This window comes from Pseudonaja textilis, chromosome 3 (genome assembly GCF_049901715.1).
Source record: "Pseudonaja textilis isolate UNSWEBS1 chromosome 3, rPseTex1.2, whole genome shotgun sequence".
NCBI classification, from domain to species: Eukaryota; Metazoa; Chordata; class Lepidosauria; order Squamata; family Elapidae; genus Pseudonaja; species Pseudonaja textilis.
The window spans coordinates 8004310-8148488 of record NC_141992.1 but is presented as its reverse complement, the minus strand read 5'-3'; the positions used below and the strand labels follow the sequence as shown (position 1 = coordinate 8148488).

The following is a 144179-nucleotide window of genomic DNA, read 5'->3' as shown; positions in this document are numbered from 1 at the left end:
CCTCTCAGCCAATCAGCTTTTTTCTCCTCCTCTCAGCTGATCGTCAGGGGCTTTTTTTACTACCAGTTCAGCTGAACCGGGCTGAACCGGTAGTATACCACCACTGCTGCAGAGGTATGAAAGAGACAGCCTTTGCATGGTGATTTTCCATCTATCACCTTGGTTCCTGTCTGTTGGGAGCAGGCAAATGCATACCAGTTGGTTTTATTTTCAAATTAGATCATTCCTATATCTTCAGAAGAGTGGGGGGGATAAGTAGCAACACCTATTTGGGTGGTCTCTCCCCCATCTTCTTATTGTTGTTCAGACACTAACTAAATCATGTCCAATTTTTCATGACCCCATGGACCACAGATGCCAGCCCCCCCCCAATCCTCCACTGTCTTTTGGAATCTCCCAAACTCATGTTCATTACCTGGATGACCCTATTTAACCATCTCCTCCCCTTCCCTCCCTTTCTCCTTTTGCCTTCCATCTTTCCCAACATCAGGGTTTTCTCCAATGAGTTCTCTCTTCTCATTTGATGGCCAAAAATATTTAAGCTGCTGGTCCCGTCTTGACTCAGAGCTAAACGTGTTGAGAAGACACGAGTCTTTATTGCAAATAAGAGGTCATATGTCTCCATTTGAGGATCGATCTATGCCCTGCTCTCTTATTTTGAACACCGCTGGGTTATTCTTAGATCCCAAGAAGGTGATTATAGACAGAAAAAGTCTCTGACAGCAAGAACAGATATTTAAGCTCCCTTGGTGATGTATTTTACTTCAGCTTGCGGGCCACAGACAAAGTTGCTGATTTAATTGGCCAGCAAAGAAAGTAGATCACACACCAATCTGTCACTCAGCCTCCTTCTTCTTCTTCTTCTTCTTCTTCTTCTTCTTCTTCTTCTTCTTCTTCTTCTTCTTCTTCTTCTTCTTCTTCTTCTTCTTCTTCTTCTTCTTCTTCTTCTTCTTCTTCTTCTTCTTCTTCTTCTTCTTCTTCTTCTTCTTCTTCTTCTTCTTCTTCTTCTTCTTCTTCTTCTTCTTCTTCTTCCCCTTCCCCTTCCCCTTCCCTTCCCTCCCTTCTCCTTCTCCTTCTCCTTCTCCTTCTTTTGATTCATGATCTGATGATCTGCCCTTACATCTTAGGAACAACTCAAGTTGGTTACAGATGCCACTGATTATATAGATCTGAATGTCCAATCTAGGCAACTCTAAGATTTGTAGATTTCCGCTCCCAGAATTCCCCAGCCAACCGTGCCATGCTGGGAGTTGAAGTCAACAAGTCTTAAGGTTCCCTGATATACTTTAGATGTTCTCATAGCTGATCTTTCGGAGTGAATCAAACAACGTTTTTGCACCAGCTGTCCAAAAAGTTCCACAGAAAGCTGTCCAAAAAATTAGGACGGGGATCACAATGCGTGTAAAAGAAATAAAAAAAAAGATGGAACTTTGACTGCACGGTTGCTCTTCGATTTAGTCTGAGGTCTCCCTTTTAATTTCATTTACAAGTAGAAGTCAACATTATTCTACTCAGGAATGGATTTGCTGTAAAGCCAGAAAGGTGTCTTTAGATTGTACAATGAGCTGAGAATGGAGCAGAATGAGCCCAGTTGAATTAAGAATCTCACACCCTTGGCTAGCTTCAAATGAAGACCGTCAATGAATCTCTATCCCTGGAGGTTTTCGAGAAGAAAATGGACAGCCATTTGTCTGAAATGGTATAGGGTCTCCTATTTGAGCAGGGGGGTGGACTAGAAGACCTCCAAGGTCCAACGATACTATTCTATGTTCTAAATGGCTCTTCTCCTCCATCAGGTGTCCCTGGGCCCAAGGGAGAAAAAGGCTCTTTTGGACAAAGGGTGGAAGGTTCTGAAGGACCAAGAGGTCAAGCAGGTATAGTCATTCATCTCTGAAAATACATATATATATATATATATATATATATATATATATATATATATATATATATATATATATATATATATATATATATATATAGGCAAACAGTCCTTATTCTGCGTTCTGTGCAACTGCAGAACCAACTGTCCAGAGGGATGTTGGGTTCCTCCTCCTCCCTGAATGTGTATCTATGTTCAAGCTAAGAGTTCATCAGGGAGGGTCTATGACAGGGGTGTTAAACTCAAGGCCTGGGGGGGGGGGGTCAGATTCGGCCTGCGGGGTTCTTAGAGCTGGCCTGTGGGGCCAGCCTGGAAACAGCAAAGGACCAGCCTGTGGTGCCTCTGCCAGCAAAAATGGAGCTCTCCCGAGCTCTGTTTTCACTGGCAGAGGGTAGGCCATCACAGCTGAAAACACAGCTCGGGAGCGCGGTTTCTCTGGCTGAGTGCTTAGGCCATCACAAGCACCCCTGACCTGAGTGACATCGAGCTGGCCACGGTCACTCTGTCCCCCCGAGATCAAACACAATCCTGATGCGACCCACAATGAAATCGAGTTTGACACCCGTGTTTTAAGGACAACTCGCCAGAGTCAACTTGCTATGGCCAACTTGCCACAGTCAACTCACCAGTGGTGGAATTCAAAAAATTTTACTACTGGTTCTTGGGCGTGGCATGGCTTGGTGGGCGTGGCTTGGTGGGCATGGCAGCGGAAGGATACTGCAAAATCCCCATTTCCTTCCCATCCCACTCACCTGCTTTCCAGCTCCGTTCTCCTGTGCAGGGCAACCAAGGAAGACCCAGCCGATCAGCTGGGACTCAATGGGAGGCAGGGAATAGATGGGGGTGGGGCCAGTCAGAGGTAGGATTTGCTGGTTCTCTGAACTACTCTAAATTTTCGCTACCGGTTCTCCAGAACTGGTCAGAACCTGCTGAAGACCACCTCTGGAACTCACTGTGGGACAAAAGTTACATAACATGAAAGAAATGGTGGCATAGAATCATTAAAGAAAGGGTGCAAAATGGGAGATAAATTGAAATGTGAATGACAAAAATTTAAATAACTTTTAAGTTATTTTAAATAATTAAATAAAATGGTTACATTGTCCAGCAGTGAGTTGGCTGTGGCGAATTGTCCTGTGGTGAGTTAGCCATGATGAGCTGGTCACGATGAGTTAGCCATGGTGAATTGGCTGAGGTGCGTTGTCCCATTCCTGCATCAGGGAGGGGTGCTTTAATGGTTAATGTCTTGGCAACGCTAAGTTTTGTGGACTTCAACTCCTGGAATTCCTATGCTGGCTGGGGAATTCTGGGAGTTGAAGTCCTCAGGTATCTCGCCAAGAAATCTGCATGGATGCATCATTTGTATTGTCCGCTTAGTTTTCAACTTCCCTCTCAGTTTTCCTGGTGATTTCACATCCAAGTACTAAGCATGTCCCATCTTCTCATTGTATTTTGGAGAACGGATGAAGCCAGCTACTATAGACATTGCCACCTTAACTGAGTCTTATAAGATTAAGACTCAGCCATTCTTTTCGAGCAATTTCTCCTATTTCTGTGGGTTTAAGCCAAAGGTTATCTTTAGTGTCAGAGTATATTCATGAACTGGAATAGAGCTTGGTAACCAGGTCAGCCAATGAATAAGCATAGCAACTAAGTCAGCCATTGAGGACTGTTTTGGAAACTGAAACTAGAATTAGCCTAGGCTGTAAACTGAAACTAAAAGTAGCCTATATTAAGCTCTGCAGCTCTGCAGCTATGTTGAGCTCTGAGTCTGTCTATTGAAAATGAAACTGCTTCTCTCCTCTGCTTGCCTGATGAACTAAAGTGAAACTGATGTCTATTTCTGAGTTCCTGAGTTGCTACTGAAGTTATTTGCAACATGTTTCTGTCCGAGTTTGCTCCATGTTGGAGCAAACTACAACTGGTTGTAAAATCTACTTACTGTGTTTATAAAGATATTAAATGAAGCATGAGCCATCTGTGTTTATTTTTCTGGCTCTGAATTAACGCTGCAAAACTCTGAATAATTAGCCTGGACTGACAGAATATTAGTTCTATTTTTTCCTCTCACCTAGGCCCTCCAGGAGAAATGATGGTTGGCCAACAAGGCTCCAAAGGACCTCCAGGTAGCATTGGTCCCTCTGGATTTCCCGGGGCTCGTGGTCAGCCTGGGGATTCTGGTCCTGCAGGTAGATGTCTTCCTACAGGATGCCACAGAGATAGTAGAAGAGGTAAATCTTGAGCGTATGTGACTCAAAGTAAGGGGGGGTGTTTCCAGAAGTTCATGAATTGTGCCTCTGATTCTGCGGGATAATTGCCATTTGATTGCAAAACTAAACCCTTATTTCAAAAGCCAGATTTGCACTCTTGATTCTCTAACAACTCTAGCAACTAAGATGATTAAAGGCCTGGAGACTAAAACATACGAAGAACGGTTGCAGGAATTGGGTTGGCTAGTTTAGAAAAAAGGACTAAGGGTGACATGATAGCAATATTCCAATATTTGAAGGGCTTCCACAAAGAGGAGTGGGGTCAAATTATTCTCCAAAGCACCTGAAGGCAGGGCAAGAAATAATGGCTGGAAACTAAACAAGGAGAGAAGCAACCTGGAATTGTGGAGAAACTTCCAAACAGTGAGGACAATTAACCGGTGGAACAGAAGTTGCCTTTGAAAGTTTTGTGGGTGCTCCTTTAAGAAAAGACTAGACAGTCGCTTGTCTGAAATGACATAGGATCTTCTGCTTGCGCAGGGGCTGGACTAGAAGACCTTTGAGGTCCCTTCCAGCTCTATTCTGATTCTCTTCTGTCACTCCCAATAGAGTAATCAGAAGGTGTTAAAAAGCAGAGACATAAAAACCATTTCTATTATTAGCATACATGGTGACATCACAGTTCACTTTTAAGAGTGTTTTTATTGGAGCTACACACTTTTATTACATTTAGAATTTGGGGAAGGAGTGATTCATCTCTCTGTTTTTCCCATTTCTTCTGTAGTTTAAATAACACTCATTTCCTGTTTCCCGATGCAGGGCTGATCCCATGACCAGAGGGACGCTGCTGTGGATCAATTTTATGTTTTCAATACTTTTTTTTTTATTACTGCCACACCCAACGTTTCATTTTCTCTTTTGTAAACGGCCCAATTTTGTCTGCCAGGAAATGCACGCCACTTCGTCTTGTGATTTATTGCCTACTAGTAATTCACCGGTCATACTTTCTACTGGATAGTTAAAGCTATATTTTCAGTTTAATGGGGTCCTTGGTGCCCTCTTGAGCTTGACTGTTCTTGCAGACATTTTGTTACCCAGCTAGGCAATCTCATCAGTGCTAGAAGGGAGTGAGGTTTGCTCGCTGTTTATGTATATGGGGGTTTATCGAGCAGGCCAAACCACGAGTTGCAGCCCCAGTCCTGTTCAAAGAGAAAAAAGATGGGACTTTGAGGTTATGCATAGACTTTAGAAGCATCAATGGCATGTGTGTACACAACCTATACCCACCTCCCGCTCATGAAGGACATGCTATCTCACCTGGCCAAGGGAAAGGTCTTTATTAAATTAGACCTCACGGAGGCAAACTACCGAATCCACATCAGGGAGGCGGATGAAGGGAAAACGGTATTCAACTGCTCCTTAGGGAGCTTCCAATTCAAAGTCATGCCTTTTGGACTACAGGGAGCCCCGGCGGTGTCTATACAATTAATAAACGAGATGCTACACGAACATCTTTATAAGGGGGTCCTTGTCTATTTGGACGACATTCTCATCTACACTGAGATGATGGACAACCACGTACCCCTAGTGCGCCAAGTACTGGAAAAACTTCTAGCAGCAAACCTGTACATTAAGTAGTCAAAATGCAAATTTCACTGCATGCAGTTGGACTACCTGGGCTACCGAGTCTCCAATAAAGGCATAGAGATGGACCCAGCCAAAGTACAAGCCATCCTCGGTTGTCAAGCCCCTCACGCTTGCAGACAGCTTCAAAGCTTCCTGGGATTTGCAAACTTCTACTGACCATTCATCCCCTCCTAAAGACAAGGACTACAGAAACAAATACTGGCCTGTCAGTGTTGGTGGTAGCGTTCTTGGTGGCTCCTTCATCAGGCTTTTGATCATTTACTACTCAATTGTTGGTCTAATATCAATCTTGGTGTGAATCTCTGCTTATTAGCTGGGTATTATTGCTGGCAAGAAGCTGTTTTTTCCCCCTTTAGGAAACGAAAAATCAAAACGCCTTCTCTGCCAGCAACCAAAAACAGAGATTAATAATCTTGATAAACAGAGATTAATATCAATGTTAAATTTCAGACAAAAAAAAAATCAAACAGTAAAACTACAGCCTAATCAAGGAACTACCAAGGGCACTCCCATCAACACTGACAGAGCAAGGCAATAGGATATATCTTTTGAACCTCAGGGACTATCAAAATCATAATTTTAAATCCTGCAGATCAGAGACCCTGGGAAAATCCCCCAAAAAAGTCTTCAGGAAAATTCCCCACCCAGTTTTCCTACCGATCGATCATTCTGGGATCACAGGATATCATCTCCAGCTCCGTTCTCAGGGGGAGAGAGGGAAAGCAGCAGAAGTCTTTCTTTCTCTCCCCAAACTCTGCCAGAAATGAGTCTTTGCTAGTGCAGCCTCTTGGAGCAGGATGTCTTGCAGGGTCCCAAAGACTCATTTCTGGCGGAGTTTGGGGGAGAGAAAGACTTTTGTTGCTTTCCTTGCGTGCAACCAAAAGCAGAAGAAGAAAGAAGCAGAAAGAAGCAGCCCGGTGGCCAGGCCAGACGTGTGGGGCAAGTTCCCCCCTCCCCCCTTCCCCCCTCCCCTTACTACCTCATGTTGTTTGCAAGGCAAGTGACACAAGCCTTGTGTTCCCATGGGCCATGTGGGCAGTGCAGCCTTGTGTTCCTGCGCAGCCTGGATTAATTGCTTTGGGGGATATTTTTTGGGTGTACCACCAAAATTTTCTCTGTTTACCACCAAAATTTTCTCGCAGACCACCAGTGGTCCCCGGCGCACTAGTTGGCAACCACTGATATAGAGGGCAAACCCCATTCTCTTGGTGCACTGATTATGTTACCTAGTTGGGTTGTGAAATGTCTGCAAGCAAGCAACCAAGCTCAGAGAGCACCAAGGACCCCAAAAGTCAATCCTGAGCTGTAAATAATCCTCTTCTATTAATAAATGTTGTAGCATTGCAGGGGATCATATGACGCAATCCATAAAAGTCTTGAAAGAACTATGAGACTAAATTAGATTAAGAGGCCCATCCTTTCTAAGCAGCTTTTTGTCGCAGTGGTCAACCAGGATTGAGTAGCTTACAAACAAACATCCATAATGTAATTACTCTCCTCCACATTTCTTCCTTAACAGCTGCTTAAGCTACTTGTGGTTCAGAAGATAGAAAACAGCCATGGTAGCCACCAATCACTCTTCTATGAATGCATTCTCTCCCCCTCTTTATATCATTTGGGTTGCATTCATCCCCCCCATTGTACTGTGAAAACAACAGCCCTGAATTACCTAGCCTTTAGCAGGTGCACGCATTAAAATCCAGATTTATTCTCCAAAGCCCCTGAGGGCAGGACAAGAAGAAACCAATGGAAACTAATCAACCCAGAACTAAGGAGAAATTTCCTGACAGTGAGAACAATTAATCGGTAGAAGGACTTCAGAGATTCTCAGTCATCTAAGTCATAGTTGTCCCAAAGGAGATTTTTCAAGAAGCAAGTGGACTTTGCTGTTTTTCTTTGAAGAGGTTTTGCTTCTCATCCAAGAAGCTTCTTCAGCTCTGACTGGATGATGGGGAATCCAGTCAGAGCTGAAGAAGCTTCTTGGATGAGAAGCAAAACCTCTTCAAAGAAAAACAAAGAAGACGAGTTGCCTCTTGAAAAAAAAAAAATCACCTTTGGGACAGCTGAACAACTTGCTTCTAGAAGTTGCAAATGCTCCAACACTGGAGGTCTTTAAGAAGAAATTGGACAACCATTTGTCTGAAATGGTATAGGGTCCCCCGCTTTAGCAGAGGGTTGGACTAGAAGACCTTCAAGGTCCCTTCCCAACTCTGTTATTCTGTTCTCAAATCAACAGGAGTTTGGCTGCATTCCAATCTGCAATGCACTTTAGGATCAGGCCTGGGATCACATCCAGCCCGGAGCTAATTTCATGCAGCCCTTGGCCTCATTTCAAACTTGTATGCCAGAGAGCAGTGAAGAACTGCTGCCCCTGTTTTGCAATCTGTCACTTGGAAGAATGCAAAGAGGAGTTGAAGGGGGGGGGAGTGGATAGAAAAGGCTAATCCTCCCCCCTGAAGTAGTATCCCCTTCTACTTTGGACTTACCACCTTGGCGCTACTCCCTGCAACCCTGCCAAAGATTAACGGCAGACGGATGGAAGCTAATCAAGGAGAGAAGCAACCTAGAACTAAGGAGGAATTTCCTGACGGTGAGAACAATTAGTCAGTGGGACAATTTTCCCTCCAGAGGTTGTAAATGCTCCAACACCGGAAGTTTTTAAGAAGTGATTGGGTAGCCATTTTCTGCTGGAGCAGGGGGTTGGATTAGATGACCTTCAAGGTCCCTTCCAACTCTGCTATTCTGTTATCACTGATGAAATACTGCCCCATATATAAAGTGTGTGTGTGTGTGTGTGTGTGTGTGTGTGTGTATGTGGATCTTTGGTTGTTCGGGTTTTCTCCCGCGTAAGATTCGAAGTATCTAGGCAACGTTTCGATGAAGTATCAATATTATCAATATAATATTGCACCTCTACGGGGAGGAAACCCACCATCTGACCAGGACTTATGAAAAACTTGAAGTCCAAAGAGCTTCCATTTTATGTGACCTTGCATTCCTATGCAACTGCCGAGATAAAAATTTAATTCCCACAAGCTTCCAATTGAAATTCCACACCAACACAGTAGCCACCAAACGCATCCTAAAAAGAACAGAACTGGCCCTAATTAGAAATGAACTTCACACAAAAAGGTTTCTCCTAGACCAAATCAACAAAGATCTCCTCACACTCCACCTCAGACTCAGCAACAAGATTCACCCCCTACTTTGGGACAAATCCAAACAACTCGCTGTCTGGAGAGCCGAAACACAGACCACCCTCAAGACAGACACACACACCAACAAACTCAGGAAACTACAACAATGCCAGAAACCAACTCCTCCCCCCGCACAGCCACACATGAAACAAACAGTGCACAACATGTCAGACAAGACCCTCACTGAAGCTGAAACCAAGGTCCTTTCAAAAGGATTCAACTTTGCTGTCGCTCCCAAACACATCCCCACAGAAACCATCATATGCGGAGTTGAAACCAGCCTGACCAAAACCAACCCTGATGATGCTAACAAAATCAGACTCGAAATCACCAACATCCTCTGCACTAGCAAACCACCCAAAAGCAACTTATCCAAAGAAGAACAAACTGCACTATTTAACCTGAAAGAAGACAGCAGCATAATAATCCTACCAGCAGACAAGGGCAACGCGACAGTGGTTATGAACACATCTGACTACCAAACCAAGTTAACCAACCTACTCCAAGACCCCACATACAAACCCCTAAAGACAGACCCCACCACCTACCTAGAAAAAACTACCAAATCCAAAATAAAAGCCTCCCCCATCAGTGAAGAAATCCAGCAAAGAATCATACCCAGAGAGAAATCATCCAGATGCCCCAAGCTTTATGGTCTCCCCAAGATACACAAAGAAGGAACCCCACTCAGACCAATAGTCAGCTCCATAGGCTCACCTCTACAAAACCTGGCCAAATTTCTCGCCAAACAACTACAACCCTATGCAGAATCCATCAACTCACATGTAAGAAACTCATTCCAGTTCATCGAGATCATAAAGAAACAAAACTTACAACCTAGCGACCTACTAGTAAGCTTCGATGTCATATCCCTCTTCACCCAAGTGCCAATAAAAGAAGCCTTGACAGCCATCCAAAAAAATACACCCCCAAGCACATCCTAGATCTGACCAACCACTGCCTATCCAATACATACTTCACCTACAATGGACAAAAATACAAACAAATAGAAGGAGCACCCATGGGATCACCCCTCTCACCTGTCATCGCAAACCTCTACATGGAACACTTTGAAACACAAGCTCTAGAAAAATACGACCACAAACCCAAACCCTGGCTCAGATAATACGTAGATGACACCTTCATAATCTGGCCACACGGGAAAGAAAAACTGAACAACTTCCTCACACACCTCAACAGCCTACACCCCAAAATACAATTCACCATGGAAACAGAAGCCAACAACCAACTTCCCTTCCTAGATGTCTTGGTATACAAAAGATCCAATGGCTCCCTAGGACACACCATCTACCAGAAGAAAACACATACTAACCGCTATCTACATGCACTCTCACACCACCACCCAGCACAGATCAATTCCGTAGCCAAGACACTCATCTCCAGAACAAAATGCTTAGCCGATGAACAACACCAAAAAACCGAACTACACACTCTCACCAACGTACTTACAGCCAATGGATTCCAAAGAAAGAAGATTACCCACCTAATCCAAAAAGAAACCCCAACCAAAATCCAAGACAGAGAACAAGAAAACGGCAAAGCCCTCCTCCCATATATAAAAGGCACTACAGACAAAATTAGCAAGATCCTCCAAAAACACAACATCAAAACAGCATTCTGCACAAACAGAAAAATATCCACCATCCTAAGAAACCCCAAAGACAAAATCGAATTAGAAAACCAAGGAGTATACAAAATCCCCTGCACTGCCTGCCCTACTACATACATTGGACAAACTAACAGAAGAATAAGTGCACGCATTGAAGAACATAAGAACTCAATCAAAAAAGAAGAAACGACCTCTTCCCTGGTCCAACACCTCAAAGCCACAGGACATGAAATTGATTTTAAAAATACCAGAACTATCGCCAAAACCGAACACTTCAACAGCAGAATAATCAGAGAAGCCATAGAGATAGAAAAACGCCCACACAGCATGAACAAACGAGATGACACCTCCTGCCTTCCAGCCATTTGGAAACCCGCCCTCATGAACAGACGAGTACCTAACATGAAGAAGGACACCAGACCCACACCCATGAGAGCCACACAAGATGCCACCACCACACTTCCATGTAAAAAACAGACTCCCACCCACTCAGAAGATGAGACACGACCATGGACCAGAAGCTGCACTGCAGCTGCTTCACTACCCACTTCAAACCCCTCCGAGCCATACATGAAGCAAACCGACACCCACTATGAAGATGCAGCAGGACCACGAACTAGAAGCCAAACAGCAAGATCACAACTCACCAGCTCAAATCCCCCAGCAACTAAGACTAACCTGAGCACAACCAAGCCCCCACCTGAACAGAACATGCCTCCAACCAATCAGAACACGGCTAAACCCCCCAACCAATCAGAACACAGCCAAACCCCCTACTAATGAGAACACACCCCCACCCAATCAGAACACAGCCAAGCCCCCACCCAATCAAGTCCCACCCCCACTGGCAGTTAAAAGGAAGAAGCAGCTGCAATCTCACATCACTCTGAGAAGCAAGAGCCGAAGACAGAAGCCTGAAGATGATGAATGAGACTTCATCGAAACGTTGCCTAGATACTTGAATCTTACGCGGGAGAAAACCCGAACAACCAAAGATCCATATATATATATATATATATATATATATATATATATATATACATACACACACACACACACACACACACACACACACACACACACCATATATATATGGTATTTGTTGTAGCTACAACTTTAAAAGCACAACTATAATGACGTGGAAAATACCCGAACAAAGCTGAATACCATACATGTAAGTACCCACGAAAACTTAAGAAAACACACACACACACACACACACGTATATAGTTCAATCCTGCTTAAATTCACAAGGGATGGTCACCACAAATTAGCTGTATTAGCTGTATGGAAGCAATTTCAAGCTAGAGACAAAATTAAATATAATCTCTTATTTGGATAAAAGAATCATTTGGGAGGTCAAGCTATTTTCCAAGGCATCCGAAGGCCAGACAAGGAATAATGAATGGAAACTGATGAAAGAGAGATTCAACCTGGAAATAAGGAGAAACTTTCTGACAGCGAGGACAATCAACCCATGGAACAGACGTTGCCTTCAGAAGTTATGGGAGCTTCATCCCTGGAGGCTTTCAAGAAGAGACTGGACTGCCATCTGTCAGAAATGGGGTAAGGTCTCCTGCTTGGGCGGGGGGTTGGATTAAATGACCTACAAGGTCTCTTCCAACTCTATTAATCTAATATCTAATGAAACATTCTGGTTCCCTTTGCACCTCTGGGTTCCTGCAAAATTCAAGTGGTCCGTAACTTACAACTGGTCACTGAGTGATGGTTTGACCTTACAATAGACCCCCCACCGCTTCTTTACCACCAAGCTGGCAAATTCACGATAAGCATGTTCCGAAATGATACATTACTATACAGGTAGTCCTTGACCACAACTGAGCCCCAAATTTCTAAGCAAAATGGTTGTTAAGTGAGGTTTGCCCAATATCACCACCTTTCCAGCCACCGTTGCTAAGTGAATCATTGCGGTTGTTAAGTTAGTAAGAGACCCTGGTTTCCCCTCTGCTTGTCAGAAGGTCTCAAAAGGTGATCACATGACCCTGGGACACAGCAAGTCTCATAAATACAGGACAGTTGTCACGTGTTTGAATGTTGGTCACACCACCACAGAGACGCAACAAGTGTGAAAAATAGTCATAGGCCACTTTTTTCCCAGTAAGTCGAGGACTACTGTATTGGAAGATAGCCGGACATGATTTGTTGGTGAGCGTGCAAATTTTAAATGTGAGTATTTGGATTCCTTTAGAACCCTGTAATTGAAAACCTGGAGATTCATTCAGTTCCAAAATACATTTTGTTTGTTCCCCAGGAAGTCCAACTTAGCGACTCTAAGCCCTAATTTACTTGTTATTAATTTTAGAATTGAGTCAGATGCTTGGAGAGTACGGCTGTTCCCAGCTTACACTTCACATTTACAATCTCTGCTTAGCCTGCAGCAATTTTAAAATGTCTTTGGAGGATTTTCCTTGTTCTCTCACCCCACCCCACCCCGGTTCTTGGTAAATCTTCTCTGATGAAATATTGTCGTGAGCTCAAAAGCTTGTGTACCTGTTTGTGTTATTTTGGTGGAGCTTAATAAAGATTAATCTTGCAATGAATTTTGTTGCTTTTTATTTATTTTTTTTGCTGAGGACTGGTAGAGTTTTTGTGGACTATTATGTCCCTTGGAAGATATAATGTTTAACTGCCAAGTGACCACTAAAGAATACCATAAGAAATTATTTGAAATTATATTTAGCAGGTGGACCAAATTATAGTCTGGCCTGGTTAATGTAACAAGCAGAGATGCTTGTGTGCATCAACCATGGTAGCCAATTTCATTACCCAGCTAAGTAACATCATCAGTGCTAGAAGGGAGTGGGGAGACATATATATATATATGTCTCCCCATGGGATATATACACACACACACATATACATACGTACTGAGGATACAAATACAAATGTGTGTGTGCATGTAGATGGTAGATAGAGATAGATAATACAGTAGATAAAGATAGACAGAGAGACAGACAATTATGATAAATGATACATTAGATTGATAGATGATGGATAGATGGAGAGAGAGAGAGATGATAGATAGACACGGTAAATGATAGACATAATGTACCTACTGTATAGATATGCAGGCATGTGTGTGTGTGTATGTGTTTCCCCAGTATGTATGTATGTATGGTAGGTATATGTTTGTATATGTGTGTGCAGGTATGTATGTATTTATATGTGTGTATGTGTGCACACACATGTGTATGTACAGTACATTCAGAACTGACATTCACTTTTGTCAGTTTTGTATTGCTTCAGCCTGATTCTACCACAGCTGATCTTCATTTTTTTCCCCCTTTCATTAGTCTACACTCAGTACCCCAGAACGACAAAGTGAAACCAGAATTTTTCACAAAACTGACAGGACAAGCCAATAGTCTAGGGTCTTTCAGTGTCTTCCTTGGCAGTTTCTCCAAGTGACATCTTAGTCCAAAGGACAACCTCGTCCCTTCATAAAATGTACTGCTGAACTCCATGCATCTCAAAATTCCCAATTCTGGGAGTTGAAGTCCACCCATCTTTAGATTCCCAAGGTTGAGAAACACGGATCTCTGCCATCATCTGCCAGCAACATCTAGAATCTGGAATCTACTAGGGAAAACTTTGCAGGAAAGTATTAATGGAAACAAGTTTCTGACATCCAGACTCAAAACAAGGACTTAATAACACCAAAGCTGTTCAGTCTCCCAGGAATCTCCATGACAGACCTCAAAGTGATTGTTTTGGAAAAGCAAGATGTTACCAGGTCCCATTGAGCAAAAAATTGCTTCCCTCACATACATCAAAAGGTTTCCCGCAATCTCTGAAGGGGTCAGCAAACAGGAGGGCTTTATAACACACTCTGGTTTTGATAAGATAGTTGCAATCTAAACAACATCCATCTGCCTTTCTCTCCCTTCGCCCATCCTAGTTTAAATGCTCTAACAGTTGACCCACTCCATACGTTTGATGAAGGGGGCTGCAGTCACAACAGTTAACAGGGAAAAGTTTCCCCTGTCCATTCATATCTGACTCTTGGGGGAAGTCCCAAAGGTGTTTTTTTCAAGAGGCAACTGGACTTTCTGGTTTTTCTTTGAAGACATTTTGCTTTTCATCCAAGAAGCTTCTTCACTTCTGACTGGATGGTGGGGAATGGAAGGATTTATACTCCTTGCAGACAGCTGGTCATTTGCATTCTTTTAGAGAGTTGTTGAGGCCACCTGGAGGTCTGTATCCTCAGGGTTAGCTGAGTGGTGTAAATGGGTGTGGAGCCTGGTTGGAACTGTTGAAAGGACCATGTTGTAGACTGGATATAGATGATGTTGTATTCCCCCCACCCCTCTGTGGAGAGATGGCTGTTCAATTTTGATATAGATGGCCCCTTGGAACCCTCTTTCAAACCAGCAGTTCGGGTCTTATATTTGGGGGAACACAGTAGAGATGGATAGATAGATAGATGATAGATAGATAGATAGATAGATAGATAGATAGATAGATAGATAGATAGATAGATAGATGATAGATAGATAGATAGATAGATAGATAGATAGATAGATGATACATATAGATAGATAATACATATAGATAGAAGATAGATGATAGATAGATAGATAGATAGATAGATAGATAGATAGATAGATAGATAGATAGATGATACATATAGATAGATGATACATATAGATAGAAGATAGATGATAGATAGATAGATAGATAGATAGATAGATAGATAGATAGATAGATAGATAGATAGATGATACATATAGATAGATGATACATATAGATAGATAATACATATAGATAGAAGATAGATGATAGATAGATAGATAGATAGATAGATAGATAGATAGATAGATAGATAGATAGATGATACATATAGATGATACATATAGATAGATGATAGATAGATGATAGATAGATAGATAGATAGATAGATAGATAGATAGATAGATAGATAGATAGATAGATGATACATATAGATAGATAATACATATAGATAGAAGATAGATGATAGATAGATAGATAGATAATAGATAGATAGATAGATAGATAGATAGATAGATAGATAGATAGATAGATAGATAGATGATACATATAGATAGAAAGATGATAGATAGATAGATAAATAGACAGACAGACAGATAGATAGATAGATAATGGGTGGATAGATAGATATTTAGATAGATGATAGATAGATAAAAATAGATATTTAGATAGATAGATGATACATATAGATAGATACTACATATAGACAGAAAGATGATAGATATAAGAAAAAGAAAGAAAAGAGAGAAAGAAAGAAAAATAAATAAATAAATAAATGTGGTGTGCAGTCCACAACTATTCCAAGATCCTTCACACATATATGAGCAGGGGTGGGATCCTACTGGCATAACAACCAGTTTGGTGAGTATGCGTGAACTGTATACATGTACGCTTCGCATGCATTTGCACCAAACGTGCACTGTGCGTGCATGCGCACTGTTTACAAATCACCAGCTCCTGCAAGCATTCCCCTTCTCCTGCTGACGCGTGGCACTCATCTGTGTCATGCAAAGCAGCTGAGGAGGAAACAGCAGGCACTAAAGGAGAGCCTACAGCCCGGGCAGGCAGGGGGACCAAACGGAAGACCAGAAGATAGTCACAGCAAACCAGTTCTGTATCAGCTGCTCTTTGGAGCTACCGGTTTTATAGAACTGGGCCGAACCAGTAGCATCCCACCCCTGTATACGAATCCAAGGCAAGAATTTCCCATTTTATGCCTCTGCATTTGGTTGCTGGGTATTAACCTTTGTGCTGTTCTCCTTCAAATTTCATGCTCTTGACTTTCAGCTCATTTCTGCAACTCTTCAGGTGATTTGGGGGTTTCCTTCATCTTTCTAGGAGAACATTTCTGAAAGGGTGGCTTACAGTTCGCAGAGAGGGTCACACGGTGACAGATGGAAGTGGCCTCAAAAACGCTATTTTTACAAGTCAGTTTCTGACCGGGCTTATTCATTTGCAAATGATGCTAATTCCAGAGCAACCTGACAGCATCTGAAGGTCTATGGAGCCCAGCTGTTATTTTTGCTCTTTTTAATGGGCTCTGGGTGTCACTGGAAGTGTCATCGTGCCTGAGTGCCTTTAAAATTAGCCACTCAAACATTACAATGCCGTTTTCTTGACTCAGACAATCTACCGAATCATGAACACACACGGAGAACAAGTACAAGATAAGCTCCAGAAAATTAACCACGATTCGAACTAAAGAATACAAGTAAATCCTTGACTTACATATACTCTACCTGACTCTGTGGTTTCTTCCCCAAACCCCAAAAACTTTAACCTTAGACTGTCTACTATTGACCTCACCCCTTTCCTAAGAGGCCTGTAGGGGGCGTGCATAAGCGCACCAAAATGTGCCTACCGTCCCTGTCCTATTGTTTCTTTTCTTATTCGTACCCATTTCATGTATTCATAACCATGTTTATACTTATACCTGTTATCTAGTACTTGCTTGACCAATAAATAATAAATAAAATAAATAAATTCATTTACTGATCTAAAGCGAAGTTACAACAACAGTGGAAAAGGGGGACAGGACCGGTTCTCGCATTTCCAACTGTGGCAGAATCCCCCATGGTCACATGATCCAAATTTGTATGCTTGGCAACTGAATCATACTTAGGACGGATGCAATGTCCCAGGGTTACATGATGCTCTTTCTGACAAGCAAAGTCAATGGGGTGAAGCCAGATTCACTTAACAACTATGTGTTGTGGCCTGTCAGCTGCCAGCCCCTCCAGCAGCCGCATCGGAGGAGGAGGAGGAGCAGTAGGAGGGGTAGGAGTCAGGGTCAGCATCAACGCAACCCAAGAGCTCCGAGAGGAAAGAGGGGATGGAGCTGGCAGGAAGAGAGACAGAAGCGGAACCTGGGCCATCCATCGCCCCTCAGATAGAGAGTCAACACCCCCCAGGTCTGGAGGTAGCGGATAAGGAAGAGGAGGAACAGCTGATGCGCAGATGCACAGAAGGCAGAGGAGAGGAGAGCAGTGGAGCTCTATGGGCTGATCCTTGGGACAGAAGTACCCCATGCTAGCTCTGGGGGTAAAAGGCAGGGGGCAGAGATGAATAGGTGTGACAGACAACTATTCATCTCCCTGCTGGACAGACTCATTAGCCTGCTGTGTGTGTGTGTGTGTGTGTGTGTGAGAGAGAGAGAGAGAGAGACAGACAGACAGACAGACAGACAGACAGACAGACTGACTGACTGACTGACTGACTGACTTTTTCCTGTGGTTGCTGGTGCTCCTAATAAAGGAATCATTGTTTTAACTACAGAGAGTTTGTCGTGTATGTGAGCCAGGTCAGAACACCGTGTTACTAATTTAAGAACTGCAGGGATCCACTTAACAAATATAGCACATAAGGCAGTGGTGGGATTCAAAAAAATTTAGTGCCAGTTCTGTAAGCGTGGCTTGGTGGGCGTGGTGTGGCTTGTTGAGCGTGGCTTGCTGGGGCGTGGCAGGGGAAGGATACTGCAAAATCCCCATTCCCTCCCCATCCCACTAACCTGCTTTCCAGCTCCGTTCTCCTGTGCAGGGCAACCAAAGAAGACCAAAGAAGACCAAAGCAACCAAAGAAGACTTGGGAGGCAGAGGATAGGTGGGAGTGGGGCCAGTTAGAGGTGGGATTTGCCAGTTCTCTGAACTACTCAAAATTTCGCTACCGGTTCTCTAGAACTGGTCAGAACCTGCTGAATACCACCTCTGTAGTAAGGTCATAAAATGAGGAAAAACTCCCTTAACAAATGTTTAATTTGGCGACAGAAATTTTGGTCTTGATGGTAGTCATATGTGAAGTACTACCTGTAGTACCTGCCTGGAGAAAACTACAGATCATTTGTCAGCTTTAAGAAGGACTGGATTTGATTTCTAGAACCTTTTCTTTAGTTGTTATTGAGTGAGCTCATCCATATTCATGGGTCTCCCTACTGTCTCAGCAATGGCACACTTTGTCGAGTTTGTCGGTTGCATGATGCTGAACTAATATTTGCAATGTTCCCCAGTAGCTCTAGGCCAGCTCATTGTGTTGTGTTTGCTGTGACGTTTGCACAAATTTCAGCCATTTGCCTCAAAGAGAATCCTGCCTTGCAGGGTTTAAGAACCCCAATTTCCTGCCTCTCTTTTCTTCTCATTTTGCAATTGCCCCAAAACAGACACACAAATTTTACTGCCATACCATAATCACCCTTCGGAGGCCGTATCCCCAGGTCCGTCATTTATTGGGTTTATTTTCATTTAATGTATTTAGTTAAAACAATTTATATGCCCGTTCCCTCCCACCTCACAGCAGGAACTCAAAATTGACAAAAAGTGGACTGTCCGCGTGGAAAGATCCTGAAAATGCCTGTAGTGAACTCACACAACTGCTTAGCCAAGAAATCGAGAAATAATCAGATTTGTTTTTGATGATGGGAAAATGCAGGTCATCTCCTTAAAAAGTTCTTGCTGGTTAACAGGTGTCTTTGTTCCGAACAGTGGTGGGATTCAAAAAATTTTTACAACCAGTTCTGTGGGTGTGGCTTGGTGGGTGTGGCTTGGGGGGAGGGGAAGGATACTGCAAAATCCCCCTTCCCTCCCCACCTGACTAACCTGCTTTCCAGCTCCATTCTCCTGTGCAGGGCAACCAAAGAAGACCCAGCCGATCAGCTGGGACTCAATGGGAGGCAGAGAATAGATGGGGGTGGATCCAGTCAGAGGTGGTATTTGCCAGTTCTCCAAACTACTCTAAATTTCTGCTACTGGAGAATTTCTGACCAATTTCTGGAGAATTGGTCAGAACCGGCTGAATACCACCTTAGAAGAAAAAAAAGTAGTGGAAGAGAAACAGCAGTGCAGTCTCTCAACCTGGGCAACTTTAAGATGTGTGGACTTCAATTCCCAGAATTCCCCAGCCAGCACTGACTAGGGAATTCTGGGAGTTGAAGTCCGCACATCTTAAAAGAGTTGAAAGTGAGAAACCCTGAGCAAAGAAATATAATGGTGGTAAGAAAGTATTTTTTAAGGTGGGGGTCCTTGCCTGAAAGAAAATTATACAGGTAGTCCTCGATTTACGACTAAAATTGAGCCCAAAATTTATGTTGCTAAGTGAGACAGGCGTTAAGTGACGTTTGGCCCATTTTGCGATCTTTCTTGCCAAAGTTGTGGCGTAAATCACTGCAGGTGTTTAGTTAATACAGGTAGCCCTTGATGACAAGCCCAAAATTTCTGTTGCTAAGGGAAACGTTTGTTAAGTGAGTTTCACCCCGTTTTACGACCTTTCTTCCCACAGTTGTTAAGTGAATCACTGCAGTTGAACAGTGAATAAACCGGTTGTTAAGTGAAACTGGCTCCCCATTGATTTTGCTTGTCAGAAGGGTCACTAAAGGGGAGCCCCTGACCCTGGGACCCTGCAACCGTCATAAGTATGAACCAGTTGCCAAACGTCTGAATTTTTATCACATGATTATGGAGATGCTACAAAGGTCATAATTGTGAAAAACAGCCATGAATCACTTTTTTCAGGGCCATTGTAAAAGTTTGAATGGTCACTAAATGAACTATGTAAGTCGAGGACTACCTGTAACACAGTTGTAATTTTTCACTGTGTCTTTTTAACTGTGTCAAGATAGGTTATAAAATGAGGCAAAATTCACATAACAACGGTCTCCCTTAAAAACAGAAATTTTGGGCTCAATTGTGGTGGTAAGTCGAGGACCGCATGAATGGTGGAGGTTTGGTGCCATTTTTTTTCCAATCTCAAGTCTATTTTGAAGTACGTCCCTCATGAGCTTTGAGAAACTTACTCTGAAATCAACGGCTTTAAGGTAGTGATGGGATTCGAACAATTTAACGACCGGCTTCTGCCCAAATGATTTCTTCCAACAGCCACTTCAACAAAGTGCTCAGAAAGTTAACAACCGGTTCTCCTGAACCGGTGTGAACTGGCTGGATCCCAACACTGCTTGAAGAGGTCTAGATATGCATAATGCTTGGCTCAAATATGAAGAACAGTTGCAGCAGAGGTGTTATTCAGCCAGTTCTGACAGGTTCGGGAGAACGGGTAGCAGAAACTTTGAGTAGTTGGGAGAACTGGTAAATACCACCTCTGGTTGGCCCTGCCCCATCTATTCTCTGCCTCCCGAGTCCCAGCTGATCGGCTGGGTCTTCTTTGGTTGCCCTGCACAGGAGAACAGAGCTGGAAAGCAGGTTAGTGGGGTGGGGAGGGAATGGGGATTTTGCAGTATATCCTTCCCCTGCCACACTCACCAAGCCAGGCCCATCAAGCCACACCATACCCACCAAGCCACAGAACCGGTAGTGAAAAAATTTGAATACCATCACTGGGTTGCAGGAACTGGGCCTGGCTAGTCTAGTGAAGAGAAGGACCAGGGGAGACATGAGAGCAGTCTTCCAACGTTTGAGGGGCTGCCACAGAGAGGAGGAAGGGGGTCAAGCTATTCTCCAAAACACCTGAAGGACAGACAAGGAATAATGGATGGAAACTGATCAAGGAGAGATTCAACCTGGAAATAAGGAGAAACTTTCTGACAGGGAGAACTATCAACCCATGGAACAGAAATTGCCTTCGTGGGAGCTTCATCACTGGAGGCCTTCAAGAAGAGGATGGACTGCCCTTTGTCAGAAATGATGTAGGGTCTCCTGCTTGCGCAGGGGGTTGGACTAGATGACCTATAAGGTCCCTTCCAACTCTATTATTCTGTAATCAAGTGAGCTGAAACTTTAGGAATAAAGTTATGGGAACTTTGATGAGAGATATCTCTCTCTCTTTCTCTCTCTCTCTCTCTATCTGTCTTTTTCAAAATAATCAGATTAAAAATCGGAATTAATGAAAAATTAACTAAAGCTGACCTAAATACACTCTTATTGACGTGCACATTGTTCTTACTGTCCTTAGGCCAATCTTGAAATAATCTATAGGGAATGATTATTCTGCATAAAAGTATCCATGCATTTGACTAATGAAATGCAATTAAGCATCTGGGGAAGCAATTATGCTAATGGTTCCTTAAGTAGGATCCAGCATCACTATGGGTCTTGTTGGGCACAGATGTCCATTCTGCCATGGATAGTCAGCAGATCGTTGTGCTTCCTTCTCGTTCCTTAGCTTAGGTCAAAGGTTCTCCACTTGGTGACCTCCAGATGTTCTGGGCCTGCAACTTTCAGAAACTGCCCTTGAGAAATGTACAGACTTTAAACATCTGGAGAACACCAAGATGGTGTATGTCGTTTCTTTCCTTATAATTACAGGGTTTTGGAGGAAGGGAGAATACTTGCATAATCAGGAACCTTTGTTCAAAAGTGCTTTTTCAAGAGGCAACTGAACTTTTCTCTTGAAAAAGCACCTTTGGTACAACCGTGACCTGGAGGACTGAGAATCTCCATAGACATGAACCTTTGTTGAATTCCTTATGAGCAGGGCTGGGATGCTGTGGGTTCGTAGGGGTTTGGGAGAGCCCCTAGCTAAGATGCTGTGCAGCTCAGAGAACCCCCAAATCCTACTCCTGGCTGGCCCCGCCCTCCCCAATCCTCCCCACCCCTCCCAGGAGTCCCCACACAGCCCGTTTTGGATGCAGGTAAGTGCAGGGCCCACACGAAGGCTTGGGGAGGATGAAAAACAGGCCTCCCGGAAGTTCAGGAAGGCTGGAAATGGGCCTGTTTCCAACTTCCAGAGAGCCTCTGGAGAAACAAGTAAAGTAATAACTAGCAGTCAGCACGGGTTTGTTAAAAACAGATCATGCCAAACCAACCTTATTTCAGTCTTCAACACAGTGACTAAATTAGTAGACCAGCAAAATATTGTGGACATAATATATTTAGATTTCAGCAAGGCATTCAATAAGGTAGACCACAACCTACTTCTTAGTAAGCTAGAAAAAAGTGGAATAGATAGTATCTCACACCACTAGATGGACTTGCAACTGGCTGGCAAACCGTACTCAATGAGTAGTCCTTAATGGGTCTAAGTCTGCATGGAGGGAAGTAAGCAGTGGGGTGCCACAAGGTTCCGTCTTAGGCCCAGTACTCTTTAATATCTTCATGAACGACTTAGATGAGGGAATAGAAGAGGAAGTTGCCAAATTTGCAGATGATACTAAGTTGGCAGGAATAGCTAACATCCAAGAAGATAGGCTCAAGATCCAGATGGCTCTTGACAGACTAGAACACTGGGCCATATCTAATAAAATGAAATTCAATATAGAGAAAAGTAAAGTCCTACACTTAGGCAAGAAAAACCAAAAGTACACATATAGATGGGGGGGAAACCAGGTTCAATGGCAGTAACTGTGAGAGGGATCTTGGAGTCTTAGTGGACAACCAGCTAAATAGGAGCCAGCAGTGTGCAGCAACAGCCAAATAAGCTAATGCGATCCTAATTTGTATTAACAGAGGGATACAGTCAAGATCAAGGGAAGTACTAATACCAGTCTATAAAGCCTTAATAAGACCCCACCTAGAGTACTGCATCCAGTTTTGGTCACCACATTACAAAAAAGATGTTGAGACTCTAGAAAAAGAGCAGAGAAGAGCAACCAGGATGATTAGGGGACTGGAGACTAAAACATATGAAGACTGGACTTGGCTAGTCTAGTGAAGAGAAGGACCAGGGGAGACAGGATAGCAGTTTTCCAATATTTGAGGGGCTGCCACAGGGAGGAGGAAGGGGTCAAGCTATTTCCCAAGGCACCCAAAGGCCAGACAAGGAATAATGGATGGAAACTGAGCAAGGAGAGATTCAACCTGGAAATAAGGAGAAATTTTCTGACAGTGAGAGCAATCAACCCATGGAACAGAAGTTGCCTTCGGAAGTTGTGGGAGCTTCATCACTGAAAGCTTTCAAGAAGAGGTTGCACTGCCATTTGTCAGAAATGGTGTAAGGTCTCCCGCTTGGGCAGGGGGTTGGACTAGATGACCTACAAGGTCCCTTCCAACTCTGATTATCTGTATTATCTGGCCAGGGAGGCCACTTTCGCCCTCCTGGAGGCTCGGGAAAAGTCTCTGGAGCCTGTGGAGGGCAAAAGCGCCCCCCCCCCAAACATGGTGCAGGAGGCTGACTAGGCCATGCCCACCATGGTCACGCTTACCCAGCAACTGGGCAGAGAACCCTTTACTAAAAATTTTGAAGCCCAAGTAGGGTGAATTTCTCTGACAGAACGATTAATCAATGGACTAGCCTGTCTCCTGGAGTTGTGGGTGCCCCATCGCTGGAGGTTTTCAAGAAGAGACTAGACAACCATTTGACTGGGATGGTATAAGGTTTCCGGCTGGAGCAGGAAGTTTGACTAGAAGGCATCTAAGGTCTCTTCTAGATTTCTGATTCTATGTTCTTTGAGTAGCAATTGTCACTCAGTATTTGTTTCTCTACTGGCTGTTTTTGGAAGAAAACTCCTGTCCAATTCCAAGCCACAAGAAAAAAGCTGGAAATAAAATAGAGGCTGGCTACAAAGAATAAAAGTCTCTGTTTATTTAGATGCCAGAAACATCAGTGACAGCAGCATGTTTCTGGGGCGGCTGACCATTTGGCTGGGTGAGTGGGTGGATTTATATAGGATTCTGTGGTTTGGTGATTGAGATGCTCCAGCGGAGTTGTACAAGGTAGCGAGCCTTGTGTCTTTTACTATTCCAATGGTGGTGAATTAATCCTATTGTGTCCTAAAAGTCATGTCCTGTCCTTAGAAGTTGGGGGAATGTAAATTCTTAATCCCCTCAGCTCCAGCCTTCTGTGAGAGCTTGTGGCCAAAGGCGTTTTGTTCAATGATGGTATTCTCCCAGTTTGTCCTGGTTCGAGGATCATCTGTGAATGAACTGGTTTGCTCTGACGATCAGCCCTGATAGCTGAGGAATTCTGGGAGTTGAAATCCACAAGCCTTAAAATTGACGAGTTTGGAGACATCTGGTCTCAGCAACTGTAGATTCTGAGTGGCTTCCTTCTATTTTATTTCCCAAATTCATACACACACACAGAGAGAGAGAGTATATGCTCCTGGGTGCTACTCCTGGTGGGATGGACTTAATGGTTGGATAGACTTAGAAGAGAACAATGTACAACATTATCTATAAATCTCTGAATTAAGTAACTCCCTTGCCATATTTCTTTTAAAGTGTCTTCAAGTCAGCCTTGGCTCCTGGCCAGCCCGTGGACGAATCATTGCAATTTTCTTGGCAATATTTTTTGGAATGGAATGGCATTGTTTTCTTTTTCGTAAGGACTGGCCCAAAGTCACCCAGCTGGCTTCGTGCCTAAGGCAGGACTATAATGCTTAGTCTCCTGGTTTTTGGCCCCATGTCTTCAATTTCTTTGCTACTAAATTGTCTCTCTCTATAAATCCACACACCATTTTCCCCAAAGCAACACAGAATGGCACACAGTGATTTATATCAAATGGAGCTGGGAGAGGTTGGCATCCTGTCTGAAGCCAGGTGATTTGGTGACTTGGTTCAGCAGATTTAGAAAATATGGGAAGTCCTCAACTTAACATCCTTACTGTTAGATCTGGGAGGATGGTTCAAGAACGGAGGCAAGACTCAGATAGCAACAACAGCTCTTTATTAGTGACTTCAGATCTGAGCAACTAATCCCAGCCTCAGCAGCCCCTTATATAGGGCTGGCTGCGGCTAGGCAGCCAATGAAGGCGATTTGAGTTTGACGCTCTTGGCAGGGCCAATCGCGGCAGCCCGTTTACTGGCCAATCGCATCAGTCTATGGAGACCAATCACGGTCGGCTATCAGCGGGCCAATCAGGTTTGCAGGCTTTCGAGCCTGCTAGTCCGGAACACTTACAACTTACAATACTTGCAGTGTCCCGGGATCATATGATCATGAGTCGCGGTGGTACGGTGGTTAGAATGCAGTACTGCGGGCTACTTCTGCTGCCCGCAGTTCAGCAGTTTGATCCTGACCAGCTCAAAGTTGACCCAGCCTTCCCTCCTTCCGCGGCGGGTAAAATGAACACCCAGATTGCTGGGGCGCAATAAGCTGTCACAGTAAACGGCTTAGCGAGGGCTGTAAAAGCCCTGTTGAAGGGGTATATAAGTCTAAGTGCCACGGCTGTTGCGCTCATCTTTTGTGACTTTCCCAGCTGGTTATACTGATAAACAAATTCAATGGGAGGAAGCCAAATTCGCGGAATGACCCCCATTCAATTAGCAGCTGCAGTGATTCACTTAACAACCAGGGCAAAAAAAAAAAAAAGGCAGAATCTGACATGAGGTATTTAACGATCACTTTGCTTAGTGATGGAAAAATCTTATCCTGGCTGCGGTCCATAAGGTGAGGACTATCTCTAAATGAATTCCGTGATTAGATTAAAGGTAATGCTTAAATGCAGCAGCGAGTAATTTGGTGTGGGGGTGTGGGGTGTTTTAAAATGTCACAATGGCAGAAGTGGCATTTCCACCCTTTTTGTTGGGGTGCAATGGTGGGATTAAAAATTTTTTATTACTGGTTCTGGCTTGGTGGGCATGGCAAGGGAAGGATACTATAAAATCCCCATTTCCTCCCCACTCCTGGGGGAAGGTTACTGCAAAGTCTCCATTCCCTCCCCACCCCACTAACCTGCTTTCCAGCTCCGTTCTCCTGTGCAGGGCAACCAAAGAAGACCCAGCCAATCAGCTGGGACTCAGGAGCCTGAGAATAGATAGGGGCAAATACCAGTCAGAGGTGGGATTTGCCGGGTCTCCGAACTACTCAAAATTTCTGCTACCGGTTCTCCAAAACAGGTCAAATCCTGCTGAATATCACCTCTGTTGGGGTGCATATTTATTTTATTTTATTTTATTTATTTTGTCAAGTGATTGTAAGATTACAGGTATAAGTATAGACATAGTTATGAATACATGAAATGGATATATGTAAGAGAAAAAAAAGAAACAATAGGATAGGGAGGTAGGCGCATTGGTGCGCTTATGCACACTTCCTACAGACCTCTTAGGAAAGGGGTGAGGTCAATAGTAGAAAGTCTAAGGTTAAAGTTTTGGGGATTTGGGGAAGAAACCACAGAGTCGGGTAGAATCTTCCAAACCTTGACCACTCTGTTGCTGAAGTCACATTTCCTGCAATCAAGTTTGGGGTAGTTTACCTTGAGTTTGTATCTATTGTTTGCTCTTGTGTTGTTATAATTGAAGCTGAAGTATTCATTGACAGGTAGGACATTGCAATATATAATTGTATACACTATACTTAGATCAGACCTAAGGCGGGGTAGTTCTAGGTTTTCTAGGTCTAGAGTTTCAAGTCTGGTGGCATAAGGTATTCTGCAACGGGTAGACAAGTGGAGAACTCTTGTGAAATATTTCTGGATTTTTTCAATTGTATCAATATCAGGTAATGCAGGTTCCAGACTGATGAGCTGTATTCAAGTATAGGTCTAGCAAATGTTTTGTGTGCCCTAGTTAGTAGTGTGATATTACAGAGAAAAAGCTATGTAGGATTAGGATTAGGTTAACCATGCGACCCACACACACCCACATCGTCCATTTTGGCTTTTTTGACACCCCCCCCCTTTCTATGCACACCAAGCAAGCACACCGGTTGGATAACTGGATGTACAATTCTGAAGCCTTAATTTTATTAGATCTGATACAAAGGAATTACATGGCACGGACCCCATTTCTTACCACGCTTTGCATCCCTTGCGAAGGGCCTCATTATGCAAATGGAATCGTTTGCAAACTGACACCATTTCACAGTTCACATAATGAGGTGCCCTCCGATAGAAGAAGCAGTTAAAAATAACGGAAGATCAGACTTCCTTTCTTCGAATGATGATTTATTATGCGTGCGTTTAAAAAAGAACACATTAGTCAGAAAAGGGGTTTATTTTCTGCAGAAGGAAGGAGGCAGCAAGCATCTCTTACATGCATGACTACAATGAGATGCTGAGATTCAAGGGTTGGTTTTAATTGGCTGCTAATCATGCCATCCCGTCAATGGAGGGAAGAAGGATCGAGACCTGAAGCTTGAAAAGGAAATCTGTCAAAGGGGGGAAAAAGCCCAGGATAGAATAAAAATGGTAGAAGACGACACTCAGGCAGAGGGGAAGGAAGAATGGAAGAATGGAAAAAGCTCTGATGGAACTTGAGGATTTGGTCAGGGTCAAGTGTTGATATCATTGTCATGTTGAAAGTTTGATGTAAGCCGGCAAAGTTGTGGAAGTTGCACCCATCTAGGTTTCTTTGCAGTTGCAGGAAAAGTATATTTTCTGTCTGTCTGTCTGTCTGTCTGTCTGTCTGTCTGTCTGTCTGTCTGTCTGTCTCATCTCTCTCTCTCTCTCTGTCTCTCTCTCCCTCTCTCATCTACTGTATCTAATCTATATCTGTATTATCATCACACCCTCATATCCATCTAATTTATATTTCTAATATACATACATACATATATGTCTATTATCATCTCTCTCTCATCTATCTAATCTATATGTCTATTATCATCTCACTCTCTATATATGTGCGTCTCTCTGTGTGTGTATATGTATTATATGTATATGTATACAATTTATTATTTTCATTTCTCTCTCTCTTTATATGTGTGTGTGTGTGTGTGTGTGCGCGTGTGCATATTATATGTATATATATATATATATACAATTTATCATTTGTATCCGACCTTTTTTATTTTTACAAACAATCCAAGCTGATGAATATATCCAACATACCTTCCTCCTTCTATTTTTCCCAAAACAATAATCATGTGAGATGGGTTGGGCTGAGACAGAGAGATAGAGGGAGGGAGGGAAGGAGGGAGGGGGCAAAATCACCCAGTCAGCTTCCATGCCTAAGGCAGGACTAGAACTCACAGTCCCCCAGTTGCTTACCTGATGCCGTAACCACTAGATACTGGGTTCACCAGCAGACAGCCAATTTGATGTAGTGATTAAGGTGCTGGCCTGGGAACCAGGATTCTGAGTTCTAGTTCCACCTTAGCCATGAAAGCCTGCTAAGGACTTTGGATCAATTACCAGGAGACAGTGAGTTCTAGTCCTGCCTTAGGCATGAATGCTTGATGGGTGACTTTGGACCAGTAACCAGCAGGCTGGGAGTTCTAGTCCCATCTTAAACATGAAAGCCGACTGAGTGACCTTGGATCAGTCATATTTTTTATCAGCCCAACTCACCTCATAAGATCGTTATGGGGAACATAAGAGGAAGAAATATTATGTATGTTTGCTGCCTCGAGTTACTTATCAAGCAATAAAAGGCAGGATTAAAAAAATGAAACTAATATATAAAGACAACCTAAAGTTGCCCATGAGATGACCAGGTTCTATACTTAATCTTGCAAGCCGCTTGGAGTCACCGCGAATGAATAGGGAGGCCATAGAGGTTGGTTTGATAAATCAAAATAAATATACTTTAGCCAAAAGGCTGAGATCTTGGACAAGCTGGAAAATTTCATCCAGCAGTGTTCCAAATCTAATGATGTTATAAAGAAAAAAGCCAACTGCAGCAAGATAAGCATCGTTGCATTTTGCTTAGACTCTACGAAATGTTAAACATCCAACTCTGACCTGAGATTGCAAGAAAGGGGCCCTTCCTCTAAACAGCAGGGTGATATTTAAAGTAGGTTAATATTCTAATACTTTATTTAATATTTTGAACGTCTTAGCTCAGCGTTTTCGTAACCTGGCATCTGACTCATTTTGTGGCTTAGCAACTTAATAGATCAGCATCTTATTATCCTAGTATGGATTCACCGTAGTTCAGCAATTTAGTAAATTCAGCTTTTAAGTACCTTAATTTGATTCTAATATATCCATTTATATTGTATTGTAGTCTGTTGCGGATTATATTATGCAATTTGGTTAGCAATTCTTTTCCATTTTTTTTCCTGAGCTCTTAAACCATCTGCTGTGCAATTGCCTTATCATTTTGGTCAAACAGCTCAATAAAGGTGATTGACTGGTCAGATATAGACTATCTGCTTTGCTTGATTTTATCTTCTTAAGGATTAATTGAACTGTGATAAGGAGTCCTGGGAAATTGCAGTCTAATATAGGTAGTCCTTGACTTACGACCACAATTGAGCCCAACGCTTCTATTGTTAAGTGAGACAGATTTAAGTGCATTTTGCCCCATTTTATCACCTTCAATGCCATGGTTGTTAAGTGAATCGCCGCAATTGTAGAGTTAGGAACACGGTTGTGAAGTGAATCTGGATTTTTCATTGACTTTGCTTGTGGGAAGGTCGCAAAAGGGCTCCAGGACATCGCAACCATCATAAATGTGAGTCAGTTGTCAAACATTCAAACGTAAATTTTGAGACCATAGGGATGCTAGAACGGTCGTTAATTGTGAAAATGGCTAAGACACTTTTTTCAGTGTCGTTGCAAGTTCAAACTAAACCATTGGTTGTAAGTCGAGGACTAGCTCTAGCTGGCCACCATAGAGTTAAGTATAGACCAGTGATGGTGAACCTTTTTGTTGTAGTGTGCCGAAAGCTTGTGCGCGTGGCAGCACCCACTATGCAGTGCACCCCACCCCCCTGTGCATGCGTGTGCAACACCCCTGCTCCGCCCCCTTACCTGCACTGCACATGCGCGTGCCTCCCAGCTGATTTTCGGCCTGTTTGAGGCTGTTTTCGCCCTCCTGGAGTCTCGAGGGAAGCCTCTGCAGCCTCAGGAGGCTGAAAAATGGGCCTTCTGGAAATACCAGAAGTGCCAAAACGGTCCCATTTTTCGGCCTCCTGTGGCTGCAGAGGCTTCCCTCAAGACTCCAGAAGGGCAAAAACAGCCTCAAATGGGCCAAAAATCAGCTAGGAGGTGCGCGCATGTGTAGTGCAGGTAAATTTGGCTGGGGCTCACATGCCCGCACAAATGGCTCTGCGTGCCACCTGTGGCACGTGTGCCATAGGTTCGCCATCACGGGTATAGGCAATCTCGACTTACAGCCAGTTGATTAACAATTGATCAAAGTTACCCCAGATCCTGCCAACTGGCCTGCATTTACAGAGGTTTGCAGTGTCCTGAGATCTTTTAAAATGTATAATCCCTTGAAATTGTTAAGTATTTTTTTTTAAAAAAAATAGATCTGCGGAGTGTCTATGGAGATTCTTAGTCACCCAGGTCATGGTTGTCGCAAGGGTGCTTTTTCCCAAGAGACAACTGGACTTTCTGGTTTTTCTTTGAAGACGTTTCACTTCTCATCCAAGAAACTTCTTCAGTTCTGACTGGGTGGTGGGGAATAGAAGGGTTTATACTCCTTGCAGACAGCTGGTCATTTGCATCCTTTTAGAGAGTCATTGAGGCCACCTGGAGGTCTGCTGAGATTTAAATTTATTTTTGTCTGAAAGAGATTCTGGAAAAATTTTGGAAATCTTTGCAGATGTCGAAGGATAGGCAGAGCATGGGGGACGGAGTCAAGAGAGGAATAAGCTTGGAGTCCTTACTTTCCCACAAGTTAAGACCAACCCTTCTTGAATTCCCTTAACTCGTATCTAGTGCCAATTTATCACCATTAGTTGGCTAGATTACTTGTGTATAGACATGAGCAATAAATCTTCTTAACTGGAACTTAATGTGTGGTCCTTATTCTTCCCACCTGACAGCAAGGCAGGTGAGACTATCGAAAGACACGACACACTGTATATTGAAACCTACGCCTGTTTTTCTGCCTAGCATCCATCTATTCTCCCTATTTGCCTTAATGGGTTTTCTACAAACTCACAACACTACGAAGCAAATGTGTTGGGGACCCTCGTGTTGAAAGAAGGCAATAAAGAATGACAGGAGATTAAGATTTCTCAGAAATCCTTTATTTTAATGTCGTTTATGGAGCTTCTCTTAACTTGAGAAAGGATTGGCCAAGAGTCATGAGGAATAAAAATTGGTGGGAGTCACATCTTCTCTTTTCGGTCCCCTATTTGAAGAATCTACTTTCCCTCTGGCTAATGAAATTCAACAAAATATATATATATATATATATATATGCAAAAGTTCACCCTGAGGCTTTATGGAACAAGGCTGAGCTGGCAAAACCAGGGTTGAGCATGGGAGCCACAGGGAGTCCCGCCTGTCTCTAAATGAGAGCATTCGTGTTCTTCCTTTATTCCACCGGTAAAACCAGTGGGTTTTTTTAATAGAAAGGTTGCGATGCATCGTCTTCGAGACCTAATTCTCCAATACTGCTTGATGAGAAAGCTGAAGCTGCAGCTTTGTAGCTCTACGGAACCCGATAATAGATAAAAAATGACTCACTAGCATTGGGCAAGGTTATGCGGCTTTGCAAAAGAAAACCCACATGGGCCTGGTCAGCAAAAAAGGTAACATCTACAACTGCAAGAGATTATGCTAATCAGGCTGGATACTATGACTACGTGGAACGGGAGGTAATCAGATTCTATGCCAAATTCTGGATAGGATACCTTTTAATGACGGAATGACAGAGTTAGAAGGAGCCTTGTAGGTCATCTAGTCCAACCCCACCTGTCCAAGCAGGAGACCTTACATCACTTCTGACAGATGGCAGTCTAGTCTCTTCTTGAAAGCTTCCAGGGATGAAGCTCCCATATCTTCTGAATGCAAGTTGTTCTATTGGTTGATTGTTCTCACTGTCATAAAAATTCTCCTTATTTCTAGGTTGAATCTCTTCTTGTTCAGTTTCCATCCATTATTCCTTGTCTGGCCTTCAGGTGCCTTGGAAAATAGCTTGACCCCTTCCTCCTCTCTGTTGCAGCTTCTCAAATATTGGAAGACCGCTATCCTGTCTCCCCTGGTCCTTCTCTTCACTAGACTAGCCATGCCCAGTTCCTGCAACCGTTCACCGTATATTTTAGCCTCCAATCCGCTAATCATCTTGGTTGCTCTTCTCTGCACTCTTTCTAGAGTCTTTTATTTTAACTATTGAGATTCTCTGTCATTCAGGTCATGGTTGTCCCAAAAGTGCTTTTTCAAAATCCAACTTTCTTTTGTTTAAAAACATTTCTCTTCTCATCCAAGAAGTTTCCTTAGGACTGAAGAAGCTTCTTGGGTGAGAAATGAAACATTTTCAAGGAAAAACATCAAGTCCAGTTTGCCTTTTGAAAAAGCCTCTTTGAGACTTTTCTTACATCCACTATGTCGATTCATTATCAGTATTTCTTACCATATAAGAGTCTTCATTAGTTATTCAGGTGAGAGACTTATCTTCATTATTCTTATCTTGCCTCCAGAAGTTCTGGATGCTCCAACATTGGAGGCTTTTACGAGGAAACTGGACAAACCTTTGTCTGAAATGGTATAGGGTTTCCTGCTTGAGCAGGGGGTTGGTCTAGAAGACCTCCAAGGTCCCTTCCAACTCTGTTATTCTGTTATTCCAAGCCCACCAATTGGACCCAAATGCAATAATACTTCAACTCATGTTTATCTACTGCAGCTTTCTACTTCTAAAACTTGCAAACTTGGTTCTTATACCGCATTGCTAATCCAAGGAAATGTATTTCTGGGGTCGCTTCTCATCTCTGCTTGCTATTGAACCAACCTGACCGATGCCTTTAGCTCACTCTGCAGAAGGAATCTCTTATTATTGGTAGACTAGGGTTGTGGTTTGGTGTCTTCCAGTTAGTTTTGACTCCTGGCAATGGCCTGGATGACTCTATGCACTTTTTGTGGCAACAGTTTTTTGGAACTCTGTTGGCAACTCTTAAAAGACCATAGAAATATTTTATGAGTTAACTGTCATTTGACGTTGGGTTCTTCTTCCTGGGGCTGAGAGAGAATGACGGGCCTAAAGCCATCCAGTTGGCTTCCGATCTAAGGCAGGATTAAAACTCATGGTCTTCTGGATTCTAGTCCAGTGCCTTTAGCTGCAACATCAAATTGGCTCTCATCGTAAAGATGCCCTTCAAATTTTCAGAACTTCATCTGATGCCACCATAGATTTATGAGCTGCTGCCTGCAGCTCTCTCTTCAGCTGGATGTCATTGTTTCAGAGATACGTTAGCTGGATTGTCCCTTTCAAGCTGCAAACAAAGCTTCCTTCTGTTGGAAGATTTCCTGCAATTTAAAAGCTTCCTGCAAACAAATTCAGAGTGAGCTAGAAGCACCCTAACCTATCCTTCTTCCTGATGCATTCGTGTCTATGTACAACTTCGTCCCTACCTGTAATCTCCTGAGGTAAGGCTCTGCAAACCCTTAGCCATGTGACTACTCTGCTCAACGCTTCAGTGAGCTGTTGTTCCCTGGACACAATCCAGCAGGGAACTGACCTACAAAATTCTTTTTCTCTAGTTTCTTCTATTACTAGAAGGTTGGGATGCTTTCCTGCGGAATCCTTGACTTTTCATTTCCCACTGCAAATTCGCAATAATGAAAATGCATCGCCTTCACTGGCAGCGCATCTTACTTTTAGCACAAGGATGCATGCCCGAGACTTTCCGTTTAGACCCCGTTACAGTTCTGGAGAGCTTCAATTCAAGCCAAGGTCAATGTTTCTCCATGGGCTTATTGGGACCCTTGAGCGCCTTGATGTTGGTAGTTCCTTAAGGGAACCTCACTGGATTCTCAGGATTATATAGGACAACTAATGCCATCATGCAATTGGAACCGGCCCTTTCCCCACCCACCCCACCCCGACCCCCTCGAAGAGATATAGAGGATGACCATGGTTTTAGGCAAATGACGCAACCTTGGAAGGCAATCCCGGAGCTTCTAAGGAAAAAAGTCATGCGCTGATGTGATGGTAGATTATGAATAGCAGCCAGCCCGAGATGAAAGCTTGGGCTTTCCAGGGTGGACTTAAATCTGCCAAACTTAACCAATTCCGTTTCCAGGCTGGACTGTTCCTAGATCATCCCTGCCAGCCAAGGTGGAAGGAAAAGTCCCACCGTTCCCAGCAAGCAGACTAAGATAAACATCCACAGGAATATTCTGTCAATGACCATCGCCACATATTTCCAGTCTTCTTTCACCTACAGAGACAGAGAGAGAGAGAGAGAGAAAAAAGGAGAATCAGAAGGGGACTTCCGGTTTGCAAGGCTTCGGCGGCGGCAGGAATCCGCGATCGAGAATCAGAAGCAAAACATTCTATAAAAGATAAAGGTAAAAGTTTCCCCTGTCCAATCGTGACTGACTCAAGGGGGTGGTGTTCATCTCCGTTTCTTAGCCAAAGGACCAGCATTGTCCAAAGAGGCTTATGTGGTCATGTGGCCAGCAGGACTATATGCTGAGGTGCACAGAATGCTGTTACCTTCCCACCAAAGTGGTACCTATTTACCTAATCACATTTGCATGTTTCTGAACTGCTTAGGTGGGCGGGAGCTGGAGCAAGGAATGGGAGCTCACTCCATCAGGCAGTACTCGTTTTTGATGTCATTATTACAAACCTAGGATTATTTGGCTCTTCTAGTTAGCATAAAAAGAACCACTGTGATTGACATCAAAGTATTAGTTATATACTAAGTTTCAGTTTTGAACTAATTGTTTAATATTAAAATCCATATGGATCTAATTATATGTTGATAAATGGAAATAAGAGAATGGTGAAGCCAATTTAACAAGAATTTAAATATCTAAAAATGTAGAGAGAAAAAATAACAACAACAACGATAATAAATTTTAAGAAGATACTTGGTTGATACCTAGGATGCTGGCAGCAACCTATATCAACCATCAGCACCAGTCAATTATATTTATGATACATTTTTAAATGTTCAGTTGACTGAGTTTCCTGTTTAATGAATAAAAGAGATGATGATGATGATCATCATCATCATCAATCATCATCATCATCATCATCATCATCCAAGGAAAAGTAGATAAGGAAAAGACCTGGTTATGGCTGACCAACAGAACACTGAAGAAACAGACAGAAGGCCTAATTCTTGCAGCCCAAGAACAAGCCATCAGAACAAATGTAATCAAAGCCAAAATAGAAAAATCTGCTGATGACCCCAGCAGACTCTGCAAAGAAGCGGACGAAACCACCAATCACCTACTGAGCTGTTGCAAGACAATCGCTCAGACTGACTACAAACAACGTCACAACACAGTCGCTCAGATGGTCCATTGGACCTTGTGTCACAACTACCACCTGCCTGTAGCAATGAACTGGTGGGATCATAAGCCTGAAAAAGTGGTCGAAAATGAGCATGCAAAACTACTGCGGGACTTCCAAATACAGACTGACAAAGTTTTGGAACACAATACTCTGAATATCACAATTGTGGAGAAGAAAAAAGTGTGGATCGTCAACATTGCCATAGCTGGTGAAAGCAAAATCGATGAGAAACAACTTGAAAAAATCACCAGATATCAGGACTTGAGAATTGAACTGCAAAGACTCTGGCATAAACCAGGGCAGGTGGTTCCAGTGGTACTCGGCACACTGGGTGCTGTGTCCAAAGACCTAGGCAAGCACTTGAAAACAATTGGTGCTGACAAAATCACCATTGGTCAGCTGCAGAAGGCCACCTTATTGGGATCTGCTCGCATAATGCGCCGATACATCACGCAGTCCTAAATGCTTGGGAAGTGTTCAACTAGTGATTTGTGATACGAAACCCAGCATAGTCATCTTGTTTGCTGTGCACACTGTCATTTTTTGTGTCAAATAATAATAATTTTTTAAAAAATATTGAGGCCCTTGTTGCTATGTTCTTTTAGCCTGAAATATCAGTGAACAACTACAAAATCAGGAATTTTTTGAGTGGTCACAAAAGTTATCCACTCATTTCTAAAAAGAAGTCTGCCTGGCTCTAAATCACACACACACACACACACACACACACACACACATCTTTTATATATATAAAAGAAGAGACAGACATATATACATGTATGTATGTATGTGTGTATGTATGTATGTATGTGTGTATGTATGTATGTATGTATGTATGTATGTATGTATGTATGGTATTCAGCTTTGTTCGGGTATTTTCCCACGTCATTATAGTTGTGGTTTTAAAGTTGTAGCGACGTTTCGGCAGAATCTCATCTGCCATCATCAGGCTTCTGTATTGTGTTCGTCAGAAGCCCGATGATGGCAGATGAGATTCTGCTGAAACATTGCTACAACTTTAAAACCACAACTATAACGACGTGGGAAAATACCTGAATAAAGCTGAATACCATACATGTAAGTGTTGTGGCTCCGGGCTTGGATTCAGCTCCTGTGACTGATATGAGTTCAAGTGAGAAGGACATGGCAGAAAAATATGAGCCAGCATGGCTCAGGGATTGGACTGGTAACCAGGATGAGGAGATGGACGTGACAAAGGAAGACAGACCTGATGTATTAGAATTGTCAGGACCTTTGACCTCCTCTGGTTCCTTATCTGATCAACAGCCGGGAATGGCTGACAGGGAAGTTTTGAGAGAGTCTTCTAGTGGAGATGAGAACTTGGAAAATCTGTGGTTAAATGTAAGGAACAGAAGATGGTTGAGAAGGCAAAATCAGCTGGAGCGAATGAGGAGAGTGAGTCAGTAAATTAGCACGTTGCCTCAATGAGTATAAAAGGACACAGCTGGGCTGGTACAATTTGCCAGGAACAAAGTGACTTATTGAGTGAGGACGTTACAGCAAGAAGCTCTGAGACTGGAGATTTATTGCCAGGACTGGTTTGCCGGACGAAGTAAAGATTTATGCTGTGGATTGAGATTTCTGCCAGCCATTATCTTGTAAGACTTCTTTCTGTTTGATTTAATTTGAAATGGCTGCTTTCTGTTTTGTTTGTCTGAATTTTGAAGGGGAGTCATAACATGTAAGTACCCATGAAAACTTAAGAAAACACACACACACACACATATACATATACATATACATATACATATACATATACATATACATATATATATATATATATATATATATATATATATTCGTAGATTTTCATGGGTACAGGTATGTAGGTCTAGGTGTGTTCGGGTCTTTTCCTGTGTAAGATTAAGAGTCACCAAGATACTCTTAATCTTACACGGGAAAAGACCCGAACACACCTAGACCTACATACCTGTACCCGTGAAAATCTACAAATATATATATCTCACAGGATTTTGTGAGCTCGTCTATCAGTGCCTTAAATGGTTCGTTTATTAAATATTTTCACCAATGTGTTGAGTAGTTGTCTGCAGAAACAACAGGAGCATCATTCTTAATATCAATTGCCAGGGAATCCACAGCTAAATAAGGTATTGTTCCCATCTTACTTGTGCTTTGGGGAATCCTTGGTGCTCTCTTGAGCTTGGTGGTTTTCTTGCAGAACATTTCATTACCCAACTAGGGGATATCATCAGTGCTAGAAGGAAGTGTGATTTGCTGTCTATTTGTGGGAGTGTGATTTGCTCTCTATTAGCTGGCGGGTGCACCCGTGTGTGACCCACTCGTGTGACCGTTGCCGCGACCATCCCAGGCACTGGCATGGGCAGCCACAGCCCTACCTGCACAAGTTATGGGTGTACATGTGAGTGCACACTCCTGCCCCTCCCACAAAACTATCCCCTTGACAACTCGGAAAGCATTGCTGGCTTGCTCATGAGTTGCCATAAGAAGGAGTGGGTGTGTGATCTGATGGAGCAGTTTGTTGCTATGATCAGGAGCACATTCCACGCATACTTTTCTCCAGATTGTGTCTCAAGTTACCAAGCCCCACGAAAGTGCTTCGTTGGAGAATATGATTTATGACCTACCCTGGGAGGAGGAGGGAAACTGGGTTATAGGGGCCAGTAAATGACATAGGGCAGAGCTAACTGCACTTGGGAAAAGTGCCAATGTGTTGCTCCTAATAAATAATTGGATTTCTTTTGAAGCTTGGCTTGAGGCTCATGAATTAATTAGAGCATTTGTTGGAACCCTGATACCCCTCTTTCCCTCCTCACCCCACTTTCCAGGCTGCCAACTCCAAAAAGTTAGGGATCTTTGATGTGAGTCATTATCCTGCTAAAACACACATGGGTTGCTCTTAATCTGCTCCCGGCAGAAGAACCGGAGACAATGAATTTCCTCAATTTAAGGTTTTCACAGCTGGAGGCCCCTTTTTTTAAAAAATAGTTTCCCGTCCTCCAAACGATGCAGAGGACATAGGAGACCCATGATAACATCACCGTAGGAGTCAAGGGAAAAATTAGCCCGTGTTTAATAGGCTTGTGGTAGTTTGAGAAAGTTAAGTAACATCGGTGTGTTAAATTAAGCAAAGGCTCATCGCACCAGGCTAGCTATTTGGTTGTTGCTTTTGTTAATATATTACTTACGGCAACGCATTTCACTGTTTTTGCTACTGGCTCTCAAATTTCATCAGGATAGGTAGTCCAGTGGTGGGATTCAAAATTTTTTACTACCGGTTCTGTGAGCATGGCTTGGTGGGTGTGATAGTGGAAGGATATTGTAAAATCTCCAGTCAGAGGTAGGATTTGCCGGTTCTCTGAACTACTCAAAATTTCTGCTACCGGTCTTCAGAACTGGTTAGAATCTGCTGAATACCACCTCTGGTCCTCAACTTAAAACAGTTCATTTAGTGACTGGTCAAACTTAGGATGATTCAAAAGGTGATTTGTGAGCGATTTTCACACTTATGGCATCCCCGTGGTCATGTGATCAAAATTCAATCGCTTGGTAACTGATTCATTATTTTATCACGGTTGCAGGATCCCAAGGTCACGTGATCCTGATGATGGCATAACGAAATCCATTATCATCTCATCCCAGGACCATTCCCATGAAGTGCTACTGAATTGTGTGCATGTCCAACTAACAAAATCCCTTTATTAACGATTTCTGGCTTTCTTGTAAAAAACAATAATAATTGTAAGGCAATTGTAGCACTTAAAACCCACACAACTCTGTCTGAAATCCTTCCCCCCCCTTTTTAAGAAAATGTCAAATGATTGAACAATTGTGGAATGCCAATTCACACAAAGTGGGGAGCTTTTTTTTCCCTCACAAGCCAATTCAGTTTTTGCTGGAGGCCACGGAGCTCTTTTCAGCCTTCAGCTGTCTGAATCCAAAGAAACCTACCTCATTTGAGGGCAGAAATTTATTTCTCCAGTTTCTCTCCAACTTACTTGGCTTTGTCAATCTCTTTATTTATTTTTTTCCCCCAAGAGTCACATGAAATTAATATCAAATGATCTCTGGAGAGCAATTAAAATCACAGTTTTTTGAAGGGATGGGAAAAGTCAGATGAGAAAAAAAAACAAAGAGATGCTTTGTGTTCAACAAAGGCAGCTTAAAATTAAATTGGGGATTCAGACAAACTTGGTCTTACCTCACATACCCTAAGCCAGTGTTTCCCAGACTTGGCAATTTTAAGAGGTATGGACTTCACCTCCCGGTTTTCCTGGCTAGGGAATTCTGGGAATTGAAGTCCATACCTCTTAAAGTTGTCAAGGTTGAGAAACACTGCTCTGCCCTTTACGTGAAATGGGGACCCAGAGATTTTCCCATCCAATCCTACAAAATGACAGATTAACTCTCCTCTTGCATGGCATGCATTGTTTCCAACGTGTCTCTGCAGGGAGCTACTCTTTGGTGGACCCGTTTGGGCTAGGAAGCTAAGCAGGTTCTGGCACGGTTAGTAGTTGAATGGGCAACCCTTCAGGTCAAGAAACAGACACCACATGGCGTCGGAGACAGCTACCTTATTGTTGTAGGGTATAATAAGGTATGATAGACCCAGTTTGAGGTACCAGGTTAGAAATCATGAGGAGTTCTAGTCCTACCTTAGGCATAAAAGTCAGCTGGGTGACTTTGGGCCAATTGCCAGGAGGCTGTGAGTTCTAGTCCTGCCCTAGGGATGAAAGCTGGCTGTGTAACTTTGGCCCACTCCTTCTCTTTCCGCCAAACTCGCCTCACGGGGTTTTTATTGTGGGGAAAATAGAAGGAAGAGGGAGTGTTAAATGTGCTTGCCACTTTTAAGTTCTTTATTTAAAAATAAATAAAACTGGGATATAAATAAATAAATAAGACCAAAATCAAGTTGTTCTCTGCCCCATTGTGTACAACCGTGTACAAAATCCATGGATTTATTTTTCATGCTTGCTTTGGTCTCTTCTCCAAACCGACTTATAAATGCCTTTATTAGATAGCGAGTGTTGTAGATACATTGTTCATTGTTAGTTTTCCAGTGTTTCTTCCCCAGGCAATCAATGTTGGGTAACCCTGACTATTATTTAGCAATAGCACAGACTTATATACGCTTTATAGTGCTTTACAGCCCTCTCCAAGTGGTAACTTCCACATCCGGTTCACCTGAACTGGTCTGAACCAATAATATCACACCCCTGCGGCCACATTACCCCAGAGACGACTTCAGACAGTGCTGGCTCTTCGGCTTTGAAATAGAGATGAACAGGGGTGGGATTCAAATTCTGTAGGCGTGGCTTAGCTGGTGGGTGTGGCCAACTCAACATCACTCACATCGAGGCACGCATCTCCTCGCCTGGCCTCTCATGACTGTGGGGAACGCTGCAACAGTCGTAAGTGTGAAAAATGGTCACAAGTCACTTTTTTCAGTGCCATTGTAACTTTGAATGGTTACTCCACACAAGCAAAGTACCAGCAAAGGGGGGGGGGAACTCCAGAGACGGTCCTGAGACAAGAAGTCTTGTCCTGCCAAGAATGTAATAAGGGTTAACGGAGAGGCAGTTTCTGTAAGCAACACCAGAATGTTTCCTTCCTGCCTTCCTTACAGGATTAGGCCAGTAATTTCTTCTAACAACCGGTTCTCCGAACTGCTTAGAATGTTAACAATTGGTTCTAGCGAATAGGTGCAAACTGGTAGAATCCCACCCCTGGAGGTGAGCACCGCCCCCTAGAGCCAGAAATGACTAGCATGTTTGTGCGAGGGGAACTTTTGCCTTACTTCCTACTTACCTTCCAGCTTGATTGTTTAGCCCAGTTGTTCCCAAAGTGGGCGGTACTGCCCCCTAGGGGGCAGTGGGATGCCTTAGGGGGCGCTAAGAGGCAAGGTGGCTGGCAGGGGGGCACTAAGAGGCAGCAGCAACCATGCCCCCCCAGTCATGTGACCAGCAAGCCATGCTCACCCAGTCATATGACCAGCAAACCACACCCTCAAATTAGGCCACGTCCATAGAAATTTGAATCCGGCCGCTGGGTGGGGGGCATTGAGGATGAGTTTGTAGCACCAAGGGGGCAGTGGATTGAAAAAGTTTGCGAACCACTGGTTTAGCCCCCACAAAAAATCAATTTTTCACTTGAAGGAGCCTTTAATATGCCCAACATTCTCCTCTGGCAGCCATATTTGAATGGCACACTGATCGGGAGCATGAAGGAATAGTTTGTTAAACACATAAAAGGTTTCCAGATCAAATTTTTTAATGCCCTTTTATTTTCTAAGTCCATTTTGCAAAATTGATTGGGAATCGGGGCAGAGGCTGATGGGATGACAGGAAAAGGGTGACTTCCTCAATTTTTAAAAAGTACATGCAGGGAAAGGGACGGGAGTTTATCTGGGCCCCTAAGATATCGGAGCAACGTTGAAAAAGAAGGTCTATGAGCAGAAGACGATGGGTCGAAAGTTCTCAAGAAAGAGTGAATTTTCCTCCTCCGTTAATTCAACTCAGGATTTAAGTGAAGCAATCCAAAATTGGGACACATGTGGTAGCTCAACGCACCCACCCCCACAGTAGTGTGAGCCACCAGATGGAACGGGTGGTTGGCCAGCAGCGCAGGCTCTTAAACAGGGCTTATTTGGGGGGGGTAGGGCTTATATTAGGTGCACACATAAAACATGCTGGGGCTTATTTTGGGGATTGGATTCATTTTTGGAGAAACAGGGTATTAGGGGCTTGCCCTGTCAGTGTTGGCTGGTTGCTGGCAAAGAGGCTCTTGTTTCCTTTTTAGCTTTTTACTGTCTTTTTTTGAATGGTATGTCAATGTGTGTCTCTCTGGGCCTGTTGATGGCTCATTTGTCTGAGTGCCAGATTTCCAGGAGTTCTCTAGCTCTCCTCCCCAGTAATTTAACACCCAGATAAGCAGAGATTAACCCTGGGATTAATACCAGACCAATAATACCCCAATCAAGGATTTAGCAACTCAGACAAACAATCAAACAGTAAACAAGAGCTTAATCAAGGAACTCCCAGGAGAAAACAACCCACCCACCCACACTGACAGGGCAAGCTATGGCATATAAACGAAGAGCAGTGTTTCTAACACTGATGATGTTACCTACTTGGGTAATGAAATGTTGTGACTCGGAGGTCTGAGCCTGCCTTGTTAGAAGATACAGACTTAAGCAATGAGGAAGAGAGGGATTTGGCCTCGAGGTTTGAGCCTGCTTTGCTGGAGGACACAGACTTGAGTCAGGAGGAAGAGGAGGATTTAGCTCTGATGTTTGAGCCTGCTTTCCTGGAGGATTTGGAATCATCTTCCTCCCCAGGACCTTCCTCCCTGGTTGTGCCTCAGGTGTCGCCAGATAATCAGGAGAGCGTAGTGGAGCCTCTGGCTGAGGATCAAACTGAGGAATGTTGGTTTGATGCAAGGCAAACACATAGACATAGACATGAAATGCAACATAAAAGGAAATGTCAAATCAGGGACTGAGATGAGAGACTGACATGTCCCTCAGGAAATAAAAGGGGGCGTGTTAGCTCTGAATCCTCGTTCGGGACAACTTGTTTATTTGGAATAGAAGCTTTGACAAATTCTCTGTGCGGCGTTTGCCTTTGATTTATGGTCTTGTTTTGTTATCAGACTTGGCAGGCAGCCTTTGGAAGACTGCCAGGGACTTCTCCAGTCAAAGGAATTTAACTCTGTTGTTCCTGGTCCTGTCTGTTTATTTATATTCCTTTGGAAACTTGGACTCTCACCTCGTGGTCACAGGTGAGACAGAACAATGAAACGTCTGCAAGAAAACAACCAAACATAGAGAGTACCAAGGACCCCACAAACTGGCCATTTCTTTGATCCCCACTTGCAGAAGATCTATGGAGCACCCCTTCTTTTTCTGCGGATAAACCTGAAGGTTAAGTGTGAAGCCAGCCTCCCTAAGCACACCATCCACGTATTTTTGACTGCAGCATGGAAGAAATGTGCTGGGATCACCTGCTTCAAGGTCTTTTTCCACTTCCCAATCTAGTCACTGCAGAGGGTCCCCATCCAAATACTAACCCAGGCTGATCCTGCTTATCGCTGAAATTTAGCATGCTCGCCTTAAGGCAATGCAAATCTTCGAATGGTTCTTCGTGATATAACTCCTTTTTTTTTTTATTACTACCATGCAATCTCTTAATTTGGAGTAGAGTCAAGTGATGGATTGGATCTACTGGCTGGATTCCCTTCCTGATGCCCAGGTGGAGTTCACAGCAGACGTTTTTTCTTTGTGCCTAAGTGAAGCCGCAATACAATAGGATTCCCTTCGCTCTTAAGAATGGAACAAAAATGGGGATCATTGAATTGTTTCATTTCTTCTGATACAGATGGTCCTCAATTTACGACCATTTGTTTAGTGACTGTTCAAAGTTTCTATGGCACTGAAAAAAGTGACTCATGACCGGTGCTCACAGGCTTGCAACTGCTGCAGTTTCCTTAAGGGTCATGGGATCAAAATTTGGTCACTCCGCAACTGGCATGTATTTATGACAGTTGCGTGATCACCGTTTATAATCTTCCCAGCCAGCTTCCAACAAGCAAAGTCAATGGAGGAAGCCAGATTGTATCTTTTCTTTTATGTATACTGAAAGTATTTACACCAAGACAAATTCCTTGTGTGTCCAACCACACTTAGCCAATAAAGAATTCTATCCTATCCTATCCTATCCTATCCTATTCTATTCTATTCTATTCTATTCTATTCTATTCTATTCTATTCTATTTGCTTAACCACTGCATGATTCACTTAACAACTACACTGATTCTCTTAACAGCTGGGGCAGGAAAGACTGTAAAATGGGGCAAGACTTGCTTAACGACTGTCTTGCTTAGCAGCGGAACTTTTGGGCTCATCTGTGATCAGAAGCCAAGGACTTTGTTCTGACCTAGGCTTCCCCAACAGCACGAAGCCGAGTCCTGGTCCTCGTCCTGATAAATCCCTTTTATTTGATTTACGATGAATTTCCTCTCCAATGAAGTCCTGGCCAACTGTCTTTCAAGAAAGATCCCAGTTACAAACCTTTATCATGCTTGGAGGCCAGGCCAATACCTTTCAGATGCCTCAATACTTGGCAAGCATGCCAGAGTGAACTAATTGTCATCTACAAAGCCCACGCCCCTTGCACTCCTCTTTTATTCTCTAGGGCCGTGATGGCGAACCTACGGCACGCGTGCCACAAGGGGCACACAGAGCCATTTGTGCTGGCACACAAGTCGCAGGCAAATTTACCTCACTGTGCATCCCCACACCTCACCACTGATTTTTTTTTTCCGGTTGGTTTGAGGCCTTTTTGGGCCTCCCAGAGGCTTGGAAAAAGCCTCTGTGAGGCTTCTCAGGATGAATTATAGGCCCTTTTCGTCACTTCCTGTAAAGTGATGAAACGGGCCTGTAATTCGGCTGAGAAGCTTTGCAGAGGCTTTTTCCAAGCCTCTGGGAGGCCCCAAAAGGCCTCAAACCAGCGAAAAATCAACTGTGAGGTGCAGTTTAGGTAAGGGGGTGGGGATGGGGATTGCGCGCGCATGCGCAGGGGGCATGGGGAGGGGGGGCACATTGCATTCTGGGTGCTGACACGCAAGTACAGGCGTGCTGGCGTGCTTCCAATTTTTGGCACAGGAGCCCAAAAAGATGAGCCACCACTGCTCTAGGGGAAGGGGCCGTTCACCGTCCACTTGTGGCTTTACTCCCAAGTTGGCCCTTATTCCTCAGCGGTTCCCTTCGTCTGGCAACTCTGCACATGTGCACATTGGGAACAGGCTCCAGCTGTTCTTCTGCCCCACTGATCTCTGACTCCAAAGGCAGCTGATAACTGTCAGACGGCCCTGGCCCCATCTCTGCCTCCGACGCAGAGCCCTCATCAGAGCCTTCCCCAGACTCCAGGACTGGCCCAGGTTCCTCCCCAACCTTTTCACTGTCCGAGTCTGTCGGGCCGCAACAGACTTAACCTGCATATATGTATCTCATCTTTAAGTTCCAGTGGAATTCTACAGTCTCCCTTTACAGTCTACTTGTGATCTCCAGAAAAGGATTTTGTGCAGGTAATCTAGTTCTATAGAAGCTTTTCCTGGATTTTGCAAAAGACGGAAAGGGCTGCAAAGAGGGGATTATTCCGAAGGCTATTAAAAGCCTAGGAAGGATTAAAGAGAATTATTCCAGCAAAGAGAATAGCGTCTTTGGACCGCAAGGCTCTCTGTCATGGTGAAGCTAAGCCACCTACAGAGGCTTATTAAAAACACAGCAATAATGTATTCTCCTTTTATGATACCGTCTCTGGGTTCTATACAATCAAGCAGAATAAAAGGCAAAAATAGTAAGAATGATCAAGATTTAAAATATAAATATAGCTATCCACTTACACACCAATCACCCAGAAAAGAATCAATATCTGAAATGAAGGGAACTAAGCCAACTATATAGTTGATTTCCTTATATCCTTGATTTACGACAGTTCATTTAGTGACCATTCGAAGTTACGGTGGTCCTGAAAAAAAGGGACTAAGCGCCATTTTTCACACATACAACCATTGCAGCATCTCCAGGTTCTTGTGATCAAAATTCGGATCCTTGTCAACAGACTCATACTTACGACTGTTTCAGTGTCCTGGGGTCACATGATCCCCTTTAATGACCTTCTGACCAGCAAAGTCAATGGGGAAACCGGATTCACTTAACAACCGTGTTACTAACTTAAGAACTGCAGTGATTCACTTAACAACTGTGGCAAGGAAGGTCTTAAAAGGAAGCAAACTTCACTGAACAAATGTTTTGCTTAGCAACATAAATTTTGGGCTCAATTGTGGTCGTAAGTCAAGGAGTTCTTCTAATGCTTTTGCAAAGCTTTGCAGGAGATGAGAAACAAAAACGCCAATAAAAGAATAAATACATTTTGCCCTTTTATGACAGCAAGTCTCTGGCAGCTGAGACAAGACCTATTCCACTCGTACTGACTACTACAAGCTTGTTGTAGTCCAAGGAAAGCCGCTGGCTTTGAAGATTTCATCTTTAAATTGCCTTTTGGCTTTCTTTCCAAACTCTTTAGCTAAATCAAGAAGCAATAATACTCCAATCAAGAAACTACCAATTCAGACAAACAAGCTAAGAGTAAACAAGAGCCCCATCAAGGGAACAACCAAGTCCAATCCCTCCAATACTGATAGGGCAAGTATATAAAACGAGAGCAAATTCCACTTCCTGCTAGCACTGATGAGGTTACCCAGTGTGGTGATGAAATGTCTCCAGGAAAATAACAAAATCAAAATTACAGAGTTGGAAGCAGTGGTGGTATTCAGCTGGTTCACTCCGGTTCAGGCAAACCGGTAGCAAAGCTTAGGCGTGGGTCGCTAAACTGGTACTAACTTCTGGCTGGCCATGCCCCTGACCCGGTCGCCCCCTCCCCTCCCCGTCCAGTTAGTCCTTATCGCGCATGCCCGACATCGCTGACTGCGTTCTTCCCCACCCAGTCGCTCCTTAAGATATTTCCTTTTTTTTTTAACCTCCCAACAATCAGCTCCTCCTATGATCAGCTGTGCCAGGATTCCACTCTCTGTCTTACTGCTTCACCCCGGAGGCTTCCCTGAGGCCCAGGAAGGCAAAAAAATGGAGGGGGGCATAGCTCCCCCCACCCCATGCTCCATTTTTTGCCTTCCTGGGCCCCAGGGAAGCCTTCTGGGAGCAAAAACAGCCCAAAATGGAGCATAGGGGGGGGTCCTACACGCCCCCATCAGGCTCCATTTTTTCCTTCCTGAGCCCCAGAGAAGCCTTCTGGGAGCAAAACCGCCAGCCCCAGGAGGGTTGCTTGAGGCCCAGAAGACCCCCAAAAATTGGGAGGGGGCGGGTTGCTGCAAAAAAATAAATAAAAAAACATGCCCACATTTCTAAATGCAACGTCTGTTCCATGGGTTGATTGCTCTCACTGTCAGAAAGTTTCTCCTTATTTCCAGGTTGAATCTCTCCTTGGTCAGTTTCCATCTATTATTCCTTGGCCTTCAGGTGCTTTGGAAAACAGCTTGACCCCCATTCCTCCTCTCTGTGGCAGAGCCTCAAGTATTGGATGACTGCTATCATGTCTCCCCTGGTCCTTCTCTTGACTAGACTAGCCAAACCCAGTTCCTGCAACCGTTCATTGTATATTTTAGCCTCCAGTCCTGTAATCATCCTAGTTGCTCTTCTCTGTACTTTTTCTAGAGTCTCAACATCTTTTTTATAATGTGAACAAAACTGGATGCAGTACTCTAGGTGTGGTCTTACTAAGGCTTTATAGAGTGGTATTAGTACTTCCCTTGATCTTGATTGTATCCCTCTGTTATTACAATTTAGGATTGCATTGGCTTTTTTGGCTGCTGCTGCACACTGCTGGCTCATATTTAGCTGGTTGTCCACTAAGACTCCAAGATCCCTTTCACAGTTACTGCTCTTGAGCCTGGTTTCACCCAGTCACTATGTGTACTTTTGGTTTTTCTTGCCTAAGTGTAGGACTTCACCATAGTTCCAACCTGAGCTACAAATGTTCTCTTTTATCTTCAGGCAAAGCCTTCCAGGTCTGCCATAGAGATGGGAGATTTTTGGCCAGGAACCTTACAGGCCATCCAGTCTGATTCACTGATCAGTGAAGGATCCTTCACAGTAATGTTTTTCAAACAGGTTTCCAGGAAAATTTAATGGGATTCTATGAAAGACCACGAGGAAAATGTTCTCTTGAATTTTCTCTCTTTTTTAAAAAAAATCACTAAAGGACAGGTTGGACTAGAAGACTCCCAAAATCCCTTCCAAGTCTTTGTTATTCTTGATTGAGGTTCCAAGATTTTTTTTTTTATTAACAAACTCCAAAACCTGGGGGGGGGAAAACCCCAAAGCCCTCAGTATTAGACCATCCAGGGTCTGTTTGAAAACCTGTAATGAAGGAGAACTCATCATTTCATGTGGAAGCTTGTTCAGTGCTTGACAGACCTTCTAGTTATCCTCTACTTAACAACCACAGTTGGCACCGACAACTCTGCTCCTAAGTAATGTGCTAGTTAAGCAAGAGATCGTGGGACTATAATTTTCAATTTCATTGGTGGCTGTCAGGTGCGAGAAGTCAGGAGCCAGGATGGAGTTCAAAAATACTGCAAGTTTATTTCGCACTACCTATACAGGTAGCCTTTGACTTATGACCACAGCGGAGCCCAAAATTTATGTTGCTGAGTGAGTTGTGAAGTGAGTTTTGCTCCATTTTACTACAATAGAGTGGAGTGGAGTGGAATGAAGTTGAGCGGAGCGGAGCAGAGCAGAGCAGAGTTGGGAAGAGCAGAGTAGAGTAGAGTAGAGTAGAGTAGAGTAGAGTAGAGTAGAGTAGAATAACAGAGTTGGAAGGGACCTTGAAGGTCTTCTAGTCCAACCCCCTGCTTAGGCAGGAAACCCTACACTACTTCAGACAAATGTTTATCCAATCTCTTCTTTAAAAAATCCAGTGTTGGAGCATTCACAACTTCTGGAGGCAAGCAGTTCCACTGGTTAATTGTTCTCATTTCTTCTTACTTCTAGGTTGCTTCTCTCCTTGATGAGTTTCCACCTATTGCTTCTTGTCCTGCCTTCAGGTGTTTTGGAGAATAGCTTGACTCCCTCTTCTTTGGGGCAGCCCCTGAGATATTGGAATACTGCTATCATGTCACCCCTAGTCCTTCTTTTCATTAAACTAGACATACCCAATTCCAGCAACCGTTCTTTATATGTTTTAGCCTCCAGTCCCCTAATTATCTTTGTTGCTCTTCTTTGCAGTCTTTCCAGAATCTCAACATCTTTTTTAACACCGTGGCAACCAAAACTGGATCCAGTATTCCAAGTGTGGCCTTACCAAAGGATTATAAAGTTGCATTAACATTTCACTTCTGGCCACAGTTCTTAGGCGGTTGTTATATTGGTAACATGGTCATTAAGTGAATCAGGCTTCCCCATGGACTTTGCTGATCAGAAGGTCCCAAAAATGGATCGCAGGACCTCAGGATATGGCAACCATCATAAATAGGAGCCCGTGGCCAAGCATTCAAATTTTGATCCAGTGTCCATTGGGGATGCTGCAATGGTTATAAGTGTGAAAATGGTCATAAGTCAGATTTTTCAATGGTGTTGCAACTTCGACAGGTCACTAAACAAATGGTTAGAAGTCAAGGACTACCTGTATAGAAAAATGTGAACTACTGACTGTCAAGGTTGCCGCAAAGAAGGAGTCAAGCTATTCTTGATTAGATGGAAGCTAATCAGGGAGAGAAGCAACTTAGAACTAAGGATAATTAGAACAGTTAATCAGTGGAAAGATTTAACTCCAGAGGTTTGGGGTGCTCCAATGTTGGGGGTTTTAAGAAGAGACTGGACAACCATTTGTCTGAAATGGTATAGTTTCCTGCTTGGGCGTGGGTTGGACTAGAAGACCTCCAAGGTGCCTTCCAACTCTTTTATTCTGTTACTTTGTCATTCTGATTGACCCACAGTTTTCATTAACCCTAGGAAGAGAAGCTGCATAATCAAGTGAGCTCTTCCTGCCTTACTCCAGCAAGTTGTGAGGTGATAAATTTCCCACTCTAATTGGAGTTGGATCATTATTTCCCACACTGGCCCCCATACATGCCAGACACATAACGATATAGTTCATCCTCACTAAATATGTAACCTTCCTTGGCTGATGCCTATATTAAGCAAGTCCATGGGTGGTGAGGGAGGGAGAGAGAGAGAGAGAGAGAGAGAGAGAGAGAAAAAATTGGAGAGCTATAAAGGTTGCCCATCAAAAGCAATCCTCTTTGTGAGTCATCTCCAAAGAAGGAATGACATTTACTATGGTTGTCTGGGGACAGAGAGGTTGGAGTTTTAAAATAAATCTTTATTCATGGTAAGCAAGCTGGCATTTTCCTTTGATTGTCAGAATAACAGAATTGGAAGGGACCTTGGAGGTCTTCTAGTCCAACCCCTTGCTCAAGCAGCAGACCCTATACTATTTCAGATAAATGGCTGTTCAATCTCTTCTGAAAAACCTCCAGTGATGGAGCACCCACAATACCATCTTTTGGGGCATTCAAGTGCTGGGATTCAAAAATTTTTTACTACTGGTTCTGTGGGCGTGAGTTGGTGGGCGTGGCAGGAGAAGGATATTGCAAAATCTCCACTCCCTCCCCACCCCACTAGCCTGCTTTGCAGGGCAACCAAAGAAGACCCAGCCGATCAGCTGGGACTCAATGGGAGGCAGAGAATAGATGGGGGCGGGGCCAGTCAGAGGTGGGATTTGCTGGTTCTCTGAACTACTCAAAATTTCTGCTACCGGTTCTCCAGAAACTGGTCAGAACCTGCTAAATACCCACCTCTGTATCCAACCCACAAATGCCCTAGCCAGAAACATAGCTCTCCTCTAACTTGCTCCAATTTGTCCTTTTTCAGAATTCTGATCCAGATTCATTGCTCCAAAAACTAGCATTTTTCTCGTTAGCGGCATTTTAGTTTATGTTGAATTAGTGATCACTAAGAGCCAGTTAAAGGGTTGAGTAGAAAATAGGAGATGGTGAATTCTAGTCCAGACTTGGGTGGACTTTGAGCCAATCCCCTTTCTTTCAGCCCAGCCCACCTCAAAGGGTTGTGGGGAAAATAGGAGAAGGAAGGAGGATTGGGTATATTCGTTACTTATAAAGTTTTTTAAAAAGGCAGGCTTAAAATAATAAAATAAAATAAAATAAAATAAAATAAAATAAAATAAAATAAAATAAAATAAAATAAAATAAAATAAAATAGAATAGAATAGAATAGAATAGAATAGAATAGAATAGAATAGAATAGAATAGAATAGAATAGAATAGAATAGAAAATAAATATCTTTCTCTTTCCATCCTTCTTTCCTTCCTTCTCTCTCCCTTCCTAACTTCCTTCCTCTCCCTCCCTTCTTCTTCCCTTTTTTCTTTCCTTCCTTCCTCCCTATCACTCCTTCATTACCTGTTTTCTTCTTCCCCCTTTCTCCATTCTCCCCTCTCCTTCCTTTCTTCCATTGCTGCTTCTTCTCATCCCTTTCTTTTTCCTTCCTTCCTTCCTTCCTTCCTTCCTTCCTTCCTTCCTTCCTTCCTTCCTTCCTTCCTTCCTTCTCTCTCTCTCTCTCTCTCTTGCTCTCTTTCTCTTTCTCTCCCTCTGTTCCCATCCTTTTCTTTCTCTCTTTTTTCTTTTTTTTTGCCGAGACTTCACAGGGTTCGTAAAGCACCACAAAAACAAAGAGTTTTTGTTTAAGCTCAAAACCAGGCGCCTGTTCCACCTCAGTTAAATGAAAGGGGTTTTGAACTATCTCCCCTTCAGCTCACGATCGGTCTGACTCCCTTGCACATCGTTTGCTCGGTTTTCCTGAATTTTGAAATGCCTTTTTATCGCCTCCTCCTCCTCCTCCTCCTTTCCCCCTGCCAGAAAACCCGAAAGGCTGCTTTCCCCTCAATTCCTCGCATTTTCCTATTGCTGCATCACTCTTTTCAAATTCTAGAGTCATTTTTTTTTTTTGGTAATTGTAGACACAAAGGTTCACGTGGCCTGGTCTTGTCCTCGGCTTATCTAGAAAGACAAAACCAATTAAACTCTTTAGAAAAATGAATGGTAAAACCTGCCTTTTTCGATCCCTTCTCTTTTTTTTTATCGGCCTCTTGCAAGGGACACTCTCTCTGCTTCAAGATAAGAGTTTTATGGACAGCTTATTAGACTCAGCCATGTTTGATACTCACTCCCTAGAGAGGATGTACCAGCAGTGACAGGAACTATTAAAATGCCCTAGTTTGCTATGCACACAGACACCAACTGCTGTGAGGTTCAGTTCTCACACCAATCCCAGGTGAGACTATGGGCATTACCTACCTACAGGTAGTCCTCAACTTACAAGAGTACGTTTAGAGACCATTCAAAGTTACAATGGCATTGAAAAAGTCACTTATGACCATTTTTTGCACTTACAACCAGAGGTGGCATTTAGCAAGTTTGGGCCAGTTCTGGAGAACTAGTAGTAGAAGTTTTGATTAGTTCGGAGAACCGGCAAATGCCACCTCTGGCTGGCCCCACCACCCCCATCTATTCTCTGCCTCCCGTTGAGTCCCAGCTGATCGGCTGGGTCTTCTTTGGTTGCCCTGCACAGGAGAACAAAGCTGGAAAGCAGGTTAGTGGGGTGGAGAGGGAAGGGGGATTTTGCAGTATCCTTCCCCTGCCACGCCCACCAAGCCACATCCACCAAGCCATGCCCACAGAACCGGTAGTAAAAAAAAAATGGAATCCCACCACTGCTTACAACCTTTGTGGCATTCCTACGGTCACAGGATCAAAATTCAGACACTTGGCAATTGGCATGTATGTTTGGCAGTTGTAGTATCCCAGGATCAACAACTTCTGGAGGTGAGCTACTACTCCGTTGGTTGGTTACTCTCATTGTTGGGGAATTTCTCCTTAGTTCTAGGTTGCTTCTTTCCTTGCTTAGTTTCCATCCGTTGCTTCTTGTCTTCCATAGCACCGGGGGAGGAAGGACAAGAAGCAACAGATGGAAACTCATCAGAGAGAGAAGCAACTTAGAACTCGGGAGAAAATTTCCTAACGGTGAGAAAATCAACTTGCTTTCCGAAGTTGTGGGTCGTCCATTACTGGAGGCTTTCAAAAAGAGACTGGACAATCATCTAGCTGAAATGGTAAAGGGTCTCTTGCTTAAGCAGGGGTTGGACTAGAGGACCTCTGAGGCCCCTTCCAATTCTATTATTTTATGTTCTAAGTGATTCCTTTTTGCAACCAAGCAGTGGATAACCAGTTAAATATAAGGCAGTGAGGCGGCAACCCCAAAAGCCAATGCAATCCTAAATTGCATTAACAGAGGGATACAATCAAGTACCTCACTTGGAGGTACTAATACCACTCTATAAAGCCTTAGTAAGACCACACCTAGAGTACTGCATCCAGTTTTGGTCACCAGAGTATTAGAAAAGATGTTGAGACTCTAGAAAAAGTGCTGGGAAGAGCAACCAGGACTGGAGACTAAAACATATGAACAATGGTTGCAGGAACTGGGCCTGGCTAGTCTAGTGAAGAGATGGACCAGGGGAGACAGGATAGAGGTCTTCCAATATTTGAGGGGCTGCCACAGAAAGGAGAGGGGACAAGCTATTCTCCAAAGCACCTGAAGGAAGACAAGAAGCAATGGATGGAAAGTAATCAAAGAGAGAAGCAACCTAGAACTAAGGAGAACAGTGAGAACAATCGATGGAACAGAAGTTGTTCTTGGAAGTTGTGAGAACTTCATCCCTGGAGGCTTTCAAGAAGAGACTGGACTGCCATTTGTCAGATATGGTGTAGAGTCTCCTGCTTGGGCAGGGGGTTGGACCAGGCGACCTACATGGTCCCTTCCAAATCTGTTGATCTGTTAAAGCAAGGTCAATGGGGAAGCCAAATTCACTTAACCACCATGTTACTAACAGGAACTGAAATGATTTGCTTAACAACTGTGTTAAGAAAACTCATAAAATGGGGCAAAACTCACTTTAACAACCATCCTACTTAGCAACAAAGGAAATTTTGCGCTCCGCTGTGGTCATAAGCCAAGGACTACCTGTTTCTTTTACTTTCAAAGAGTTCTAATGATCTTCTCCAGCCTCTTCTGGTATTTTCCTCTTGCGGGAAATGTCATGGCAGAAGGGAGCGTGTTCCATATAGAGCCAGGAAATATATATATATATTTATATATCTAAAGCCTGAAGCTCAGTTTCAAGGTTCAGTTGTCAGCAGCTGAAAAGACTTGGGGAGGTTCACCAAGAAATGGAGAAGGGCGCTAAGCTAGAAACAAATAAATTAGAAGGAGGAGGTGAAGAGGTCCTTGGGCCAGGAGGCAGACATCAGCGAGGAAGCTGGGTGAGGAGGTTACAGTAGCAGTCCCGTTGATTTATTTCCAGCCGAGAGGCCAAAAGGCATTTGACAGGACAGGCAGAGGCAACCTCATAGTCTTTGTTCCACCTGCTGTTTTCATGCTTCAAACATCATCTCGATTCCTAAGAAATCTTCCACAGAAGACTTGTATACAGTAGCTCTCAACTTACCACAGTTCATTTAGTGACTGTTCAAAGTTACAAAATGCACTTACGACCATTTTTCACCGGGTTAGGGCCTTTGCAGCAATGCTCATGGTCACGTGATCAAAATTCAGATGCTCAGCGACTGGTCCATATTTATGACTGTTGCTGAATCACAGGGTCGCGTGTAGTGACTTTGGAAGCCAGATTGTCATGCCCCTGTCGGAGTCTGAATCCGAGGAGGAAGATAAACAGCTGACAGGGAGTGGGAGTGTGGCTCCATTGGCTGTGGAGGAAACTGGGGTAGGGCAAAGTCCAGCTGGCAGAGCGGGGGAGAGGTAGAACAAGGGAGAGGAAATTCAGAGGAAGACCCACCCACTCCCTTCATCCTAGGGCATGCAGGGAGGAAAGGAGAAGAGAGCAATGTGGGTTGCATGACTTATGGGAGAGGAAAGGGCCCTGATTCCCTTCGTTAGGCATACCTGGGAAGAGAGTTTAAGAAAGAAGAAGCTGAGAGCAGCGGTTGCTGGGAACAAATATGAGTTTATCTTGTGTTGACTTTGGTTATCTGCATTCCTGGCGTCCTCCCAACTGGGTTGATTTACTGATGTTCCTTCATGTCTGGAATTCCTTCTCTTGCCCTGCTGGACTAATTACCCCATCTTGCCTTGATTGGACTTCTAGTTACAGTTTTTGTTGACACATTTTGGACTTGATTCTCTGCAACCAATGGCTGTTTCTGGGAGAGTTTTTCTCTAGCCCAGAAGATAACCAGGACATTGGGGGCAAAGTTGGAGCTAATAAAAGTACTCCTACTGATTATCTGACTGTGTTGCCTTTGTGCCACCACCCCAGGTCATCACACCAGATTCACTTAACAACCATGTTTACAAATGTATATCAACTGCAGGGATTCGGTTAACAAGCGTGGCAAGAAAAGTCATAAATGGAGCAAATCTCACTTAATACATTTCTCATTTAACAACATACATTTTGGGCTCAACTGTGGTAAGTTGAAGAGTACCTGTATTGCATGGGTCAGAAGGAGGGCTGAGAAGACACCTGTATACCCTTCACATCCTGGACATAAACTATTTCAACTCCTCCCCTCGGGATGGCGCTACAGGACATTGCAGGCGAAACCAGCTGGATACAGGCCTAGGTTCTTCCTTTGCACCATTGCTAATATCTAATTCTTGCAGATCTGTCTAACAGCTGTACATATTTACCCATGAAGTATGGCTGTAATATTATCACTTATCCTTCTTATTACCTTCTTTATTGCTCACCTCTTATCGGTATGATGATGGTGATTCTCTCTGTTGCTTTACATATACACTGAGAGTTTCTGAATTAAACCTATGTATAAAAATTACAAACTGACAGACTCACACCAAAATGTGCATGAAAGTGCAAAGCAAGCTAATGTAAAAATACAATTAATCTCCCATGCTGGCTGGGAAAATCTGGGAGTTGAAGTCCAGGTATCCTAAAGTTGCCAGGAGTTTATACTCCTCCCTCCCTCCCTCCATTTCTTCTTCCCACGTCCTTTCTTTCTTTTTCGTTCTTTCTTTCCTTCCTTCCCTCTCCCTCCCTCCCCTTCTCTTTCTCTCTTTCTTTCTCTCTCTCTCTCTTTTTCTCTCTCCCCCTCTCTCTTTCTTTCTCTCTCTTCCTTCCTCCCTTCTCAAATTTATATGCCACCCATCTCACTTATCACATGAACTTTATATCACTTTGATATTTTCATTATTTAACTAATTTCTTTGGGGTGGGTGGGTGTCCTGTATACATCTCCACATTGCCATAAGTTCTTTGGGGACCAAAGTTTGAGCACAGAGAACACACCTCTCTGACCGAATTGTGCGCAACAGTCCCACCGCCTAAATTCATCTCCTGAAACTCATCATTCCAACTCAGAACCTGCTGCAATGAACCGGAGTTAGGAAAAAAAAACTCATTGGGGGGCCCTCCTGAGCGTAACTTAAATTTTAAACTTAAATAACTTAAATTAAATGTTTTGCATTCCGCCCAAGACACGAATTCCACAAGCGCTACTAAATGGTATCAAAAGTCTCATCCATCCAGATTTTTGGCTTGCCGGGAACAAGCGATGAGAAATAAGGACTCGCGCTTTTTGGGGGGGGGTACTTACTGAGAAATCAGCGTCTTCTGCTCTCAAGTGGTCCGCGATATAATGCACGCCTTCCACGGCTAACTTCAAGGCAGGGGACATGAGCAAAAACTGCTGCTCCTTGTGGGTTTTGCTCCCTTGTCCCGAAGTGCTGGCGGATTCCTTCTTTTTACACTTACACTTACAATGGGGAGCTTTGGCTTTGGGCTGGTCCACATTCAGATGGCACTGTGGGGATGCTGGGGACCCGCTGGATTGGCCGTTGGTTTGGGACGCCTCTTCTTGCAAGTAGCAATATTGGATGCTTTTGGATCGGTAACGTATGGTCCCTTCTTCAGATTTTCCTGGGCTGCTGTACATCTGCTGGACGCTTAAGGATCGGCCTTTACCAATTGAGCTAGACTGAAGGTCTCCGAGAGGGTGACCGGGAGGCTGGAGGGAAGTGCAACTACCTCGGGTGGGTTCTGGGCGCAGCATTGAATACTGGCCGGAGGGTGACTTACACAGCGGCTGTGGGCTTTTGGGGTCCTCGAGATGGGTTCCCAGGGATGATGTAGGGGACTGTTCGTTGCTCTGTGGGCTGTTGGATGAGGAGGTGATAAAGTTGGGCTCCACTTCCGTCTCCGACCAAAACCGTTGCGAGTTGGCAATTTTGTGCATGGATTCGATGAGCTTCTTGCAATTGTCCTTCACCGTCGAAGGGCGTTTCATGAAGAGAAGGCGCGGGACGACGTCCAGGAAAACCCGCCGCACCCAGTCGGGCATGGTGTGGGTCCGAGGGGAACGGTGGTGGACGTTCAGCACGAAGACGGTGATGATGATGGACAAGGTGACGAAGATCATGGTGAAGAGGAGGTACTCGCCGATCAAGGGGATGACCAAGGACGTGGAGGGGATGATCTCGGTGATGAGAAGAAGGAAGACAGTTAAGGACAGCAGGACAGAGATGCAGAGGGTGATCTTCTCTCCACACTCGGAAGGCAAGTAGAAGACCAAGACGGTCAAACATGAGATCAGGAGACAAGGAATAATCAAATTGATGGTGTAGAACAGAGGGAGACGCCGGATGATGAAGGAATAGGTGATGTCTGGATAGATCTCCGAACAGCACTCGTACTTCTTGATGTTGTAGTTGCCCACAGCGTTGATGATCACCCATTCGCCACTCTCCCAGTAATCCAGCTGATCCACATGGCGGTGCATGCTCTCTAGGTCGATCTTGGCCTTGTCGTAAGTCCACGAACCAAATTTCATGGTGCAGTTCTGCTGGTCAAAAGGGAAGAAAGTGACGTCGATGCTGCAGGAGCTTTTGTAGATGGCGGGAGGCATCCATTTAATCCGACCATCGTAGAAGAGGTGGGCTTTGGTCAGGTGGGTGACTGCAAAATCCCCATCGGCGCTGTGGGAGGTAAGGAGAAGAAAATACAGAATGGGGGTTTTTTTGGGGAGGGTGGTCCAAAAGCACCAGAAAGCAAGACACGAAACAATGGATGGAAACGAATCAAGGAGAGAAGCAAACTCTCAAGTTTTGTATTGCATGGAAGAGAAATTTTCTATACCAAGGCTCAAGAGTTGGGATCCTCCTTATTATCAGATAGAAGAGGGAGTTAGCCCATTTCCCCAAAAGCACCTGAGGGCAGGACAAGCAATCATCTTCTTTTAATGACCTCATAATCCCTTGAGTGTAGTGTAGTCTGGGCAAACTGAATGGAGCTGAGTGTTTCCTGGCCAGATGCCCTTCCTATTGCCAATGCGGAGTTTTGTTCAGCAGATACATTCTCATCGTGCCCAGAGAGAGAAATATCTGCCTCTACCTAGGATCGAACTCACAGACTCCTGATTGCGAGTTGAGAGCTCCACCTCTAAGCCACCGCCCCATTCTGAGAGCAGGTCAAGCAATAATAGGTAGAAATGAATGAAGGAGAGATCCAACCTAGAATGAAGGAGGAACTTCTTAACAGTGAGAACAATTAAAGAAGTTCCTCTCTAGGAGTTCTGGGTGCTTCATCACTAGAGTTTTTTAAACAAGAGACTGAACAACCATTTGTCTCAAATGGTATAGGGTCTCCAAGGTCCCTCTCAGCTCTATTCTGACTGACTGGAGTTTCTCACAGGCTTTGATTCAGTTTATTCAGCAAATAAACAGGCAGACAGGCTGAAAAAAAATAGGCTACAGCTGGCTGGCTCATTGTTTATATTTCCCTTGCTACCTTCAAGCTGCCGATTGAGTCTCGGTCCAGTCAACATTCTTTACTAAAATATTCATCAAGGCCATAACTATGCTGAATTATCCTCACTGCACTGTCACTTTAAGGTCCTTTGTGTTTCCAATGAGTTAAAGCCCTGGGCGCATCTTCCCTTAATGGGAGATATATTTGGGGGGTTTCTTCCCCAAATCCCCAAAACTTTAACCTTAGACTGTCTACTATTGACTTCACCCCTTTCCTAAGAGGTCTGTAGGGGGCGTGCATAAGCGCACCAGTGTACTTACCGTCCCTGTCCTATTGTTTCTTTCTTTTTTCTTATATGTATCCATGCTTATACTTATACCTGTTGTCTTATAATCGCTTGACAAAATAAAATAAATAAATAAATATATTGGCTAGCTGAAAACAAAAGAGATCAAAATGCTGAGTAAGCTAGTAGCTTAGGGATACCACCAAATCGGAGGTTATCATCAAGTAGATTTTTTTTCCCCTCCTCCGTGTCGGAAACACTGTAATGCCAGGCCAAATTTTTCCTAATTTATTCCCATCCATAGTTGGAAATGACTGCCAAAGCAAAGCACAAACACAAAACAAACAAACACACACACACACACACACACACACACATACATTTCAAGTTTCGGACAGCCCTGGCTCCCAAGTATGAGCTATGTGTGATGCTGGAACAAATTTTCATAATTTGTTCCCATCCACAAGAGGGAAAACTCTGTGAAAACAAAGCACACGCACACACACACACACACACACACACACACACACACACACAGAGTGGGAAATCTCTGCCAGAGCAAAGCACAAATACACACAAACACAAGCACACACAAACACAAGCACTTGAAGTTTTGTACAGTCCTACTTCACAGTTACTATTTCTGGCTGCTTTCGCTTCTGCTTTGTGTGATGCTAGGACGCAAAGTTTCTTAATTTATTCTCATCCAGAGTGGGAAATGACTGCTGAAGCAAAGCACAAAACACACACACACACTTCAAGTTTCATACAGCCCTGGCTCCCAAGTATTTTGTTTGGGCTATGTGTGATGCCGGGGCAAATTTTCATAATTTATTCCCATCCACAAGTGGGAAAGCTCTGTGAAAACAAAGCACACACACACACACACACACATTGGAAAATCCCTTTGCACAATATTGGAAAAATGAGAACACCCCATCAGATGAAAATATAATTTGGAAAATACTGAATTGTGTAAAGATAGATAGATTGACGTTGAAATTAAAAGATAAAGGAGATAGGGAGTATTATTTAACGTGGAATAGGTTTTATCAATGGTTAGAAAGGAGAGGTAGAAATTAGATGAAGTAAGAGCATTGTTATGTATAAATTAAACATGAATGTTGTTTGTAATGATAAGTATGCTAATATAATCAATAGGATTATAAATAAACGAACATAATTATAAATGTGGTTGGAATCGTTGTATTGTACTACTACTATTGCTATGAGTATATATGTTATTATTTCTTTTTTCTTTTTCTTTTGTAAAATGGTTTGCCCGGACAGTACACTGTATTCAAACTGTTTATATATAAGTTAAAAAAAAATTGACTCAAAAAAAAAAAACAGTGGAAAATCTCTGCCAAAGTACAAATACATACAAACCCAAGTGCTTGAAGCTTCATGAAATCCAATTTCACAGTGACTTTTTCTGGCTGTTTTCATTTCGGGTGAAAACTTTGGAAACGGTGGGTTGCTGGGACAAAAAGTTTCATGATTTATTCCCATCCACAATGGGAAAATCTCTGCCAACTGACCCACAACCCTCACAGAAGCACAAGTGCCAGTCTAATTACACTCCCGTGGCAAAAGCAGGCAGATTTCCACTCCAGGTGACAGACGTAACATGGTTTGGTTCTGCAACCCGACATGGCAGACACAGACTTCAGAGGATAAACCCTCACATCCCGGACATAAACTGTTTCAACTCCTTGCTTCAAAATGATGCTATAGAGCACTGTAAAAGTTACAGCGGCATGGGGGAAAAAAGTGACTTCTTTCTGCGCCAACTTAGAAAACTCAAACTGCTCAAGGAGCTGCTGATCCAGTTCTACAGAGGAACTATTGAGTCTGCCATCTGCACCTCTATAACTGTCTGGTTTGGTTCTGCAACCCAACAGGACAGACACAGACTTCAGAGGGTAATTAGGACTGCAGAAAACACAATTACTACCCACCTGCCTTCCATCGAGGACCTGTACACTGCAGGAGTCAAAGAGAGGGCTGTGAAAATATTTACAACCTGGACATAAACTCCTATCCTCAAAACGACACTATAGAGCACTGCACACCAGAACAACTAGACACAAGGACAGTTTTTTCCCGAACGCCATCACCCTGCTAAACAAATAATTCCCTCAACCCTGTTCAACTATTACAAAGTCTGCACTACTATTACTATTAATCTTCTCATCACTCCTTATCACCCTTCCCCTCCCACTTGTGACTACAGGACTGTAACTTTGTCGCTGGTATCCATATGATATGGACTGTTTCCTAGTATGATTTGATTGCTTATTGTACCCTATGGCTATTATTAAATGTTGTACTTTATGATTCTTGACTCTTGACGAATGCATCTTTTCTTTTATGTACACTTGGCCAATAAAGTATTCTGTTCTGTTCTGTTCTGTTCTGCTCTGCTCTGCTCTGCTCTGCTCTGCTCTGCTCTGCTCTGCTCTGCTCTGCTCTATTCTATTCTATTCTATTCTATTCTACACTACTCTATTCTATATCTACTCCATTCTATTCTATTCTATTCTACTCTACTCTACTCTACTCTACTCTACTCTACTCTACTCTATTCTATTCTTCCCATTATATTCTACTCCATTCCATTCTATTCTATTCTTTTGTACCCCATGACCACCATTAAGTGTTGTACCTGATGATTCTTGACTTCTGATGAATGTATCTTTTGTTTTACGTACACTGAGAGCATTTGCACCAAGACAAATTCCTTGTGTGTCCAATCACACTTGGCCAATAAAAGAACTCTATTTCTATTTCTAGACCTGTGGGGTATTATTATTGTTATTGTTATTTTTGTTGTTGTTGTTATTGTTATTATTAACTTCCCTTTGAGATTAAAAAAAGAAGGGAAAGCCTTCCCAGAGGTGGGGAGGGGTGCCATCTTGCAAACTGCACCCCCATAAAAGCACAACAGAGCATTTCAATATACTTATGGTGCACAAAAGCAATCAAATATTCCTGAAAACATTTTGCAAATGTCACCAGGCTTCTTCTACTACTGCTGACTTTCTAGGGAAGGCCAGCCTCCATCTTCTTCACCTATGAAGATTCGACAGCAGCAGCTACTTTGAAACCTATTTGTAAATGACTGCAAAGGGTAAAATGTAGATTAAGCTCTTCCTGATAATTAAATTCCTCCCCCACCCGCCTCCCACCATCAAACCCTGACACGTTTTCAGAAAACTCTGGATCGGCCAGCCTATTGGTTCATGTCACACCAAATTTATTGATTGACGAACGGTGTTCATTTTCTCCGCTTCCAAATGCCACACACTGTGTGTCTCAGCCTGGGCGAGTTAATTATTCAGCCTGTTTTATAAGTAAATGAAAATATCAGTCTAGTCTCTCACTACGGGAGATCATTAAATCCTATTTGTCATCATGCGAGGATTTTTCCTGACCTGTTTCCGAAACTGACCTACACGACTCTCCTTTTTAAAGGGATGGTAGAAGGACTGCAAAATCGATGGATCAGAAAACGCAAATCACGACCACAGCTGAGGTAGCCCTCGCCTTATGACCACACACTGAGGTAAAAATTTCCATTGCTAAACAAGACAGTTGTTAAGGGAGTTTTGCTTCGTTTTGCAACCTTTTTTGCTGCAGTTGTTAAGTGAATCACTGCAGCTGTTTGGTTAGTAACCCAGTTGTTAAGTGAATCTGGCTTCCTCGCTGACTTCATCAAAAGATCGTCATGTGATTGTAAGCAATTAACAAACCAAATAAAAGAAATAAATAAAAATAAAAGTTCTGGAGAACCGCTAGTGGAAATTTTGAGTAGTTCAGAGAACCGGCAAATACTACTTCTGACTGGAGATTTGACAGTATCCTTCCCCTGCCACGCCCACCAAGCCATCCTCACAGAACTGGTAGTAAAAAAATTTGAATCCCACCACAGCTTCAGGTGCCTTGGAAAGTAACTTGACCTACCTCCTCTCTGTGGCAGCCCCTCAAATATTGGAAGATTGCTATCCTGTCTTCCCTGGTCCTTTTCTTCCCTAGAGTAGCCATGCCCAGATCCTGCAACCATTCTTCGTATGTTTATTTTTATTTATTTTCCAAAACACCAGACAGGAGAACAAGAAACAACGGATGGAAACTAATCAAGGAGAGAAGCAACCTGGAATTAAGGAGAAAGTTGCAAACAGGGAGGACAATGAACCAGTGGAACAGCTTGCCACAAGAAGTTGTAGGTGCTCTAACCCTGGAGGTTTTTAAGAAGAGACTGGGCTGTCACTTGACTGAAATGTTATAGGGTCTCCTGTTTCAGCAGGGGGCTAGACTAGAAGACCTCCAAGGCCCCTTCCAGTTCTATTCTGATTATGATTCTGTTTTAGCCTCCAGTCCCCTCATCATCCTGGTTGCTCTTCTCTGCACTCTTTCTAGAGTCTCAACATCTTTTTTATAGTGTGGTGACCAAAACTGGATGCAGTGCTCCAGGTGTGGTCTTACTAAGGCTTTATAAAGTAGTCTTAGTACCTCACTTGATCTCAGTTGCATCCCTCTGTTAATGCAATTTAGGATTGCATCGCCTTTTGGGGCTGCTGCCGCACACGGTTATAGATACATGTTAGTTGCCAAGTGGCTGGATTTTTATCATGTGACCCTGGGGACAAGCAAAGTCAATGAAGAAGCTAGATTCACTTAACAACCATATTACTAACTTAGTAACTGCAGTGATTCCTTTAACAATTGCGAAAGGTCATATAATGGGCAAGACTCACTTGACAAATGTTCTGCTTAGCAACATAAATGTTGAGCTGAATTGTGGTTGTAAATCGAGGACTATCTGTACTGCAGTTAAATGAAGGCTTGCCAAAGAGGCAGAATTATTTTTGTAAGCACAGTCCCAAAAGTTCACCAATTTGTATGGAAGAGGAGAAAAAAAAGAATAGATCAGTTTGGTTTATCGACTTTTAAACAGCCAAATCCAGCTACTGGGCAACTTCACCACTTTCTAATTTTGTGAGATTTGTGATATTTACCCCAAAGAGCAATACTTTAGGGAAATATATATTCAGCACAAGGAAAAAGAGATATTTGGTGCTGCTGGATTTAGAAGCGGCTTTAAAAAGTTGGCAGAAAAATATTCTGCAGCTGAATATATGCAGAATGCTGACTTCTGAGCCAGTTAACGCCAACTGGATATATTTCTCGATTTTGTTTTTGAAGGAATTTCTCCCAAGGTAGCAAATGAACTGAAAGAAATTATTATTTTTTCCCTCTGGAATGTCTATCTTTTACAAAGGTATCCAATCCAGCTACTTTAAGATCTGCAGACTTCAACTCCCAGAATTTCTCAGCCAGCCCTGATAGTTGGGGAATTTTGGGAGTTGAAGTCCGCAGGATTTAAAAGTTGCCAAGACTGGAACCTCTTGTGTTAAAACATTTAAATCTGGTTAATTGATAGAATCATCATTGGTGAGATGGGCAGTATATAAATATAATAAATAAATAAATATAAGTAAATAATTAAAGAGGGGAGCCAGGATCCCACAGTGGAGAAGAAGAAGGCAGGGATTTGAGTTTGGTAGAAGTTAGGAAGTCTTTTAATCAGTACAAGTAGTCCTTGTTTAATGACCATTCAAAGTTACAACGGCACTTTTAAAAAGTGACTTACAACCTGTTTCCATACTGATGACCCTTGCAGCATCCCTGTAGCTTGCTAACTTTGAGTGCTTGCTAACTGGCATATATACAGGTAGTTCTCGACCTACAGCAGCTCATTTAGTGACCATTCAAAGTTACAACGGCATTAAAAAAGTGACTTGTGACCATTTTTCACAGCTACAACCTTTGTAGCCTCTCCATAATCGTGTGATCGAAAATCAGATGCTTGGCAACTGGTTCATACTTACGACCGTTCCTGGGTCCCAAGGTCACGTGATTCCCTTTTGCAACCTTCTGACAAGTAAAATCAAAGGGGAAACTAGATTCACTTAACAACCGTGTTACTAACTTATCAACTGCAGTGATTCACTTAACAACTGTGGCAAGAAAGTGTTGTGGCTCGCCGGCGACCAGCAGAGCTGGCAGCAGAGTCAGACAGTGAGGAGGTTGGGGAGGAACATGGGCCAGTCCTGGAGGCTGAGGAAGGCTCGGACGAGGGCTCTGCGTCAGAGGCAGAGATGGGGCCAGAGCAGTCTGGCAGTCATCAGCTGCCTTCGGAGTCGGACAGCAGTGAGGCAGAGGAGCAGCTGGAGCTGGTTCCCAGCCTGCGCATGCGCAGAGCTGCCAAAAGAAAAGAGCAATTATGAATAAAAGGTCGACGTGGGAGTAAGGCCACAGGTGGATGGTGAATAGCCCCTCCCATAGGGATTAAAAAAGGAGCAAAAGGGGAGGGGTCTTTTGCAGGAAACAATTCGTTCATTGCAGCAGTGTGAAGATCTGTCTTTGCATCTCAAGAGACTCTGTGCCGAGCCCTTCCTTGTCAGCACTGCGGTTGGAAATATTTACTTGGCAGCTCTCCAAGCTATATAAGGTCTGTGCTCCTAATTACACCCTTGAAAGACTGTCTGCCAGGCCTTTGGCTGAAAGCGAAGGCAAGAAATTCACTTTAGTTGAATAAAAGGGGTTTGGCCAGGACAAAGAGTCTGCTTATAGTGCTTTTTGGGGGAAGCCGAGGACAGAAAAGTGAGATTGTAAAATGGGGCAAACCTCTCTGAGCAACTGCCTTGCTTAACAACAGAAATTTTGAGCTCCATTGGGGTTGTAAGTCAAGGACTACCTGTACTTGCGAAGGTTGCATTGTCTCGGGGGAGGAGACATTAATGAACTGGAGACATTAAGTGAATCTGACTTCCTTCATTGACTTTGCTAGTTGGAAGCTGGCTGGGAGAGATACCAATGGGACAGTTACGACGGTGCCATGAATGGTTGTAAGTCAAGGATTACCTGTAGCCTTATTTTTTCTTAAAGAATCTCCAGCCAGAGATTTCTGCCAGACCACTGCAGCACCAGCAGATACCAAAAAAAAGAGAAAAAGTTATGTTTTGGTTTACTAAGGTAATTCCATTGGTTCAAAGGGCTAAGAAACTTGGCTGGCCCCTCGTCCAAACTATTTACTGCAAATTAATGCTACTTTGTCGAGAAACCTCACTGAAGCAGGCTGCAGATGGAGCAATTAAAAGTAAGTACTCTACCAGGGAGGACAATCATTTGGAAGGAAACCAGGTATCTCTGGGGGAAAATGCCTCTCTAAAAGCAGGGGACTCCAACGTTGGCAACCTTAAGATTTTTGCACTTCAACTGCCAGAATTCCCCCAGCCAGCCTGGCCAATGTTTTACTGATCAAGTTGACAACTTTTGCAACATACGACCGGAATGGGCCATTGTACAGGTAATCTTCGACGTACAACTGTCATGTCGAGGTCTACTTGTGGACTATTGTGTGCATGTCAGACCAGAATATGGTATAAAGCAGTGTTTCTTAAACTTGGCAACTATGGTCCTCGATTTGGTTGTAAGTTGAGGACTATCTATAGTCCATTTGTTTACTGACTGTTCAAAGTTACAATGGCACTGAAAAAAGTAAATATAACAGAATAGCAGAGTTGGAAGGAACCTTGGAGGTCTTCTAGTCCAACCCCCTGCTCAGACAGGAAACCCTATACCAAAGGTCCCCAAACTTGCCAACCTTAAGACTTGTGGACTTCAACTCCCAGAATTCCTGAGCTAACATAACTGGAGGAGGAATTCTGGGAGCTGAAGTCCACAAGTCTTAAAGTGGCCAAGTTTGGGGACCGCTGCCCTATACCATTTTAGGCAAATGGTTGCCCAGTCTCTTCTTAAAAACTTCCAGTGTTGGAGCATTCACAACTTCCGGAGGCAAGTTGATCCACTGGTTAATTGTCTTCCCTGTTAGGAAATTTCTCCTTAATTCTAGGTTGCTTCTCTCCTTGATTAGTTTCCATCTGTTGCTTCTTATCCAGCCTTCAGGTGTTTTGGAGAATAGCTTGACCCATTCTTCTTTGTGACAGCTGCTCAAATATTGGGAAACTGCTATCCTGTCACCCCTAGTCTTTCTTTTCATAAAACTGGACATACCCAATCCCAGCAACTGTTGTTTATATGTTTTAGCATCCAGTCCCCTAATCATCTTTGTTGCTCTTCTCTGCACCTTCCAGAGTCTCAACATCTTTTTTACATTGTGGTGACCAAAAATGGATGCAATATTCCAAGTGTGGCCTTACCAAGGCGTTATAAAGTGGTATTTACACTTCATGTGATCTTGATTCTATCCCTCTGTTTGTGCAGCCTAAGAACTATGGTGTCATGGCCCTGTTGGAATCTGATTCTGAGGGGGAGATTGAGCAGCTGACAGGGAGTGGAGTGTGGCTCCAGTGGCTGTGGAGGAAACTGGGGAAGGGCACAGTCCAGCTGGGCATTCAGAGGAAGACCCAGGGCCACCTCCTCTTCATCCTAGGGCATGCAGGGAGGAACGGATAAGGGAGCAATGTGAGTTATGTGGGTTATGGGGGAGAAAAGGGCCCTGATTCCCTTCACTAGCTGCAGCTGTGAAAACAGGATATAAAGGGTGTTTGTGCACAGCACCTTGCTGGAAGCAAACTGTGCATTATCTTTGTTTGTCAAGTCTTATCTGGGTTCTGGCATCCTCCCAACTGTGTGTGTTTCATTATCTTTTGAGTTCAGCAATTCCTCATCCTGCCCCATCTTGTTAATTGCTGCAGCTGTGGTTTGTGTTGGTTTTTATTTATAATTTAGATGTACTTTGGGTTCAGACTGAATTTCTTCCCTTTAAAGACTGTTCTTGGAAGAGTTTTTTTCTCCAGCCGATGATAACTGGACAAGTTGGAGGAATTAAAGGGACTTTATCTATTTTTGTGACTTTGTTGCTTTTGTGCCACGCCCAGGGTCATCACATATGTTGGCTCTTTTGGCAGCTGCAGCACACTGCTGGCTCATATTTAAGTGATTGTCCACTAGGACTCCAAAATCCCTCTCACACTACTATTGAGCCAGGTACCACCTATATGTGACCTTGGTGACTTAGCGCTATTGCAGCATCCCCACGCTCATGCGATCAAAATTCAGAGGCTTGGCAACTGGCATGTATTTATGACAGTTGCACCCTCCTGGGGTTATGTGATCACATTGGTAACCTTCCCAGATGGCTTCAAACAAGCAAGGTCAGTGGGGGAAGCCAGATTTGCTTAATAACCAAACAATTCACTTAAGAACTGCAGTAATTCGCTTAACAATTGTGTCAAAAACGATCGTAAAATGGGGCCAAACTCACTGAACAAGTGTCCTGCTTAGCTACAGAAATTGGAGGCTCAATGGTGGTCATAATTCAAGGACTACTTGTAAGACATATGACATATAAGGCCTTAGTAAGACCACATCTAGGGTACTGCATCCAGTTTTGATCACCACATTATAAAAAGGATGTTGAGATTCTAGAAAGAGTGCAGAGAAGAGCAACCAGGATGATTAGGGGACTGGAGGCTGAAACATATGAAGAACAGTTGCAGGAACTGGGCCTGGCTAGTCTAGGGAAGAGAAGGACCAGGGGAGACAGGATAGCGGTCTTCCAATATTTGAGGGGCTGTCAAAGAGATGAAGGGGGTCAAGCTATCTTTCAAGGCACCTGAAGGCCAGACAAGGAATAATGGATGGAAACTGATCAAGGAGAGATTCAACCTAGAAATAAGGAGAAACTTTCTGACAGTGAGAACAATCAACCAATGGAACAGAAGTTGCCTTTCGAAGTTGTGGGAGTTTTATCACTGGAGGCTTTCAAGAGGAGACTGGACTGCCATCTGTTCAGAAATGGTGTAGGGTCTCCCGCTTGGGTGGGGGGGTTGGACTAGATGAACTTCCAACTCTGATTATCTGTTATCTGAACTTCAGCTTCCAGAATTCTCCACAGGGAGTCAAAGTCCATATGTCTTAAAGTTGCCCAAATTGAGAAATATTGGTATAAAACAACTTCTGTTCTTCACTGTTGGGTACTTGTTGAGTTCCTAGTCAAAAAGAAAAACCACACTTCCCATTAATTTCGCAACCGTGAGCAGCTTTGAAGAAGTCCATGAAGAATTTGATGAGGGTGAATGAAATGACAAAGGTGTTTTCTTTCAAAGTCAGAACGAAGCAGGCCCGATTCCCAAGATTCCCTCTGCGACGTTTAACGAAATATAGGTTGTGTTTCATCACAGCGAAATTCAAAAGAGCAGCCGTGTTTTGCTGCAACTTCAAAACAAAATTTTGGCATCTATGAATTTGTTTTGAGCTCACCTCATTGCAAGGTTATTTTATGCATCTCAAACACTCAAAATATTGGCATGGATGGTGATTTTTCAATCTCTTAAAAACCGTACCATTCAGTTACTCATAATTAACTAATGATGTGTTGGAAAATCTCCATAATGCTTTAAACTCCTTGTCTATTCACTCATATTTTATCTCTAATTATTCTTTAAAAATATTTAACCAAAAAAATACACCCCATCCCACCGAAAATATTATCATTTAATACGGTCAGACTCTGTTCTAAGGTCAGAAGGAAACTGCATTGTGCTACACTTTGCTTAATTTTCAAGTTCAGAAAGTCAAACAAGCTATTTCAAGTGCAGAATTTTTGACACCCGACTCTTTCCGTACCTTCCTATGGCTTCTTCTGTGAAACACAATATTGATATCACTTTTCTTCCTTTCTGACTGGTGGACAAGACACAATTTCCCTACACAAAGACTTATAGATGTGAGAGACAACACCGTTTTTTTCATTTACACCCAGAAGCAAAATATATTTCATAATTTAAGTCCAACGATTTTCTTGATCCCTCTTAAGCCATCTCCTATAACTGCTTGAAGAGGTCTACCAATCCATGATCTCTAGCAAATATCCATCCATCCATCCATCCATCCATGTATCTATGTATCTATCTGCCATCTATCTGTCATCTATCTATCTATCTATCTATCTATCTATCTATCTATCTATCCATCCATCTATCTTTGCCTATGTTGTAATTTTTTAAAATAAATAAATAACTCAAGACAGTGAACATATCCAATAAACCTACCTCTTCCTATTTTCCCCATAACAATACTGTGTGATTAGTTGGGTTGAGAGAGAGCTACTGACCCAGCTGGCTTTCATGCCTAAGGTGAGACTTGAACTCACAGCTTTCATACACAAGAGAGGACTGGAACTCACAGCCTCCTGGTGATTGATCCAAAATCCCCCAACTAGCTTTATCTTCCCATTACTTACTAGATTTTCTACATGATTTGCTTTAGTTTGGCAAGATTTCTGCCTATAAAGGAAAATGCTTGGAGAATATCAGTGTGTCCTTCTTGGTTACTGGAGCCTAACCTCTGCAAAAATGCGCTGCATTTTCAGGAAGACAAGATAAAAACCACAGCCTTAAAGGAAAGATGCTCAGAATATGCTCTTACTTGTTGTAAAGAACTATGTCCGGTCTCCAAATAAGCTCAGATGGGATTCGTATCGATGTTACGTTCTCGTATTCTTCAGGATCCCAACGTAATTTATAATCATGCCACTCCTAAAAAGTGGAAATGCCAGATAAATAATTAGACCCAAATGAGAAAGCAATATTAGCCATTAAATTCTGAAGTCCAAATTGAAGAAGCTTCTTGGATGAGAAGCGAAACGTCTTCAAAGAAAAACCAGAAGGTCCAGTTGCCTCTTGAAAAAGCACTTTTGAGACAACCACGTCAACTTTTGATTACGTGACCAGCAAAGGTTGTAACTGTGAAAAACGGTCATTTTCCCAATGCCTTGTAACTTCAAACAGTCTCTAAACAAATGGTTTTAAGTTGAGGACTACTGTATTGCTCAGAACAGTTGGGAATTGAAGTTCACACAACTTAAAATGGCTAAGTTGAGAAACACTGGCCTGGAATAACAAAATTCCTCAAGCTGTAGCCGACTTAACTCCTTAACATGCCCTTCCCCTGGGGGATTCTCCCATAAAATAACTTTCCCCCTCTATTAAAACTCCATTGCAAATAACGATTTGAAAACCTATTATTGATCCCTGCAGAAATGAAAGGAGCAAACTTGGAATTTCTTGAGGGTTTTTTTTTTTTTTCTGGATAGAGTCAATCTTGTATTGTTTTCCCTGCTGGGTTGCACAAGTAACTTCCAAATCAATTTTTATTTCAAAAACTGGAGAATAGAACGCACTCAGAATATAGCAGGATACTTAGAATATGGACGGTGTTTTAAAGCAGGGATAAGGCAGCCTCAGCCTTGAAGTTAAATTTAAATTCCATGGCAAAATATTGGATCGGGTTTCTGATAAAAGAAATCTACAGTGTTCTTTTCGTACCATCTGAGGAGGAGGAGGAGGAGGAGGAGGAGAAAACTAAGGGAAGGAGGAGGAGACATGGGGAAGAAGGAAGAGGAGAAGGAGAAGGAGACTAGGGGCAAAACAGAGGTGGTATGCAGCAGGTTCTGATCCGTTCTGGAGAACCGGTAGCGGAAATTTTGAGTAGTTCGGAGAACCGGCAAATGCCACCTCTGACTGGCCCCGCCCCCATCTATTCTCTGCCTCCTGAGTCCCAGCTGATCAGCTGGGTCTTCTTTGGTTGCCCTGCACAGGAGAACGGAGCTGGAAAGAGGGTTAGTGTGGTGGGCAGGGTATGGGATTTTGTAGTAATCTTCCTCTTCCACATCCCCCAAGCCATGCCCAAGCCACACCATGCCCCCTAAGCCACACCCACAGAACTGGTAGTAAAGAAAATTTGAATCCCATCACTGGGGGAGGAGGAGGAGGAGGAGGAGGAGGAGACAGAGACTAGGGGAAGAAGGAGGAAGAGGAGAAGACGAGTAGGGAAAGAAGGAGAGAGAGAAGGAGACAGTGACTGGGGAAGAAGGAGACGAGGAGGAGAATGAAGAGGAAGAGGAGGAAAAAAGAGGGAAGGATAAAGAGAAAGAAAGAGAAGGAGGGGAAGAAGGTATGTGGACTTCAATTCGCAGAATTCCCTTCATTGGCCGTGGTGGTTGTCAAATTCTGGGAGTTATAGTCTACACACCTGGAAATTGCCCTGGTTGGGAAGCACTGGATTTATTTGGAAATTTAGGAATTTTATGAGACAGCTTTCAAAAACAATAGCCAGACTGTATGGGCCAAGTCCTCTAACACCCATTTACCTAAAGGGAAAATTAAAGGAAAAACTTCCTAATGTTTTATGACATTCTTCACTATCAAAAAATATGATATTTGTACAGGAAAACTCTTTACCATCCCTCCCTCCACCCACATTTCTGTTTCCTTTTTTCTGAGTTAAGTACACGTTAGATTTCTGGAACATGGGAGCGGGGTGGTGGTGTAAGGAAATCTTGGTTGACTCACTTGTTTCACCCAAACATTTGTGGTCATCATTTGGTTCTTTTCATCCTGAAAAATGAGAAAAACAGAGTTTTTACAGAGTTGTAAGAAAACCACCAGTATTCCCCAAAGCACTATAAGATTTTGCTGATGTGGTAATCTCACCAATATCTGCATTAACAAAGATGGGGTCCTTGGTGGTCGTTGAGCTTGGTGGTTTTCTTGAAGACGTTTCATTACCCAACTAGATAACATCATCAGTGCTAGGATGGAGTGGGGCTGGGTTGACATCGGGGGTGAAATTCTAAAATCCCAGCCACGGAACTTCCTGTTTCCGGTTTCTGGTGGGGCTCCCACTGGAAGCTGGAAATAGGCCCGTTTCACGATTTCTGGTACTTCCAGCTGAGCTGATTTTTGCCTTCCCAATGGCCTGGAGGCCTTACCCAGGCTCTGGAGGCCCTCGGGAAGCTGGAAACAGGTCTGTTTCCAGACTTCCAGAAGGCCCGTTTTTCTCCCTCCCAGAACCTCCACGCGATCCTGCACCGCATGGAGACTCCTAGGAGGGGCGGATGGTGCCAGCCAGCCAGTTGAAATATTGGTTCAGTGAACCAGATGTAACTTTAACATCCTGTTCTCCCGAACCAGTATGAACCAGTAGAATCCCACCCCTGGTTAACATTAGACCCAAAACCAAACTGGATCTGCCAAGGACATCCCCACCAACACTGACAGGGCAAACCACTTATATATAAACAAAGAGCAAACCCCACTCCTTTCTAATATTGATGATGTTACATAGTTGGGTAATGAAATATCTGCAAGAAAACCACCATGCTCAGAGAGCACCAAGGATCCCACAGTTCAATCCCGAGGTACAAATATTATCTTCTATCGATACTAATAAATGTATTAAAATATCAGTCAACAGTGCAGATGTTACCAATGCTGAGCAGAACCTATAGCCAACGGCCCAATCCAACCTCTTGATCTTGGGCAGCTTCTGAAGTGCTGGCACAATTACAGCTCTAGACCTGGGAGCAATTCTTATTGGGCGACCAGTCTTTTCCAACATGGCGGTCTTTCAGGTACACCAGATTATAAGGCCCACCGCTTCCAAACGACATTTTAAGTAGCTAGGGATAATGGGAGTTGCAATCCAATGACCCAGTGGAGAATGGCTCCCTGAAGCATTCATCTATCAAGATTTTTAAGAAGAAATTGGACAACTGTTTGTCCAGAATGGTATAGTACAATAGGGTCTGGAGGACGAGGGAGGAGTAAGGGGGAGGAGGGGGAGAGGGCAAGGGAGAAGGAGAAGAATTAGAATGAATTAGAATTAGAATTATTAGAAAAGGAGGAGGAGGAGAGGAGAAGGAGGAGGAAAAGGAGAAGAAGGAGAAGGAGAAGAAAGAAGAGAAGGAGAAGGAGAAGGAGAAGGAGAAGGAGGAGAAGGAGAAGGAGAAGGAGAAGGAGAAGGAGAAGAAGAAGAAGAAGAAGAAGAAGAAGAAGGAGGAGGAGAAGAGGAGAAGGAGGAGGAGGAGAAGAGGAGAAGAAGAAGAAGAAGAAGAAGAAGAAGAAGAAGAAGAAGAAGAAGAAGAAGAAGAAGAAGAAGGAGGAGGAGGAGGAGGAGGAGGAGGAGGAGGAGGAGGAGGAGGAGGAGGAGGAGGAGGAGAAGGAGAAGGAGAAGGAGAAGGAGAAGGAGAAGGAGAAGGAGAAGGAGAAGAAGAAGAAGAAGAAGAAGAAGAAAGCACTTAATCTAGTCTGGGCATTTTCCTACCCAAAGTCCCTTGTGCACCTTGTCACTAAGCTAATAAAGAAACACCGCTCTTCAAACTTCACAGAAACCCATTTCTCCTTCAAAAGTAATTTCTAATGCAAATTCACCTTTGTCAGACTGAGTGAGAAGCTGAAGAGAAAAATGATTTCTGAACCCGTGTTTATACAGTTCATTTAACACATGCATAACTTACGCTGCTCTGTCTCCCCTTGGCCGATGCATGAATGAACGGTCTCTTCCCCTTTCCATGCATTTTATAATCTACATATGGGCTAACAATGCAGAAATGTCATCTGTGAGCTATTAATATTCAAAGAGCATCCTGGCTCTCAATAAGAAATTATACTCTGGATGAGCTAATTCAATTGTTTCAGTAAATTGCTTTGAATCTACAGTTCAGGCTGGGCATATAAAAAATAATAATAAATCGATCAGCCACGGATAATGGCCTTGATTCTTCTGAAGAGCTGAGCTGAGCTGATGGCCCTTCAAAAGCTAATGAGGAGCCATCCTGGCTTACGAGCTCCTAATGCAGGTAGTCCTTGGCTTACGGCTACAATTGAGACCCAAAATTTAGGTTGCTAAGCGAGGCTATTAAGTGAGCTTTGCCCCATTTTACAACTCTTCTTGCCACAGTTGCTAAGTGAATTACTGCACAGCTGCTAAGGTAGTAACAGGGTTGTTAAGTGAATCTGGCTTCCTTGTTCACTTCGCTTGTCAGAAGATCGCAAAAGGTGATCAACTGACCCAGGGACACTCCCACCATCATGAATATGAGTCAGTTGTGTCAAGTGGTCTAAATTTTGATCATCTGGCCATGGGGATGATGCAATGGTTATAAGGGTGAAAAGCCATCATAAGTCATTTTTTTTCAGTGCTGTCATAACTTTGAATAGTCACTAAGGAACTGTTGTAACTCAAGGACCACCTGCCCTTGCCAATCTCTTCAGCTTGAATCTACTTGTACATTCCCACTAACTCTCCTGCCCATAGTCGGTCTACTATAGTTCTCGAAAGCAGTTGCCAACCAGTGGGCTGGGGATCACTGGTGGTCCGGGAGAAAATTTTGGTGGTCCACAGAGAAATGTCACCTCCAAAGCAACCCCCAAAGCAATTAATCCAGGCTGCGTGGGAACATAAGGCTTGCATCGCTTGCATTGCGAACAACATGAGGTAGTAAGGGAAGGGGGGAAGGGCAGAGGGGCGGGGAACTTGCCCCATGCCTCACCTGGCCACCGGGCTATTCTATTCTATTCATAGAGTAGAGTAGAGTAGAGTAGAGTAGAGTAGAGTAGAGTAGAGTAGAGTAGAGTAGAATAGAACAGAACAGAACAGAACAGAACAGAACAGAACAGAACAGAACAGAATAGAATAGAATAGAATAGAATAGAATAGAATAGAATAGAATAGAATAGAATAGAAAATATTCTTGATTGGCTAAGTGTGATTGAACATACAAGGAATTTGTCTCTGGTGCATAAGTTCTCAGTGTACACACCAACAACAAAGTGATAAGTCATCGATCATAAATCATAAGATACAATTATAAATGATAATACACGAACAACAAGTGATCAGTCATAAGATGCCCATAGGAGAGAGCAGTAGGAAAGATGAGAAGATGAGAAGGATAATGGCAACACAGCCTTATTCCATGGGTCAATAAGAGACGTGACGGTGCAGTGGTTAGAATGCAGCACTGCAGGTCTAACGCACTGCTCACTCCAGGAGTTCAATTCTGACCGGCTCGAGGTTGCTTCAGCCTTCCACCCTTCTGAGGTCAGTAAAATGAGGACCCAGATTGTTGCGGGCAAGAGGCTGACTTTGAAAAACCACTTAGAGAGGGCTGTAAAGCACTGGGAAGCAGTATACAAGTCTAAATGCCGTAGCTTATCTATCTTTAGGTATAAGACAGTGCTGTGGAAGTTAGGTGTTTAGCAGAATTAGGCTCCGTTCTTAAGTACAGGCCATCTTTAAACTGGGGCATTCCTAACCTGACAACTTCCTTGACGTGATTTCTGGAACTATTTGTCTTTGATGCTCCGGAAGCAAGGACTATGTCATAGATCCGGGGGCATCTTTCGTCTTAGATGCTCTCACCGTAGAAGCATCGATCGAACACGTTTCTTCATAATGTAAGGACGTCTATCTTGGGGAATGTACCAAAGCATAAATCCGCATTAATTATTCAGGGCAAGTCAACTCTTAACAACGGCAGCGTGGTCTGGGTTGCTCGCTTTGACTTCATTTCCCACACAGGAGGAAATGAGAGATGCCCGTTTCCCAACATCTCTGATTTAATTGTAAACACTGACTTCTTTATCTCTACGATGGTTTTTCCGGCCCCCAAATGATATCCATACGCAAGCTCCTTACTCGTGCGTTTTTCCCAGAATGCGGTGGTACGATATCATCTCATCCCCCTTTCTTGGTCAGCATGTACGAGCTTCCTTGAAACTTTTCAGGGTTATGCAGAAACCAACTGCAAATCTCAGGGGCTGCCCCAAGGAAGAGGGAGTCAAGTTGTTCTCCAAAGAAACTTGAAGGCAGGACAAGCAGCAATGGGTGGAAACTAACCAAGGAGAGAAGCAACCTAGAACTAAGAAGAAATCTCCTGACAACTTAGAACAACTTGCCTCGACTTGAAGTTGTAAATGCTCCAACACTGGAAGGTTTTAAAAAGAAATTGGACAACCCTTTGTCTGAAGTGGTGTAGGGTTTCCTGCCTAGGCAGGGGGTTGGACTAGAAGACCTCCAAAGTCCCTTCCAACTCTGTTATTCTATTCTATTCTATTCTATTCTATTCCATTCCATTCCATTCCACTCCATTCCATTCCATTCCATTCCATTCCATTCTATTCTATTCTATTCTATTCTATTCTATTCCACTCCACTCCATTCTTTTCTATTCTATTCCATTGCATTCCATTCCATTCCATTCTTTTTCTATTCTATTCTATTCTATTCTATTCTATTCTATTCTATTCTATTCCATTCCATTCCATTCCACTCCACTCCACTCCTTTCTTTTTTGTTTTGTTTTGTTTTGTTTTGTTTTGTTTTGTTTTGTTTTCTTTTCTTTTCTTTTCTTTTCTTTTCTATTCTATTCTATTCCATCCCACTCCATTCTTTTTCTATTCTATTCTATTCCACTCCATTCCATTCTTTTTCTATTCTATTCTATTCTATTCCATTCCATTCCATTCCATTCCACTCCACTCCACTCCATTCTTTTTCTTTTCTTTTCTTTTCTTTTCTTTTCTTTTCTTTTCTTTTCTTTTCTTTTCTTTTCTTTTCTTTTTTCTTTTCTTTTCTTTTCTATTCTATTCTATTCCACCCCACTCCATTCTTTTTCTATTCTATTCTATTCTATTCTATTCTATTCTATTCTATTCTATTCTATTCTATTCTATTCCATTCCATTCTATTCTATTCCATTCCATTCCATTCCATTCTCCTGCTCTTTTAACCTAACAAAACTATTTGCAAAGCGTCTCTTAGGAGGAATGTCTTCGTTGCAGGCTCTTCTCCGCTGCTGAATGACTGCTGGGAGAAGGAATGAAGAGTCATCAATTTCATTCTGCTAACTGGCAGAACGTAAAACATAGAATGATAGAGTTGGAAGGGACCTTGGGGGTCTTCTAGTCCAACCCCCCACTCAAGCAGGAGACTCTATACCTTTCTGGACAAATGGCTGTCCAATTTCTTCTTAAAAACTTTCAGTATTGCATCATCCAGAACTTCTGGAGACAAGTTGTTCCACTGATTAAATGTTCTAACTGTCAGGAAATTTCTCCTTGATTGCATCTCCCTTTAACAAGCTTCCATCCATTTGTCCTCCTTCAGGTGCTTTGAAGAATAAGTCAGTCCCCTTTTCTCTGTGACAGCCCCTCAAATTCTAGAAGACAGTTATTATCTTCCCTCTAGTCTAGTTCTTCTCTTTGATAAACTAGACATAGCTAGCTAGAAAAAGCTCAGCTAGAAAGAGTGCAGAGAAGAGCACCAAAAACGATTAGAGGACTGGAGGCTAAAACATATGAAGAACAGTTGCTGGAATTGGGTATGTCTAGTTTGATGAAAAGAAGGATCAGAGGAGACATGATAACAGGGTTCCAATATCTCAGGGCCTTCCACAGAGAATAGGGAGTCAAGCTATTCTCCAAAGCACCTGAAAGCAGGACAAGAAGCAACGGATGGAAACTCACCAAGGAGAGAAGCAACCTAGAATTAAGGCGAAATTTCCTGACAGTTAGAACAATTAATCAGTGGAACAACTTGCCTCGACTTGAAAGTTGTAAATGTTCCAAAACTGGAAGTTTTTAAGAAGAGATTGGACAACCATTTGTCTGAAATGGTATAGAGCTTCCTGACAAAGTAGGGGGTTGGTCTAGAAGACCTCCAAGATCCCTTCCAACTCTGCTATTCTGTTCTAGGTTCCTCAATCTTTCATCATATGATTTCACTCCAGACTCTCTGTGATCTTTTTTGTTCTTCCCTGCACACTTGCTAGGGTTTCGGCATCTTTTTTGTGTGTGTCCTGGTGACCACAATGGGATGCAGTATTCCAAGTGTGGCCTCATTAGTGCAATTTAAAGCAGTACCATCAACTCACGTGATCTTGATGCTATCCTTTTGTTGATGCAGCCCAAGAGTGCTGCAGCACCCACTGCTGGCTCATAGTTTTAGTGTTTTAGTATTTAGTGTTTATTTGATTTGTCAATCACTTACAAGATACAGGTATAAGAATAAATATAGTTTTGAATACATGAGATAGATACTTATAAGAAAAATAAAAAGCAATAGGACAGGGACGGTAGGCACAACTAGTTCTCACACTGCTATCTTATGTGTAAATACAGTATATTTACCCATGAAGTATGGCCATATTACATTTAACCTTCTCATCTGCTCCTTTACCGTCTCTTGTTGGTATCGTTATTATTACTTTGATATATGATTACTTTATTGTTTTGCATGTATACTGAAAGCTTATGCACCAGAGACAAATTCCTTATGTGTCTGATCATACTTGGCTAATAAAGTATTCTATGTTCTATGTTCTATGTTCATAGTTAAGTGGTGATCTCTCTCATGGTTGCATATAAACAAAATCAGATGCTTTCTTTAAAAATAATTCTGCAGTCTTAAGATTCAGTTTCTATTTCTATTATATCTCTATTTATCTTTCTGTTTTCTAGCATATACAACCACACAACAAAGGCTAGACTAGATTAAGTGCTTTCTTCTTCTTCTTCTTCTTCTTCTTCTTCTTCTTCTTCTTCTTCTTCTTCTTCTTCTTCTTCTTCTTCTTCTTCTTCTTCTTCTTCTTCTTCTTCTTCTTCTTCCTCCTCCTCCTCCTCCTCCTCCTCCTCCTCCTCCTCCTCCTCCTCCTCCTCCTCTTCTTCTCTTCTTCTTCTTCTTCTTTTTTTCTTCTTCTTCTTCTTCTTCTCTTCCACCTCTTCCTCCTCCTCCAACTAACCCACTTAGTACATTCCTATAGGGGTCCACACACGAGGATCTCATTCATATATTCAGAGGAAACCAGAGTCTAATCTGTCATTTTTAAGGGTCTTTCTGAGTGATAACTGAGAATAAGTCCTGCTCCCAAATGCCAAAAGCTTTTGTTACATTTCAACTAATGAGACACCACAAACAGTAGGATCAGACAGTCTTAAGTGAAGGAGGGAACATATGTTGAGCCAGAGGCTTTAGATGCCAAGCCCTCTAATAAATCCAACGACCTACTGGGGACCAATCAGTAACAATGAAAGGAGCCCTGCCAGCTTTTTAAACAATGCCCCTCTGTTCCTAATGCAGGGAATTACATGGCTGAACAATACAGCTGTATGTAGTGGTATCTTTCCTTTCTCTATTTATCTGCGAGTGGTCATTATTCTATGCCAGTCTTGGCAGTCTGAAGATGTGTGGGCCAATTCCCAAAATTGTACACTAATCCGCATACTTTAAAATGAAATTTCATTGCATTCAGCTCTCTAAAGATAACCATTATGCATATGCCCACACACACACACACACACACACACGCATATGGCACAGAGAAACAGTCTAATGCATGTGTATGCATATACAATTTTACATTTCTTTCTTTTACTTTTAACATAATCATTTATCTCTCTCTAACAATAGAAAAACAAAACACTTATTTAAAGCCTTATCATTCGGTCCTGATCAGCAAAACTCCATTCAGAGTTACCAGAAACAATAACACACTATATATTGATCAAATAAGCCAATTCTATCTCTTTTTTCTTTTAACAATCTCGATTGTTAAAAGCAAATCTTAAAGCAATTTTTTAATAATGTACAAGCACTTCATTTCTTTTCATTTCCTATTTGGTTCTTTTCAAATACTACTTCAAAACGTTAGCAAGTCTTGCTTGTAAATCTAAAACAAGCAGGTTTTCCACCCTTCTAGCTTAACCTCTTAATTATTAATACCTAAGCTGATTTCATTTGTAAATGAAATGTAACATCTTGTTCTTTCTTAAAGTCTGTCATCTTTATATCCACATACAAATCACCCTTAATATGAGTTTTGTCCAGTGAAATCTGTTCCTCTTCATCATCCTCATCCTCATCCTCATCCTCATCATCCTCCTCCTCCTCATCCAATGACCTCATAATCCCTTGCGGGATGGAGTCTAGGCAATTGAATAGAGTTATCAGAGTGTTTACTGGCCGGATGCCCGCGGAGTTTTGTCCAGCAGATATAGTCTCAGTATGCCTAGAGAAAGAAACATCTGCGTCTACCTAGGATCGAACTCACAGCCTCCTGATTGTGAGGTGAGAGCTCCATCTCTAGACCATTCCTCTTCTACCACCTGTTTAAATCCTATTTTTTAGCAGACAAACTTGAGAGAAACGTCCGAGTGCCTTGTCCCCAAATAGACTTGAAGTCCTCCACAGTTAGAATATTTTGCTCCGTTATTAATAGATCTCGTCTCCTTTAATTATAATCCTTATTTTTTCTGGTTTCCTCTAGAGTCCAACCTTCAAAATCCACTCTTATCATGTTTTTTCCTCTAATCAACAATATTTTCCCCACAGGAAGGTTTCTTATAATTAATTTTAAATTCTTTTAATTTTTTTTTTACCAAATTCAAAACAAACCTTAGGAAAGTTCTTGTAATTGATTTCAAAGTCTTATTTCAACTCTATCTGGCCCCTTAATCCACTTATAACTTTCCAAAATGAATGTCCTAATCACTGTTTGCTGTTTATTCTAAAATAAGAAGTCTTTTAAGTCTTTAAAACTTGCATAAATTTTTTTTTCCAGCAGCAATTGAAGGAGACTCACCTGGTGCTATCCTGTTTTGGAAGTTTCTTAATATCCCAAAACCCCATTAATAAATAATCTCCACAAGTGATTAAGAAAGGAACTAGATAGTCCTCAACTTACGACCACAAGTGAGTCCAAAATTTCCATTGCTATGCAAGGCAGTTGATAAGAGAGTTTTGCTCCATTTTACGACCTCTTTTGCCACAGTTGTTACTACAGTTCTTAAGTGAATCAGATAACAGGTAATCACAGCTGGAAGGGACCTTATAGGTCATCTAGTCCAACCCCCTGCCCAAATGGGAAACCCTACACCATTTCTGACAAATGGCAGTCCAATCTCTTCTTGAAAGTGATGATGCTCCCGCAACTTCCATAGGTTGATTGTTCTCACTGTCAGAAAGTTTCTCCTTATTTCCAGGTTAAATCTCTCCTTGTTCAGTTTCCATTCATTATTCCTTGTCTGGCCTTCAGGTGCTTTGGAAAATAGTTTGACCCCCTTCGTCTATGTGGCAGCCCCCCTCAAATGTTGGAAGACTGTTATCCTGTCTCCCCTGGTCCTTCTCTTCACTAGACTAGCCATGCCCAGTTCCTGCAACCGTTCATTGTATGTTTTAGTCTCCAGTCCCCTAATCATCCTGGTTGCTCTTCTCTGCACTTTTTCTAGAGTTTCAACATCTTTTTTTATAGTGTGGTGACCAAAACTGGATGCAGTACTCTAGGTGTGGTCTTACTAAAGCTTTATAAAGTGGTATTAGTACCTCCTTTGATCTCAATTGTATCCCTCTGTTAATGCAACTTAGGGTTGCATTGGCTTTTTTGGCTGCCACTGCACACTGCTGGCTCATATTTAGCTGGTTGTCCACTAAGACTCCAAGATCCCTCTCACAGTTACTGCCATTGAGCCTGGTTTCACCCAGTCTATATGTGTACTTTTGGTTTTTCTTGCCTAAGTGTAGGACTTTACTTTTCTCTACATTAAATTATTCAGTGCACTTGTAACTTTGAATAGTTGTTAAATGAATGATTGTAAGTGAAGGACTACCAGTGTGTAAAACCCATGTCCATTTGAAGTTTCCAAATTCTGGCGTGGGCAAGATGGTGATCCCTAAGTGCTAGTGCATGAAACCCTCTGGAGATCAATGTTTGTGGAGATTCTCAGTCAACCAGGCCATGGCTGTCCCAAAGGTGCTTTTTTCAAGAGGCAATGGAGACCGAGTAGAGCAGGTGGCCAGTTTTAAGTTTCTGGGTGTTACCATACAAGAGGACCTGACCTGGGGGTGCTCACATTGCAGCCCTGGTCAAAAGGGCCCAGCAGAGATTATACGATCTGAGGTTTCTCAGGAAACAACAACTGAATGAAAAACTGCTGTTGATCTTCTACTGCTGCACCATAGAGAATATCATAACTTACTGCACCTCTGTATAGTTTGCCAATTGCACAGGGGCAGATAGGAAAGCACTCCAGAGGGTTAACATCATTGCCCAGGGGAACTTTGGTTGCCCTCTCCCCTCTTTGGAAGAGCTTTAGAGCTCTGGCTGCCTTAAGAAAGTTCAAAACATTCTCAAAGATCCATCTCATCCTGGGCACCCTTTTTTTGAACTGTTACCATCTGGCAGACGGTACAGGATAATAAAAACAAGGACAAATAGGCTGAAAAACAGCTTCTATCCCAGGGCAGTAGCTCTGTTGAATTCTGCTGTGTAGTGCAATATTAATGCGATATCAGGGGTTTTCAATTCAATGTGTGGAATATGAGGGATGTGTGTTGTGAAAATAGTCATAAACAGTACAGTGAAAATGGTGTTTAATTTCGTTGTATGAGGTTCAATAAAGTAAACTAAACTAAATAACTGGACTTTCTAGTTTGTATTTGAAGACGTTTCACTTCACATCCAAGAAGCTTTTTCAGAACTGAAGAAGCTTCTTGGATGAGAAGTGAAAAGTCTTCAAGGAAAAACAAGCAATCGTGTTGCCTCTTGAAAAAGCACTTTTGAAACCTGAGGAGATCACTATTTTACAGTCTCCTGACAGCTGCCTACTATATGGAGCATGTATCGGCAATTCTTTATCCAGAGAGAATTCAGACCTGATTCATTTACTGGCTTCATTCTCCACAGCGCCATCTTCAGTTTGCCATTTTCCGCAGATGTAATTCAGCTATTTATTTATTATATTATTTTTTTATCCTGCCTTTATAATTTTGTAAGTAATTAAAGACACCTAATAATCCTTTCTCTTCCTATGCTCACCAAAACAAGAACCCTGTGAAGTGGGTTGGGCTGTGAAAGAGAATGATTGGCCCAAAGTCTGGCTTTGATGCCTGAGGCGGGACTAGAACTCACTGTCTCCTGGTGATTGGCCCAAAGTCACCCAACTGCAACTCACAATCTTCCTCTATAATAAAGGAATTATAGGAAGCTCGCTTCCCGTTATTCAGGAATGCTGCTTATAAGCACTTTGGGCTTAGAGTGCAAAGCATTGGTAGAGACCCCACATGCCCACTTCATGGCCTGTTTCTGTTGCTCCCCTCTGGGAGGAGGTTTCGACTTCCAGATTCCGTAACAGCTTTGTTTCCTATGGCATCTGTCTGGTAAACTTGCAAGATTCTCTTCTCTTTTCTTTTCTTTTATCTTCTCTTCTCTTCTCTTCTCTTCTCTTCTCTCCTCTCCTCTCCTCTCCTACTCTACTCAATCTACTCTACTCTATTCGATTCTAATTCTAATTCTCTGATCTCTTCTCTTCTTATTCTCCGATTTCTTCCCTTCCCTCCTCTCCTCTCCTATTCTACTCAATCTACTCTACTCTACTCTATTCTATTGTAATTCTAATTCTCTGATGTCTTCTCTTCTTTTTCTTTTCTTATTCTCTGATCTCTTCTCCTCTCCTCTCCCTCCTCTCCTATTCTATTCTACTTAATCTACTCTATTCTATTTTAATTCTAATTCTCTGATCTCTTCTCTTCTTATTCTCTGGTTTCTTCTCTTCTCTCCTCTCCTCTCCTATTCTACTCTACTCAATCTATTCTACTCTATTCTACTCTAATTCCCTGATCTCTCATCTCTTCCTATTCTTTGATCTCCTCTCCTATTCTATTCTATTTTATTCTATTGAAACCTTATTTTAAATTCCAAAATTGAGAGAAGCATAGCCTGGATATCATAGAACATAGGATTGAAAGTGACCTTAGATCAGTGGTTCCCAACCTTTTTTTCACCCCGCACCCCTAAAGAAATTTCACTCGAACCTCGCACCCCCTGAAATTTAGACTTTAGGAACTACTGAATGCATTAAATATATGGTAGGATTGAATCTTTTCAGCTATGTATGTGACAGCCACTAAATAACGATACTTAACTCTAAAATGAAAACAAAGTTAATCCATTGCATAATAAATGAAAATGCCAACATATAGCCAATATCCTATTATTTACCTGGATTTTTCTCACACCCCCTGGAATATCGTCTCGCACCCCCAGAGGGTGTGAGCACCCCAGGTTGGGAACCCCTGCCTTAGAGGTTGTCTAGTCCAACCCCCTTTCCAAAGCAGGAATCTACACACCATTCTGGACAAATGGAGAGTCAGTTAAACGGAGATTCACTGCAGCATCCCAATGGTCACGTATCAAAATTGAGATGCTTGGCAACTGTCATGTATTCATGACGGTTGCAGTGACTCAGAGTCATTTTGACCTCCTGAAAAGCAAAGTCAATGGGGAATCCAGATTCACAGGCAAGGAGCAATGGATGGAAACTGGTCAAGGAGAGATTCATCCTGGAAATCAGGAGAATTTTTCTGACAGTGACAGCAATAAACCCACGGAACAGAAATTGCCTTCAGAAGTTGTGGGAGCTTCATCCCTGGAAGGTTTCAAGAAGAGACTAGAAGGCCATCTGTCAGGAATGGTGTAGGGTCTCCTTCTTGGGCGGGGGGGTTGGACTAGATGACCTACAAGGTCCCTTCCAACTCTTTTACTCTGTTAAAGTGTTATTAATTAAATAAATGCAGTCATTCACTTCACAGCTGTGGCAAGAAAGGTTGTAAAATGGGGCAAAATTCACTTAACAGCTGTCTTGTTTAACCACAGAAATGTTGGGTTCAATCGGGGTCATAAGTCAAGGACCTCCTGCATGTCTATGCTAGGTGCCATCCATCCTGTATTTGTGCATTGTTATTTTTTTTTCTGCCTAAGTGGCATCTATCTCTCTCTTTTTACTTTACTAAACCCTCTTTCCCTAAAGCATGCTCTGCATTTTTTGCCGATAAAAAAGTTTTAAATCAATAGGGGATTGAAAACGAAGCAATTTATAGAAAAAAATTACTTCCTGATCAGCTTCTGTGGTCCTGAAGAGGTGGAGCTAGTCACACAAGATAAAAGTAGGGTGAGTAAAAGTGATACGGAGATCTGAGCATTGGACAACAATCTTGAAGGAAAAAATATTAAACAAACGATGCTGTTATCAGACCAATCTTGGCTTCCTCCCAAGAGATTTAATCTCTTCACGGGTGCTGAAATTTCCAGTAATGTTGGGCTTGCTTTGAAATAAAAATAGAAAAATTGGGGGAAGGAAATTCAAGGTTAGAGCAGCAACAAGAATAAAAATATGGATATACAGATTCGTCTTCTTTTTTTAAAAAAAAAAAAAAACCAAGTCGGCCATAAATAAAGCAAGGTTAAATCATAAAAGGATTTTCTTCTTAGCTAAATATGTAACAAAATAAGAGCAGGGTAAAACACAGAGATATGAAATTTCCATATCCGCTGTTCAAGTGGATCGTTTCTGCTGGGTTGTTAAATAAGAAGTGACGGGAAGTGCTGGAAATTCATACAGTGGCTTTTTTTTTTTCACAGAAAAATGGGATTAAGTCATATGGCAAGCTTCTCCTTGGCATTCTTTATAGAGGGAGCCAGGAGAACATTTATAAAATACAAGGATAAAGACTTGATGGATTTCTTTTAGAAGACCAACAGAGCAGATTTTGTGGGGGTCTCTGAGCTTACTCTTTTCTTGCAGACATTTCATTACCCAACTAGGTAACCATCAGTGGAAGAAGAGAGGGAGGTTGGCTCTGTTTATAGGTAAGTCCTTGACTTACAATCACAGTCGAGCCCAACATTTCCATTGCTAAACAAGACAGTGAGCTTTTCCCACGTTATGACTTTTCTTCCCATAATTGTTAAGGGAATCACTGTGTTGTGGTCACCATATTATAAAAGAAGACGTTGAGACTAGAAAGAGTGCAGAAAAGAGCAATGGATTAGAGGATTGGAGGCTAAAACATATGAAAAATGGTTGCATGGATTGGGTATGTCTGGTTTAATGAAAAGAAGGACTAGCGGGTGGCATGAGAGCAGTCTTCCAATATTTGAGGGGCTGCCACAAAGAAGAGGGAGTCAAGCTATTCTCCAAAGCACCTGAAAGCAGGAGAAATAACAGAAGGAAACTTACCAAGGAGCAATCCAACCTATAACCTAAGGAGAAATTTCCTAATAGTGAGACCAATTAACCAGTGAAAGGGTTTGCCATGAATAATTATGGGTGCCCCATCACTGGAGGCTTTTAAGAAAAGACTGGACAGCGATTTGTCTGGAGTGGTATGGGGTCTCCTGCTTGAGTTGGGGGCTGGGCTAGATGACCTCCAAGGTTCCTTCCAACTCTGTTACTCTGCAATTCTATTAAAAACAAAGCCAGTAGAAGGATAGCAATAGCACTCAGACTTATATACCACTTTATAGTACTTTACAGCCCTCCCTAAGCGGTTTACAGAGTCAGCCTATTGCTCCCCTAACAATCTGGGTCCTCATTTTACCCACCTCGGAAGGATGGAAGGCTGAGTCAACTTTGAGCCCGGTGGGATTTGAACTTGTAGGCAGCTGGCTGCAGAAGTAGCTTGCAGTACTGCACTCAAACCACTGTGCCACAAAAGATGCTACAACAGCTCCCATGCTGCCCTGCACTTGTGCTCAAATCTCATCATCCCCAAGCCAGCACAGTACCTGTGAGCAGGAACTGTATTTGGAGAAAACAGATTAGCAAGTGCGGCTACCTTCTGCGAAGATGTAACCCAGCAGAGAGGCCTGTTTTCAGAATTCATTTTAGATATGTACATAATATTATTGTTATTATTCGGGGAATATTGGATAAACATAGCCTGAGGGGGGAAACATAAAGAAAACAATTCAGCAGTCTCCATTTGGTTAGGAAACATGATGTTCCGCAAGCTTTAAGTGGAAATTATTTTTTCACTCAGTAAGCAGCAATGTTATTTAATGACTTTTTGGAGAATGGATTAGAGACAAATGTTCACGGACCACAATATTGGCACCCGATTTTCTAAAACGTTTCAGATTGGAACACAGAATCATAGGGCCTGCCTGAAAGGAACTCGGAGGTCTTCTAGTCCAACCCCTTGCTGAAGGCAAGTTGGGGGTGCTTAGTCACTAGAGGCTTTCAAGAAGAGACTGGACTGCCATCTGTCAGAAATGGTGGAGGTAGCGGCTCCTGCTTGGGGAGCGGGTTGGACTAGATGACCTACAAGTTCCCTTCCAACTCTGTTAATCTGTTAACCTCTAATCATCCTGGTCAAATGCTTGTCTAGTCTATTTTTGAAAGCCTCCAGCGATGGAGCACCCACAACTCCAGGAGGCAAGCTATTCCATAGATTAATTGTTTTCACTAACAAAAATTTCTCCTTATTTCCAGATTGGATCTCTCTTTGAGTAGCTTCCACCCATTACTTCTGATCTGTGTTATTTTAGAGCAAGGGTCTTCAAACTTGGCAAAGTTTAAGACTTATGGACTTCAACTCCCAGAATTCCTCAGCTAACGTGGACTGGAAGAGGAGTTCTGGGACTTGAAGTCCACAAGTCTTAAAGCTGTCCAGTTTGAAGACCCCTGCTTTAGAGAATAAGTCAATCTCCTGTTTTCTGTAACAGCCTCTTCAAGGAAGACAGATAACAAATAACAGTAATCTGTTACTGTGAGAGAAAATCGTTAAATCTCAATTTTCCCCATTTTACAACCTTTTTTTGCCACCGTTGTTAAGTGAATCATTGCTGTTGTTAAGGTAGTAACATGGCTGTTAAATTAATCTGGCTTCCCCAGAGTTGGAAGGGACCTGTAGGCCCTCCACCATTTCTGACAAATGGCAGTCCAATCTCTTCTTGAAAGCTTCCGGTGATGAAGCTCCCACAACTTCCGAGGACAACTTCTGTTCCATGGGTTGATCGTTCTCACTGTCAGAAAGTTTCTCCTTATTTCCAGGTTAAATCTCTCCTTGTTCAATTTCCACCCGTTATTCATTGTCTGGCCTTGGAAAATAGCTTGACCCCTTCCTCCTCTCTGTGGCAGCCCCTCAAATATTGGAATACTATTATCATGTCTCCCCTGGTCCTTCTCTTCCCTGGATTAGCCAGGCCCAGTTCCTGCAACCATTCTTTATACGTTTTATTCTTCAGTTCCCTAATCAGAGATGGTATTCAGCAGGTTCTGACCAGTTCTGGAGAACCAATAGTGGAAATTTTGATTAGTTTGGAGAACTGGCAAATGCCACCTCTGACTGGAGATTTTACAGTATCCTTCCCCTGCTACGCCCACCAAGCCATGCCTACAGAACCTGTATTAAAAAAAAATTGAATCCCACCATTGTCCCTAATCATCCTGGTTGCTCTTCTCTGTACTTTTTCTAGAGTCTCAACATCTTTTTTATAATGTGGTGACCAAAACTGGATGCAGTACTCTAGGTGTGGTCTTATTAAGGCTTTATAGAGTGGTATTAGTACCTCACTTGATCTTGATTGTATTCCTCTGTTAATACAACTTAGGATTGCATTGGCTTTTTTAGCAGCAGCTGCACACTGCTGGCTAATAGCAATCATATCCACCCTAATCCTTCTCTTTGACAGGCTAGTCATACAGGCAGTCATGGATTTACGATTCCAATTGAGCCCAAAATCTCTGTTACTATGCAAGAAAATTGTTATGTCTCAATTTCCCCCATTTTACAACCTTTTTTGCCACCGTTAAGTGAATCATTGCTGTTGTTAAGGTAGCAACGTGGCTGTTAAGTTAATCTGGCTTCCCCACTGATTTTTCTTGTCAGAAGGTCACAAATGGCAATGATAACCCCGGGACACTGCGGCCATCATAAATATGAACCATTTGCCAAGCATCCACATTTTCATCCTGTGTCTGTGGGGATGCTGCAACGGTCATAAGGGTGAGAAATGGTCGTAAGCCTGGGGTTTTGTTCAGTGCTTTTGCAACTTTTTTTTTTTTAAAGATTCAAGTTTTTTATTTATCTACTTATACCATGTTTCTCACAAAATAAGGCCGGGCCTTTTTTGTTTTTTGACCCCCGAAAAAATGGCTAGACTGTCTTTTCGGGGGTGACTTAATTTTCTCCCCCACCTAGAGTGGCCCATCCGCATGTACCTCTCCACGAGGCCGTTTCTATTGACTGACGAAAGTTCCCTGAAGGCAGAGTCCCCAGCCGCTTCGGGCAAGGCACACACACACTTCCCTCGTCCCGAGGCCGCTTCTACCGGCCAATCGAAGTGGCTGGTGACTGCCCTTGGGGAGCTTCCATCCACCAAAAGACACTGCCTAATGGCGAGGGGACACGGGCAGCCACGCCTCGCCCCGAAGCGGCTGGGGATTCTGTCTTCAAGGGAGCTTTCGTCGGCTGACAGAAGAGGCCTCGCGGTGAGGGGAGTATGTGTGTGTGCTCGCCCCGAGGCTGCTTCTACCGGCCGATCGAAGTGGCTGGTGACTGCCCTTGGGGAGCTTCCATCACCCGAAAGAGACTGCGTAAAAGCGAGGGGACACGGGCAGCCACGCCTCGCCCCAAAGCAGTTGGGGACTCTGCCTTCGGGGAGCTTCTATTGGGTATCGGGGTATTCTTGCCTAGGCTACCTGCAGGGCACCCCTAAAGGCAAGTTTTCTCCCCCCCACCCTTCCCCTCCATTTCTCTTCCTCTCGTGTAGTTCTAACGAACGATGTGAGAAATGGCAGGGAAACGCATGGATTAAATAGGCCTAAATTTGGGGGGTGGGGCTTAATTTCACCTCATGCCTAGAAATCATGCTGGGCCTTCCTATTGGTGGCGGCCGTAATGTTGGAGAAACACGGTAGACATCAATACATAAACAGTGTGGCACCTAAGCATCATATATTTTGGTGCAAACAGAAATAACAATATTAATCATATCCCTTACATTCATCAGTCTTATATGATTCTAATATTAACACACATATTTGTATTAAATGATAATCCTTCATTGTTTAATTATTCAACATTTCAATACATTCTTCTAATGCCAATCATCATATTATGTAAACATATGATAAGTGCTGTTGCAATTTTCAAGGGTCACTAAAGAAATGGTTGTAAATATCTAACTGTATCCAACTGCCCAACTATAAAAGTTAAGCACAATTAGTACCTGTGATGACCCAGGGTGGATACAAAATAAACAGTCACAAAAAATACTTTGCTTCCAAGCTTCAAATATCCTTGACTGGAGACAAAAAAACACCCACAAAAGCCGTTACAAGAAGGAGGAAATGCCGTTTAAATTATAGAGTAAAAAACAACACAAACCAGGCAAGAGAAGAGCTTGAAGACATCCACAAATATCAGAACACACCCTGGGAAGGACACCAAACTCAGAGAGGAACAATAAACTATTTCCACGCTTTGTTTCCAGCACTGGCCTGTACGCATGTCCGTCCTCTTATCCAGTTGTCACAGCTGCAGCCCATGAAGAGGATCAGGGCCCTTTCCTCCCCCGTAGACCGTGTCTCTCCTTTATCCTCTCCTCCCTGCATGCCCTAGGATGGTGAGGGGATGGGCTTGGGTCCTCCTCTGACTGCCCAGCTGGTCTCTGCCCTTCCCCAACCTCCTCCACAACCTCCGGAGCCACACTTCCACTCCCTGACAGCTGTTCCTCCTCTCCCTTAGAGTCAGTCTACATCAGGGACATGGCAGTACCTGTCAGCCTTCAAGATCTTCTACTATTGCTTTGCATCTTTGCGCAGCTGCAAACCTTTATCAAAATATGCCAAGGTCAACAGACAGAGGCCTCATCACCACCTGAAGATGTCCACATGATCATATTCACAACTTTTAATTGGAAGAACCATTTGAACTATTGGGGGTGGGAACCTTTCCATCACTTTGTATATGTGATTTGCGCGCCTAATCCCTCAGATTCAGAATCCTCTTGTTGCTACCACTTCATTTTCAGTAAAAGATATCTTTTCTCTAATCTAAAGAGTCTAAGTATTTCTTTCTTGAACTTTGAATGGAGCACTACCTGACAGTATCGAAACAAATAAAGTTATCCATATTCTCCCATTTTTTAAAAAAGTTTATTTTTATTGGCTCCTGAAAAAGAAATAACATTGATTTTTTGCCATTCTGAAAAGGGAAAAAATAAAGTCCAAATCTCCATAGCAACCTCAAAAAAAAAAAGTTGCTATGTCTTGCCCCCACCTATATGATGTCTCTAAGCTTGGGCCTATGAATCATAAACACCTCCACTGGTTATGAATGTTGGTTAGAAATCTTTCTCTTACCACAGTGCAAATTGCTGCCAACTTCAATCACACAAGTTAGAACGTTCCTAAACATCCCATAACACCATAAATGTTTAATAATGGTTGCATTATATCAGTCTCCCAAGGGGTGAGGCGTGTGCCTCACTTAGCAATTGCACTTAGACCAGTGGTTCCTAATTTTTTTCAGTCCACTGTCCCCTTGGTGCTACAAACTCAGTGACCCCCACCGAGGGGTGGGATTCAAATTTCTTAACAACCGGTTCTGTGGCCATGCCCTAATTTGTGGGTGTGGCTTGGTGGTCATGTGACTGGCTGGCATGGCTTGGTGGTCATGCCATTGGCAAACCAAATGCAAGGGGTCCTCACTTATTGGCCGGTTGCTTAGCAAGTGTTTTAATTTATGACTGACCTCCCCAGACCTACTTGACCTGTTTTTGGAGTTTTGATAGCCATGCACATACACACACATGCTCCCTTCTAACCCTGCTGGACTAGATATCTCATTCACTTTCTCCTCCCTTCCTTTCTTTCTTTCTTTCTTTCTTTCCCTTCTTTCTTTGTCTATCCCTTTTCTTCCTTTCTCTTTGGAAACCACTGACTTAGTCTTATATACCACTTTACAATGCTTTACAGCCCTCTCTAAGCAGTTTAGAGTCAGCCTATTGCCCCCCAACAATCTGGGTCCTCATTTTATCCATCTTGGAAGGGTGGAAGGCTGAATGAACCTTGAGCCTGGTGAGATTCGAACTGCCAAATTTCAGACAGCCAGCAGTCAGCAGAAGTAGCCTGCAGTACTTCACTCTAACCACTGCACCACCGTGCCTCACTTAGGGAAGTACAGAAAGAGTCCAGTGGTGTGAAGAAACTTTTAATTGTACATTGTTATAGTAAAAATCCACCTTTACCAAGGTTTCACTACGTTGTTGTTTTCAGGGTTCATTTTGATGTTTGGATTTTTAGGGAAAGGGCATACCTTAAAATTCAACTCAAGGGAGGTGCGATGGCAGAAGGCTTAGGAACCCCAACATTAAGCAAAAATGGAAAAATGCAAAAACTTAGCCCAAGGGATAATTTTCAATGTATAGATAGTCCTCAACTTACAACAGTTCATTTAGTGACCGTTCAAAGTTACAACAGAGCTGAAAAAAGTGACATGGTCATTTTTCACAAAATGCATCCCCATGGTCATGTGATCAAAATTCAAACGCTTGGCAACCGGCTCATACTTATGACCGTTACTGTGTCCCAGGGTCATACTGTGATCACCTTTTGTGACTAGAAGCCAGATTCATTTCACATTTAACAACTGGATTACTAATTTATCAACTGCAATGATTCACTTAACAACAGTGGCAAGAAAAGTCATAAAATGGGCCAAACTCACTTAACAAATGTCTCACTTAATAATAGAAAGTTTGGGCTGGATTGTAGTCATAAATGGAGGGCTATATGTATTTATTCTTTGTGTCTGGGTTTCTCAATCTTAGTCCCAAAGGTGCTTTTTTTCAAAAGGCAACTGAACTTTGTTTTTTCCCTTGAAGATATTTTGCTTCTTATCCAAGAAGCTTCTTCAGTTCATCGAATGGAGAGTTTCCCTTTTTTTTCCCCTGATTTTTCTTCTGTGTGTTTTGTGTACTGCAAAATTTACCTCATGATGTCCGTCAGTTCCTGACTATCTTGTGTTGTTTCTTTTGGATGATAACAAAGTCCACTGTAAAAGTTAATGTTGAATATATTTATATTATAAAACACTCCTTTGCATTTGTGTCTCCCATTTCATCTGGACAGTTGCTGCACAATTTCATGACTACATTATTATACAACAGTAAAAAAGTTGAGGTTTCATTTTGTTACTTTATTCTATTGCACAAAAAGGAGTCAGAAGTCAATATTTTTTTCTTTCTTTTTTCCCCTCTAGCCTACACTTTTTTCTTGTCTTCTTTTCCTCCCTTACTTTACCTTATTCTCACTTTTCTTTGTATGTCTGTATTTCATATTTTGATAAATTAATATATTTTTTAAAAAGAAATCTACCTGGCAGCCATTTCTGGACTTTTTGCTCAAAACTGAAAAGAAATGAAACTTTGCTTTTAGGTTATGATGATTTTGTGATAATAAAAGTAGCTGGAAATGTTGTGAAATGTATGGGAGAAAAATTGAGGTTGTATAATTTTTGTATTTTACTGCACTGAAAAAAAATCAGAAGTCACCACATTTTTTCCCCCTCTCTGCCTCTTTTCCTTCTCTCCGTTCTCTAACTTTTGTTTTTCCTGCATATTTTTTTCATAATGAAAATAAAAAATTTATGGCAGAAAAAAAAAGATTAAAATGTGGATTATTTATTTTCCAAAAGCTCACAGACTGTTTCAGAAAAATCTTTGAATTTTCAACCCCTGGAATTTTCTAACAATGCTCATTGGGTAACTGTCCAGCAGAATCCTTGACATAGATAATCATATTAAAATTTAATAATCATATTTTAACAGCATTGTGCGACTTTATTAAAACATTTGGTAGGAGTAATATCTGAAGACTAACAGATCCTGAAGTCTAACAGATTCAGCATGAATATTATACCACTATACTTATTCTGTTCACAAAAAATAAACACAGCCTTAACCATCTATCCAGAAGCCAACACACTAGACCACAGATAATCTTTGACTCACAACAATCCATTTAGTAACCTTTCCAAGTTAAAAAGATGTAGGTTCCCCTCACACATATGTCCTAGTTGTTTCCGACTCTAGGGTGGTGGTGCTCCGTTACAAAGCTGAAGAGCCAGCATGACTAAATGCCGAAGGCGCACAGAACGCTGTTACTTTCCCACCAAAGGGGTCCCTATTTTTCTACTTGCATTTTTTACATGCTTTCGAACTGCTAGGTTGGCAGAAGCTGGGACAAGTGACGGAAGCTCACTCCGTTACAGGGCGCTAGGGATTCGAACCACCGAACTGCTGACTTTTCTGATCGACAAGCTCAGTGTCTTAGCCACTGAGCCACTGTGTCCCTCTCTTTCCAAGTTACAATGGCACTGAAAAAAAGTGATTTATGGCCATTTTTCACACTTATGACCATTGCAGCATCCCCAGGGTTACATAATCAAAATTCGGAAGCTTGGCAACTGGCTCATATTTATGACGGTTGAAGTGACCTGGGGTCTCCTTTTGTGACTTTTTGACAAGCAAAGGTAATGGGGAAATCAGATAACCTTAACAACAAGATTATAGGAAGCTTACTTCCCTTTATTCAGGATAATAAGCTTATAAGCGCTTTGTGCTTAGAGTTCAAAGCATTGTTAGAGACCCCACACACACATACAATTCATGGTCTGTTTCTGTTGCTCCCCTCTGGGAGGAGGTTTCAAAGTATTTTTAGCAGGACTTCCAGATTCTGTAACAGCTTTGTTCCCTATGACATCCATCTTGTAAACCTGCAAGATTCATTTTTCTTGCCATAACCATATATACATCCGAACTAGACTGTGTTGTTTCTCTCTGTCATATAATATATGTGGGTATATACATAATTTTGTATTTATTTATGTTGTCATGTTTTTGTAGTATAAAATTAGAGCTTGTGACCCTTTAAGAGCTGTATGCAATGAAATTTCATTTTTAATGTACGCCAATTATTGTACATTCAAAGTAACAACAGCTATCTATTCTATCCTATCCTTATTCCATATTTTCTATTCTATTCTATTCTTATCCCATATTTTCTATTCTATCCTATCCTTATTCCATATTTTCTATTCCTATTCTATTCTTATTCCATATTTTCGTTTCTGTTCTAATCTATCCTTACTCTATATTTTCTATTCTATTCTTATTCCATATTTTCTATTCTATTCTTATTCCATATTTTCTATTCTTCTATTCTTATTCCATATTTTCTATTCTTTCTATTCTATTCTATTCTATTCTATTCTATTCTATTCTATTCTATTCTATTCTAACTGCCTTACTACCTTAATAACCTCAGTAATTCACTTAACATCTGTGGCAAGAAAGGTCATAAAAGGGCCCAAAACTCAGTTAGGAACAGAAAATTTGGGTTCAATTGTCATAAGTCGAGAACTAACTGTAGAAGAAACACTACCAGAGAGCGACACTGGAAAGACCAGAGTTTACAAAAGGATTAACACAAAAAATCTCTCTGCTAATTCCCCAAATTAAGTGTACAGTCGAATCTAACTATGTAGGTCTACAATACACTGGTTTATTAGAACTGAATCAATGAACAAAAAAAAAACAAGTCCTGGCTCTTACAGACTTGTGGATATCTGGACCAAGGAGAGGAAGTCGATTTCCAGAAGGAAATCAGTCAATTTCAATCTCACCAGTTCTTTGCCTCTTTTGGGAGTGGGCTTCACCCTGCAGGGATTACAGGAATTCTGTACAGACACACTTTCTACCTGGGCTTTTTTTTTTTTTTTGAACCCAGAGAACAAGACTTGCACGCTCGTTTATGTAAAAACTCTGAAACCAATTCCCAGGTCACTTTTCGGTTACCCAACTTCTTATGTATAATAAATGACAAAGCAACTTTGTGCAAAAATCAATGGAGCAGTCCTTCAGAAGGAATACTTGACAATTTCAAGGTTTTCCTCTCCACCCCCAACCCCGTGCACCATTAAACACACACGCTAGTGCACACACACACGTGCACGCACACACAGAGAGAGATATATACAGAGATATACACACAGTCTACACATCTCAGTCTTTGGAATACCAAAAGTATCCCATATTATTTATTTATTTCTTCCTTTCCTTTCCTTTCCTTTCTTTCCTTTCCTTTCCTTTCCTTTCCTTTCCTTTCCTTTCCTTTCCTTTCCTTTCCTTCCCTTTCCTTCCCTTCCCTTCCCTTTCCTTTCCTTCCATTTTCTTTTCGTTTCTTCCCTTCCCTTCTTTTCCTTCCCCCCTTCTTCTTTTCCTTCCTTTCCTTCTTTTCCTTTCCTTCTTTTCCTTTCCTTCTTCCTTTCCTTTCCTTTCCTTTCCTTTCCTTTCTCTAACTCCCCACTCCATCCCCTCCGTTCCTCCTCTTTCTTCTCTCCCTTTCTCATTCCTTCCCTTCCCCTTCCTCTTCCCTCCTTTCCAAAATTCTCATTTACACTAAATTTATTCAGGGAAACCAAATTTTCTGTGCTCCCTCCAGAAATAGTTTAATCAGAGCAAATAAACCGCTGTGATTAATCTGAGCGATTGGTCGTCTCAGCTGACACCAGCATTCTAAGCCTCGAAAATTTCTCTGGAGATTTCTGTATTCTTCTTTTTTAAAAATAAAATAAAATATTAATTTTAGGAAGCCCAAAATGAAACCATTGGCTTCCAGCTTCCCAGCCTCATGTATTACGCATGTTGTCTCATTTCTGTTGCATGATTAATCTGCAGCCTTCACTTGAAAGCCAATCAGCAGTCAATTCCATCAATTCTTAATTATTTAAACAATTCTGCCAAGTCTCCAAAACTTTTGGGGAGTGACTGCCTGACTGGGCACATTTGGAATTGAGAACTATGTCACAGGCCCTCTCACAAAATGGCTGCCCTGAAGAGCCTGGAAGCAGAAATCAAAGCAGTCACGTTCTTCCCCTTGTATCCTTCTAGTTCCCCATCATGAAAAAAGTGAAAAGGGACCTCAGAGGTCTTCTAGTCCAACTCCTGCTCAAGGCAAGAGACTTTACACCATCCCAGTTTAGGGGTTATCCAGTTTACTTCTGTAAACCTCCAGTGATGGAGGACCCACAACTCCAGTAGGCAAACTGTTCCATTAATTAAATAATTAATTGACAATCAAGACCATGTGAGGGAGCAATACCTTAGTAAGAAGAACACACCTAGAATACTGTATCCAGTTTTGGTCACCACCAGGGATGGGATTCTCCTGGTTCGGACCTATCTCCAACGATTATCTGGCAGCAAACTGGTTTACTCCAACTCCAACACCTATATCCTCTCAGCTGATCCACGTGGCAGAGCAGATTACTACTCATCAGGTGTGTTACTCCCCAGTAGTAACATAGGAGGTAAGTTTTTCGGAAAGCTGTTCATGCACGCACAGCGCACATCAAGCGCACGAGTGCACGAAGCACGCATGCACACGCAAATCGCACAATCACCGAACCAATTGTTACACCAACAGCATCCCACCACTGGTCACCACACTATTAAAAAGACGCTGAGACTCTAGAAAAAGTGCAGAGAAGAGCAACCAGGATGATTAGGAGATTGGAAACTAAAGCATTCAATGAACTGGGCATGGCTAGTCTAGTGAAGAGAAGGACCAGGGGAGATATGATAGCAGTGTTCCAATATTTGAGGGGCTGCCAGAGAGAGGAGGGGGGTCAAGCTATTTTTCGAGGCACCTGAAGGCCAGATAAGGAACAATGGATGGAAACTGAACAAGGAGAGATTCAACCTGGAAATAAGGAGAAACTTTCTGACAGTGAGAACAATCAATCCATGGAACAGAAGTTGCCTTTATAAGTTGTGGAAGCTTCATCACTGGAGGCTTTCAAGGAGACTGGACTGTCATCTGTCAGAAATGGTGTAGGGTCTCCCGCTTGGGTTGGACTAAATGACCTACAAGGTCCTTTCCAACTCTGCTAATCTATGTAGAAATCTAATTAAATGTTCTCATTTTGAGAAAATTTCTCCTCAGTTCTAGGTTGGATCTCTCTTCCAAAAGCTTCCATCCAATGCTTGGTGTCCTGCACTCTAGCACTTTGGAGAATACCCTTCTTCTCCACCACAGCCCCTCAAGTGCTGGAAGACAGCTATCATGTCCCTCCTACTCCTTCTCTTCAATAGAATAGATATACCTACGGTAGCTACCTCACCATACAATTCAGCCTCCAGACCTCTTATTATCTTCGTTGCTTTTCTTTGCACACTTTCTAGGGTCAGCTTTCAAACTTCAACCTAGCCATAATTCTACCCGTGTGTTCCTTTTTGAAAACACACTATATTACAAGAAGAATTCTGTTGGTTCGTAGGAGTATAGGTGCTTCCAATCATTTTCTTGCCCTGAAGAAATTCAGGCCCCAAAATAAAAACCTGGGATTAAAGAACCAAGTTGAACTTCACTGATCTTGGAAGCTAAGTAAGGTCAGGTCTGACAGTACTCAATGAGAAAGCTGGAAAAATATCTTAGAAGGAGACAGGAGTATTTCCACAACACAACCACGAAAGCTGCAGGGATTCTACTAAGAATCTAATTCAACAAGAACCAATTTTAATTTTTTTACAATACAGGTGGTCCTCCACTTACGACCACAATTGAGCCCATCATTTCTGTTATTAAATGAGACATTTGTTAAGTGAATTTTGCCCCATTTTACGACTTTTCTTGCCACAGTTGTCCAGTGAAAAATTGCATTTGATAAGTTAGTTACCCAGTTATTAGGTGAATCTCGTTTCCCCATTGCTTGTCAGAGGATCTCAAAAGGGGATCCCCTGATTTTGGGACAGACCCCGATGGTCATAAACATAAACCATTTGCCAAGCATCTGAATTTTGATCACATGATCATGAGGATGCTGCAAAGGTCGTAACTGTGAAAAACGGTCATAAGTCACTTCATGCAGTCCCACTGTAAGTTTGAAGAGTCACTAAACAAACTGTTATAAGTCAAGGACTACCTGTACTTTTTGGGAATATATTTGTTGTGGATGTTGTATTCACCAAGAGGTCGAGTTCTACTAAATTCTAGATTGACATTCTAAGCGTCAAAAATTGTATATTGAAACACCGAACAATGAAAGAATGAAGGATGAAACTTAAATATACACAGATGTGAAGAGTTAAATAAGGGAAATGTGAATAATAAAGTAGGTGAAAGATGGAAGACAGAAAGGAAACATCTTTGAATACTACAGTGACATGAATAAAAGAACAGAAATATAAATAAGACGGGAACAATAATATACATATTTTAGTATAACAAGATATCTATCTCTATATAAATGGCTGTGTGGGGGTGTGGGGGTGTGTTTGTGTGTGTATGTTCCAGCAAAATCTCCAGAACCATAAAGTCTACAAACTTGAAATTTGGCTGTATGTTCCTCTTGGCTTCTAGGTGCTCGCTAAGAAAGGATTTTTTGAAATGACCATCAGAGCATTAGTACTTAGTATATTATTATTAACACGCAATGATGCTAAGGAGTTCTACTCCCGCCTTCCCACCTGAAAAGAACTCTGTTCCAAATGCAAAACACAAGCAGAAGAAAGGAATTTCAGTTTCAGTTTCACAGCATCAAGCAGCTTTAGTACAGAACATTTGAGCTAAGCCACACCCAGGCTCCTTGCTGTCTCCTTCTTGCTTACCCAGCAAATACTGTTTCACTTTCCAAACAGCCTTCAACTCTCACACACACAGACAGGATGTTAGCCAGATGAATACTGATGGATGCAATGGTTGGATATCTCCAGAACTTCAGCTCCCAGAATTCTTGAGCAATGTGACTAAGTTGAAGTCCAAAAAGTCTTATAGTCTACAAACTTAATTATTAAATTTTTAATACTTTGTATAAACAAATTGATCCAGACAATACACTGTTTATTAAGCGCTTATATCTTTAAACAGGGAAAAAATCAATCTATATAAAAGCGAAATACAATTCACGCATCATCACAAAATCTCCAGAACCATAAAGTCTACAAACTTGAAATTTGGCAGTATGTTCCTCTTGGCTTCTAGGTGCTCGCTAAGAAAGGATTTTTTGAAATGACCATCAGAGCATTAACATTTAGTATATTATTATTAACACACTCTGCTGCTAAGGAGTTCTACTCCCGCCTTACCACCTGAAAAGAAATCTGTTCCAAATGTAAAACACAAGCAGAAGAAAGGAATTTCAGTTTCAGTTTCACAGCATCAAGCAGCTTTAGTACAGAACAGTTGAGCTAAGCCACACCCAGGCTCCTTGCTGTCTCCTTCTTGCTTACACAGCAAATACTGTTTCACTTTCCAAACAGCCCTCAACTCTCTCACACACAGACAGGATGTTAGCCAGATGAATACTGATGGATGCTGGTAGACAGAGGCAGAATTTTTTCCCCCTTATTTTCCTCCCAAAAAACTAAGCGCGACAATATGCAGTAGTCTCATAGAGAAGCATGGGTATCGAGCTAGTGTATAAATATAATTTTTTTAAAAAAAGCTGTGTAGACTTCAACTCCCAGAATTCCTCAGCCAGCAATGGGGGAATTCTGGGAATGGAAGTTTGCATGTCTTCAAATTGCCAAAGTTGAGAAATACTGCCCTAACTAATGTTCTGTGCCTCATTTGGCACTTCCATGTTGGGTTTCTGGTCACTTTTGTGAGAAGGACCACTTAGAAATTCAAACCTGGGAATAGAGAGGTCATCACCCTCACCAAAGAGTCTTGTGGAATTAATTCCAGCCGTACTTACAACATCTATAAGCTGAGCAATGGACAATCCAAAGCGCACGATGACAACATCGGAAATATTAGCAACTGGCCTGGACCATTTGTTGTATCCAGAGAAAAGTTTCTTCAGGAGACGTTCTTCGGCATGCGCCCGGGTTTCTACATGGCCAAAAGCTGTGGAGAAAACAGAAATCCATAGGGTCTATACATTATCACACATCTTAATATAGCTAGCAGAATAAAAGAATAGTTGGAAGGGACCTTGGAGGTCTTCTAGCCCAGGCAGGAAATCTATACCATTTCAGACAAATGGTTGTCCAATCTCTTCTTTAAAAACCTCCAGTAATGGAGCATCCACAATTTCTGGAGGCCATTCATTCCATTGGTTAATTATTCTCACTGTCAGGAAATGTCTCCTTAATTCTAGGTTGCTTCTCTCCTTGATTAGTTTCCACCCATTGCTTCTTGTTCTGCTTTCAGATGCTTTGGAGAATAGCTTGACTCCCTCTTCTTTGGGGCAGCCCCTTAGCAATGGCTGTAACTGAAGCAAAGTGACAGGGATTCACAAATGCTTCTCCTTTCCATATTTATTGTTTTTGGGGTTTGTTTGTTTGTTTGTTACTTATGGAAGCTATTCTAGATAGATAGAATAGATAGATAAAATTCTTTATTGGCCAAGTGTGATCAGACAGACAAGGAATTTGTCTTGGTGCAAAGGCTCTCAGTGTACATAAGAGAAAAGATACATTCGTCAAATGTCAAGAATCATCAGGTACAACACTTAATGATAGTCATAGGGTACAATAAGCGATCAAATCATACTAGGAAACAGTCAATATAAATAGTAAGGATACAAGCGACAAAGTTACAGTCATACAGTCACAAGTGGGAGGGGATGGGTGATCAGGAGTGATGAGAAGGTTAATAGTAATAGTAGTGCAGACTTTGTAAATAGTTGGTTCTACACTCTGGTTATTCAAAGGGAAACATCAACTTTAAGATGAAAAGTAGGCTGGATTCAGAAACTGTACTAAGAACTCAACTTTCAGGCAATGGATGCATTTTTAAACCATTGGGGAAGCTGTCCATGATGGTGAACATGGTTAGTCATATTTATTTTATTTATTAGACTTTTATCTTGCCTTTATTACTTTATAAGTAACCTAAGGCAGTGAAAATAATACCTGACTCTGTGGTTTCTTCCCCAAACCCCAAAAATTTTAACCTTAGACTGTCTGCTATTGACCTCACCCCTTTCCTCAGAGGTCTGTAGGGGAAGTGCATAAGCGCACCAACGTGTCTACCATCCCTGTCCTATTGTTTCTTTTTATTTTTCTTATATGTGTCCATTTCATGTATTCATAACTATGTATATACTTATACCTATTACCTTGTAAGTAATTGACAAATCAAATAAATAAATAAAAATAAATAAAAATACCTAATACTCTTTCCCCCATCCTATTTTCCCCACAACAACCTTGTGAGGTGGGTTGAGCTGGTAGAGAGACATTAGCCCAAAGTCATCTGGTTGGCTTTCTTGCTAAAGGTGGCACTAGAACTCAGTGTTTCCTGGTGATTGGCTCAAAGTCACCCAGACAGTTTTCCTGCCTAAGGCAGGACTAGAACTCACTGTCTCCTCATAATTGGCTCAAGGTCACTCAACCTTGTTTCATCCTAAGGCAGGACTAGAACTCCTAGCCTACTGATGATTGGCCCAAGGTCACCCAGTCAACATTCATTCCTAAGACAAAACTAGAACTTACAGCCTCCTGGTGATTGACCCAAAGTCATCCAGTCAGCTTTCAAACCTGAGGTAGGACTAGAACTCACAGTCTCCTTATTTCTTCCAGCCAACCACTACACCAAACTAGCTCCCTTTTTAAAGGGGAAAGTGAGATTTTGATGGACTTTATCTAGGGGAAACTACTACTAAATCATAACAGTAGTTTATTTTGTTTTGCCGTGGTGTATTTGCTCCTCACCACCTTGTTTTATCCAACAAACCATGATTTAAATAATCTTGGCTCAGTGCAACTATGTTAGCAACAGGGAATGATCTCACATAGGTCTAAAGCTTTACAGAATTGTAGGAACTGATCATTCGCTGGCATAGGTGCAGTGACGGAAAAGTCCAAGGTCTCAGAAACTGCTTTGAAGGATGGGATATGTAGTCCAAAACCTCTAAACCTCTGCTAAAAATCGGCTATTGGTTCATTAACTCTGCTCCTAGGTTAACGAAAAATCCAAATTGCACATGGAATAAATTTTTCAGGCCTGTTACCTTGAGTTGCAAAATAGTTATGGTTGCAAGCGTGAAATAATGTGGGTAGGAGTGGCAAGTCTGCCAAAGAGAGAGAGAGAGAGAGAAAGAGAGAGGGGGGAGAGAGGGAGAGGGAGAGAGGGAGAGAGTTCTTGGACTCAAGTTTTTCTCCTGGCCAGTTTCTTGTTTTCCAGATAGGGAAAGATTTATTCAGAGTTAACCAACCACAAAAATAATGCAATTTCAGTTGTTCCAGTAGCAACTGAAAAGGAACAGAGGCTCCAGACAGTTGATTGCCTGGTTCTGGAAAGACCTATTCCGTGTTTGTCACTCTCTTGCAGCACAAAACAGTTGTGGCTACTGACACTGGCAGCCGATTCAGAGAGTGTGAAACTGCTGCAATGGGGAAGCAGTGCAACTCCTACCCTACAAAAAGCTTGATTCTGCAACAGGGCCAGAGTTCACCTAGCTTTAGGCCCCTAATGCAGTCTTACACCCCCCCCCCGCCCCCACCCCCAAAACGAAATTGTGACTCAGGTCATTTTGGTGAGGTGTCTGAGCTGCAGCATTCGACTGGGAACCAAATACTATATATCCGCTCCATACAAAAGGCCATTCTCAAGACTCATCAGATATGCCGAACAGCTCGTCAAAATAATCCAAAATAAAGGGAGATAAATCACTGCTAGATCTGTATTGAAAAGTGAACAAGGCTTTGCAAATGGGAAGTGTGAGATAAGTAACAAGATCCCAAAACAGCTGGCCAATTTGGGAGAGCCAAGAAGGATTTCCCACGCAGGCTTCTTTTGACGTAATCTTCACTCTTAGTCTATCTATCTATCTTCCTTCCTTCCTTCCTTCCTTCCCATCTCTCCTTCCTTTCCTTTGCTTTCTTCTTGCCCCTTTCTCCATTCTCCCCTCTCCTTCCTTTCTTCCCTCATTGCTTCTTCTCATCTCTTCTTTCTTTCTCTTTCTTTCTTTCTTTCTTTCTTTCTTTCTTTCTTTCTTTCTTTCTTTCTTTTCCCCTTCTCCTTCCTATTTCCTTCCTTCCCATCTCTTTTCTTCTCTCTCCTTTCTTCCTCCCCTTTCTCTCCATTCTTATCTCTCCTTCCTTTCTTCCCATCTTCTTTCTTTCTCTTTGTTTCTTTCTTTGTTTGGTTTTTTCATTCTTTCTCCCCTTTCATCCTTCTTCTTATCTCCTTTCCATCTCCTTCTTTTCTTCTTTTCTTCCTCCCTCCCTCTCGATCTCTCCCCTTCCTTCCTTTCTTCTCACCTCTCTTCCTTCCCTCCCCTTTCTTCTTCCTCTCATTCTCTCTTCTCCCTTCTTCTTTTCTTCCCTCATTGCTTCTTCCCTTCCCTTCCTTTCTTTTTCTTCCTTTCTTTCTCCTTCCCATCTTCTTCCCCTTCCTTCCTTCCCTCCTCCTTTCTTCCTATCTCCTTCCCATCATCTTCCTTCCTTCCTTTTCTGCAAGGGCACCTTCTGAGTCACATTTGGAAAAGTTGGTGGCGACTGCTGTGCTAATAAAGGAACTCTCCAAAGCACCTTTTGTTGGGGGGCAGGGGGAGCGAGGAACAGGACAATGTAAATAAATATTCAAAGCCCAGCCTTGCTTTGCTTAGAAACTGCCAAGGCGTCACATTCCCCCTTTATTTTTTGCTGCCTGAAGGCAAAAATGAAAAGCACCCCCCAAAAAAACCCCAACCCGTCCCACCCTTCAAAGTGCAAACCCAGATTATCCGTACCAAGAAAGCTTGAACACAAAGGGAGAAATCAGATAGCACCCTTTTCCAACTTGCATACACCTGATAAGCGAAAGCTTACGCCTTCTAATAAAATGTTACTTGTTGTCGCTACCCTGGAGTAAGCGGGGAAGGCAGGTATCAACTCCTACAGAGGGGAGGGAAGATCCTCACTGGGCCGAGTTTACCTCAGAAAAGCCATCTCATTAACGCTGAGGAAATTACTCCAGAGCAAAACAGGCCCCAAGCCCCAGGGACCACCTTCACTACAGCTGTTATTGCCGCATCAGCAAAGATTTAGCCTGGACATTTTACATTAAGAGACTAATGGAAGGAGGGGAGAGAAATAAATAACGTCTGGAAAAGCAGAGAGAAGGGCTGTAATCTTCCTAAGCTACTACGGGCTCAACCCTCAAATCTGGTGACAGCACACAGCTCAGAGGATAAAGCAAAGGTTACCCTGAGCCATGAAACAAACAAAAAAAAACACATCTCTGTATATCTATTCTGCTATTGGGTTTGGAGATACGGAGGCATGCAAAAGGACTACCGGTTATATATTTTACTGAAATATTCCAAATATGCAGGTATTGTAGGATGACGAGGCTAAAACGTACGATGAACGGTGGCAAGAACGGGGTTTGTTTGGTTTAATGAACAGAAGGACTAGGAATGATGTGATAGCAGTGTTCCAATATTGGACGGGCTGCCACAAAGAAGAGTGGGTATCAATTTATTTATCAAATCACCAGAAGGTACCACAAGAAGCCACGAGTGGAAACTAATCAAGGAGAGAAGCAACCCAGAACTAAAGAAGAATTTCCTGACAGTGAGAACAATTCATCAGTTGCCTTCAGAAGTTGAGGGAGGCTTTTAAGAAGAGACTTTCCAGACAGCCACTTGTCTGGAGTGGTACAGAGTCTCCTGCTTGAGCAGTGGATGGACTAGTAGACCTCAAGGGTCCTTTCCAACGCTGTTGTTCCAATGCAAACCATCCTTACAATAGGCACAAAGCCTGTTAAGGGAGGTTGGAGAAATGAAAAGCGGGGGGAAAAAAGAGATTGTTCAAATCTTCCCTTTTCATCACAGGTAACAGATAACAGATAATCAGAGTTGGAAGGGACCTTATAGGTCATCTAGTCCAACCCCCCCACCCAAGCAGGAGACCCTACACCATTTCTGACAAATAGCAGTCCAATCTCTTCTTTAAAGTCTCAAGTGATGGCGCTCCCACAACTTCCGAGGGCATAAGTTTGGAGCCAAAGAAAAACATCCCAGTTTGCATTCACAGGACACGTTAGCCTAGAAGGATGGGAACCATTGTTTAGGGTCAACCAAGTTTTGCACTCTTGAGGTGCTCTTTGCCTGCCTGAAAGGGAAGTGGTGTTCTTTTCAGCCCCAAATGAATTCTGCACACGCTCTGGAGTGGGAGGTTTTCCTCAGCTGTCTTCTAATTTTTTAAGGGGAACATAAACACCCACCTAACAAGACAGGCCAGGCTAAAAAAAAACCAAAAACTATGGGTAGTCCTCAACTTACGATCACAATGGAGCCCAATATTTCAGCTGTTAAGTGAATTTTACCTCAGCTTTTTTGCCACAGTTGTGAAGTGAATAGGTGCGGTTGTTTGCTTAGTAACACGCCTGTGTAAAATGAATCTGGCATCCCCCACTGATTTGGCTTATCAGGGGGAATCACACAACCCCGAGACACTGAGAGCATTATAAAGACAAACCGGTTGCCAAGCATGCAAATTTTAATCACGAGGGCGCTGCCATGGTTGTTAAGAGTGGAAAATGCTCGCATGTCACTTTTTTAAGGGACGCTGTAGCTTTGAATGGTCACTAAAAAAATGGTTGTCAGTTGACAATGACCTGTACTTTTATTGTAAAGTGGTAGTAACAGAATCTGAAATAGTGTAGGTTCTCCTGCTTGAGCAGGGGACTGGACTAGAAGACCTCCATGGTCCCTCCCAGCTCTATTCTATTCTATTCTATTCTATTTTCTGATCTATTCTATTCATTCTAATAATTCTTATTCTAGTCTGTTCCCTGATCTATTCTATCTTACGCTACTTTAGTCTACTCTGTTCTATTTCTAATAATTCTAATTCTATTCTATTCATTCTAATAATTCTTATTCTATTATCTGATATATTCTATTCTATTCTACTCTATTCTATTTCTAATAATTCTAATTCTATTCTATTCATTCTAATAATTCTTATTCTTCACTATTCTATTCTATTCTCTGATATATTCTATTCTACTCTACTTTAGTCTACTCTATTCTATTCATTCTAATAATTCTAATTCTATTCTATTCATTCTAATAATTCTTATTCTACTCCATTCCATTCTATAGAATCTCCTAAATTTGAGTGTGTATCCTCCCTCCCTTCTTTTATCTCCGTGAGAAACTAGGGAGGGGTTTAACTGAGTTACTTCCCTGGCTCTGGGGCTGGGTCTCTTATCTGCCTGTTGCCTTGGTGGGGGGACCCTCCCCTTAAAAGCCCATTCCCTCTTCCCCCTACACACTAAGTGAACTTTACACATCCTCTATTGCTGGAGATTTTTGCCCACCCCCGGGCCGGGGTGCGAAGAATGATGCGACTTGACCCACCTAGCAAGTCCTAAGCTTTCCTAAACCGAGACCAACAACTATGGCAAACTTACGAATTGTCTGAATACACACACACACACACACACACCATGTTTAATCCTCGCAAACAAATGAGTGCATTTGAAATTGCTCTCCAACCTCACTGCCTCCACCACTTCTTCCTCGGCATTTACTTGAAATTGCAGTGAATCAGAGCTACTGATGGGAATTCATTTCACCTCCATAGCCCTCCGTCTCGAATGCCAAAGAACGCTGCTATAAATGGACTTGCAGGGTGGAAAACCTAGAACCAACGACACCCCCCACCCTTCTTCCCCACCACTCAGTCTCTGGTTTGTTCTAGGCTGGTCTCCAGAACAAGCTCTCTGACTAAAAGTCAACATGTCGCATTCACACAACACATTGAACCATTGGTCTGAGTGTACAATCTCACCCCCGCTCCACAAATCCAAGTTTGGCTTGCCAACACACATGCATGGGACAGACAGACAGACACATACACACACACATACACACACACACAACAAATCAAGGCTAATGTGAATCATTGTTTAGCACACTGTTTGCAAAAAAAAATAAAAAATTCCCACCTCATTTTTTTTTAATAAGGTGGTTTTTGTGAATACAGGGAAATGATTCCCGGTTCATTATTATTTGAAGAGGGGGGATTTTTTTAAAAAAAATAAAATAATGTATTTAATTTGGCCTGAAATGCATGGAAACTCCTTCTGGTGATGCCGGAATGAAGCATGTGAATGGAGAAAAATCTTCCCACCTAAACACCTTGCCAGGGTGTACGGAGCTACAGGATGCCCTTGGCTGAGCCACTGGATCTCCGGATCTTGTTCTTAATGGCTCCATGAATGGGAAATCCCCTTCTTCCCTTGCAGGGAACAGCTGTTTTCCTTCAGGAAAAGCCCCGGCACACCTGAGGTGAGACCACCCCCCCTTATCTTCACCAGCTGGCGATAACCTAGTTCTGGTCTTTAGATGAGCATCTGGGGGTGACCTTGGATCGGTCTTTTCTCTCTCTCCAGCCAGCCTACCTCGCAGGGCTGTCATTATCGTCCCGTTTTGTGAAGAGCCATAGGGGTGAGGAGGCTGGGTGGGGAGGAGGAGAGAGATAAGAAACAAAGCACCGGGTTTTAGTGCCTAAGGACCTCGGACAGCGCCAGGTCACCGCTTTTTTAAAAAAACCCAAAACACGTTTTTTTTTTTTATCGTTTCAGGTTCACACAACGCGCTGACCCCGGGTCACTTGCACACCTCGCGGCTCGCAGACCCACAACGTGGCCAAGCTTTGGACCTTTTAGCCTTGATAAAAAAAAAGCGTCCGTCTCGCGGGACTCGGTTTTGTGCCAAGCCCCCCGCCCCCACGGGATCACAGGTGGCCTCGCGGGTCGTGTGAACGCGTCCAAACACGAATGTTAAAAACACCGGTGGGGAAGAACCGGGAAAGCAAAAAGGGGTCATCTTCGAGGGGAGGGGGGACGGACGACAGGGCTCTTCCCCCCCCCCTCCCTCCCGCACCTTCCCCTCCACGCCGCCCTCCTTACCGGGGAAGAAGTTTGCGCAGAGCAGGAGCAGGAGCGGCTCCTGACACGCGAGGAATCCCATTGGGGAGCGACCCCGACGCCGAGCCATGCCTCCCGGTCCGCCTCAACGCAGCAGGTCCCGGAGCGCCGGCGTGGCTCGCCGCGCCCTCCCCTTGCCGCGATCCCGGGGCATCCTCGCCTGCCCGACTGACCGACCGACCGACCGACCTGCAGCTCCGATTCCGGGCTCGCCCGCTTGCGCCGCCGCCTCCGAAGCCTCTTGTTCGGGAGGGTGGGCGGGCTGGCGGAGGGGCGCGCCCGGCGGGGACTTCGGAGGGCCGCGCTCCGGCTGCCCAGCAGGAGAGGGGTGGCGGCGGCGGCGGCGACTTCGGCGGAGCTGCGCAGAGCTGTGGGGAGCCGCCGGCTGCAGCGGGGGGCGGCGGAGGGTGGGGGCTTTCTGCGGCTTCTCGCTTGCCCGCCGGAGTCTCGGAAGTGCGTCCGGGGAAGCGAAAAGCCGGGCCGGAGCTGCGGGCGAGGAGCGGGACGGGGAGGGAGGCTCTGGCGGAGCATCTCGCCTGGCGGGACCGACCCCCTGCCGGGCGGGATGGTGGTGGAGGGAGAGGCCGGGGAGGGAGAGGGAAGGAGACGGAGGAGGAAGAGGAAGAGAGGAGAAAAAGAGGAGCAGAAGGAGGAGAAGAGGGGGAGGAGGGGGAGGAGAAGAAGAAGGAGGAGGAGGAGAGGAGATGAGAAAAAGAGGAACGGGAGGAGAAGGAGAGGAGGAGAAGGAGAAAGAGGAGGAGGAGGAGAAGAAGGAATAGAATAGAAAAGGAGGAGGAGAGGTGGAAAAGAGGAAAAAGAGGAGCAGAAGGAGGAGAGAAGGAGGAGGAGGAGGAGGAGATGAGAAAAAGAGAAACGGAAGGAGGAGAGGAGGAGAAGGAGTAAGAGGAGGAGGAGAAGAGGAAAGGAGGAGGAGGAGAGAAGAAGAAGAGGAGAAGGAGGAGAAGGAATAGAATAGAAAAAGGAGGGAGGAGAGGAAGAAAAAGGAAAGAGAGAAGGAGGAGGAGCAGGAGGAGCAGGAGAAGAAAGAGGAGAAGGAGGAGAAGAGGAGAGGAGGAAAGAGGAACGGAAGGAGGAGAGGAAGAGAAGGAGAAAGAGGAGGAGAACGAGAAAAAGAGGAAAAGAGGAGGAGGAGGAGGAGGAGGAGGAGGAGGAGGAGGAATAGAATAGAAAAGAGGAGGAGGAGGAGAGGAGGAAAGAGGAGGAAAAGAGGAGAAAAGAGGTGCAGAAGGAGAAGAAAGAGGAGGAGAGGAGGAGGAGAGGGAAAAGGGAGCAGAAGGAGAAAGAGGAGGGGAGAAGGAGAGAAAAGAGGAGGAGAGGAGCAGAAGAAAGAAGAGAAAGGGATGAAGGAGAAGAGGAGGAGGAGAAGTGAGGAAAAGAGGAGTAGAAGTAAGAGGGGAAGGTGGGGGAGGAGAAGAGGGAAAGGAAAAGAAGAGGAGGAGGAGAGAAAAAGAGGAAGAGATGGAGAAAGAGGTGGAGAAGGAAAGGGGGGAAGAAGAAGAAGAAGGAGAGGAAGAAGACAAGCAGAAGAAGAGGAGAAGAATATGAATATAAAGAGAAAGAAAGAGAAAGAGGAGGAGGAGAGGAGGAGATGGAGAAAGGGAAGAAAGAGAGGAAGAGAAAGAAGAAGGAGAAGAAGAGAAGGAAGAGAAGGAGAAAGAGAAGGAGAAGAGGAGAAGGAGAAGATCATGGTAGTCTTTGTAAAAGCACCTTTCTCCCAGCAGCTGCAACTCCCATCATCCCCCCCCTTGGTGGGTAAAGAGTGATGGGGTTTGGAATCCCACATTCCTGGGATCGAGGTAGGATGCTTGGAAAACTGCAGGCGGGGGGAGAGGTGTGAAAGGAGTACAATCCTCCCCCTCCCGTCCCCACACAATTTACCACACGCTACAAAAGCTGGCAGGATTTATGCAACTTTAGCTAAACCCAGTTAGCGCTGGTGAGTATCTGGATGAGAGACCAAGAGCAATCCCAGAGCAATGACAAATCAAAACACTTTTGCAGCTTGGACAATAAACCTGCAAGGATGCATCCAGAGTAACACTCAACCTGAGCATAATGTTTACGCGAGTTTTTTTTTAAAAAAAAAAAACCTGGCCCCGTGCCGGTGGCCACATTCACATTACACTTTACCTGATTACTGTGTTCTGGGTTTAAACAGTTACCCTGAACAACTATGCTAATTTTTTAAAAAAGCGTGAATTGACACTAACGTACTAACTTAATAACTGCAGTGATTCCCTTAATAGCTGTGGCAAGAAAAGTTGTAAAATGTGGCAAATCTCATTTAACAATTGTCTTGCTCAGCCACAGAAATCTTGGGCTCCATTGTGGTCGTATGTCGAGGACAACCTGTAGTAGTTTCGCCTGCCTCCCAAGGGCATTCTCACATGTCAGTAAAGCAGGGCACATGTCTCAGGAGAATTCGATGGCGGATCCAACAATATCATTAGTTGCTGTATTTGTCAAATGTATTGTTATATCTACTCATCTCACATATTTGATCCAGAACCCTCTTATGTTTTCCATTTTGTTCACCCATCTCCCAAATTCTTTCCCATTAACACACACACACACACACACACACACACACACACACACACACACACACACATATATATATATATATATATATATATATATATATATATATATATATATATATATATATATATATATATATATATACATATATATGGATCTTTGGTTGTTCGGGTTTTTCCCGCGTAAGATTCGAAGTATCTAGGCAACGTTTCGATGAAGTCTCATTCATCATCTTCAGGCTTCTGTCTCCGGCTCTGTGCTTTTCAGAGTAATGTGAGATTGCAGCTGCTTCCTTCTTTTAACTGCCAGTGGGGTGGGACTTGATTGGGTGGGGGCTTGGCTGTGTTCTGATTGGGTGGGGTGTGTTCTCATTGGTAGGGGGTTTGGTTGTGTTCTGATTGGTTGGGGGTTAGCCGTGTTCTGATTGGTTGGAGGCGTGTTCTGTTCAGGTGGGGGCTTGGCTGTGCTCCGGTTAGTCTTAGTTGCTGGGGGATTTGAGCTGGTGAGTTGTGATCTTGCTGTTTGGCTTCTAGTTCGTGGTCCTGTTGCATCTTCATAGTGGGTGTCGGTTTGCTTCATGTATGGCTCGGAGGGGTTTGAAGTGGGTAGTGATGCAGCTGTAGTGCAGCTTCTGGTCCATGGTCGTGTCTCATCTTCTGAGTGGGTGAGAGTCTGTTTTCTACATGGAAGTGTGGTGGTGGCATCTTGTGTGGCTCTCATGGGTGTGGGTCTGGTGTCCTTCTTCATGTTAGGTACTCGTCTGTTCATGAGGGCGGGTTTCCAAATGGCTGGAAGGCGGGAGGTGTCATCTCGTTTGTTCATGCTGTGTGGGCGTTTTTCTATCTCTATGGCTTCTCTGATTATTCTGCTGTTGAAGTGTTCGGTTTTGGCGATAGTTCTGGTATTTTTAAAATCAATTTCATGTCCTGTGGCTTTGAGGTGTTGGACCAGGGAAGAGGTCGTTTCTTCTTTTTTGATTGAGTTTTTATGTTCTTCAATGCGTGCATTTATTCTTCTGTTAGTTTGTCCAATGTATGTGGTAGGGCAGGCAGTGCAGGGGATTTCGTATACTCCTTGGTTTTCTAATTCGATTTTGTCTTTGGGGTTTCTTAGGATGGTGGATATTTTTCTGTTTGTGCAGAATGCTGTTTTGATGTTGTGTTTTTGGAGGATCTTGCTGATTTTGTCTGTAGTGCCTTTTATATATGGGAGGAGGGCTTTCCCGTTTTCTTGTTCTCTGTCTTGGATTTTGGTTGGGGTTTCTTTTTGGATTAGGTGGGTAATCTTCTTTCTTTGGAATCCATTGGCTGTAAGTACGTTGGTGAGAGTGTGTAGTTCGGTTTTTGGTGTTGTTCATCGGCTAAGCATTTTGTTCTGGAGATGAGTGTCTTGGCTACGGAATTGATCTGTGCTGGGTGGTGGTGTGAGAGTGCATGTAGATAGCGGTTAGTGTGTGTTTTCTTCTGGTAGATGGTGTGTCCTAGGGAGCCATTGGATCTTTTGTATACCAAGACATCTAGGAAGGGAAGTTGGTTGTTGGCTTCTGTTTCCATGGTGAATTGTATTTTGGGGTGTAGGCTGTTGAGGTGTGTGAGGAAGTTGTTCAGTTTTTCTTTCCCATGTGGCCAGATTATGAAGGTGTCATCTACGTATCTGAGCCAGAGTTTGGGTTTGTGGTCGTATTTTTCTAGAGCTTGTGTTTCAAAGTGTTCCATGTAGAGGTTAGCGATGACAGGTGAGAGGGGTGATCCCATGGGTGCTCCTTCTATTTGTTTGTATTTTTGTCCATTGTAGGTGAAGTATGTATTGGATAGGCAGTGGTTGGTTAGATCTAGGATGTGCTTGGGGGTTGTATTTGTTTTGGATGGCTGTCAAGGCTTCTTTTATTGGCACTTGGGTGAAGAGGGATATGACATCGAAGCTTACTAGTAGGTCGCTAGGTTGTAAGTTTTGTTTCTTTATGATCTCGATGAACTGGAATGAGTTTCTTACGTGTGAGTTGATGGATTCTGCATAAGGTTGTAGTTGTTTGGCGAGAAATTTGGCTAGGTTTTGTAGAGGTGAGCCTATGGAGCTGACTATTGGTCTGAGTGGGGTTCCTTCTTTGTGTATTTTGGGGAGACCATAAAGCTTGGGGCATCTGGATGATTTTTCTCTGGGTATGATTCGTTTGCTGGATTTCTTCACTGATGGGGAGGCTTTTATTTTGGATTTGGTAGTTTTTTCTAGGTAGGTGGTGGGGTCTGTCTTTAGGGGTTTGTATGTGGGGTCTTGGAGTAGGTTGGTTAGCTTGGTTTGGTAGTCAGATGTGTTCATAACCACTGTCGCATTGCCCTTGTCTGCTGGTAGGATTATTATGCTGGTGTCTTCTTTCAGGTTAAGTAGTGCAGTTTGTTCTTCTTTGGATAAGTTGCTTTTGGGTGGTTTGCTAGTGCAGAGGATGTTGGTGATTTCGAGTCTGATTTTGTTAGCATCATCAGGGTTGGTTTTGGTCAGGCTGGTTTCAACTCCACATATGATGGTTTCTGTGGGGATGTGTTTGGGAGCGACAGCAAAGTTGAATCCTTTTGAAAGGACCTTGGTTTCAGCTTCAGTGAGGATCTTGTCTGAGATGTTGTGCACTACAGACAAAATCAGCAAGATCCTCCAAAAACACAACATCAAAACAGCATTCTGCACAAACAGAAAAATATCCACCATCCTAAGAAACCCCAAAGACAAAATCGAATTAGAAAACCAAGGAGTATACGAAATCCCCTGCACTGCCTGCCCTACCACATACATTGGACAAACTAACAGAAGAATAAATGCACGCATTGAAGAACATAAAAACTCAATCAAAAAAGAAGAAACGACCTCTTCCCTGGTCCAACACCTCAAAGCCACAGGACATGAAATTGATTTTAAAAATACCAGAACTATCGCCAAAACCGAACACTTCAACAGCAGAATAATCAGAGAAGCCATAGAGATAGAAAAACGCCCACACAGCATGAACAAACGAGATGACACCTCCCGCCTTCCAGCCATTTGGAAACCCGCCCTCATGAACAGACGAGTACCTAACATGAAGAAGGACACCAGACCCACACCCATGAGAGCCACACAAGATGCCACCACCACACTTCCATGTAGAAAACAGACTCTCACCCACTCAGAAGATGAGACACGACCATGGACCAGAAGCTGCACTACAGCTGCATCACTACCCACTTCAAACCCCTCCGAGCCATACATGAAGCAAACCGACACCCACTATGAAGATGCAACAGGACCACGAACTAGAAGCCAAACAGCAAGATCACAACTCACCAGCTCAAATCCCCAGCAACTAAGACTAACCGGAGCACAGCCAAGCCCCCACCTGAACAGAACACGCCTCCAACCAATCAGAACACGGCTAACCCCAACCAATCAGAACACAACCAAACCCCTACCAATGAGAACACACCCCCACCCAATCAGAACACAGCCAAGCCCCCACCCAATCAAGTCCCACCCCACTGGCAGTTAAAAAAGAAGGAAGCAGCTGCAATCTCACATTACTCTGAAAAGCACAGAGCCGGAGACAGAAGCCTGAAGATGATGAATGAGACTTCATCGAAACGTTGCCTAGATACTTCAATCTTACGCGGGAAAAACCCGAACAACCAAAGATCCACATATAAATACCCGAGAACCTCAGAAAACAAATATTACACCTCTACGGGAGGAAACCCACCATCTGACCAGGACTTATGAAAAACTTGAAGTCCAAAGAGCCTCCATTTTATGTGACCTTGCATTCCTATGCAACTGCCGAGATCAAAATTTAATTCCCACAAGCTTCCAATTGAAATTCCACACCAACACAGCAGCCACCAAACGCATCCTTAAAAGAACAGAACTGGCCCTAATTAGAAATGAACTTCACACGAAAAGGTTTCTCCTAGACCAAATCAACAAAGATCTCCTCACACTCCACCTCAGACTCAGCAACAAGATTCACCTCTACTTTGGGACAAATCCAAACAACTTGCTGTCTGGAGAGCCGAAACACAGACCACCCTCAAGACAGATACTCACACCAACAAACTCAGGAAACTACAACAATGCCAGAAACCAACTCCCCCCCCCACAGCCACACATGAAACAAACATTGCACAACATCTCAGACAAGATCCTCACTGAAGCTGAAACCAAGGTCCTTTCAAAAGGATTCAACTTTGCTGTCGCTCCCAAACACATCCCCACAGAAACCATCATATGTGGAGTTGAAACCAGCCTGACCAAAACCAACCCTGATGATGCTAACAAAATCAGACTCGAAATCACCAACATCCTCTGCACTAGCAAACCACCCAAAAGCAACTTATCCAAAGAAGAACAAACTGCACTACTTAACCTGAAAGAAGACACCAGCATAATAATCCTACCAGCAGACAAGGGCAATGCGACAGTGGTTATGAACACATCTGACTACCAAACCAAGCTAACCAACCTACTCCAAGACCCCACATACAAACCCCTAAAGACAGACCCCACCACCTACCTAGAAAAAACTACCAAATCCAAAATAAAAGCCTCCCCATCAGTGAAGAAATCCAGCAACGAATCATACCCAGAGAAAAATCATCCAGATGCCCCAAGCTTTATGGTCTCCCAAAATACACAAAGAAGGAACCCCACTCAGACCAATAGTCAGCTCCATAGGCTCACCTCTACAAAACCTAGCCAAATTTCTCGCCAAACAACTACAACCTTATGCAGAATCCATCAACTCACACGTAAGAAACTCATTCCAGTTCATCGAGATCATAAAGAAACAAAACTTACAACCTAGCGACCTACTAGTAAGCTTCGATGTCATATCCCTCTTCACCCAAGTGCCAATAAAAGAAGCCTTGACAGCCATCCAAAACAAATACAACCCCCCAAGCACATCCTAGATCTAACCAACCACTGCCTATCCAATACATACTTCACCTACAATGGACAAAAATACAAACAAATAGAAGGAGCACCCATGGATCACCCCTCTCACCTGTCATCGCTAACCTCTACATGGAACACTTTGAAACACAAGCTCTAGAAAAATACGACCACAAACCCAAACTCTGGCTCAGATACGTAGATGACACCTTCATAATCTGGCCACATGGGAAAGAAAACTGAACAACTTCCTCACACACCTCAACAGCCTACACCCCAAAATACAATTCACCATGGAAACAGAAGCCAACAACCAACTTCCCTTCCTAGATGTCTTGGTATACAAAAGATCCAATGGCTCCCTAGGACACACCATCTACCAGAAGAAAACACACACTAACCGCTATCTACATGCACTCTCACACCACCACCCAGCACAGATCAATTCCGTAGCCAAGACACTCATCTCCAGAACAAAATGCTTAGCCGATGAACAACACCAAAAACCGAACTACACACTCTCACCAACGTACTTACAGCCAATGGATTCCAAAGAAAGAAGATTACCCACCTAATCCAAAAAGAAACCCCAACCAAAATCCAAGACAGAGAACAAGAAAACGGGAAAGCCCTCCTCCCATATATAAAAGGCACTACAGACAAAATCAGCAAGATCCTCCAAAAACACAACATCAAAACAGCATTCTGCACAAACAGAAAAATATCCACCATCCTAAGAAACCCCAAAGACAAAATCGAATTAGAAAACCAAGGAGTATACGAAATCCCCTGCACTGCCTGCCCTACCACATACATTGGACAAACTAACAGAAGAATAAATGCACGCATTGAAGAACATAAAACTCAATCAAAAAGAAGAAACGACCTCTTCCCTGGTCCAACACCTCAAAGCCACAGGACATGAAATTGATTTTAAAAATACCAGAACTATCGCCAAAACCGAACACTTCAACAGCAGAATAATCAGAGAAGCCATAGAGATAGAAAACGCCCACACAGCATGAACAAACGAGATGACACCTCCCGCCTTCCAGCCATTTGGAAACCCGCCCTCATGAACAGACGAGTACCTAACATGAAGAAGGACACCAGACCCACACCCATGAGAGCCACACAAGATGCCACCACCACACTTCCATGTAGAAAACAGACTCTCACCCACTCAGAAGATGAGACACGACCATGGACCAGAAGCTGCACTACAGCTGCATCACTACCCACTTCAAACCCCTCCGAGCCATACATGAAGCAAACCGACACCCACTATGAAGATGCAACAGGACCACGAACTAGAAGCCAAACAGCAAGATCACAACTCACCAGCTCAAATCCCCCAGCAACTAAGACTAACCGGAGCACAGCCAAGCCCCCCACCTGAACAGAACACGCCTCCAACCAATCAGAACACGCTAACCCCCAACCAATCAGAACACAACCAAACCCCTACCAATGAGAACACACCCCACCCAATCAGAACACAGCCAAGCCCCCACCCAATCAAGTCCCACCCCACTGGCAGTTAAAAGAAGGAAGCAGCTGCAATCTCACATTACTCTGAAAAGCACAGAGCCGGAGACAGAAGCCTGAAGATGATGAATGAGACTTCATCGAAACGCTGCCTAGATACTTCGAATCTTACGCGGGAAAAACCCGAACAACCAAAGATCCACATATAAATACCCAAGAGAACCTCAGAAAACAAACTCTTCCCCCCTCCCTCCCAAGGGAGAGGAAGAAGACAAGCAGAAGAAGAGAAGAATATGAATATAAAGAGAAAGAAAGAGAAAGAGAAATCTCATTTAACAACTGTCTTGCTCAGCCACAGAAATCTTGGGCTCCATTGTGGTGTATGTCGAGAACAACCTGTAGTAGTTTCACCTGCCTCCCAAGGGCATTCTCACATGTCAGTAAAGCAGGGCACATGTCTCAGGAGAATTCGATGGCGGATCCAACAATATCATTAGTTGCTGTATTTGTCAAATGTATTGTTATATCTACTCATCTCACATATTTGATCCAGAACCCTCCTATGTTTTCCATTTTGTCCACCCATCTTCCAAATTCTTTCCCATTAAAATACACACACACACACACACACACACACACACACACATATATATCTGTATGTATGTATGTATGTATGTATGTATGTGTGTTGTGGCTCCGATTCCCGAGCTGTGCTGCTAGAGGAAGAGGACTTGGAAGATGAGGAGGAGGAACTGGGAATGCCTTCCTCCCCAGGACCTTCCTCTCTGGCAATGCCTTCCTCGCTGATAATGCCTCAGGTTTCATCAGACAACCGAGAGGAACAGCCTGAGATTAATCAGGAGGAAGGCATATCGGAGCAGCCCCTGACAGGGAGTCAAGAGGAAGAATGTTGGCTTGATCCTAGGCAGCATCGTAGGGAGAAACGTGAGCAGCAAAGTAGGAGGCGTGGGAGGGTCAGAGAGTGAGCTGAGTCATTGAGCCACACCCCACAGGGGATAAAAGTGGGTGTGTTGTCGGCTGGAATTTTGTACGGGACAAAGTTTGATCTTACTTCAGGTTTTCTTTGGGAATGATTTTTGTGGTCTGCCTTGTAATTTTCTGTAAGTAGCTTTTTACTTGTTATCCGTTCGGACTTGGCAGGCAGAGCATGTTGGAATGCCAAGGATGTTATCAGTTCCAAAGAATTAACTCTGTGAAGTCCGAGCCAGCCTGCCTGCCTGTGTTTGTGTGAGTTTGTACTCTTTCATCTTTTGGGAAAGAAGAAAGGTGAGACAGAACATTTTTGTCCCGTACCTGACTTAAACCATCTTTTACCTAAGATGGACCAGCAGCAGTTTCAACAACAGCTGCAAGATGAAAATCAAACTCTACAACAGCAAGTGGTTCAATTAACAGCCTGACTTGCTTTGCCGCAGGCTCATGCAGCTCCTCCTCCCCCTCCCCATCAGAAATGCCCGGTGGCTGTGCCGGATAAGTTTTCTGGGCAGCCTGAGATGTTCCCAGCTTTCATGGGACAGTGCCAGTTATTTATGGCTATGAGGCCAGAGGATTTCCCAGATGACCTGGCTCGGGGGGGTTGTGATAAGCCTCCTTTCTGGCTCGGCCGCCAGATGGGCCACACCTTTGTTGCTCAAGAACAGCCCGTTGTTAACTGATTACCAGGGTTTTGGGCAAAGCATGCGACACATGTATGAAGACCCCATATGAGTGCAGACGGCAGCCAGGCATCTTAAGGATCTTCGACAAGGGAAGCGCCCCCTGCAAGAATTTATTTCTGAATTTCAGCTTTTATGCCTGGACTCCAACTGGAATGATGCAGCGTTAATGGACGCCTTCCGGGCTGGCCTGTCAGATGAGCTGCAGGATGAGTTAGTTCGAGTGGAACCGGCCCTGACCCTCAATGCTCTGGTCATGCAATGCTTGCACATCAATGCACCGTCTCCAACAGCGAAAGAACCGTCGTACCATCCAGGAGCAGCCATCTGCATCTGTACCGCAGTGCCCTGTGCTAACAGCGCCCCGGGTCACCCAACGTGTCATGGCAATGGCCGAGGAGCCCATGGAGTTAGGAGCGGTCAGACCTTGCCTGACAGCCCAGGAGCAAACATGGAGACACCAAGGGGGTTTGTGCTTGTATTGTGGGGGCAGGATATTTCGCTAATTTTTGTCCTCGAAAGCTAGGTGGGTTGCTCAAGCCTGTGCCTGAATCTCGGCGTGATCAGTCGGGAAATGGGGTAGGCCCGACCTAGGGGAAACCCTAGGCTGGGAACATATCATACACCCACCTGAATTAGCGGAGGTTGACTCTGGACCCCCTCGGCATCTGATTTTGCACACTCGGGTTTTCTTGGCTAACCAGTCGGAAGGGATTCTAGCGAATGCGCTGGTGGACTCAGGGGCCACAACTAACTTTATGGACCAGGCCTTTGCAGCCCATTTTGATATCCCCTTCGTTCCGGTAGAACCTCAGATGAAGGTCGAGACTATTGATGGGCGGGAACTTATTGCAGGACCCATTAAATTCGCCACCCAGCCTTTGCGCCTAGTCATTAGAGAACATGAGGAGGCGATCTGCTTTTATGTCACTGTCGACCTCCATTTCCCATTAGTCCTCGGCATGGCTTGGCTTAGGATTCATGATCCTCAGGTGGCATGGTCGCGGAACACCATTTCTTTTCTGAGTTTGCAGTGCGTGGACCATTTATGCCACACCTGTGCTGGCCAGGACATCACCACCTCTGCCATCTCCATACCTCCTGAACTGACGGACTTCATGGATGTGTTCAGTGAGAAGGAGGTGGACCGGTTACCCCCACATCGGCCCTATGATTGCCCAGTGGACCTTCTGCCCAATATACCACTGCCAAAGGGATGTTTGTACTCCATGTCCGAGCCCAAGCTGGCCGCACTATGGGACTTTTTGGACAAAAACTTGGCTTGAGGGTTCATACAGCCTTCGTTGTCCACTCTCTCAGCCCCAGTCCTCTTTGTCAAGAAAAAAATAGGAGACTTACGTTTGTGCTGTGATTACCCTCGACTAAATGCCATCACGGTGCGGAATAGCTACCCTTTGCTGCTCATTCTGGAGTTGTTGGAGAGGTTGAGGGAGGCCTCTATCTTCACCAAGCTCGACCTTCGAGGGGCCTATAACCTGGTGCAGATGCAGGAGGGGGACGAATGGAAGAAGCCATAGAGTTTGAAAAAGAACTGAAATCATGAATAGAAGAGGTGATTCCACCAGACTGTCAATTATTTGGAAGCCTGCAGGCTTCCAGATAATTGACAGTCTGGTAGAGTCATCTCTTCTATTCATGCTTTCAGGTCTTTTTAAAATCTCTATGGCTTCTCTGATAATTCTGTAGCTGGGGTTTTCTATAGTGGCTAGGATTTTGGTGCTATTGAAGTCGATGCTATGACCTGTGGCTTTCATGTGTTGAACTAGTGAGGAAGTGTGTTCCAGCTTTTTTATTGCATTTTTGTGTTCATCTAGGCGGGTACTTATTCTTCTATTGGTCTGTCCAATGTATGTGGCCGGGCATGATGCACAGGGGACTTCATATATGCCTTGGTTTTCCAGGTCAATTTTATCTTTGGGGTTTCTAAGGATGGCTGCTATTTTTCTGTCTGTTTTGAAGGCAGTCTTGATTTGATGCCTGTGTAGTGTCTTACTGATTTTGTCTGTAGTACCTCTTATGTAGGGCAGGACAGCTGTTCCATAGGTCTGTTCATCTTCTGGGTCTCTATTATGTCTTAGTGTGTTTTTGTGGATCAAGCCGGTGATTTTGCTTTTGTGGAAGCCATTGGCTGTCAGTACTTTAGTCAGGGTGCATAGTTCAGTCTTTATGTATGTCCTGTCTGCCAGGCATTTGGTTCTGGCGATTAGCGTGGGAAAATACCCGAACAAAGCTGAGTAAAATATATATATATATGAAAAGTTAAGAATGAATATATATATCATTCTTAACTTTTCGTGGTACTTACATGTATGGTATTCAGCTTTGTTGGGTATTTTCCCACGTCATTATAGTTGTGCTTTTAAAGTTGTAGCAACATTTTGGCAGAATCTCATCTGCTATCATCACGCTTCTGTATTGTGTTCGTCTGATGATGGCAGATGAGATTCTGCTGAAATGTCGCTACAACTTTAAAAGCACAACTATAATGACGTGGGAAAATACCCGAACAAAGCTGAATACTATACATGTAACTACCCGCGAAAACTTAACAAAACATATATATGTATGTGGAAACCGTTGGCTGTCAGTACTTAAGTCAGGGTGCATAGTTCAGTCTTTAGACAAGACACACATAAAGCCTGATGATAGCAGATGAGATTCTGCTGAAACATTGCTACAACTTTAAAAGCACAACTATAATGACGTGGGAAAATACCTGAACAAAGCTGAATACCATACATACATACATATATACATACATACATACATACATACACACACACACATATATATAAAGAGAGAGAGAGATCTAGTCAAAATGAAATGAGTAGTTTGTTTTTGTGTTATTTTCACTCAGTACCCCCAGAACTACGAGCAAATCTGTATATAGCATCTACCTTAAGAATAGCTCAATACAGATTATTACTAACACACTATTAAGCCTAACCTCCAGGTTAATTGAGAAACTCTTCCTTTCATTTGAATGGGTTGCTCTGCGCCATTAATTGGATGAATGTTGCAACAGCAGGAGAAATCTTACGGGGCTCTACAAGGGAAAGGAATTGGAAAATGGGTGTCTCCTTAAGAGTTTCCAGGCAGTCCTTCTACTTATGACCACCATGGAGCCCAACATTTTTCCTGCTAAGTGAGTTTTTAAGTTGTTTAAAAACTGACTTGAGTTTTGCCCCATTATACAATCTTTCTTGCCACTGTTGTTAAGTGAGTCGCTGCAGTTGTTAAGTTAGTGACCTGGTTGTTGAGTGAATCTGGCTTCCCCATTGTCAGAAGGTTGCAAAAGGGGATCACGTGCGACAAAAAAGAGGGGGGGTTCCCCTATTCTCCAAAGCCCCTGAAAACAGGACAAGAAACAATGGGTGGAAACTCATCCAGGAGAGAAGCAACCTGGAATTAAGGCACAACTTCCTAATAGGACAATTATCCAGTGGAACAGCTTGCCTCCAGAAGTTGTGGGTGCTCCAACACTGGAAGTTTTTAAGAAGAGATTGGACAACCATGTGTCTGAAATGGTGGAGGGCTTCCTGCTTGAGCAGGGGGTTGGAGTAGAAGACCTCCAAGGTCCCTTCCAACTCTGTTATTCTATATTCATGACCTTGGGACACTGCAACCATCATAAATATCAGCCACTTACCAAGCATCTGAATGTGGATCATGTAGCCATGGGGGTGCTGCAACGGTTCTGAGAGTGAAAAATGGACAGAATAGAGTAGAGTAGAGTAGAGTAGAGTAGAGTAGAGTAGAGTAGAGTAGAATAGAATAGAATAGAATAGAATAGAATAGAATAGAATAGAATAGAATAGAATAGAATAGAATAGAATAGAATTCTTTATTGGCCAAGTGTGATTGGACACACAAGGAATTTGTCTTGGTGCAAATGCTCTCAGGGTACATAAAAGAAAAGAGACATTCGTCAAGAGTCAAGAATCATAAGGTACAACACTTAAAATAGTCATAGGGTACAATAAGCAATCAAATCATACTAGGAAACAGTCAATATAAATCTTAAGGATACAAGCGACAAAGTTGCAGTCATACAGTCACAAGTGGGAGAGGATGGGTGATAAGGAGCGATGAGAAGATTAACAGTAAGAGTAGTGCAGACTTTGTAAATAGTTGGACAGTGTTGAGGGAATTATTTGTTTAGCAGAGTGATGGCTTTTGGGGAAAAACTGTCCTTGTGTGTCTGGTGTGCAGTGCTCTATAGCATAGTTTTGAGGGTAGGAGTTTGTCCAGGATGTAAATATTTTCACAGCCCTCTTTTTGATGTGAAGTTTACAAGGTCCTCAATTGAAGGCAGGTTGGAAGTAATTGTGTTTTCTGCAGTCCTAATTACTCTCTGACGTCTGTGTCTGTCCTGTTGGGTTGCAGAACCAGACCAGACAGTTATAGAGGTGCAGATGACAGATTCAATAATTCCTCTGTAGAACTGGATCAGCAGGTCCTTGGGCAGTTTGAGTTTTCTAATTTGGCGCAGAAAGAAGTCACTTTTTTCCCATGCCACTGTAACTTCAAACGGTCACTAAATGAGGACTAACTGTACTGCTGTACATCAAGCCATTGAGTCAGTTACCAAGCACCTGGTAATTTTGATCATGTGGCCATGGAGGATGCTTCAATGGTCATAATGTGTGAACAAGTCAAAGACTACCTGTTAATTTCATTGTGAATGGTGAAGAAGCCCAGAGGAACATATATTTGGCTTAGTCCTTCTACCCTAAGTAGCGCACTTTGATCTAGGCTTCAAAGGTTGTCCCTTTAACGACGCAACCGATTTGCCTTCAGTTGCTTAAATTATGTGAAAAGGAGCCTCGGCTTCACTCCAGTCTGGACTACTGCAATGTGCTTCACGTGGGGGCTACCCTCGAAGACCATGCAGAATCTTCAACTGGTCCAGAAATTTCAATGCAGCCACTCAGAAAATGGCCGCTGCTTCTAGGATCATGCCGTGCAGCCGGGGGTGAGCTTCAAAAATTTTAGCAAAAGGATCTTTGCCTGGTTGCTGGGTGAGCGCGGCCATGGTGGGTGTGGCCTAGTCGGCCTTCTGCACTACAGCAGGGGGAGGGGGCATTTTTGCCCTCCCTGGGCTCTGAAGGCTTCCTTTGAGCTTCCAGGAGTGCAAAAACAGCCTCCCTGGCAGAGGTAGTATTCAGCCAGTTCTGACCAGTTCTGGAGGATCAGTAACGGACATTTTGAGTAGTTCAGAGAACTGGCAAATACCACTTCTGACTGGCCCCGCCCCCCTCTCTTCTCTGCCTCCCGAGTCCCAGCTGATCAGTTGGGTCTTCTTTGGTTGCCCTGCACAGGAGAACAGAGCTGGAAAGCAGGTTAGTGTGGTGGGGAGGGAATGGGATTTTGCAGTAACCTTCCCCTGCCCCACCCTGGATTAATTGCTTTGTGGGGTGACATTTCTCTGCAGACCACCAAAATTTTCTCACGGACCACCAGTGGTCCCCGGCCCACTGGTTGGTGACCACTGCTCTAGATGTCCTCAGTGATGTCCTCTCTGCAAATGGAATGGGACCTTCAGTCTCCCACCCTTGGCCACACCCGCTTCTCCTGCTGGATGGCCCCGGATCTGTTGACCTTCTGAAAGCCTTCAAAAACAAGGTTGTTCTACAATCCAAGCTGTTAGGGGAGTCAAACTTTAATGAATTTGAAGATTATGTCCACGATGCCTCTGCTTTGGTATTTTTCCATTTTCTATTTATTATATTGCTGTCCTTGTACTTAAGCTGTTTTTTATTATTTTGCATTTGTGAGCTGCCCTGAGTTATTTGCTGAGGATGACCTTATAAATTTCCTTTAAAAAAAATGTTTCAACCAAGCATTGAGACAGTGTTCCTGAAATGCAAGGGCTTTTTTAAAAAATGATTACTCTTCTCTCCTTTGATAAAGGCTGGATGGTCAACTTTTAAGCATGATTGACATATTAGAACTAATCTTTTCTCTCTGGGTAGAGACTTTTCAAGAGGACGGATGGTCAGTGTTTAAGCATGATTGGCATCCAGGGAGTTAGATCAGAATAACAGAATTGGAAGGGGCTTTGGAGGTCATCTAATCCAACCCACCGCTCAAGGAGGCAACCTTACACCATTTCAGACAAATGATTGTCCAATCTCAGGCTAACATGTCCTGTGAACGCAAACTGAGATGTTTCTCTTTGGCTGCAAACTTATGAGAAATGAAGATTGAAAACACTCTCTTTTTTTCCTTTTCATTTCTCCGACCTTCCTTAAACAGGGTTTGTCCCTATTGTAAGGATAGTTTGCACCAGAGTTGGAAGGGACCTTGGAGGTCTTCTAACAACCTTCTGCACAACAGGAAACCCTATACTGTTTCAGACAAATAGTTGTCCAATCTCTTCCAGTGTTAGAGCATTCACAATTTCCAGTGTTGGAGCGCCCATAACTTCTGAAGGCAAGCCATCCCACCGATTAATTGTTCTAAATGTCAGTTGTGGTTAGCAGGCAGCAGGTACGGATGGCTGAGGAGAACAAAGACTCAGATGAGGGCCCAGGACCATGAACTGCTGCCATCAGAGATTGTGGGGGCTGGCAGCTGTGATGAGGAGTTTCCCGAGGAGCCTGTGCCAAGTGCGTGTGTGCGCAGGGCTGCTCACGGGAAAGAGCAGCTACAACAGCACGGGCGACTTGGGAGTAAGGCTGCAAGGTAATGACCCCTCCTTCAAGAAGATAAAAGCCAGCTGTGAAGCGGATGTTCTTTGCAGGAAGCCAATAACATGACCGCCAAGCCATGTCCACCCAGTCACATGACCACCAAGCCACACCCACCACCTAAGCCATGCCCACAGAACCAGTTGTTAAAAAAAATTGAATCCCACCCCTGTATATTGGACCATTGTGTTTTTCAACCTCAGCAGTTTTAAGAAGTGTGGACTTCAACTAAAACACCAACATTACTCTGGGAGCTGAAGTCCATTCTTCTTAAAATTGCTGAGGTTGATAAACTGAATAGAGCGGAATAAGAGAGTTGGAACGGAGCTTAGAGTCTTCTAATCCACTTCTCAGGCAGGAAACCCTACACCATTTCAGTCAAGTGGGTGACTGATCTCTACTTCAAATTTTCCAGTTTTGGAGCATTAATAACTTTTAGAGGCAATTTGTTCCACTGGTTAATTGTTCTGTCAGGGAATTTCTCCTTAGTTTTAGGTTTCTTCTCTCCTTGATTAGTTTCCATCCTTTGCTTCTCGTTCTGCTTTCAGATGCTTTGGACCAGGGGTCCCCAACCACCGGGCCGTGGACCGGTACCGGTCCGTGGAACATTTCCTACCTGGCCGCTGGTTTGCTGGGCGCTGCCATCTTGTTTGATGAGAAAGTGCTTCCGGGTGAGTTTGTCTGGTTGCAAAGCAGCGTTTGGGTCCTGAAGGAATCCTCGCGCCTTAGTTTCATCGAGGGGGGTGGCTTCGAACGAAACTAAGGTGCGAGAATTCTTTCAGCACCCAAGGCAAGGCGAGCCGAGCGACTGTCCCAAAGCCATCCCAAAGCAGAGCCCATCGACAAAGGTACAAAGGAGGAGTTGAAGGTGGCGGGGAGAAACGGGGGACGGCTGGCTGGCCGGTTGCTTGGCTCGTCTTGCCTTGTCATGCGTGCTGATGCCGGTACCGGGCCGCGGATCATTTTGTGATGCCGGTACCAGGTCGTGGCACAAAAAAGGTTGGGGGCCACTGCTTTGGACTTGACCCATTCTTCTTTGTGACAGCCCCTCAAATATTGGAAGAATGCTATCATGCGTCTCCTAGCCCTTCTTTTCATTAAACTAGACATACGCAAACCCGGCAAGAACCGATAGCTCTGAAGAACAGCAGACATAGAACCGGTTCTATGTCTGCTGCTGTTTTGGCCTGCCTACCCGCCTGGGCTCTTACCTGACCTTTATTTCCTGCTTTTTCAACCTCAGCTGTTGTGCGAGGCACAGCTGCAGTTGAAAAAGCAGGAAAATAGTCCATTTTCAAATGTTGCTTCCCTGCACGCAGTGCTGCTCAGCTGTCCAGGCAGTAAGCTGACTAAGATTTATACATGCGCGCAGGGTGCAGGGAAGCACATCGTAAATCACCGAAACGGTAGTTAACTCTGTAAGATCCCACCCCTGCTCCAGTCCCCTAATCATCTTGGTTGCTCTTCTCTGCATTCTTTCTAGAGTTATTCTAACATTGGGTTATTAGATTACTTATCCCATTTAGTGACCTCATCGCAGTAGTTTAAAAAAAGAGATGCATTGGCACTTCAATACCACTTCGGACTCTCCCAAGAGCAAATAACTGAGCCAACGTGGAAGGAGTGTTATTGATTGATCCGATGCATTGATTATGTGCCTTCAAGTCAACATCAATTCTTAATAACCTCATATGCAGGCATTCCTCGACTTACGACCACAATTGAAGACAAAACGTTGCTTTGCTAAGTGGTAAGCAAGTTTTGTCCCGTTTTAGGATCTTTCTTGTCACAGTTGTTAAATGAAACACTGCCATTGTTAAATTAGCAAGTTAGGTGTGTGTGTGTGTGTGTGTGTGTGTGATAAATATGATAAATATAAATAGGCATTCTTCAAAACTGCTATAGTAAGGGAACTTTCTTCCAGATTTTGTTTAGTCAATAAGGCTAATTGTAAACTTATTTTTGAGCGATGGATTTGATGTTTTCTCACTCACAAAAAAAAAGGAAAACAAAATGCCTTTGGCAGTTGAAGAAGAAATGGACTCAGTTATTGTTGTTGTTACTGGATCTTTCATCACTCTAACAGCAGACAAACATCTCTCATTACATTCGTTCTGGAAAAATTGGCAAACCACACATTATTTGAGTTTCTGGTATTCTGGTACTTTCACTTGAGACCTTCAAGAAGAGATTGGACTGCCATTTGTCAGAAATGGTGTAGGGTCTCCCACTTGGGTGGTGGGTTGGACTAGATGACCTACAAGGTCCCTTCCAACTCTGAATATCTGTTATCTGTTTATCTGGCCTCTGGATTGCTACTCAGATCAAAAAAGACCCTTTTTCCTCCCCCAAACTAGCTCACATTTTTACTCTGTTCTACTTTGTTAGTCTACCATTCAAGAGAAAAATAACCCATTTATAATCTTATTTTGAGGAACTGGTTCTCCAAAGTCTGTAGAATAATATAAAGGACAGGTCCAAGTCTTTGCCCAGGATTTATTTACAGGTAGTCCTCGACTTACAACCACAACTGTGCCCAAAATTTATGATGCTAAGTGAGACAGTGGTTAAGTGAATTTTGCCTCATTGTACAACCTTCCTTGCCACAGCTGTTCAGTGAAGCACTGCAGTTGTTAAAGATAATAACAGGGCAGTTAAGTAAATTTGGCTTCCCCATTGACTTTTCTTGGCAGAGGGTCTCCAAAATGGCAATTGCTTGATCTCAGGATGCTCTGAACTGAGGTGGGATTCTACCAGTTCACACCTATTCACTAGAACCGGTTGTTAACATTCTAAGCAGTTGGGAGAACCGGTTGTTAGAAGAAATTACTGGGCTAATCCTGTAAGGAAGGCAGGAAGGAACCATTCTGGTGTTGCTTACAGAAACTGCCTCTCCATTAACCCTTATTACATTCTTGGCAGGACTAGACTTCTTGTCTCAGGAACTTCTCTGGAGTTTTCTTTCCCTCCTTTGCTGGTACTTTGCTTGTGTGGAGGGACCATTCAAAGTTACCATGGCACTGAAAAAAGTGACTTATGAGCATTTTTCACACTTACGACTGTTGCAGCATCCCCACAGTCATGAGAGGCCAGGTGAGGAGATGCGTGCCTCGATGTGAGTGACATTGAGTTGGCCACGTCCAGCCAATAACATGACCACCAAGCTACGCGCACCAACTAAGCCACGCCCACAGAACCAGTTGTTAAAAAATTTGAATCCCACCCCTGGCTGCGACCATCATAAATATGTGTCAGTTGCCAAGCGACCGAATTTTGATCACAAGAACATGCTGCAATGGTCATAAGCGTGAAAAATATAAGTCCACCCAGTCATGACTGATGAAGCTTCTTGGACTAGTTGACCTTCAAGGTCCCTTCCAACTCTGTTAATCTGAGTAGCAAAATATCTTCTTCTTCTCCCTCAAGGAGAAAACAATCCAATTCTCTTTTGAACAAGCACCTTTGAGTCCATTGGTGTGGATTTAAGGCATCCTGTCCAAGGGTGGGATTCAAAGCATTTTACTACCGGTTCTGTGGGCGTGGCTTGGTGGGAGTGGCTTGGTTTGGTGTCATGGCAGGGGAAGGACACTATAAAATCCCCATTCCCTCCCCACCCCACTAACCTGCTTTTCAGCTCCATTCTCCTGTGCAGGGCAACCAAAGATGACCCAGCCAATCAGCTTGGACTTGTGGGGGAGAGAATAGATGGGGCAGGGCCAGTCAGAGGTGGGATTTGCCGGTTCTCCGAACTACTCAAAATTTCTGCTACTGGTTCTCCAGAACTGATCAGAACCTGCTGAATACCACCTCTGATCCTGTCACTTTGTGTGTCACTTCATTGACACACGTGTGAACTTATCTTGTATATGTGAATGTGCTCCATACTGGAGCAGGATACTCCAAGGTAAACATAGATTTACAGATTTACAAATTAACAGAGTTGGAAGAGACCTTGTAGGTCATTTAGTCCAACCCAAGCAGGAGACCCTACACCATTTCTGACAAATGGCAGTCCAATCTCTACTTGAAAGCCTCCAGTGAATGAAGCTCCCACAACTTCTAAATGCAACGTCAGTTCCATTCCTCGATTGTTCTCATTGTCAGAAAATGTCTCCTTATTTCTAGGTTGAATCTCTCCTTGATCAGTTTGTGAAAATTCTCATGTTACACCTAAGAATGTATACAACCAAAGATATCCATTATCCCTTGTCTGACCTTTGGGTGCCTTGGAAAACAGCTTGACCCCCTCCTCCTCTCTGTGGCAGGCCCTCAAATATTGTAAGACTGCTATAATGTGTCCCCTGGTCCTTCTCTTCACTAGACTCAGGGCCAACAGAGATCTTCGCACCATGGGGGGAGGGTTTTGCGCCCACCGTGGATAACGTGTTAATTTCCTGATAATGTTGTTCCTCGCACTTTAATATTCTGACAGTGTTGTTTCCTATCAAGTGCCACATTGATTTATTGATAGCACTTCAAAGGACTCTGGTTTGCCCTCCCCTCCTCTTAGCAGTTCACCGGCTCCATGGGGAGGCAGGAATCCCCTCCCTCCCAGGATAAAGGGAGGTGCCAGAGGTGGAATCTATATATTTGAGGGCAACCTTTCTTTCTGGATTTCACAGACCCCTCAGGATCAAAGCCCAAATCAGGAACATCCCAAATTGCATGGCTATATAGGAAGGACACACTAGCACGTTACACAAACCATAACCCTGACTTCACAACAAGGCCCAGTCCTCCTATAAAACCGAGTCTCTGGACCCCATTTTCCCTGTACCCCCAGAAACACATTTCTATGTTGTTGGGAATAAAATGAATCTCCTTTTTCATAAGCAACTAGACTTCTCTTTTTTCTTTTTCTTTGAAGATGTTTCGCTTTTCATCCAGGATGCTTCTTCAGCTCTGACTGGATTGAGCGGAATGGAAGGATTTATATTCCTTGCAGGCAGCTGGTCATTTGCGTTGTTTTGGAGAGGTGTTGAGGCCACTTGGAAGTTTATCTGCATCTACTCACTACTCACCTGGGTAGTTCAAATGTTCCTTGTAGTCTGCAATTGTTCGCTGGAAATCCACTCATACTCCCACACCATTCGAAGGGTGTTCATTCCAAAGTGCATAGCTAAAACCAAATGTACAGGCATAGAATAGAATAGAATAGAGTAGAGTAGAGTAGAGTAGAGTAGAGTAGAGTAGAGGAGAGGAGAGGAGAGGAGAGGAGAGGAGAGAGAAGAGAAGAGAAGAGAAGAGAAGAGAAGAGAAGAGAAGAGAAGAGAAGAGAAGAGAAGAGAAGAGAAGAGAAGAGAATTCTTTATTGGCCAAGTGTGATTGGACACACAAGAAATTTGTCTTGGTGCAAATACTCTCAGTGTACATGAAAGAAAAGATACATTTGTCAAGAATCATAAGGTACAACACTTAATGATAGTCATAGGGTACCATAAGCAATCAAATCATACTAGGAAACAGTCAATATAAATCATAAGGATACAAGCGACAAAGTTGCAGTCACACAGTCACAAGTGGGAGGGGATGGGTGATAAAGAGTGATGAGAAGATTAACAGTAATAGTAGTGCAGACTATAGGTGCCACCTAGCTCAATAGTAGCAACTGTGAGAGAGATCTAGTTGTCCTAGTAGACCAGTACTTAAGTATGATCCAGTAATGTGCTGCAGCTGCCAAAAACATTAAAGCAATTCAAGATTGCGCCAACAGAGGGATAGTTTCAAGATTACATGAAGTGGTTATTCTGCTTTATAGAGCACTGGAGAGATCACACTTAGAACCCTAAGTCCAATTCTGGTCATCACAATACAAAAAACATGTTGAGACTTTGGAAAGAGTGCACAGAAGATCAACCAAGATGATCAGAGATCTGGAGGATAAACCATATGATATTACTATTACTATTAATCCTCCCATCCTTCCTTTCACCCATCCCCTCCCATTTATGACTATCCACTATAACTTCGTTGCTTGTATCCGTACAATTTATATTGACTGTTTCCTAGTATGATTTGATTACTTATTGTACCCTATGACTATCATTAAGTGGTTGTACCTTATGGTTCTTGATGAATACACCTTTTCTTTGTATGTACACTGAGAGCGTATGCGCCAAGACAAATTCCTTGTGTGTCCAATCCCACTTGGCCAATAAAGAATTCTATTGGTGAAGGATTGAGGGACTAGCCTAAAGAAGCGAAAGACTAGCGGGTGACATGATAGCATGTTCCAATATTTGAGGGGCTGTCACAGAAAAGATGGGGGAGGCGATCTATTCTCCAAAATACCTGAGGGCAGGACAAGAAGCAACAGGTGGAAGCTTATCAAAGAGAGACATAACTTAGAATTAAGGAGAAATTTCCTGCCGTGAGAATAATTAATCCATGGAAGGGTTCCCCTTCAGAAGATGTGCATGCTCCATCAATGGAGGTTTTCAAGAAGAGATTGGATAGCCATCTGTCCAGAATGGTACGGGGTCCATTCTGTGAGCCGATTGGGCAACTTTGGGCCAATCACCAGGAGACTGTGAGTTCCAATCCTGCCTTAGGAGGAAAGCCAGCTGAGTTCTAGTCCTACCTTAGGAATGAAAACCAGTTGGATGATTTTAGGCCAGTCCCTCTCTTTTAGCCTAACCCTCCACACAGGGTTGTTTTGGGAAAATAGGTGAAGGAAGGGGTTTGTTCATTGCATGTTCACTGTCTTGGATTTATAATGCAATAAAAGCGAGAGAAAAATCTAATGAAATACTTAGTTGGGAGGAAATGTGCATTCATACTTGCAGGATTCTGTTACTGTAATTTTACAATAAAGGAAAGTCGCTTCATCTGGCTGTACTTAGGATTTGGATTACCTCACAAGGCTGCAACAGGAGGTGGTGTGGTTTTTGTTTTGGCATTTTTGTATTAATGCTATGTCATGGGTTAGTTATTGTTTATGATCATTTTCATCTCTGTTCTCTGCCCAGAGCCACTACTGTATAGCTGGCAACCCTATAAATCATTGAATGAATCAAATAAATAAATAGGCAAAACAAAATAATACTCAGAGCACACTCATGGTAAGCCTTCCGTACTTCCATGAGGAAAAATACATGGGCAAAGTAACCCGGAGCTTAATTTACAAAAGATTACACTTTTATAATCCCATGACAAATAGCTACTACTATTTTAATCCTCGACTTACAATTATTTGTTAGGGACCATTCGAAGTTGCAACGGCACTGAAAAAAATGACTTATGGCCATTTTTCCCAATTACAACCACCACAGCATCCCCATGGCCACGTGATCAAAATTCAGGCACTTGACAACTGTCTCATATTTATGACGGTTGTAATGTCCCAGGTCACGTCATCCCTTTTTTGCGATCTTCTGACAAGCACAGTCAACAGGGAAGCCCAACTCACTTAACAACTGCAGTGATTCATTTAACATCGGTGGCAAGAAAGGTCCTAAAAATGGGGCAAAAACTCATTTAACAACTGCCTTGCTTAGCAACAGAAATGTGGGGTTGTTTATTGACTTGATGACACAATGAAGGTGAACATTTGAAATTCAGGCTCTCTGAAGAAATGGCACATCGTATTTATTCCCAAGCCCCAGAAATGCTGTTGTTCCCCACCTATTTTCTAAACACACATACATACACTCTCTCTCTCTCTCTCTCACACACACACACACACACACACACACACACATAATCTCTCTCTCTCTCTCACACACACACACACGCACACAAACTGTCTCTCTCTCTCATACGCACACAAACTGTCTCTCTCTCTCATACACACACAAACTCTCTCTCTCTCACACACACACACATAATCTCTCTCTCACGCACACCCACACAAACTCTCTCACACACACAAAACTCTCTCTCACACACACACACAAACTCTCTCTCTCATCACACACACACAACTCTCTCTCTCACACACACACACAACTCTCTCTCTCTCACACACACACACAAACTCTCTCTCACACACACACACACACACACACTCTCTCTCACACACACAAACTCTCTCTCTCACACACACACACACATAATCTTTCTCTCTCTCTCCTCTCTCCACACACACACACAAACTCTCTCTCACACACACAAACTCACTCTCCACACACAAAACTGTCTCTCTCTCACACACACACACGCACAAACTCTCTCTCTCACACACACACACACAAACTCTCTCTCTCACACACACACACACACAAACTCTCTCTCTCTCTCTCCCCACACACACACACAAACACTCTCTCCACACACACACACACAACTCTCTCTCCAGAGGTGGTATTCAGCAGGTTCTGACCAGTTCTGGAGAACTGGTAGAGGCAATTTTTTAGTAGTTCGGAGAACTGGCAAATACCACCTCTGACTGGAGATTTTACAGTATCCTTCCCCTGCCACGCCCACCAAGCCATGCTCACAGAACCGTAAAAAAAAAATTGAAACCCACCATTATCTCTCTCCCCACTCTCTCTCTCTCTCACACACACACAAACTGTCTCTCTCTCTCTCTCTCTCTCACACACACACACACACACAAACTCTCTCCTGCACCTCCCCCTTACTTAATAAATCTGGAGTTCCCAGGGTCAGGCGGGGTTAATCCTATAAATAATTCTGATTTTAAAAATGGATGCCCCTCCACCCCCCCACCCCACCAACCCATTCCCTGTAAAAAAAACTCCATCACGGGCTTGTCAACTTGCAGAAGAGATGAATTTAATCTCTCTTTGCTTTTCTCTCTCGACCCACAACATTTGCATTCTGTAGTAGCTGGTTGAGTACCTGCGGCTGAAAGAACAGATTTTACAACAGTGATTTTTACCTTGAGATGACCTTTCAGAATAACTTTGCCTGGTCTCTTCTGCATCATCGCTCCCAAAGGATTCCCCGTGTATGTATATATATATATACACTGAAGACTAATTTCAGCCAACATCTCACTGGTTAGAATTCACGGTGGGTTTTCTCCTTCAGATACACACACTTTTGAAAGCATTTAAGTTTCTCCAGAAATCCGGGCTGAGGGGTGAGAGAAGATAGAGGAACTGGGAAGGACAGGGACTGGCATGTGAACATATGAAGGTGAAAACTGTTCTTCATATGAAAACATATGAAGAACGTTTGTAGGAATTGGCTATGTATAGTTTAATGAACAGAAGGATTAGGAGTTACATGATAGCCGTGTTCCAATATCTCAGAGGCTGCTACAGAGAAGAGGGGGTCAAAAAGCACCAGCGGAACAGGACAAGAAACAATGGATGGAAACTAATCAAGGAGAGAACCAACTTGGAATTAAGAAATTTCCTCGCTGTTAGAACAATTTACCAGCCTTCAGAACTTATGGCTGCTCTACATTTATGTACAATTATATACATATTTACAACTGTCTTTTATACTGATGCATTCGTATCATATCATATTTGTCCATTATGTAGATAAATGTAAATAGAGATAATATGCAACTAGCACTATACTGATAACATAAGGGAAAAAGGAAAATTAACTGTTATATGTATTTCTGTACTATAGCTTGTATGGCCAAAATGATGGCCAAGAAAGGCGCACTGTGATATTGATATACATATACATATACATATACATATACATATACATATACATATACATATACATATATATATATATATATATATATATATATATATATATACTCTGAGAAGCACAGAGCCGAAGACCGAAGCCTGAAGATGATGAATGAGACTTCATCAAAACGTTGCCTAGATACTTCGAATCTTACGCAGGAGAAAACCCGAACAACCAAAGATCCACATACAAATACCCGCGAGAACCTCAGAAAATAAATATATATATATATATATGGATCTTTGGTTGTTCGGGTTTTCTCCCGCGTAAGATTCGAAGTATCTAGGCAACGTTTCGATGAAGTCTCATTCATCATCTTCAGGCTTCTGTCTCCGGCTCTGTGCTTTTCAGACTGATCTTCAGAGATTCTGCTGAAACGTTGCTACAACTTTAAAAGCACAACTACAATGACGTGGGAAAATACCTGAACAAAGCTGAATGCCATACATGTAAGTACCCGCGAAAACTTAAGAAAACAAATATATATATATATTCCATCCTTGGAAACTTAGGACCACATTTGAGCCCAAAATTTAAGGTGTTAAGTGACAATGCAACCGTCATAAATGTGAGTCAGTTGTCAAGCATCCAAATGTAAATCATATGACCATGGGGATGCTGCAACAACCATAAGTGTGAAAAATGGTCATAAGCCCTTTTTTTTTCAGTGCTATTGTAACTTCAAACGGTCACATGTCTTAAAGTTGCCAAGGTTGAGAAATTCAGGTAGTCCTCGACTTACAACAGCTTGCTTAGCGACCGTTCAAAGTTACAATGGCACTGAAAAAGTGACATGACCATTTTTCAAAGTTACGGCCTCTATAGGTTCATTCAGTGGGTTAAGGGTTTTGCAAGAAATGCCGCCAAAGTCGTAATTCTCTCTCTTGCAAAATGAATCAATTTTTTTAAAGTTGAATTTAAAACAACTGCCAATTTTTGAGAGCCATATCAAATGATTACATTACAACTGGTATATATACCATATCTAATGTTATTTTGTTTTGATATAACTTCGCTCCATTGTGTGCCATCCAAAGTCTACAGATTGGAGTGGGCTGAGTTTCTGCTTCTCTGAGTTTCTACTTCTCTTTTAGGGGAAATATTCTGCCTTTTTAATATATCCTAAATTATTTCATTTTCCTAGGAGAGGGGTCTGTTTTAGCTTCCAACAGCCTAAAGCAGCGTTTCTCAACCGTGACAACTTTAAGACGGGTGGACTTTAACTCCCAGAATTCCAAAGCTTTGCAAGGCTTTGCTGGCTGGGGAATTCTGGGAGTTGAAGTTCACTCATCTCAAAGTTGCCAAGCTTAAGAAACACTGTTAAAGCATAATGGAAATATGTAGTGTTGGGAATTAAAACCCACTCCTCTCCTAGGAAAATGAAATATTTTAGGCTATACTAAAAAGGCAGAATATTTCCCCTAAAAAGAGAAGTAGAAAGTCAGAAGCAGAAACTCACCTCAGAAGCAGAAGTTCACCCCCCACACACACACACACCTTTGTTAATGAGTGGGCCATTGAGGCCTGGGCCAGAGTATTCTACATAACAAAGCCCTCTACCCATCTCAGCACTGGACTGGGAAGATTGCATCATCCAGCACTCAGGTGAAGCCATGTGGTCCAGCTAAGACCCTGCCCCTGGGAATCTGACAGCCAATGGGATACATTTCTTACACAGGAACGGAAACACTACGGTGGGGCCTAACAGAGGGTATATATTAAGGACCTCTCAGCATCTCAGCCCTCCCTTCTTTTCCTTCACCCAACATCTCCAAAGCTTTCACTTTGGAGCTCCAAACCATGTGGTCCTGTCCACCATTAAACCATCTTTCCAAACAGCCTCCATGTTTCCAGTGTCTTTTTCCCCACCTGGAAGTGAACCCAAAAGGATAATTCTTTCAACAATAGATAACGATGAAAACATCATGAACCAAAGTGTCACACTCCAAATCAACCAAACACTCAATATTAACCATTGTTATTTCTTTTGTTAGAAGTTAAAAGGCCTCTGACCAACCCAACTGCCAACCAGCCTTGAATAAACCTACAATCCTAAATTTAGACTAACATCTCATTGGCCCCATCAAAGAACAGGAATCCCCCAAGGATAAAGGGAGACACCAGAGGTGTAATCTATGTATCTGATCTTACGTTCTGGATTTCATACACACCTCAGGATCAAAGCCCAAATTAGGAGCGTCCCACACTGCACATCTGTACCGGAAGGACACCTGTTAAAACCAGCACATACCCAAAAACAAAATCTCTTTGTTTGGGGGAATAAAATGTATCTCCTTTTCCACAGTGTGTCTGGATTTCGTTTTGGATTTGTTCTTGAGCCACCGTGGTTCACAGAGCTTTAATTTATTCTTTGAATACTTTATCGTAATACAGCTTGTACAAATATTTTGGTAACTAATTCAGGAGGAAGCTCGAGACTTCGTCTCCTTATAGCTTAGGTACGATAACACACAACACAAACTCTGGGCTCCTGTAAGCTAGGTTGCCAACAGAGAAAATCTTATTTGGAGTTGTCCATCTGGTTTGGGTTCCAAGCGGGGAGAAAGGCACTGGAGACAAAATGGAGGATGGAGGCTGATTGGACAAAGGGTCCATTTATTGATGAAGCAGAACTACCAAGCACATGTGATTCTGGGCAGCTGAACACATGGAGTTGAGAATTAGGGTTATTTATACCTTCTCTTGGGCCTTGCCCGTGAGCTTTCTGTTCCTGTGCAAGAACATGTATTCTATTGGCTGTTGTCAGACTCCCATATACAAATCCTAGAAGTTTGTCTGAGCTAAGTTTGGTTGAAGTTTGCTGGGGTTGGTGCAACTGAGATGATGCAGTGACGAAGCTTTGGGCAATTCCTATTGTGGCTGAGGGCTAATCCTACCTTTGTTGGATCATGGGTGAGGGTATTTGCTTATGAACAGTGCTAGCTATCTCTTTATTTCTTAAGTTGTGATATCTGCTGAGGGCTATTAAGAAATGTGGGGGCTGCTTTCCAAGACCACGTTTCTCCATTTCTCAATATTCTTTTTTAATATTTCTCAAAATATTTCATTCTTCTAGGAGAGGGGTGGGTGCTAACTTTCTACAGAGTGAAAAATGATGGTTTCGCTAATGATCCCCGAATGTCCTCCCCAATCAATAAAACAGAGCAGTAAATCAGCTGTATTAGGTCCTGGGTAACACGATTACCCTGAATTTTAATCCTTCACATTGCCAAAGATGAATGTCATGGTTTGACTCAACCAAGGTCCAGGACTTATTGAAAGTAAAAAGAGGACGATATTTCATGCCACTTTAAGCTGCTTATAAGGGTACTCTTGGCCTAATGTATTTGCCGAGACAAATGCAGGCTGATCAAAACATCATTAGCCTAAAACTCGTTTTACCATCCAGCCTTAAACACTGTGGATTTATTTGAGGGAACTGAAAAGTTGAAGAACACTCTGATATCTAATATAGCTTTCTGACTTACATGGGGAGGGGCAGAAAAACGGGACCGACAAAATAATGCTACAAGTGGTCCAGTGGTAAGATTCAAAAAACGTTACTACTGGTTCTGTGGGCGTGGCTTGGTGAGCATAGCAGGGGAAGGATATACTGTAAAATCCCCATTCCCTCCCCACCCCACTAACCTGCTTTCCAGCTCCGTTCTCCTGTGCAGGGCAACCAAAGAAGACCCAGTCAATCAGCTGGGACTCAATGGGAGGCAGAGGATAGATGGGGGCAGAGCCAGGGTACCCTCCATGGCTTACTGCAGCATTCTGTCTGCCAAAACTGGGCCAAAAACAGGACGAAAATGGGGCAAAAAACAACCCAAAAATGGGGCCAACACAGCCTGAAAACGAGTCCTTGTTTTTGTCTGGCAGAGTTGTGCAGTAGGTCATGGAGGGTGAAAACGAGGTTCAGGGGGGGTCCCCCATGCCCCGTTTTGGCTGGCAGAGTGCTGCAGGAGGCACCTACTAACTAGAGCATACAAAACTTTTGCTAGACCAATACTCGAATACAGCTCATCAGTCTGGAACCCACATTACGTATCTGATATTAACACAGCTGAGAAAGTCCAGAAATATTTCACATGAAGAGTTCTCCACTCCTCTACTTGTTGCAGAATACCTTATGCCACCAGACTTGAAATTCTAGACCTAGAAAACCTAGAACTACGCCGCCTTCGGTCCGATCTAAATATAGTATATAAAATCATACACTGCAATGTTTTACCTGTCAATGAATACTTCAGCTTCAACCATAACAACACAAGAGCACACAATAGATACAAACTCAAGGTTAACCGCACCAAACTTGATTGCAGGAAATGCGACTTCAGCAACAGAGTGGTCGACATCTGGAATACTCCACCTGACTCTGTGGTTTCTTCCCCAAACCCCAAAAACTTTAACCTTAGACTGTCTACTATTGACCTCACCCCTTTCCTAAGAGGTCTGTAGGGGGCGTGCATAAGCGCACCAACGTGCCTACTGTCCCTGTCCTATTGTTTCTTTTATTTTTCTTATATGTATCCATTTCATGTATCCATAACTATGTTTATATTTATACCTGTTATCTTATAATTGTTTGACAAAATAAATAAATAAATAAATAAATATTTTCCCCCTTCCTTCCACCCACCCCCCCCCTCCCGCCACCAGCCTGCAGAGGAGAACTATAATGTTGATCTGGCCCTCAGTTTGACACCCCCTGTCCTAGAACCACTGCTGGTAAAAGGGGATAAAGTGAATTTCAGAAGCAACCTTTTTCTCTCTCTCTTTTTGAAGAGACTACGGGGTCTTGTTTTGCAAAAAGCTACATGAATTTTGAAACACTTCAGGGGCGGCAGATGGAAAGGTGGTATTCGCAAGACATAAAAGCGTCATTCTCCAAAGAACCGGTCAGTTCGTTCTTTATCAGATTTAAGCAAAACCGCATTCCCTTGGCGTGTCATTTGCAGAAGTGACTTTCCGGCTGACCACAAAATTTGTGAGGAACTGTGAGGTTTGCTTGATAAAAGAGTCAGCCAGGCTTGTGGGAATCTGCGTTCAGTCAAGGATGAAACACGGACCTGTATTATATTTACCCAGGACTTCACTGAGTAAATTCTACTTACTTCTTCTTAGAGAGCTTGGTAGCAAGCAGAGCACTGGGAAGAATTCAATAAAGATTTTCAAGAAGTCAGAACCAGTCAGTTTTTCCCTCCAGAGCTTAGGATGATTTATTTTCCTTTACATCTTTTCTGCCAGCCCTGCTCTGAGTAATATTCTGACACATGCTCTTCGTTAAGATTTCTGATGGCAAAAGGACTCAAAAATTGTGTTCATTTGAGCATCCCATCTTTCTTGCATTCGCTTTGTAGCCTACATCACTGTCACAGTTTTTTTTTTTCTTTTCCATTTTTCTTCTTGCGATTGTGATGACCCGGGGCATGGCACAAAGGCAACACAGTCACATAAGTAAGAAAAGTCCTTTTAATGACTTCCCCGCAATGTTTAGTTACCTTCGGCTGGAGAAAAATCTCTCCCAAGAACAGTCTTTAAATGAAGGAAAATCAGTTTGAAAACAAAGTACATATAAACTGTGAATAAAATTCCACACAAACCATGCTGCAGCAATTAACTGGACAGGGCAGGATAAGGAATTGCAGACTTCAAAGGCCAACAGCACACATTGTTGGGAAGACGCCAGGAACCCAGATAAGCCTCAACCATAAAAGATAACTCATGATTTGCTTCCCACAAATTGCTGTGCACAAGCTCCCTTTTTAAACACTGTGTTCCCAGATGCAGCTAATGAAGGGAATCAGGGCCCTTCCCTCCCCCGTAAGCCACACAATTCACATTGCTCCCTTCTCTGTTCCTCCCTGTGTCCCCTAGGATGAAGAAGGGGTGGGCCTGCATCTTCCTCTGAATTCCCTCTCTCTTGCTCTACCTCTTCCCTGCTCTGCCCAGCCAGACTGTGCCCTTCCCCAGTTTCTTTCACTGCCAATGGAGCCACACTCCCACTGCCTGTCAGCTGCTCAGCCTCCCCCTCCGAATCAGATTCCAACAAGGGCATGACAGTAATATTCTAGATAGCGTTAAAAAAAAAAAGTTGTATGGAGGAAAAATAAAACAAGATAGTCCTTGATGTATGATCACAATTGTGCACCAAATTTCTGTGGCTAAAGTGAGATAGTTGATAAGTGAGTTTTGCCTCCATTTTACGATCTTTCTTGCTACTGTTGTTAAATGAATCTCTGCAATTGTTAAGTTAGGAGCATAGTGGTTAAGTGAATCTAGCTTCCCCGTTGACTTTGCATGCTGGAAAGTCGCAAAAGGGGATTGCATGACCCCGGAATGTCATAATAATAATTATTTTTTGCAAATATATATTTTTTTATTTTTACTTCTTTAAATACATCTTAGGTGAACAGTGTGGTTCCAGGCTTTTTACATTTTAAATCAAACATGATCATAATCACAGATATAGCTTTCTTGTCTAATTTCACATCATTACCTATTACCAATTTCCCTTTTTATATTCTCATACATTACTTTATATCGATCTCTTTATTCTTAATCATTCTCTATATTCATTGATAATATATACTTATGTTCGTCATATTTGCAAATTTTATCAAATCATGTCATTCCACTAGTTTTTCACAAATTCACCTTAATTTATATTATCCAATATTTTGCCCCCTATTTTAATATTACTTTTGCCACCGTTATATATATCTATATATATTTCATGCACACCCTTCCCTCTAACTTCATTACATTTACACAAATTATTTTTTCCATCTTATTTTCATTTAGCCCATTATATAAACTAATAACAACATAATCATTTTTTTAATGCTATGTTCATATACCTCATCACCGGGATGTCATAAATATGAGTCAGTTGCCAAGCATCTGAATTTTGATCACATGACTATGGTGGGAGGGAGCATTGCTGCAATGGTTGTAAGTGTGAAAAAATGGCGGTAAGTCACTTTTTCAGTGTCATTGTAACTTTGAATGGTCACTAAATGAACAGTTGTAAGTCAAGGACTATCTGTACTATAGTTTCCAGTGTATTTTAAATTACAGGTAGTCCTCGACTTATAACCTTTTGCCTAGCGACCATTTGAAGTTACAACAGCACTGAAAAAAGTGACCCAGGATTCATCCTCGGATTTGCAACCATCGCAGCATCCTCAGGGTCATGTGATCAAAATTCGGGCGCATGACATCCAACATGTATTTACGATGGTTGCAGCGTCCTGGAATCACATGATCCCCATTTGTGACCTTCCCAGCTGGCTTCTGACAAGCGAAGTCAATGGGGGAATTTGCTTAAGGAGGGCACAACTCACTTAACAATTGTAGTGATTCACTTAATGACCATAGTGTGGGAAGAAATATCC

The 144179-nt window shown here is 43.0% G+C and overlaps 2 protein-coding genes across 2 annotated transcripts in view; one reads left to right on the top strand and one right to left on the bottom strand.

The window, feature by feature from the left end:
• COL20A1 (collagen type XX alpha 1 chain) overlaps window positions 1-7596 on the top strand; it is a 173169-nt gene extending 165573 nt beyond the window's left edge. The window contains exons 38-40 of the mRNA XM_087928872.1: window positions 1797-1874; window positions 3955-4110; window positions 4909-7596. Of these exons, the coding sequence (XP_087784998.1) occupies window positions 1797-1874; window positions 3955-4110; window positions 4909-4922 (248 nt within the window). The 3' untranslated portion in view covers window positions 4923-7596. The remainder of the gene's footprint in view (window positions 1-1796; window positions 1875-3954; window positions 4111-4908) is intronic.
• Window positions 7597-32928: 25332 nt separating this feature from the next.
• On the bottom strand, window positions 32929-110142 carry CHRNA4 (cholinergic receptor nicotinic alpha 4 subunit). Its single transcript, XM_026697278.2, has 6 exons — window positions 109791-110142; window positions 101632-101783; window positions 72603-72647; window positions 70678-70787; window positions 56782-58159; window positions 32929-34470 (listed from the first exon to the last, which is right to left on the bottom strand). The coding sequence occupies exons 1-6, from the start codon at window positions 109876-109878 to the stop codon at window positions 34345-34347; spliced, it is 1899 nt and encodes a 632-aa protein (XP_026553063.1). The 5' UTR covers window positions 109879-110142; the 3' UTR covers window positions 32929-34344.
• Window positions 110143-144179: the final 34037 nt, after the last annotated feature.

Excerpts from the sequence above, each read along its gene's own strand:
- CHRNA4 (XM_026697278.2), bottom strand. The coding sequence starts at position 109,878 with ATGGCTCGGCGTCGGGGTCGCTCCCCAATGGGATTCCTCGCGTGTCAG. Across the intron at positions 101,784-109,790 it reads CTGCGCAAACTTCTTCCCCG|CTTTTGGCCATGTAGAAACC; the intron begins GTAAGGAGGGCG and ends TTTTCTCCACAG. Across the intron at positions 58,160-70,677 it reads GACATAGTTCTTTACAACAA|CGCCGATGGGGATTTTGCAG; the intron begins GTAAGAGCATAT and ends TACCTCCCACAG.